The 144,179-nt window shown below is 38.4% G+C and overlaps 3 protein-coding genes across 4 annotated transcripts; all 3 read right to left on the minus strand.

Annotated features, from left to right (window-relative positions):
- Positions 1-2,895: 2,895 nt before the first annotated feature.
- Positions 2,896-10,474, minus strand: rab18a (RAB18A, member RAS oncogene family). The gene is made up of 7 exons (XM_077554511.1): positions 10,275-10,474; positions 8,446-8,501; positions 7,522-7,583; positions 7,226-7,298; positions 6,724-6,842; positions 6,149-6,215; positions 2,896-5,950 (listed from the first exon to the last, which is right to left on the minus strand). The coding sequence occupies exons 1-7, from the start codon at positions 10,340-10,342 to the stop codon at positions 5,781-5,783; spliced, it is 615 nt and encodes a 204-aa protein (XP_077410637.1). The 5' UTR covers positions 10,343-10,474; the 3' UTR covers positions 2,896-5,780.
- Positions 10,475-11,150: 676 nt separating this feature from the next.
- Positions 11,151-39,951, minus strand: itgb1a (integrin, beta 1a). The gene is made up of 16 exons (XM_077554591.1): positions 39,662-39,951; positions 24,524-24,584; positions 24,070-24,155; positions 22,649-22,868; positions 22,398-22,568; positions 21,164-21,402; positions 20,772-20,927; positions 20,599-20,694; positions 17,926-18,015; positions 17,465-17,605; positions 16,950-17,152; positions 16,647-16,885; positions 16,340-16,562; positions 15,180-15,415; positions 14,882-15,048; positions 11,151-12,245 (listed from the first exon to the last, which is right to left on the minus strand). The coding sequence occupies exons 1-16, from the start codon at positions 39,689-39,691 to the stop codon at positions 12,180-12,182; spliced, it is 2,424 nt and encodes an 807-aa protein (XP_077410717.1). The 5' UTR covers positions 39,692-39,951; the 3' UTR covers positions 11,151-12,179.
- A 2,277-nt stretch (positions 39,952-42,228) lies between these two features.
- Positions 42,229-119,759, minus strand: nrp1a (neuropilin 1a). 2 transcript variants are annotated; one of them, XM_077554361.1, is made up of 18 exons: positions 119,373-119,759; positions 118,151-118,536; positions 117,271-117,445; positions 95,660-95,841; positions 85,158-85,385; positions 82,370-82,525; positions 80,416-80,582; positions 68,059-68,214; positions 65,077-65,221; positions 59,966-60,297; positions 56,402-56,546; positions 52,400-52,489; positions 51,540-51,590; positions 48,520-48,663; positions 48,159-48,436; positions 47,966-48,062; positions 47,820-47,873; positions 42,229-45,944 (listed from the first exon to the last, which is right to left on the minus strand). In XM_077554361.1, exons 2-18 carry the CDS (start codon positions 118,215-118,217, stop codon positions 45,658-45,660), a joined length of 2,754 nt encoding a protein of 917 aa, XP_077410487.1. In that variant the 5' UTR covers positions 118,218-118,536; positions 119,373-119,759; the 3' UTR covers positions 42,229-45,657. The 2 variants fall into 2 exon arrangements, with proteins under 2 accessions (XP_077410487.1, XP_077410486.1); XM_077554360.1 differs by having other exon boundaries at positions 52,379-52,489.
- Positions 119,760-144,179: the final 24,420 nt, after the last annotated feature.

Raw genomic sequence — 144,179 nt, forward strand, 5'->3', positions numbered from 1 at the left:
ACCTTCAGGTGGCAGGAGTTCCCTCCGCCTAAATTACGCCAGCTCATCCAAGTAGATCATTTGATTCACTTTGTACGAGACCATCACGTTCTCATTTCCAGAGTATCTAAGAACTTATCCTTATGGTAAACATATTACTTTCCCAAATGCATGGCAGAGGACGATCTTTCCAATCACCCATCCTTGCTTTTAAAAGCCAGCAAGGCACTCAAAGTGAGTGACGCCTGGGAATCCGACACGTTATGAAATGATGTCTGACGTCTCGTAACATTTTAACACATGGCAGCTCTGACCGCTCCCTTGACAAGTTCGTCCGAGCTTTGTCCATAAATGCCGGAGATACTGGCAAAGCAGAGGAGCAAGAGAGACAAGGCTTTATTAACCGATGATTTGTACTTGACAATTTGCGTTCGGATACACGTGTAGAGACTGACAGAAGGACAGAAAACATTCCGTCAAGTGGTCACCACGGAGTTGCTCCTGACTTCTCGTTCGAAAAAGTTCCGAACTCTGTTTAGTCTATCGTTCACATCAACAGGCTGATGTGAACGGCGTGTAGGCTTCATTGGCATACTGCCCACTTGTAGCTAAGTGTAGTATGCTTATTCACATTTATGAAATCCACAAAAGTTGGTTTGATATACTGCTCAAGGACATTTTGACAGGTCTAGAGGAACTGAAGATTGAACGCTTTCTATGCCGACATTCTTCATTCACAACCAAACTGGTTTAGCAGTCGTTGGGTAATCATTTATTTTCTTTAAGTCAAGAAGCTTTAAACTTGTAAAGCAGGGTTACCAAAATGTAACTCGCGGGCACCAGGGCGTTCAGATGAGTAGTTCGTGGCCTGTTCTAAAAGTAGTACAGAGAGGGGCGGGGCAACATGTTTTTGTTTTGTTATATAATAAAACCCTATACATGCCTATATACATGGTGTGTTTTTTTACATAATAAAAGCCTAAGTATTCATGTTGATCTTATTTTATGTTTTTAAATAAAATGTCTTTTTTTTTGTACGTAAAAAAGCCTTACTAAACGAAATTTGATTTATAAAGCACTTTAAAACAAGCATTGCTGTATACAAAGTGCTGTGCATGCATGTCATGCATTAAAGTGAAACAAAAACAACAACAAAACATTAGTAAGTAAGTATACAAGTCATTTTTAAACATAACAAAAGCCTTACTATACATGGTAATTTTTTAAAAACATAATAACAGCCTTACTATACATGGTCTTTATATATATATATATATATATTTTTTTTTTTAAAAGCTTACATGCTAATTTTTTGATAAAAAAATAAAACCTTACTATACATGATAATTTTTTGATAGGAAAAAAAAGCCTTAAAATACATGGTGATGTTTATTTATTTATTTAATATAAATGGTCTCTTTTGTTTTTAATTAAAAAAAGCCTTACTAAACATGGTCATTTTTTGATAGCAAAAAATAAGCCTTAAAATACATGGGGATTTTTATTTATTTTTATTTTTTTGTACATCAAAAAGCCTTACGCTCATGGCCATTTTTTTATGTAACAAAATCCTAACTATACATGGTGATTTATTTATTTTTACATATTAAAAGCCTTACTATACATGGTCTTTTTTTTTTATTAAAAAAAAAAGGATTAATATACATGTTTTTTTGTATAATAATAGCCTTACTATAGGGTCTACATTGTCATTTTCTAATAATAAAAAAAAAAAACGCTTAAAAATACATGGTGATTTATTTTTTTTTTTTTCCTTTTACATAATAAAAGCCATGGTTGTTTAAACAAACACCTCACTATACATGGTAAAAAAAAATTAAATAACAATGGCCTTACTAAACATTCTCTTTTTTTGAGAGAGAGAGAGAAAAAGCTAACTATACTTGGTCGTTATTTTTAAATAAATAAATACCTCTTATACATGGTTGTTTATTTTTTTTAATGATTTGTTTATTAATGTTTTACAATAAATTGTCTTGTTTTGTTTTTGAAATAGTCCTACTAGCCTAATGCTGCAGTCGCTTGGTACAATGCGGGTGCGGCGCAAGGTAAGCGGCAATAGCCAGCTTCCAGTAGCTGTCAAGATTGAGCAAAAAACGTTGACTTGTTGATCGCATTTCGTAAGCAAAAACACAACCACTGGTCACCAAACTGGCTACAGATTAAATGTGTTATAGTTTCTGGTTTTCAGCAAAATTGTAGTGCCCAGTTCTATAATAATCCTAATTAAAATCTGGTCATCCTACATATAAGGTAATTGGAGCAAATTTGTTCTTTCAGAAGTGTGTATGAAACTGGTAACCCTTCACAAAGGAAATTGTCAAAGCCTTTTCACTATTTCTGGACCATTTTTTGTCATTAAATTAATAAATAATCTCAGAAATAGAGCATCTGTCAGCTCAGGACCCTCCTCGCTAGCTGCTGTTTTTCCGATGTAGGCACGAGGATATGGCAGCTCATACAGCTCTGCACACTGTCGCACCACATGAAGGCCTGAGTTAGTGTTTGACTGAGACATATTTCCAGACGGCGGCCTGCACTGTGGCAGGAGATGAGGAACACGCTACAAGCGTCCTCGCTCATGCTGCCAGCCCTTAAGCCTTTCATAATCGCCCAGGAATTATGCACATCCCGGTTAAAGCGTTGGTAGGATGAATTATGGCTGTGGTTGTTTCCCCGAGAAGTCTGCCAAAAAATATGATTTAGTTCGATCACACGTCTGGGGTCTGAGGCTTCCTCCGACACTGTTCAAACACACGTCTTTATTCTGAAGGCAACGGAATGTGAAGGGTGCCGAGTGAAAAAGCCCTCACCTAACAGCGACATTTCCAACATGGCAACCGTGACAGCAGTGTTATTGGTCATCTCCACAGACGGAAATAACGGGAGAAAATCTTCCTTTTCATTATTGTTTATTGCATTAACAGCGTCTCAACATAGCCTGAAGAGTGTGTAGTAACAGCGACATTTTCACTTAAAAAACAAAATGTTTTAATAGATAGGGCAGTTTTTGTAGTGAATATGTATACATTCAGCTTTACAACTTAAAAATGACCATCAACTGCTAAACTACACAAAATGTACACAAAAATGAATATTTCATATCTCTCAACAAAAAAAGCCAGACATAACAATATGCATTAATATAACAATATTAAAACAATTTTGTGTTCAATAACAGTTGCTAAAATCTGAGGTGGCAAATCCAGAAAGTAAACCCCAGGTCTAGCTAGCGAGTTAGTTCCCTAGCTAGCTCCCATGGTGCGCGTTTACCTGCTAGGGAGCTAGCTAGCTAGCATCAGGGGCTAAAGCCAAACTGCAACAGGGCTTTTATTTTCTGCACCTGGATTTGCCACCTCTGACTATTTACTACTTTATTTTTTAGTTAATCTAATTTGACAAGACAGGCCTACACACACACAAAAAAAAGGCAAGGCAGTTCCACATGCAAGTAAAAAAAAAAAAATCCCATTTGTGATCAGACATTGTAGTGTGCTATCCATGTCACTTTCACAATCCCTGTATTAAAAGATCAGACACTCTGAACTACCGTACATTTCCCAGATTCAGCACCAGCACTACTGCTAAATCCATTAGCAACGCAGGGCACTGAGCACAGCCTCTTTTTTTTTTTTTACTCTTCAAATTTAGGCAACACTTTCTGGACTGTTTAATATTGAACACTTTTCCTTCATCATGACACAATACAGTGCTGTTAGTGATATCACTGATATTATCTGTCTGAATGAGGGCGCGCCAGAGTGTCTCACGCTCTATTGAAGTGCCACATTGGACTCGAGGCGTTCCCCTCATTGGTGCTGGGTGGAAAGCTTTTTGCTGGTGCCGATCCATTTGATTCATCCACTCATCAAAAAAAAAAAAAGCATTAAAGTCAAAGTCAATAAAAGTGGTAAAATGTCATCCAAAACACTTGCTAAGTCTATTATATTTGGAGCAAATGAGGCAGTTGTGTAGGTGGAATCCAAGCCGTTAGCAGAGTGTTGCGAGGTGGTTTGGCATTATAGAACATCTGCATAAGCATATACTGTATAATATACTAAGGACAAAAACAAAAGTCTTGGAACATCTCTCTCCATCAGCGAGTTAATAAAGGGGCTTTCTTGCATCCTTGCCCATAAATGCACAGTTTACTAAGACATTTTGAACACTTATATACTTCCAGGTCCATTTCTGTTCCAGCATGACTGCAACTCCAGTTCAACAAGTAAGATCCTTGAGCCTGGATGAGTTCCAACCCATCAAGAGGACTGGAAGTTGTTTTAAGAACAGAGGTGTGGCAAATCCAGGTCCAGAAAGTAAACACCTGCCACAGTTTGGCTTTAGCCCCAGGTGCTCGCTAGCTAGCTACCTCCCTCCCTCCCTAGCTAGCTCCCCGGGTGCTTGTTTATCTGCTAGGGAGCTAGCTAGCACGAGGGGCTACAGACCCAGGTTCTAGCTAGCTAGCTCCGCTGGTGGTTGTTTATCTGCTAGGGAGCTAGCTAGCACAAGGGGCTAAAGCCCCAGGCGCTAGCTAGCGAGCTCCCTAGCTAGCTCCCCGGTGTCTGTTTACCTGCTAGCTAGCTAGCTAGCTCCGCTGGTGCTTGTTTACTTGCTAGGGAGCTAGCTACTGAAGAGGGTCTTCTGCCCAGATTTAGTCATAACTGTTTTAATTTTCCTTATTTTCTCAGTAAAGCTTTGAGAGTGTTATCGCAATTTCTGCCAAGTGTCTGTAATCAATGATGTTTTTAAAGTCTTATCGTCATGACTGGGACCTCATCTATTTCCACAACAATAGGCCATTGTCTGTGGTTGAAGTGTCTGTAATCAATGATGTTTTTAAAGTCTTATCTCATGTCCGGTGAACTCCAGGTGGGCTGTTTGGTGGGGGCTTTGTGGTACCGCCCTTCAAGATAGTATAAGAAGGTTGAAGTGTCTGTAATCGGGGCACTTGCGAGAGGCTGCAGCCATTGTCTGTAAACTCGCTTGTGTCCGGAATATTCTGTAAAAATAAAACCTTCGAAAGAACTGTTCACCGATCTCTAGCCTGTATTCAGATAATCAACATTCTCTCTACCTGAAAGAAGAAGGTGTTCTTCCTTACACTAGCTAGCTAGCACGAGGGGCTAAAGCCAAACTGTGGTAGGGGTTTTTACTTTCTGGATCTGCATTTGTCATTTCTGCTTAAGAAGAAAGGTAGTGTTTGTCTATGTGTAATCCCAAATCCTTTCGTCCTTACACCAAAGCGTCTATATCTGCTCAGATACAGATAAGACAGCTCAACATACGCCTTCAACAACAAAAAACACACTTGGGTCAATATAATTATAGGAACCGCATTATTACACTTTGGTTTAATTGGTTAGATTTGTACAGAGCCCCTAAAGTGACATTTCATTTCCTTCCATGTCCGTTTAGGGGCTTTCTTGACTTGCCTCCTTTTGAGGAAAGGGAAAAAAAAGTTGCAGAGAGTAAACTGACAAATGGTGATTCATTCCAAAGTCCTGCAACTCGCCGAACGCCAATTCAAAAAAGAAGCAAGCCCAAAACACCACACATCCTATGTTGTTGAGATCAAGGCTGAGCGGCTTTTGCATTTCAAGCGCACCTTTATAAAGAACATGTGCAAACGTAACGCCCGTGTGAACAACAGGCAGGAGGGTTGGATGATCCAGCCGCAGTCTGGGTACTCGGCTTATGACTACACAACAAGTGAGGGGGGGAGGAAGAGGACGGAAGCGTGTTGGGTATTCACACGTGTATGTCAGAAAATCGTGCGTCGTCTAGAGCAGCGAGCAGTATCCGCCGCAGCTGCCGCCTCCCGCGTCCTCGTCGGTGAGCTGCACTGCTCTGCCGTGGCTCTCGCTCTGCCACAATCCTGGACTCTGGATGATCTTCTCCACTAGCTCTTCAAATGCGCACTGAACGCCATCGCGGGTTTTTGCGCTCGACTCTGTGAGGACACGGTTGAAAATGAGAGTATATGGTAAACGCGTGAACTCTTTCAAGGACAAGGGAAAAAAGTCCACCGTTTGATTTATAAATAGACAAAATTCCTCTTAGGGTATTCGAGAGTGATTTGAAAAAGCAGTTTTCCCTCTTGTAACGTGCCCAGTGGCTCTTCAGAGAGGAGGGAATCCTCCTGGCTTACCTATAAAAAGCATGGAATGTTTTCTTGCAAACTTCAGCCCTTCGGCCCTGTCTAGCTCGTGGTTTTCCTGAAACAAAGAAGTAGTAATGGCTTATTTGAGGTCTGCCGGGCGGAGCTGTCAACTTCTGTGAGCATCTGAGGGCATGCAGGAAAAGGGAGTTTGTTTTTTTTTTTATATTTTTTTTTTTGCAAAGAAGAGGATACAATACCGCCAGATATTACAAAATCACATTTGTACTCTGCATTCAGTTAAACAATTCTAACGATAATGTCTGCTCGGACTTCATTAATAAGTTACTAAGGATACTAAGGACAAAAGTGGGGTTACGAAAAACACACAAACATTTCAAATGACATTAAATCTATGACATACAAAATCATATACCGTAATGATAAAATGAAGAAACTGTGTTTTTGGCACATTTTAATATCAAAAACCGTTACACCATTTTTAAAGGATCTTAATAAAACTGAGACCTTTTTGTGAGATAAATCTAATATATCACACCAATTCCGCCACTGAGATATATATATATAAAAAAAAAACAAGACCAAAGAACCAGAAACGTACTCACCTTATCTATTTTGTTTCCAACAAGCATTTTCACCAGATCATTCCTTGTACAGTATGTCTCCAGCTCATTGAGCCAGTTTTCCAGTTTGGTAAAAGTTTCTCGTCTAGTGACGTCATACACTGGGTCGAACCAAACAAACAGAGGCATGCTGACAAATTAACGTACGCAATTGAAGGTCTTCTCATGTCACACATTTGGTTCATTATTTACTTTAAGTGAAACATTGTATGGATGATTAAAAAAGGAGAACAGCTTAACATGTTAAACATGATGTATTTTATGTTCCCCCTTACAATCACGGGTGAATACTTCAGCAAATTCAAATCGACGTTGCAATGTATCGCAATATTGAAATTACAATATTGAGTGGGGGAGGGAGAAAAAAATAAATAAATCACACTTCGAATATTTTTCCAAAATCATACAGCCCTAATAGGAATGTACCAATGAAGCAAAAAGGAAACATGTAAGCAATGAGGGCTGCTGCTTGATGATGGCTTACCTAGGATGACTCCTTGTGCACCGCGGTAGTAACTGGGTGTCAGGGTTCGGAAACGCTCCTGCCCAGCAGTGTCCTGCAACATAAAACCATCTCTTATTTGAGGGAGGACAAAAAATAAAAGCTGCAAAAGCGGCTCAAAGCTGGACAATAAGAAGAGAAGTGCCAGGATTAGGTAAAATGGCCTCTGTGTCACATGAGCGCCATCTTCTGGACACTGCATGGAACTGCATGAGCGCAGTGCTGAAAAGCTGTTTACAATACAATATTCTTGATTGACTGAATTATGGCACACGTACCCATATTGCCAGCTTTGCCTTATTTCCATCGACACTGATGGTCTTCACTTTGAAGTCAACACCTGTAACAAAAAAAATATAGATAGGAGAATCTGAAGAAATAAAGTCTGGATAGGCGAGACAACAACATCTGTCTGCAGTCCATTAGGATGGCTCGGTTATTGTTGCGGACACGTGAAGGACAGCATATCTATGACACATATTTTTGACCTCGGAAAAGTCTCTCCATTTTAATTGGCCTCGTAATGTGACTGTTATTTTTTCCAGGAAGCAGACTCCGGAGCTATCAAGCCATTTCACGAACACTAAACGTTATACAACGCAAAAAGATGGCAAATGATTGTCTCGTCCTTTTCCGTACACACTGGTGAGCAGCTGCTATAATAATCTGCCATCACTCATTTATAGCGTCATCTGAATGGTAGGTCGGCGAGTGCCGCAGCGAACTGCTTAACAAAACACCATCGAGATTTGTGTCAACAAGGATTGAGAAAGTGAGCGGCCGTATTGCTCCAGGTGGTATTAATACTTTGGTTGAAAAAGAGTGACAACAGATTAAAAGTGATTTTCTTTGAATCTTAAATCAACAAAGGAGGCTTGACATCTGTTTGTCAAAGAATCCCAGCTGGCCAAGTTAAACAGTAGCCACGCAAGCCTTGACCTTGGAAAATATTTTCAAGTAGGTTTTTTGTTTTGTTTTGTTTTTTGTATGTCTTTGAAAAGATTTGGGTTGTTGATTGAATCCTAGAAATTCAACACACAGCCCTACCAGTCAGGAAAGACAGTCAAACTCTGGGATAAATCCCTGTATTTCTTTGTGACAAACTAATCTCAGCTGGATGACTTCTTGCACCGCTTCTGCTTTACTTATATTTCATATATTTAGTTTTATCTTCATTACATGAGCTCATCCGTATTACTCACCTATTGTAGCTGTTTGCTCTGGGTCAAATGTGTCATCTGTGAATCTGAGGAGGAGGCTGCGGATGAGATACACAGACTTACTTGACAAACTAGACAAAGTGCAATTTCTGCAAAAATTGCATGGGAATCCTGAAAAGCTGAAAGCTAAGATTTCAATGTATGTGCTTAAATCATTTCAGTGAAATTATAAGTTGGTATACATGTATATCACTTAGCATAATGGCCATGGATATATTTGCAAAGTACAGTCGGAGGTGGGATTCGAACGTGCGACCTCCTGGTTACTGGACAATGCGCTTTACCAATTGCGCCACTGAACAGTATTAGACAACTGATAATGATAAGTTGTATGTATGGAAGTGGGCGAGGAAAGTTGGACATGTCAGTCCCATTTAAAATGAATGGAGAAAAGTTGATATTTAATTCTAAATTGTGGGAAAACAGTAAGTAATGTGGAATCAGATGATATATTCCCAGGAAGGCGTTGAACGGTGTAAATCGTATGTATTAAGTGGAGGAGTTATTGCACGGCGAAGTGTGGAAAATAAAAATCAGAATAACATATCCTACAATAACTTCATGCTGATATAGCATTAAACAAGCTAGCTCATTTGAATGCTATGTGCTTAACTTGCCCAATAGCAAGATGACATCATTGCCAGGTTGGAAGAGTCAGTAGGACAGAGTTCATTCTTAACTACATGTGATTATGTGCAAATGTCTTACCCACACATTGACAGTGAGGCAAAGTTCACTGAAAAGTTGACCTTTTAGCACTAAAAATGCATCATGCCCAAGTCATTTTCTGATAAATGCAAGCAAGCCGTTACTGAGCCAAAATCTCCCCTGATGAGGTAAAGACTATCAAATGAAATCAAAGTTACACCATCCAAAACCTTCTTTTGTATAATAATAGAAAATTGCTCTCTGGAAACACTGCCCTTGGCGCCGATGATGCACTTAAGGGTATTGTACGGCACATTGGTAGATTTGGCCACAAAATCATCAGTTTTCTGGAAATACAAACAAACATGCGTGTTGCATGGTGTTGGCATTTACTCTGATTGTTTAGCCATACCTGCAATCACAGGAAGAAAACTGGTGGCAATGCCAGAAAAAAGGGCATTCATTTGTAAATTTCCTTAGCTATAGACAGTGCCAATAAACTGAAGGTAAGAAAAAAACAAAATGGGATTTCTGTCAATGCTCTGGAAGCATTTACGACTAGCTTTGGCTGATATTAAGAATGAAGTTTAGAAGAAACAATTAAGACTATTTACTGGGGTTATTTTATTTTGGCTGACTCAGACTTAAAAAAAGAAAAGAAAAGAAAAACAGCAAAATGCCAATAACATGCATGTTTTTTTGTATTACTTGCCAACCTCACCTGTTAATGGCAAGCATATGCAACCCAACTAAAATAAAGAAAATAAGCCAATATATATTATAATAATCAGTAGTGACGTATACAAAAGCAACATATACGTCACTATTGATTATTCTCTCACTTGTTTCGAAACGACCTCCGGTTTCAATGACTGTCACATTTCTGATGAATTCGAACTCAATATCTGCCAGCGATGATGTCACCATCTTATCTTGCTGGCCAGCTAGCTAACGTGTTTTTAAAAATCCTAACCCTGCATTAAAATACTTGTCATGACAGTACTGCCGTAATGTTCATCCAGATAAGACTGCTAAACACAGCATCGACTTTAACACGCTTGTTTTAACCTTATATTAATGTGTGGCTCGCTGACGCGCTTGCTAGCCAGCGTTAGCAGTTAGCAACGACAACAATTCACTCCCTGGTTATCTAACTAAGTTACCTGGATTTCCCGACACCACTTTCTCCGATGATTAGTATTTTCAACGTTGTCAGAATGTCCTCTTCCATTGCCTCCAATAGGCAAACTGTCCGTCTATACAGAACAACGCAACCGACCGTTTAAACAGTATTTCCGAATAGCTAGCATTCCTGTTTACTGTTTTGGGTGGGCTGAGTTTGACACTGACACCAGCGTCCAACAAGCCAACAGTTTCCGGTTAGACGTATTTGAGTTTCCGGTTTTCAAGCTAATTTACTGCTAGCTAATTTATGTGACCAAATGATCACACACACAAAATCGACATGTTCTCACATAATAGAAAATAAAACAATAATGTACATATAGTTTTATGAAAAGGTGTAATAGTAAATGTAAAACCTTTATTTATACATATATAGAAAATAATATATTAAAATTATTGCACTCCACAAACAAAGAAAGCAAGTAAAACTTTATATTTATGTGAGCTTTGTAATATAATTTTGTAGAAGTTTCTTATCCCGTGTATTTGGCTCCCACTGGCTGTTACACTGTTTTGTACTATTGTTTGTTAAATAAAATATTAAAAATAAAAAATAAATTAAAAAAATCCAACCATTTCCGGCAAGACGTAATTGAGCTTTCGGTTTGTGAGCCCTGATACGAATGTATCAATAAAGATCAAACTATTTCTTCCACAAATAGAAAATAAAATCTTCATATATTTTATCAATAAATGTAATTATAACGGTAAAAATCATAATTTACACGCATAGAAAATAATAAACATATATATTTTTACATAGCCTACCTGTATTCTGCACTTACGTGTCACGACTTGTCATCCCCCCACCCCCACACACACCCAAGGCCAACAATAAGAAATATACATCAACACTGTTTTGAGAGTTTATTTAATAAATAAGTCATTACAGCATTGGGAGAGAACATGGTGATCGAAATAAAAGGCACTTTTCAAACAATACTGTAAAGGCGTGTGTGTGATGCTTCTGAGGCATTAAGGTGAATGATGTTAAAATAGTATTGCAAAACAAAACAAAAACAAAGTACGGCTGATAATCAAGTCAATAAAATAAGATTCTATTTTTATTTCTTTGGCGTACTTCGAAAAAACAGGAAAGGACCTGAGAATAAATAAGTTTCTTATTGGTAAATCAGATCTATTACAATTTGATGCTTTTATAAAAACAGAAATCCTTTGACTCAACATGGCTATCATTTCATAATTTTACAAGTGGTATACAGTCCATTTGTGATTGCATATCAACTGCACAAATGACAGTTGATATTAAACATGTCCATTGTGGTTTAATTCCTTCAAAGTATGAAAAACTTGTGAGTGCAACAAAATGTCATTATTTGTGAGCTGCAGTCCAAACTTCATTTACAAATATTCATTCACCTTCGCAACATGAAAACTGAGCAAAAATGTTAAACTAAAGAATTAAAATGCTTTCTTTTTTTTTATACACATAATGTGCTGCTATGGCTGATGATTTTCGTAAATATCAAAAGCACCTCAGATCTTGTCACAGAGAAAGACACCACAGACAAACAGTCAGTGCAGAAAGACACAAGCTGGGAGCACACACAAATTTAAGAAGCTGAATATTTCTGCAACATAAATTATTATTGATGATAATCTGCTGGTAAAACAAGTGAAATGATATGCCCGCACCAGACCTTTGGCAGGATAGAAAAACAACTGAAATCCATAAACCTTCAAGAAATATGAATTTGAAAAGTATATACACATACTGTACATCTAAAATACAACAAAAGCATATAAATATGTGTTAGTAAAAATACAGACGCATGTGCATTGTAATGACGAAGCAACAAAATAATCCTCCTCAGAAGCCAACAAACCTACAACAAATGCTAACCATGTCAAATTCTTGTTCATCATTTGCCTTCATATTTGGGATTGACCACAGTCGTAACAGCACTTTTGTAGATAGGATTTTCACCCTGGAACATAAACAAAGCACAGCATGAATAAGAATTACGGATAATACAAAACATGTTTCAAAGCTCATAATCACGCAAACCGTTTGGCAACCATTGTTTTTTTTTTTTGTAATGTATTAATTTGCAGCGAACTCAAAACACAAGCATGCCTCTCTTTAAACGTATACTTACCGGAAAATGTCTTTTTGTAATTGTAGCCAGAAATGACACTTGATCCTCAAATCTTGTGCATCACAGCACACTCATGCACTTGCTAAGCTCATGTATTATTTAGGGTTTTGCAAACAGAGACAAAAAAAAAAGATGCTGAGAGACAGTGCGCACACAAACAACCCATGCAGGAAAGGAAAGTGGAAAGAATACAAACTTAAAGGACGGCAGCTCTACGTCCATAGTTTGGATTCTGGAACTGATTGATAGGACTCTTGTATATGGGGTTGTCTTGCTACAGATAGAGAATGAGCACAGAAAGATTTCAACAGAGGGGGACGAACAATAAGACGGAAACTGAGAAAAGGCAAGAATGAAAACATAAAAGACGTACATAACACAGAAGGGCTCAGAGTGAAAGTGAACACTACTTATATTGTGCCTGTGGAATTGAGGTAAGCAGCAACAGCTGCCCGTTTTTATCTATCTGAGGGGGCGGCCATTTTGCCACTTGCTGTCGACTGAAGATGACATCACAGTTGCTCAGGGCTGAGATAACAACCAATCATGGCTCACCTGTTTTCTGAAGCTGAGCCGTCATTGGTCGCTACCTGAGCTCTGAGCATATGGGAGGACATTTTCTGTTGACAGCAAGTGACAAAATGGCTGCCCGCTGAGATAGTGTTTTTTTTCTGCTTTAAGTGGAAGTCAACAATAAACATTTCTTGAGAATAATTTGTTATTCATGACCTCACTAGTCTAAACATGACATTCTGATTAATATTACATTTGTAGAATAGGAGTTATGAAGCAAAATCCATCCGTTTTTATCCATTTTAGGGGGAGCAAATGGGATGTCATTTTCTGTTGACATGACAGCAACTAACAAAATGGCATACACAAAAAAAAATAAAAAATACAGGTGGATTTTGCTGCTTAACTCATATTCCACAAACACAATATTAATAAGATTGCTGTGTTTAGACTAGTGGGGCTGCATATAAAATACTATTGTTGAAAAAAAATACCCCAATCCCACCACAAGGTGGAGGAAGAGACATACGTTTCATAAACTAGAGCAGTGGTTCTCAAATCGGGGTACCTGAAGGCACTCCAGGGGGTACGTGAGATTTTAAAATATATTTTAAAAGAATATGTAAATACAGAACAGTATGAATTCAAGAAACAAATTTTATGGCTATTCAATTTCAGCAACCTAAAAAAAAAACTCCCCCGCATACCAGAATGGTTTGACCCAACTTGTCATATGCCACCTAGAATTACCTGTCAATCACTTGAAAACTTTATTTAAAATGAAGTTACAATTTCTTTTTGAGAACAGAGCTTTACACTATGATCCCAAAAGATGACACCTAATGTTGATAATAGTCTGTATGTGCAAAATCTTTCTTTCTTTCTTTCTTTTAGGGGTGCACCGATCGATCGGCCAGCCAATTTATTGGCCCCGATTTCCTTAATTTTGGGTGATCGGTGATCGGCAGACCCCATAAAAATAAAGCGATCTTTTCCATCGCTCTCATCTCCGTCCTCAGAGGTCTGAAAAAGTCAGCTACTGTCCTCTTCTGCTGAGATGACGAATTGGCTTCTCATTTTTATTTGGGAGAACCCGTTTGCATTATTTCACAGCTACTGTTCAATGTTTTCCACTAAAACAAAACTGGAACACTGAAGGTGAATGCTCCATGTTATGGGAAAAAAATAGGGATCGGGGAGGAAAAAAAATCGGGATCGGCAGGTCAGACTTTTTAAAAGGTCGGGAATCGGCGATCGTCCAGAAAATTGTGATTGGTGCACCCCTAATTTATTTATTTGTTTGTTATCTCTTTTTAGTTCCAAATACTTCAAGAGACCACATAAATACAAATAGCGTTCCAAAGTTGAATAAATCAGACAATGATAGATGGCACATCACTCTGTTTGAATTTTTTTCTTTTTTTTCTTCAATTAGAAATGCATTACGCTGTTTAGGGGGTACGTCACTGAAAAAAAGTTGAGGCGCACTGAACTAGAGTTTTCATCACTCCACCACTTGGTGGAGCCCGATTACAGCTCATTGGGTCGTGCCTCAATCCTGTCATATTGATGTTGGCCAATGACTTTACACCAGGCAGGAAGTAGGGAAAGGAGGAGGCGCAGACACTCCCCGGAAAAAGCTTCGGCATAACATTCCCTAAAAAGTCCATGGAGCCTCCAACATTTTCCGTTTTATTTTGAGTGCTGGTCAAAGGCAACCTATTGGATCTGTTTCTCCAGATGAGGCTGAAGAAAAAGAACATGAGCCACTTCGTCGCAATATTAAACGGTCTGCAAAGCTCGTCTGCCGTTCAGAATAACACCAGCTTCACAAATGTGCCGTTTCAAGGCCAACATTGCACCACAGACTCTCCACACCTGTTTTCTGCATTGATAAGACTCGGGGAACTGTAATATCCCGCCAGCATCTCACACAGCTTCCAGAACCTCACCGTATCCCATTTGGCGTTCATCTTCTCCTTCTCAAATTTGGCAAACTCTCTTCTGTCGTGGATGATTGTCAGCAGCTTCCAGATGAGCAGCAGAGCCAAACCAATTAAGACGATGCCCGCGACTACACCCGCCACGATGGGTATGATATCGGGACCAGCGGGGCAGTCTGAAACACAGCGAAACAAATGTATCAAGGAGACTTTCAGGCAGTATGTAGAGCAACTTAAGAGTTATTTTTGGAATGCAATTGCCACAAAGCCTGAAGTGAACTTCAACCCCATATGACTTCCAACTTACCCAGAGTTTCAACCACATGGACCTCCTTTTCTGTATTGTTGTTGACAGCGTAGGTGTAATAGAACCAGCAGTCGTTGGCGTCCCTCTCCTTACAGTGCATCAAAGGATAAGAGGCGTCGTTCGGCTGAGGCAGCTTTTCCCTGGTCTTCACTTTGATCAAGTTGAAATAGCTGCAGTCGCGCTCGCACGTTTCCTTCAACTCGCCTGTGCCAAATGCCCGACACTGGACGCACTCCCTGAAGGAAACGTAGGTCACCACATGTGATGAGCAATGGTCTACTACGGAAGAGGATTAGGGCCAAAAGTAAATAGAAACTTAAACACGTAAATACCATAACTGTCTCTTATGACAGTTATGGGCATTGTCTCACTGTTTTCCAAAATTAAAAAAAAAATTAAACTTTCACATTTACTTATTTTATTGTCAAACAAATTTTTTATAAAATTAATAATTCAAAAAAGTATTAATTAATTATTATTAAGTAATTATTATTAATTACTTTTTTATGAATTATTATTCATTTAAATGATTTATTATGAATTATTAATTTAAAAATTAATAAATCAAACATTTTTAATAAATAGTTCCCTGAGATTAAAATGGTTTTATATTTACTTTTTATCGGCCGTCAGATATAAAAATAAAAAAAAAGGTCAATACCAATATTTGTGAAAATGCTCAATATTAGTGTTTATTGAACAATTTTTCTGACTTTTCAAGATGTAGAAGTTTTTTTTCCTAGACAATAGACATCCTTTTAAATTCATAAGAAAATTATCAGGGAGCTAGTCTTAAAAAGTTAAACGGAAACTTTAAAAAGTAAATACCATAACGCTCTCTTTTTTTTGCCAAAATAAAAAAATTAAAAAAATCTTAAACTTTCCCATTTCCTTATTTTAATGTCGAACAAAAACAAATGGTTAACTGAAAATGTAAATAAATAATTCCCTGAGATTAAAAAGGTTTAAATGTACTTTTTATCAGCAAACCGATTTTTTTTAAAAGGCCGCTACAGATATTCATCAAAACGCCCAATATCGGTGCCTTGAAATAAGGCCGGGTATCAGTACTCGCCCATCCTTATAAACAACTTGAAATTGCTGTGTTGTGTATTAAAGAGTGCCCTCCAAGTACTTCATTTCTGAAAGGTCAAACTTACTTGTGTTCAGTGCACACTCCTGGACAGGTAGGGCACGCTTCGCAGGTGGGACCCTGGAATTTGGGGTCTGTGCATTTGCAAGTGCCGCATTCGCACGTCCCTCTACCGTTGCAAATCTGCTTGTTGGTTGCTAGACACGTGCTGGTATCCAAGGAACAATCGCAGGCGCTCCCGGTCCACATGTTGTCACAGATGCACACTCTGCACTCACAACGTCCATGCCCTAAGGAACAAAAACAAAACACAAGAAGGGAAGATATTTAATCTTGCCTCAAAATTGAATTCCCAGTTCCATGATGTTGCTCACCTCCGCACAGTCTGTTTCCGGAGCGGTCGCAGTTAAAGTTGTCACACTCGCAGTACTGTCCGCTGTAGCGCTCCTCCGGATTCTCTCTCTTCTTGCACTCGCACGTGCCGCACACGCAGTCGCCGTTGTTGCTGCAGATGTCCGTGCCGTTGTCTTTGCGGCAGGTGCGGTCCATGTCCTCCGTGGCCACGTCGTTGCTGCTGCATTCGCACTGTTTGCCGACACGTCCGTCGTAACACCTGGGATGAAGGAGTTTGTGCCGTTTATGATGAACCAACCCCTTGTAGTGATCTCCGTACTTACTTGCAGGCTCCGCATTCATAGGTCCCATTCCCGAAGTGGCAGTCAACGCTGTTGGCGACGCCCTCTTTATGGCATTCACACTCACAGATGAAGTTGAGGGTAATTTCTACCTCCTCTGTAAAGCCCAAAGGTTTGATCTTGATTGTCTCAGGCTTCCCTTGCTTTGGACAGCCCTTAGATGTCACACTGATGGTAAATGTGACCTAAAATGAATAAATAAATAAATAAATACATAAAACAATAAATAAATAAATAATAAAATAAATAAATAATAAAATAAATAAATAAATAAAGAATAAAATAAATAAACACATAATAAAATAATACAAACATAAAATAAATAAAATAAATAAATCAATCAACACATAATAAAATAAAAATTAAAAAATTAAAATTAAAATTAAAATTAAAATTAAAAAATAAAAATAAAAATAAAAAAAAATAAAAAATAAAAAAAATAAAATAAAAATAAAAAAATAAAAATAAATAAAAAAAATCCAAATTCTATTCCTCACCTCATCTCCAATTGAAATATTGGAGCATTTCCGTCCATTTTCACCCTCAGTAATGACTCCGTTCTTACAGCGGGATGTGTACGCAATAGTCACTCCCTCTGGAAGCTTGCTGTTCTCGAGAATGACCTCAGACGAGAGCGACTGTCAAACAAAGAAGAGATAATAGCATGGATGGAGATTTTTTCCCCTGCAATGGAATGTCATCTGGTAGTTTTGTTTAGACAGAAGGCTTTACAAATGGCTTAACTGAGCATTAAATCAGAGAATTTAGGATCTGTCAGAATACAGTCTTTGGGATATTTCTTAGCTCAAAGATTAACAATAAATTTAGACTAGTAGAGCTGTATAGAACGTACTGTAAAAAAAATTTGGGATGGCCTTCCCGTTTAAGTAAAAAGGCTATAAAAAGTGGTTTGTGTGACCTACATACTGTATACTTTATACTTGTCTGTCATACTTACATTGTAAGCATCTATAATGAGGTTGATAACATTGCTTGAGTTGGCAGACAGGGTGCCCACTGCAGACTTTGGTATGAGATTTTTCAGCTCCTGGGGACACAACAGAAAGCTACATTTAATTTTTTTTTTTTTTTGTTTCAATAAACCTGTTAATCATAAGTGGGGTTTCCATCCACACATTTTTATTCTTTCAAGAAATGTGAAAATACTGAATGGAAATGCTAGAAATTAAAAAAAGGGCTCAAAATTCGCAAAAAAAGTTTTTACGCTCAGAGGGGGTGGATTTTGAAGCGTATCAAAAAAAGGAAAATGCTAATTTTGGCTATGGAAACAGGTTTTGGGAATAAACGCTGACAAGACCGGATACACGGCGCACGAACATTTGTCATCACAAAGCAATGGCTGACGATAAAGTCTCTTCTTTCATCAGAAAAACAAAGTATATTTCTATCCGTTTCCACTTAACAGCAACTCGCATTATAATATAGCTAAGTTTCATTATTATTCACAAATTTGTAAATATCCAGAAGGGGAAAGAGATTTTTGAAACATGGCCCTAGTTGATCTCTTATACTCTGCTGCCACCTCCTGGCTGTTTTTGCAATAACTAGCATTGCTTCAAGCACTCTTTTTAGTTCAGAGGCTGCATCAAAGCCTTCTAGCTCTCGCATAAAAAAAACATAAAAACATATAAATACGTCTTTGGGAGCATGGTGATATTTAAAATAGAACATATGTATACGTTTTTGGGCACAAATGAGTTAAATAAGCGAATATTAATGCAATTTTTTATGGAAAACAGCAAAGAAACACTACGGTTTATCAAGAATTACAAAAGCAAACTCATACGACGTCATCGCACAGCGCAGTTGCTTCCTGTTTTTCTTCTTCTTTTAAATTACATCCCTATCGTGTAAGCCGCCACCTACAGCGGCGGAGAACCCTATCAATGTTTGCAAAAGAAGAACGGGCATAAATCGAATGTCTGTTTTGCGCATTTTCAGTAAATTGGCTTAAAAAAAATCTAAACAATTGGATGGAAACCCCTCTATAGAGCATATAATCAAAATAAGCACCGAAGTACTGCACTATAGTTGTTTTTCGTATAGTTTGCATGGATACTATTGCATTACGAAAGTGCTATTGCTCCGAAGCCCACCGGAGCTTCTGTGGGGTTAGTCATTGAAAGAACCTTGGTCACACTCAGATCAGAAGTTATATGGCTGCACAGCAGATGGAAATCATCAGAGATTCAAGGAGGGACGTTGCCATTAATTTGTAACAGATGTCTCGGCCTAGTCGGATTTTTTAAATATTGTTGTTACATTTATTTATTTATACTCAGAAAGCTACACTGAACATCTTCCCAAACTGACACATACATGAGTAAACAAGAGTAGTAAGATTTACACTTCTGAATTCAATCTGTATCAGAAGTGAAAACTTAACATTTAGTTTACATGATTTATCTGGTTTGAAGTGAATAAATGTAATTCTAATTTTTACTAAAAAATATAAATTTCCTATGAGATCAGTGGCTCTTAACCTCGAACCTCAGGGGTTTGGTGAGACAGCCTCAGGGGTTCGGCGGAGGTCAAGACAGTAGACACACACCCCACTCAAATGATTCGTTATGATGCAGCCTGCTTGGCCTATCTGAATTTGGTGCGTTCAGTAGTCGACTTGTGGCTGTTATGAGGGTACGTCGTGTGATTTCTTTATTATTGTAATCCCTTCATACTACAAAAAAAGAAAAAAGAAAGTGGTCGGACGAATATGTGCATATCTAAATTTTCTCAATTCAAGGTTAAGAGAGCCACATTCGATGAAAAGGCTACTTTCCCTGTTCATTTTGTTCACATGTTAACATTTACCTATTTCTTGAATTTGAAAAAATATATTAGGGGTGCCAAACAATTAAAATTGTTAATCGTAATTAATCGCATAACTTCAATAGTTAACTAATAATTATTTGTAAATTTAAAATATGTTCTAAATGTACAATAAAACGTACATACTCGTTTACATAAAAGTGGGAAAAATGTAAAAAAAAAAGAAATAATGAAAAAATGAATAAACTATTGGAAATATGACTGCATCTTTTAGTCATTGATACAGTAATTTCAGAATAATTCATAACATTGAGTTAAAATTAAAACGATGTACTATACTGTAAAAAAACAGTGGTATATTGATTTGCGTTGGTTATTTTTCTGCCACTAGATGACATTATTGCATTTGTAAGACATTGGTGACAGCTCAGTGCATTTTCTTTTCATATTAAGAGCCATCTAATCTTTAACAAAGTAACTTGTGAAATTCTGCACAGTTTTAAAATTGTAAAATACAACACACATGACCCCAGTCTCCACAAACATATGCATTATTATTAAATTTATTTCTGCAAAATTTTGAAGTGGACGTGTCCGGCTTTCCAAGGGGTGGTCATGAATTGCGTGTTCAAAACATTTGTGGCGTTTAAGGAACTTTAAATTAACGCAAAATTAACGCACTAATTTTGACACCCCTAAAATATATATATTGATTTATTTTTCAATAAAGAAGTGTTTGTGAATGTGCATAGGAAACTGGTGGGGTTCAGTAAGAGCCACGGTGTTAAACAGTATTGTGTATAATTATAGTGTATAAACATTAAAAAAAAAGCTAACTAACTTGGTAAACAGGCTGAAACTCCTCTGTGACAGCAAAGATGGTTTGAATGTTATTGTCACTCAGTTTCTGAACCAAGTGAGCAATCGAAGGATAGTCCTGAATAAAGAAGAAAACATTACATTTAGAATAGTGACCGTTTTTTATTTCCAAAATAAGGAAACTTGGATACTCACATAGTAATGGCTCATAGTGTACGAATTGTTCTCCAAATGACATTTTCCGTCATTCGGCAGTACGATGCCGCCGAGCTTGCCATCTCCTGCAAAGTGGAAGCCGGCGTCAGTGGAAAACACCAGAAGGCGAGTCACATTCCTCCAACCAATCTGCTCCTGAGAGATGAGAAAAAATGGATACATTGTGAAATACTGTTTTGATAATAATGTGCATGAGCTTTTGTTTAACACAAAAATCTTGATGGTCTCGTAAATTCGCGGTGTTCGCACATAAACATGTAAATTGGTTATACATCCCTTTGAGCAAGTTATGATTGTGGGGAAAACAACTTGCGTATGATAAGTGCTGCTTCAGTGAATAGGTACAAGTTTATTTTGTTTTTACCGCATACCCCACACACAGCCACTTGCATGATGGCATCGAAGCCACCCTCAGGAGAGTCCAGGTTTCCAGAAATATGCTGTTGGCCCACCAGGGTGTTGAACCTTTTGCCATCACTGGTGAGCTTAAGGACGTTCTTGTAGCTGAATGGGCTGGTGCAGTTCTGGTCACCGGTGCAGGGGTTCAACAACTTGGCCGGGGTGGTGCTGATGTATGGCATGACGGTCTTCTCCACAAAAGAACCAAAGCCTGTGATATTGGGATGACACAATATGATTAAGTGTGAACAAACTTCCAAAATGCAAATTGGGAACTCAATTCCATACACAAGTTATCCCATATTTACTCTTATCGTATTGCAAAACATGACTTATGCTATTGCAGCTGCAGGGCAGGAACTGAATCACAAGATAGCGGCTGAAACACTTTGCAGATGAACTGTTGAACTTTGACCTTCAGGGCCGAAGAAAGACACTAGAGATACACCGATATGCTTTTTTCAGGGCCGATACAGATTATCGGAGGCCAATAAGCGCAATTGGAAGCCATTATACATTTGCAGAAAAAAAAAAAAAAGTTGTGTCAAAATTTTTTATAATAAAAACTCCAGCACTTTACTGTTTAAATGCCTTCAAGGACATGTTTATTAAACAGCTTTTGTGATTTGCAATATGTTAAAGTTTTTTTTTTTTAACCATCAGCTTGTGGACCAACTATAAAGTGGCTTCCGCACACTAACTCCCAAATAGCCATTAATTTGCGGGCTAACTGTTAGCTCACGGGCTAACGATTCACCCACACGCTAACCCCGGGATAACTCCCAAATAACCGCTAAAAAACGGCTATTAGGTTAGCCCGCGAGCTAACCTAATAGCCGTTCATTTCATTCAATTAGCTAATATCCGCTAATTCACAAGCTAACAGTTAGCTCGCAAGTTAACCATTCACCTGAACGCTAACTCCCAAATAGCTGCTAATTTGCAGGCTGTTAGCTCACGGGCTAACCGTTCACCCACACGCTAACCTCGGAATAACTCCCAAATAGCCGCTAAAAAAACATCTGTTGGGTTAGCCCGCGAGCTAACCATTAGCTAATAGCCGCTAATTGCACAATATCACGCCTGTATTTTTATCTGCATAATGACTCATATCCTTGAAGGTTGCTGCTGTGTGTATACCCTCCCCTTTAGAGCAGCAACATCTGTGTAAACTAGGGAAAATCCTATTAAAAAGAGAGGACATACCTATCTTGAAGTCAGATGTGATCTTTGACATTTTGAGCATTAAACTGGTTCCCAAGTTCTTTACATTTTCCAGATCGTCTTTCATGGAGTAAGAAAGGTCCATCAAGTAGTACAGGTCGATGGGATAATCTTCTGCCCGCTTGAACTTCAGGTTGAAAGACTCAGGCTCACCTGCACACACACAAGTCAGATTTTAACTCGTATCAATACAAGTAGAGAACATAATCACAGAAAGCTCTTCAATTCTTTACCTGATCTGAGGGTGAGACTAAGCTTTTGAGGTTGGATCTGGGTGATTTCTTCTGGCTTAAGTTTATCCGCTCCCTTTCTGCGGTTGGTCACCATTTTGTTCTTGAGGATCCTCTTTTCTCCACGAGGGTTCTCTATCAACCTCTCTCTACAACCTCTGTTCTTTAGCGACTGCAGCTCATCGCATCGGGTAGACACGGTCTCACCTTGTTTTAGGAAGTCCTGAAATCAACAGTTATTATAGCCAGAAATTAAAAACTAATGTCCATATTTTTTTTTTAAATGAAATTGTTAATTGTCAGATCCAGTGCTTTTAAATCAATTAACTGACAGTAGCTTTACATCATTGTGGGAATGCTGTTTCTAACCTTTATTATTTCAGGCACTTTTTTATAATGCTCACTTTTTTGCCGTGCAATAACTCCAATATATTACATCCCATTTACACTGTTATTTGAACTTGCTACAAAAATTAAATATCGTCTGATTCCACATTACTTATAATATTTTCATTTTCAATTATTGCAGTTCAAGTTTTCTTTTTATTCATTTATTATTTAAATACAATTAATCACTTATAGTTATCAAATAATTACTTTCAATTTACTTCATAAGCATTCCGCATGTATTAAAATCTTAGCATTCCCACGCAATTTCTCCAGAATTTGCACTTTGTCTAGTTTTAAAAAAAATGCTATTCCAGGGTTTCTGCAGGTATCATTAAATCTAATTTAATGTTTTTCAAATGTTTTCAATGCAACTTAAAACTAATTTAATGCCCACGTCGTACTGAATATACTGTTTATGTTAGATATATATATATATATTAGAATTTTTTATCGTAATTGCATGATTACCATAGTTAACTCACGATTAATTGTAAATTAATCGCACGTTATATCAATATCTAGTTTTTCATACTTAATATAAACGTGGACAAATATGGTTAACAAATACAAATATGGTTGTATCATTTAGTTCATTGGTAGAGTAATTTTATAGTAAGTAATTCATGAAGTTACAATAAACAGTTACAGTTAAAAGGAGGGTGAAACTTTGAGTGATAGATTTGTGTTGAGGTAATTTTCTCTGCCACAAGGTGGCATTAGACTTTCATGTTGGACATTAGTGAAAGGACATTATGTTTTTCTTTTCAAATTTAGAGCAATTGTTATTTTGAACAAGAAGCAACTTGTGGACTCCACCCCATTTACTAGTCAACAGTCCCCGCAAAGACATATTTTTTTCACATTTATTAGTGCTAAATTGTGTTATAAGTAACTCATTTGCACAATATTGAATGTAAAATTAAGCATCACCAACACCTGTATTTAATGCCTTAATTCTAGTCAATTCCTTTTAATGACTTTTAATGCTTGTTAATGACCCGCGGAAACCCTGTATTTTGAGCATCGATTCATACCGGGTCTGTACACCAGCCACATTTCGCTCCAGCCTGGATGCACTCTCCACAGTATCTGGCATTTGCACTGATGCACTCATTCCCCTCTGAAAAACAAAAGAGAAAAAAAATAAAAAGGAGGATGCAGCGTCAGAGCCTAGCCCCTGCAAAGTAAGCAGCCTTGTAAACCCCCGTGTTTACACGTCAGTTCATCTGGAACGCTGTGGCTCAATCGTAATTAGAGACAGGATTGGAATATCCAGCCACCATTATTCTCTCCGTGGTGCTGAGTAGGACCTTCAGCGCTAGTCAATGACATCATCAGGATGTAGTAGCTACCTCTTTTTTCGAGAACGGATGCAGTCATCACTATGAATAACACATTTACTGTACATTGCAAGCATACGTCAGTGACACTAAACACATACGCAACAGTATAATAATATCAGATCAGTGTAACAGAGACCAAATTTACCTTTCTGAGCATTGCAGAAGACTCCTAACAATGTAGATATCAAAAGCAGCTTCAGGTCCATCTGAAAGAACATGGGAACATGATATTCCATTATCTTTGCCTTAACATCAGAACTCATCATTTCCCTGTAAAATAAATAAATAAATAAATGCACTGAAGCGCTATAGGCTTGGCAGATTGAATCCGTAAACGGTGGAGGTTTAACTGGTGGTGATAAATTATCTTGTGTCTGTGTGTGCGTATGGGGGTTGCTTGGCTATTTTCAGTCCGTCGCAGGGCAACAGGCAGCTGATTTAATTCAGACGCACAAACATTGTATGGGAATATTCATATGCGCGCGCACTCACAAACACACAGCGTGTGGACTACAGTCTGCCTTTTCCCACAATTCCTTTTACTGTAAATAGCCCGAGTTCCCTAGAGTCCTTCTCGAGCAACGCATATTGACCTCTCTGCTGTGTGCAGGTCCTCTGGTCAGTCAAATCGATTCATCCCGTCTTGCTCTTAAGCCAACTCTCATGGCTTAATAATGATAAGGGGACTGTGCTGAACAGCTGGAATGGGAACATCTTAAGTCACAATTACCATTTGTTTTCAGTATTATTGTTGACATTTACGTTTGTTACTAGAACGGGCGACCCGGTTATAATTGCTGTTTGTTTTTATGCTTTGCGCCTAAAATAAGTGTATATATATACACCGCAACAGACAGTCTTTCTGGAGTAGGGTTAGACCGATTATCGGCTGAGCTGAATATCGGCACAGAGAATCAGCTCAGCCGATAAACATTTGGACAAATATCGCCATCTGCCATTTTAAATACAGACGCTCCCCTACTTACGAACATTCGAGTTACGAACAACGGTACATACGAACATGTCTGCGCGCATGCGCGCATGTCAAAAAATGTTCGGAAAGAGATGCTGTAAGTTCAATTTTTTATTGCGCACCTTTTTCCGAGTACTGTAGTGCTTCTTTCCGCCGCTAATACCGACGCTTGGCGCTGTGAGAGCTCACCCAGCATTGGAGGCTCAGCATCGTGTCGAGGAGGAGGAAGAAGAAGAAACGCCTGTCGCTCATAGATAAAGCCATCGCACTCTTCGAGCAGCAAGACCCAAATATTCAACGTTGCACAAAGGTTGCAAATCAATTGAATGATGCCATACAGTGCTACCGCATCATTTATGATGAAAAAAGAAGAAAACTGTGCAATCGTCGTTAGATCGCTTCTTTCGGCCAGTTTCTAGTAAATCCTCCAAGGAAGATACTCATCAACCCTCATCTTCTTCTCCGCGACCCTCAACTTCTTCCTACATTGAAGTTACGGAGGAGGAAGTAACTTTTGAAGCCCATTCCAGCGACGACGAAGAACCTCTCATGATATAAAATCCTCCTCCTCCTCCATCAAATCCTTAAGCATCGAGTACATCTTCCAAAAGTAAGTTAAACTTCATTTTATTTATCTTATTACGTACATGTACATACTGTGTGTGTCTCTCGCTCTCTCTCTCTAACATACGTAGTACAGTACTGTACGTATTCTCTTTAAACATAAATTATAATACAAAATATAGCACTGAAGCAACTTACGAACAAATTCACCTTACGAACGATCGCTCGGAACGTAACTCGTTCGTAAGTTGGGGAGCGTCTGTAATCATTTGGCCGATAATAGAACCATTTTAAAAAGTGTTAACTTCAGGGAACTAATTATTAAAAAAAATCTGAAATGCTGCTCACCCTGGGAACTCTCTGCACCTTCTGTTTTTGTTTGAAATTAAAATAATTTTTTAATGCAGATATTTAGAAATTTTGTAAGACTATTTACTGTAAAAACAACAACAGGGAGCTATTTACTTAAGTTTTTATTTAACTGTTGAAGACATGCTACTGCCCCTGGGAAATCCCTGAACTTTTGACTAAGATTTTTTTTTAACTCCAATATTTTACAAACCCTAAAAGTTCAATAAACATTTGCTTAAAAATTCAAAAAAATTTGTTTGTTTGTAAAAAAAAAATAATCAAATTTTAATGCCAATAATTTCCCCGTTAGTGAAAATGAATATCGACTCCAAATATCAGTTATCGGCATCCTTGACTACTAAAAATCGGTATCACCCCTGAAAAAAAACATATCGGTCTATCTCTATTCTGTAATACCCCGGGGCCACTAATGTGGTTCTCACGGACACCAGGTAGCCCTTTAAGGTACCCTCCAAAAATAGCTCACCAGTGATGGGGCATTGTGATTTCCTTGGAATGTTGCATAAGTGATCATTTGATCATGTAAACAATGGAAGAGATTCATGGAAATAAAGTGTCGCATATTGGTTTTTGCTTCCTACTTTTGTGAGAAATAATTATCATGAGGAGAGTCTTCACATAAATGAATGTAATTAATTATTAATTTAGAATTGATTCCATTGACTACACGGGTAATCGATCCGCCCCACCAATTTTTGGGGTCGACTTAGACGATTTTCTTTTCCCCCCCAGCCCTAACAACAACCTATACTGGTGATAATGATAATAGATGATAAAAGGTAATTTGAACTTCTTTTTTTCCCCCAACAGTGCAAACCTAATTGCACTAATCATCTTCAAAATTGAGGTTGACCCCTGCTCTCCATATCAAAAATGCCACAACATTTTTAAGGTTCCACTGTGGAGGACTTCAAATTAAAAGCCAAAAATAAAAAAAATCTAATTTACACATGGACTGTACAAACAATAGCCGGATGACCCTTAAATCACAAACTCCTGAAAGTCATTACTAAGAGAATTTCCACGAGAGTTTCACAAATGCAATAATCCGGGCAGGAGTCTCCAATTAGAGCTTGATGTAACAACGTATTACTCGTGTTTAAGATCAGTGGCAGTTCCCTGGCTATTCATAGAGATCCCATAAAAGACTGCATTCCCTTGCACTGTGGTAAACGGAGCGCTGACGTTCAATGTGGGGTGTTAAGTGATGCATTCCCTCAGTGGCTGAAGTATGTGCGCGCACCAGTGTCCGATTATAAAGACACATACACGTCGACGGTTTGTCTACAGTCGCCGAGATTAGACTGCAATACTGTGCATGTATGTGTCGTATTACCGTATGAGATAAGTCCAGCATTTAGCCTAGCTGTGGCGGTCATGCACCACCATCATATTGAGGACAAAACGTCATTTTTTTTTTAAAATGATACTTAGTCTGCATGTAACATTTCTGGGACCATAAAAGCGAGGAAAACAACATCTTCTAACATTCTTATTATTTGGGATTCACCTTCAGCTTCAAATGCAGATACCAGTGATGTGTCAGAAGCCTGTGAGGCTTTGCAGCTGCACAGAGGAATGTTGTAAAGAAAAAACTGGAACAACTTTGTAGAGCAGGCCAAGAAAATGCTTTCTGGAGGAAGTTTGGCCGCCTTTAAAATCCTCCTCCATACCTTAGAATGTTGTAAATAATGTATAACTTGTTGGTGTTTGGTACAACGTTACTCCGGGACAAATGTATAGTAGTACTCTAAATTTGACCAGACGTCAACTTGTTAGTCGCAGGAACGTAACGACACAGGAAGCTAACAGGATACACGTTTGCTGATCACTGGTGAGATTGGCAGCGCTTCCAGAGTTGGGAGCACGTAGGCCATATGAAGAGTGTATATTAAAAATCCATACTTTTGCGTGTCCAATAAATCAAATGATGAGATAAGACATGAACAGAGTCCCTGCGCAAGGATGATTTATTTCAGAGAATTCTCCGGTCACGGCAACAATTTACATCACGTAAAAGGTGGAATTAAAGAGTGCCCATGTGTCCCCTCTTTTGCGGAATCCAGCTTTTAAAGAATCGAGTTTTGAAAGTAAAACGCCCCTTCTCCTCCTACTAAGAATGAGTAGAACAGATTGGTTCTCACTCAATATGTTACATAATATTATTTTCGTACACAGACTGCAGCTGTATTCATCTCTAGACAAAATATACTTTCAGGGCACCTCTCGTACTTCTTCCCATAACAAAATCTCACAAACAAGTTGAACTCGACAGCTCCTAATGTAGTATAGTTGTAGGAGTGCGCGCTCTCTCTCGAACAGAATGTGTTTTCGCACAGAACACTGAGAAGGAACTTCTAGACCAAACAATGTGTACCAGCTTAGGTTAAGGTGAAATTATACTGAGTTCAACACTATTTTACCTACTTCACATCTATAAAACATTTCAACATGGTTAATATATGAAATAAAGAATTAAAAATGTTAATAATGTATAACACATATCACCCCTGGGATTACAAATCTTGATGAAACCCAGTTGACACTTTGTACGCAAGGACTATTCTTCTCTTTTGCTGTTTCCGCAAAACTGTGACAAATATTTTGACATTTCATTTTTATTTTGGCTCTGAAGCTCTGTGGCTACAGTATATCTCAGCCACTGGAACATGGAATGTGGATCGTTCCTTGAAGCACACTTGTGAGCTATGACTATTTACAGGCATCCCAGTGATATCTGGGTTCTATCACTCTGCAGGAGAAGGAGAGGCATGGGAGACGTGGTGGTGAATACAGTAAATAAAATGAACCAAGGTAACCGGTAGAGGTGGGAAAAACCCGTCATTAAGGTATGCCCATCTCCAGAAGAAGAAAAAAAATATATATATATATACAAAATACGGTATGCCCATCTTTCGGCGAGTACTCTATGTGACGCCCCATAAAAATACAAGAACTGAGACGGATCGTCAGTCCTGGCCGGGTCAAACCGTGTATTTTTTTTAGGCTTTGCGTCATAAAGCACTCGTCGAAAGGTGGGCATCCGTCTATGACGGCCCGATGTAATGACTGTTTTTCCCCACCTCTGCTAATCGGGGAGGGGTGGAAGTACTGAAACCCGCTGAGGTCATCATACTACTCTAATATAGATGATATAGATTAACTCATTCACTCCCAGCCATTTTCACTGAAGCAACCCCCTTCGCTCTCGGTTTTGACTGATTTCCCAAGGCCCACAGAATATTGTGTCGCTAATGCTATGAAAACACGGAACCTACCAAGAGAAAGATTAGAGTCTCTTCCTTCATCAGGATTTTTTTTTTAAATCTGTTTCCGTTTTTCAGCAATTAGCATTAGAATATAGCTAAGATTCATCAGTTTTCACAAATCTGTTAAAAACACTGGGGAAAGGGGCTTTTTTTTATAACATAGCCCTGGTTGATCTCATATACTCTGATGCCACCTACTGGCCTACCGGGTTTTTTTTGTTGTTGTAAAAACTACCATTGCTTAGCGTCGTCTTCAGGTCAGAGGCTGCATCAAAGCCTTCTGTATGCTCTAGCACAGGGTTCACCAATTCCTGTCCTCAAGGTCCGGAGTCCTGCAGGTTTTAGATTTTTCCGCCTACCAACATACCTGATACTAAAGATCAGGATCGTTATCAGGCATGCTGATCAGCTTATTATATTAATCAGGTGTGCTAGCGGGCGGAAACATCTCAAACCTGCCGGACTACGGACCTCGAGGACCGGAATCGGTGAATCCTGCTCTTGCATTAAAAAAAAAACGTATAAATACGTTTTTGGGACCATGGCAATATTTTAAATAAAACATTTTTATACAATTTTGGGAGCAAATGATTTAACATTTTGCAAAGTATGTTTTTGATTGTTGTACTTTTAGCTAGAGTGAAACTAAAGCCTTTTAGCTACCCTCTCTGACTACAAGTTAGAGATTCATGAATCAGTGAGAAAATCACAGACCACAAAATCGCATTTTCACTCTCATACAGAAGTAAAAGATTCACATCACTAGATATGAAAGTGAAGCAAAGGCGGCTCGCTGTATTCATCATCGGCTCAGATAGTTGCATTTATTGTTATCACTTGCTTAACTGGGCATAGCTATACTTAATCAAAATGACATCATATTTGCCACGGTCATGAAGCAATTATTATAATTCAGCCAAGGGAAGAACAATCTTGTATTCATTTTTAACAGTCTAGTGTAGTAAAACAGCCCTTAATATGTACTTTAAAATTGCGGAGGGGTGTTAGGGAAGAAGAAAGAGCCAAGTCAGCAGAGGCGAGCAAAGTTTGTGGGATCCTTTCCTTTGGAATTGAGTCAGCCCTCTTTGCCTCAGAGTTGGGGAGAATATGCGCCGCCCTTTCCTGTTTTTCCTTCTTTTCCATTCCCCCTTAAACATGTCTGGGGAAGAACAGATATCCTAAGTGCAGGAAAGTTGTGACTTTTTCTTAAAAAGAGCATTGTGAGCTTGAGCTGCCGACACATTTTACTGTTGAAGTCCTGAACTACTTCACTGGCACTGCCGGTCATTATTCCCGGCAGCACTTGCTCTCCACAGTGCTTAATTTAAAGAGAGTAAATTCATTAATGTGTAGCCAATATTTAGTTGATTATATACAGGCCATTTACTACCTCAAAGCCATTTGTTGGAAGTAGAAACTGTTCGAAAATGTGTACTTCTTTACCAGAATGCGTCCTAAAATAGATGGTAATTTTTTTTATCTTGTACACTAGAACATACCAAAAATAACAGTAACATACTTTGAGGGTTTCCATCATTCTTTCAGCCTCTCTCGAGTTGTCTCTGGCATAACTTGGGCATTCCATACTCTCCCTCCCCTTTCCCTCCTCTCCCACTTTACCAGCATCACAACCCACAGCTCAACTTGTCCAATATGAGCCAAACCGAGCCAGCGGCCCTTGACTGAAAACCGTGATGAGAGGGAAAATATTGGCACTCTCAGAGGTTACACGGCGTCCGACAGAACTGAAGGGGAATATGAAACGTCCTCTTTTGGTATTGCTGTCCATCCCCCATTCTCTAGTCACCATCAGGAGGATCCTCTCATGGAGGACAAAAGCAATGAATCAGGCTGTTCTTTGAGACTGCCCCCCCCCCCACACTCATTGACACCCCCTCCCCATAAAAGAGGCTCTGTGTGATAAATAATACTAATGAGGCAGACGCTGGTGCCTTTAATCTTTAGGTGCTTCTTTTGCTTCCAGCATATTTGTATGAGCAACTGCATCACAGCAATAAAGAAACCAGTTAACATTTGTAGATCAAGCAAATGACGGCTTAAATGGTGCCTGATTACATGTTTTATTTTTGTGATGTAAAGGTCGGGAGGAAACAACTGGAACTAGAATAAAAACTGTGAGCCAGAACAAAAAAAAAGTTTCCAATCACTCCTATTTCTTCCGTCCATCATTCAATTGTATTCAAATCCTCAAATAAACATACCATAGATGTTTTCAGGAATAATGATGATATCATTATTCTTGTGTTATTTTTCCACTTTCTGAGCTTATCAGTATGGAGCCAGATGGAGTAACATCGCACAAAGCATGTGTTATAATTTAATGTGCTGGAAAAGAGTAGCATTGAGTAGTTTTAAACCTCTAAATACAGGGTTTTTTCATTTTTCATTTAGGGGGTTGTTAAATATTTTTTGGGTTGTGCTTTATTTGGGGCTGCAGAAATGATCAACATTTTAAAGTTGGGTCAGTCATAACAATAAGGTAAAATAAAAAACAATAGCTCAGCTAATCCCGCACAACAATCCATTTTTTTTTTATCTAAAAAGCTGTTATTGATATCCTAAATATCAGCTTTATTAGTAGCTTATAGAGCTTGTTGCTGGTTTTGAAACCTCTGCTCTGAACTTTACACAAAACACTCAACCACATCGGGTGGCCTGAAGCCAGCCAGCATTCCGCTTGTGTGTGACAAAGGCTAAAGATACACTCCTATGCAGGGATACGGCCTTCAAAGGGCTTACGTTCAATCAGTAATGTATGAATTGTCTTGGCTTCTTTTGAACAATTACGAAAAAAACCTCATTGAATATTGAAAAAGCTTACACTCAAAAGCTGCCTGATGTCTAGTTTGACAGAAACAATTGAGACATTCACAGGCTCGGGTCTATGAGGGCCAAGTCCATATCACTATACATGGCTACATCCCAAGGGTGAAAATAGCTGGTGCAGTGCGGGAAAGATATTTCTGACTCATCCTTCCCACCTGGCATCTGCAATCACTCCAAAAAGGTAGACCATCACAAAAAGACCTCAACTGCACCCAACAGATTTAAAGTGGTTATAAAAGTGGCCATTTGGGGTTAAAGCTATTTTAGTTTTTGAGTCAAGGGTGCATAAACCCAAATCAATTCAAGAACAAGAAAGACTACCGACCCCCAGACTGGTATGAAAATGATAGTGGGAATCCAAAAATGTGAGTATTACCCTAAAAGCTGAAAATCAGTTTAGGCGCTTTGACAAAGTATTTATCAGGTTACTATTGCAAAGATGCTGTCAGATTTCGTACAGTACATGAAGACAAACTAAATTGCAGAAGAAACTTCTCTCCATCAATCCATGGTCACACACCACAAAGTAACATGAATGGGCGGGTATTTGCCCCCAAAAAATAGTCTTCGTTCCACTTTAAAATAAATCGAGATACGTATCGAATTGCCTTTCATTGGATTGCTACGGTTAGGCCACATTTACTGTACTGACAAGTTCAATCATGCGTATGCTGCCACTGACTAGATTAAGATTAAAATTTATTGAGTCTTTGAGACCAAGACCAATCTCAAGTACTACAACACTAATCCATTACAGATTTGATTTTATTTTTTAAGCACAAGATTTGAGTGGACAGTAGCGTTGTGAGAATATCTAGATCAGGGATGGGCAAACTCGGTCCTCGAGGGTTCAATTAACAGAACCGTTACTAGATTTATGCAGAGCTTGCTGAGATGTGTTGGAGAAGGGAAACATGCAAAACCTGCATGAAGCCGGCCATTGAAGATAGAGTTTGACTGTACATGACGAGATGAATGTTGTAGGGCCATGTGTGATGGCCATAGTCGGGTTTCCATCCAATTGTTTTGAATTTTTTAAGCGAATGTACTGAAAATGTGCAAAACGGACATGCGACTTATGCCCGTTTCCATCCGATCTTCTTTTTGCGAATATTGAGAGGGGACTCCGCTGCTGTAGGTGGCGGTAAACACCATAGAGAAGTAATCTACCAGTAATTTAAAAGAAGAAGAACAGGAAGCGACTACGCCGTGCGATGACGTCGTATGAGTTTGCTTTAGTAATTCTTGATCAACCGGAGCGTTTCTTTGCTGTTTTCTAAAATTGCATTAATATGTACTTCTTTAATTAATTCCAAAAAGATATCGGTTTTGTACGTGTGATGAAATATCCTGTCAATCCTGTTTATTCGCAAAACCGGTTTCCATAGCCAAAATTCACATTTTCCTTTTTCGATATGCTTTAAAATCCACCCCCTCCAAGCGTAGAAACTTTTTTGTGCATTTTGGGCCCTTTTTCGAATTTCTAGCATTTCCATTCAGTTTTATTTTCGCATTTCTTGAAAATTCCAATAAAATGGGAGGATCTAAACCCACCTTATGAAGCAATACTGAAGGCATAAGTGTCCCTTGGGGAGTTCCTTGGGGAGAGCTTCAGGAGTATGAGGTACCAAATTCCCTAATATGGGCTTTTTCCGATGTTTGAGTTAGGTCTACATCGCCGGCTGTAAGTCGGATCCGTTCCCAATGCGGGTTGGATTCCGCCAAGGCTGACCTTTGCCACCGATTCTGTTCATAACCTTCGTGGACACAATTTCTACGCGCAGGTGCTGAGGGGACCCACTCAACGATGCAATACTGAGGCCACCAACACAGTATTGCATCTCTGCTTTTTGCAGATGATGTGATACTGTTGTTGGCTTCTTCAAGCCGGGATCTCTTAACTCTCACTGGAGTGGTTTACAGCCAAGTGTGAAGCAGTTAGGATGAAGATCTGCACTTGGTCCTCGTTCTTTCCTCACCAGTAGCCACAAGCTCATGATTGACATTCCTTGTTAGACCTTTTAAAGAAAAGTCAATTCCAGCAGATAAAAAAGTACATATCAAAGTGGAGGGAGGCAATGTTTGCTGTGCACATGTTTTGGTTCAGTTCTGTCCTCATCTGCCTCTAATGTGGAGCATTGGCGAGCTTACACTCAAAGCTGTCATGGTGAGAGTCTGAGCATGGAAGACTTACAGCACTACAGCTCAGCTCTCATGAAGAAAAGGACAGATCAGAGACGGGTTCCTGTGCATGTTCCTGCCACTTGGCGAGTGAGTGCCCTGAGCTGTAGCAGTCAAAGACCAATTGTGAGCCCGGAGCTTAAGGAGGAGGAGTCTCCAAACACTAAAATCTCCACAAACCACACTGTCTTTGTTGAGCTGGCCCTTCCTCTGCTGAAACACAGGAAACTTAACTGGATCACACAGGAAGCCTGTATTATGTTGCTGGAGACGCAGTCACATCTGACCCCCACTGCCACCCTTCCCCCCGCAACAGCAGCATTAAGTAACATGGTTTACATTTAATTTATAGAACAGAATGAAGGAGAAGTTTAGTCTAGGTCTTCATTCTATATAATTTTTAATTAAGCCTCCAACACAAATAGGTGCGTAGGTGTTTATTTTCTGGGATAGTGGACAAGAAATGCACCTCCTTCCTGAGAGACAAACCATTTAGATATAAAAATGACGGCATGTCTGCAGAGTCAGACAAAAACAGCTGTGAAGTATTAATCAGGAGACCTTGTCTAGATTTAGACCTTTTCGCCAGAGCTACTGGTCCCAGCAGCCTCGGCGCTGCTTCTGCTAGGAGACAAACTTTATCTACCGGTACTCTAAATAAATGTACAGTATTACATGTCTGGATTTTGAAAAGAAATCTAACACGTGCCTGAGAAAAAGCAGCCCCGGTGTAAAACACAAGCCAGCTGACAGTAGCCAAGACATCATAAAGAGCTACAGTGCAGTTCTCTGTTTGCTTCGACACAAACAGCAACGTCAAAGTTGAGTGTTAATCCAAAGAGGCCCAGCTGTGGCCACCTTAGCTTGATTGTGCAGAAACTGCCATATTAATGACAAGCAGATGCCTCTCATTAAGGCCCCGGTTTGACATTTGAACTAGAAAGCCTCTATTTCCGCTAGCAGAGTGAGAACTGTACAGAATGGGAACAGTAAGCACTCCACGTTTATGTTATGCCTCTTGGGATCAGGATATACCTGTCATGTTTAAAGACATGTTTGAGGTTTCAGATTAACGGCATTGCGCGTTATTGTGTGCTCATTTAACATATTCAAGTCCGAGTTTGGTCACGGCCTTTCTTTTTATTATTCTTTCATCTACAATATGTGCTAGCGTATATATCTCATTGTGACTCAATGGGCATTGCTGAGCGTTGAGTGTGAAAAAGACCCATTCACAAAGACTGGGAACACTGTTTGCATTGTTTATTACGTCACTGCTTCCAGCCAACCTGTGAACTTTTTACAATGTCTCTCTTTCACCCCGAAACGTCATGTTTCCATGTCACATTTTACAACAGGGTTCAACTTCAATTCTTCTTCTTCTCGTCTTTGCTCTTTGGAGCATACCGCCATCTACTGTAGAGGATGTGCAACGCGGTTTCATATATAGTCAGAGAAATCCACTTAAGCAACAAACACACGAGACAGGCGGGGTTTGTCGTAACTTGACTTGATTCGTGACGAATGAAAACCCACTTCCGTCAGTGCTTAAGACCCCCCCCCCACCTAGTTTCTCATCATTCGTCAGCAAAACAGCCGTGCGACGGACTGTCTGGCAGTACTGACGAAATGTGCACCTCTAAAAAAAAAAGTATGTAAAACTGCAGTGCCAGATATTATTTAGCCAACAGTGTCAACAAATACTGAACATTGTCTCTTTCATAAAACTAAAACTTCCATAAAACAGATTATAATGTATTTTTCTTTACAAACGTCAGGTTTTCAGAAGTACTCATTAGGGGTGTGAAGTACCTTGCGATTCGATCTGTATCACGATTCGATTCAATACAGATTAATCCCGATACTACTTTTTTTTTTTTTTTACTCAAATTTAGAAAAATACTAATAAGTAAACTATCGAGTCCGGGCTTTGGCCTTCGTGGGTGGAGTTTGCAAGTTCTTCCCGTGCTCGCGTGGGTTTTCTCCAGGTGCTCCGGTTTCCTCCCACATTCCAAAGACATGCATGTCAGGTTAATTGAACACTCTAAAATTGTCCTCAGGTGTGATTCTGAGTGTGGATGGTTGTTTGTCTCCCTGTGCCCTGGATTGACTGGCAACCAGTTCAGGGTGTACCCCGCCTACTGCCCGAAACCAGTTGGGATAGGCTCCGGCGCCCCCCCGTGACCCTTGTGAGGACTAAGCGGTTAAGAAAATGGATGGATGGATAATAAGTAAACTTGTACATGTACACTGTAAGATTTGTATGAATATGTGCTTCAGGCTTATAACTGTGAGCCACTGTATTGAACAAACGGGTTGCAATCTGTTTCATGTTTGAACGATTCGGCCGCATATTGAATCAATACGAGAATTGCGCGCTGTAATATCGCGATATATTGCAAAATTGATTTTTTTTAACACCCCTAGTTCTTATGTATGACTCTTGTTAGCGATTAAGGTAACACTCTTAGGCAGAGTCTTTGTTTATTCTAAAGCGGGGCCCTGGAAGACAAATAAACATTCCTGCTCCTTCTCACAGTCCAGGCTGTGACAATAAACACATTCTGCTACTATTTTTTCCGCCAACATAACAAGTTTAGCTTCGTTTTCACAGGAGACGCTCGCAAGCCGGTCAGCTTTCACTACTCCTTGGAGGGTCTTCTAAGGCTGTTTTTAGAAGCAGGCGCCACCACCCAAAAGACATCCAAACTAAATGTGGAGGGGAAAAAAAGAAGGAGAAGCCTAAAGTGTTGGTTAAGTACAGCTCCAGAAGAGGTGCATGAAACCAATACCAAAGGCACACCCCACAATCTAACTGTACTTTAAGATGACTAGACTGGAAGTTATGACGTGTTGGTAAAAGCTTGAGTCAAGTCTTTCTTCTCGGCTTTACATTTCCATATGGCTTGACAGGGTCAAGCATGTGATTCACGCCCTAATACATAACCGTTCTTCTGAGATTATCAGTAAGGGACCTGGTTTCCCTTTTTGATAGTGTATGTATAGCATAAATGGCTGTCACATAGAGCTAAACCTCATAGACTCAAGCGACTCACGTGAACCTGATCACATTGGTAGGCAGAGGTGGCAAATCCAGGTCCGGAAAGTAAAAGCCCTGCCACCGTTTGGCTTTAGCCCCAGGTGCTAGCTAACTAGCTAGAGCTAGCTCCCATGGTGCTCGTTTACCTGCTAGGGAGCTAGCTAGTGAAAGAGGCTAATAATTTGTCCTCTTTTGTGTGTTCCAAAAATTTGAAGACAGACTTCTTGTAAGAAAAAACACCTTGCAAGGATGATTTATTAAACAGAGAATTCTCCCGTCACAGGAATACTGAACATCACGTATGAGGTGGAATTTCAGAGTGTCCGTGTGCCCCCTCCCTTGGGAGAGAGGGCTTCTTATAGTATCGAGCTTGGAAAGTGAAACGCCTTTTAAAACACGTTATACAACAGATTTGCAGCTGTGCCGATCTCCAGACAAAATACACTCCCAGGGCACCTTTTCCCAAAACAACATCTCACAAACAAATTGAGTGGCCGTGAGTGATGATGCCAACAGAGTCAGTGTGTGTGGGTGGGTGTGTGTGTGTGTGTTCGAGGCAGATTCTGTTCTCACGAACAGAATGTGTTTTCGCACACTGAGAAGGAATTTTAGACCAAACAAGGTGTACCAGCTTAGGTTAAGGTCAAATTATACTGAGTTCAACACTATTTCCCCTACTTTACACATCTATAAAACATTTCAACATGGTTAATATATGAAATAAAGAATTAAAATGTTAATAATGTCTAACACTAGCTAGCTAGCATCAATGGCTAAAGCCAAACTGTGGCAGGGTTTTTACTTTCTGGACCTGGATTTGCCATCTTTGTTGGTAGGTTTGCCAACCTCAGTGTCACAGATGCGTTATCGTAAACATTCATCACTTATGTCACAGAGAAATAAAAGAAACAGCCTCAGAGTGCACATTTATCACCCCTACCTCATGGGGACTCATAAAATGTATGCTACACGTCCACAAGGAAAGCTGGGTGCGTAAATCGGGACCTGCCATGGCAGTTCCCTGGGAACTTGAGATCACATCCATTCAGCTAACGTTATTAGCTTATTCTTAGACCCAACACCCTACGTCCGATCCTCCTTCTCAATTAACCTTCCTTACTGTCACACATTTCTCATTTTTGCATCCCAGACGTTCCTTCCGCCCTTCCTCCCATCCTGCTTCCATTTCCTTGATTAAACTGGCTGCGGAGTCAGCGGTCGACTGTTTAAAAGGCCTTTATCCTCCTGTTCTCCTTCATGCGTAGGAGCTCTTATCCAATCCAGTGCAGCCTGTCATTTATGCAATACACTGACCAAATAAGCAGCAAGGTGATTATCCGGCTTGGATCTATATAAAATGAAAATCTCTCAAACATGTAAACAAGCAGAAGCAAGGTGGTACAGATTCACCTCAATTGAACTTATTTGATCTATTTCAACCACTTTCGCCTCAGCCAGCAGTATCCACTTCTGCTAAGTGACCTGTGAATAATTTAAACTGAGCATGTGGGACGAGAGGAGCGCTTCAAGAGTAAGAAGCAAAACAGCACACAACTGTTGCATCCAGGGATGGGAAAATTAAGCTTCATGAAGCACTTAAGACATTATTTACTCCTGTAGATGGTGCTCTGGGTTTAAATATAAAGGCCAGTGCAACAGAAATTTATTACATTTCAACTGCAGCTTTAAACCAAGAGCGCCATCTAGAGGAGTGAAAAAATATATAACAAGTGATTCATGAAGGTTTCATGAAGCTTAATTTGTCCATCACTAGTTGCATCCCTCCAAGGATGGCTACTTTTACAGGTGGGGTGATCACACCAAAAAAACATGATTAAATATTTCATCTTGCTTAATTTTAACACTATATCAGACACTTTCAATACAACATTATGACTTAAGAAACACAATGAAGACATGTTCAATTAGTAGTTTTCGTTTCATAACATCAGTGAAATAGACAACCTCTTAACAACCAGTTTTCTCTTAGATTACTGATTTAAAAAAAAAAAGAAAAAAAAAAGCTAGATTGTTTACCTTAGCGTTGAAGTGGTATTTCCGTGGCATCAAACAGAAGATAGCAGCGGTCCTCTCCAAAGATGATCCGCTTCAGCAGCGGCGGTGTAACTCACCGCCCCGCTGGCACCGGACCAGCTTTCTCAACCAGAAAATAAACAAATAAACGTCACAGCAGGTTTACACTACTGCTCAGTCAATCCGGATAAGAGGTAGTAATGATTTCCAATTTTAAGGGAAAGGTAAAAAGGGTACGAAAAGCAGGTAAAGCAACAAGCAGCGGGGCTGACACGAAGCGCTGCTCTCCTCTTGCCCAAACCACACTGCTCTTAGAATGACATGCATGAACACTAGTTATGGCTTGTTATAGCTTTCTACTTCCTGTTGTACCATCAAAATAAAGTTAGACCTAGCCTCATTCTTTGTCGTTCTTTCCTTCTAAGTCACAAGAAAGGTTGTCTAATAAATTATATGGATTTATAAATTAATACTCGAAAAAATGTTGTTCGTTTTAGCGTCAATATTTGGCTATTTTGCATACAATATGTTTTAAATTGAAGATTTTGTCATCGGCATTCCGGATTAGCTTTGTTTTACTATGAAGTCTGTGCGCTTCATTATTGAGGAAATTAACGCTGCACTTATAGAAAACATTTGAAAATTGTGGTATGTGTCAGAAATAAAAAACACAATATTAAAATGTTCAACGAATCACAATGCATGGAGCTAACTGATTTAGTTACAGTGTGTTTTATGCTTTTGTATTTAAAAAAAAAAAGGTTTTCATTTATTTGTTTGTTTAATTTAGCTAGTTGTTTATTTTTTTATGTGTATGCGTCACTAACTATTGTCCTAGAAACCAAAAACAGAATACAGTAGACGCTTGACGATTATTAACTCAGCATTGGAAATCACAACCTACTGCACAAGCAGAAACATAATGGTAAGCTTTTTTAAGCAGATATCCATTAACTAGTATGCTCTTTGTCCTTAATTCAGTCCACCATTACATCTGTACGCTAACTAGTATTGTCACTCAAAACTAATTAAAAAAAAAATACAAATAAAAAATAGTAGTACACATTATTAACTAGTGCAGAGTTTTACCTCACTAGTCACAAATTGCCTATTGGTAAGGATGTCAAAGCTCTTTGAACATTTATTTGATATCATTTATATCCACCGTTAGGTCATGTTTATAGGACAAAAGTGGCACTAGTGGTAGAAAAAAACTTTACTGGTGAGACACAGTCCTTCTACGAGTGTGCTGAATTGTTTTACAAGTGAAGACAAACAGCGTAGAACACATGGACCTTACTAAACTAGATATCAAGGATGTCGAATGCTCACACAATGTTACCATGTTCTCAGGTCTGGTATCATTTTCAGTCAAAAATAATGATTTGAAATGTGTTTATTTTTAAAACTAAATCGAAAAGCTTTCTGTATGCGAAAAGGACACATACTGGAAAATACCAGGAAAACGCAAACAAACTATCAACTCCGGAAGGGCCTTGAATCCTGTTTAGTCTCCAAGGAGTGTTTAACAAGAGAATGCAGCTCAACCCCTTGAGACATGCAGAAAGCTGAATCTTCATAAGTGGCTGGAAACTTATTGTATCATCTCTGCTCTTTGCCCTTTGATTTGATTTGTCCATAGAAAAATTGCTTTTTGGTAGCACAAGATTCGTTTATTACAAAGATAAGGTTTCACATAGCCGATATAGAACCCAGAAGAGCACAAATAGAGCTATGTCAAACAACAATTAAATTAGGAATTTCAGTTTTGTAGTACAGTAATCACACCATGAATTTAGCGAGTGTCCAACTCAGAGGGAATATTTGTTCAGACTCCGCCACAGGATGTGACGAAGCGATGCATCATGTGTAACAGGAAGCCGGACATTTGACAAATCTTATCAGAGGAGGTTGATGAAATAATCAAAGCTCAGGAGAATCTCAAAGTTTGTATCATACCAATAAATAAAAGTTGAAATGTAAAGCCATGGAAAAAATTACTAGACCACAACTGTTCTCTTTACATGTTCATTTTAGTGCCTGGTAACGCTTAGGTGTATCATGTAACTAACTGACAGAAATGCAAAAAACAAACAAACACGCAATAAAACATTGTGGTCCAATAATCCCCCACCCCAAGACTATACTGTACCTAAGTAAAATCCCCTGTCAGAACTAAAGATACGAATGAACACTGTTTTGAGTGTGTATCATCATCTCACGAAATATCAACTCAGCTCCCAGGTCCTTACAATAAAAATTATAATTAAAAAAAACCAAAACAAAATACAGGCCTTTGAGACGAGTTGCTGAGCAAAAATGTTGGTGAATATATTAAACTCTGGCGTCTCCCTGTGATCAGCTTTGGTCACTGCAGTCAGGGCTGGCGTGGGAGTCAATTTAAGCCCTGGAGTTTTCATTGCTCAGACCGGCCCACTTTAGTTCACAACGTTTTAATTAAGATATGGAATTGTACCCTTATTTGTGTATCAATCTAAAATAGATTAGGCAAAAGTGACGACACCTTAATGGAAATTCATACTGCATTTGTTAAAAAATCGAATTGAATGTGCTTTTTTACACGTCTTTATTTGAACGAGCATGAGAACATAAATACTTAAATGGGCAAAGGACCAAACAAGAAGGAACGAATAGACAATGGGATATTTTACATTTTAACCACACAACATTAAGGCAGCTAAGACTGCTCTTCCTATTCACACTCTTATTTTGTAACTTATTCTCATCACTTCCTGTAACCTACCGAGCTAACTTTTCGACAGCAACAGTAATCGGAGGCGGCTTGCTTTCCCATCATTCTCGTTTGTTGCTTAGAGTAACGCTTGTTACTACAGTAATGTGTTATTTTGTACCAATAGTGTGTAATATAGTTATAGTATTATTGTTTCTAGTCGTATATGATTTTTTAATTGTATTTTTGCTACTTGTGGTAGGCCTATAACATTACTCTTTGTAACAAGGAAGTCGGTACTATTGGTCTATCCATTAAATGTAAATATGTACGACAAGATGACAGTTGGAATAACTACTTAAAATTATTTTCATATTTTTCACAAAGACACTGAACCACTAGTAAAACAAAAAACAAAAACAGAATGATGATTTTAGCATTCTTTCATAGTTTGAATGTGTCACCAAGTTGGTAACACATTCAAATAAAACCATAACAATAGGGTTGATTAAATCCTATATACGTTCGACCTGAAATAAAGATCGAGTTATTTACTATTTGCTTGTTTTATGCTCAGGATCAAGCAATAACAAGACGTGGCGCTTTCTTTGAAACATTTTGAATGCCAAAGATAAGCTTCAGTAAGACAAAAGTATCCATTTGCCGCCATCTTGTGGTATCTCTCTGTAATTACAACTCTTAATAATTTTTCGCGAGGTTTTGCCTGCCTTGGGGAATTTTGCTACCTGTATTTAAGATTGGCCACTAAGAGTAACATTTTAAGACATTCGCTACCTCAAGTGATCGGTAAAAACAGGCCATACGTCTTTTAAAGGGAAAACAGCTGATTTCAACTAATGACAGGCTACCAGAAAAAGCAACTAACTGAAGCTAGCATCAGTGTCTCATTAGTGGTCAGTAGTTGCCCTCTGTTTACCAGTCCAGACTTACAAATTTATTTTGAAAGTTATTTCAAGAAGTGCAAACATATAAAACAATCCTCTTTTGAAGAATCTTGTAAATGACAGTAATACGAGGTTCAGCATTTTGAATCACAAAACAAATCCTCGCTTTTAAGGCGTTGCTGTTTATTCATTTTTTTCCCTACAACAGCAAATTACAGAAGCAGTATTGAAAATAAAAGTAGTATTTTCTCATTTTATTTAAAAAAAAAAAAGCACAAAATTGTAATGACAGTACAAATTGGGGTGTTAATATGCCATTCAAATGAAAAGGGGAATCTATAATTATTTTTTCAATAATGAAAACATCCCAGTATTTTACATTTCAGAATTATATCACATAACCTGAAATTATATATCAAAAACATGAAATATATCATCACTATGGTTTTTTTACCTCTATTTTTGATTTTTTTTGTTTTTCTTTGCAAATATTCGCTATAAACACATAAGCTTTTCAAATATAATATTTATCAGTGCAACATTGTTTCTTTTGAGTCCACGCTACAGTATTCTTTTCCCCCTACTTGAGCAGCAGATGTTGCTGAAGCTACACTTTTTTTAATTTTTTTTTTATAATTGAGCTGAAAGCGCAGACGTCAAGATGTGTAGCGGGTGGAGCAAAGTGTCATGTTAAATCCGAAAGGAACAAGCTGAGAATGTGGTCACCACAGCACAACGAACAAATCACACAAGATGGATGCTTTCGAGTTCGGGTTGCTATCAAGTTTTTTTTGTTTTTTTTTGTAAAATCCACTGCTGGGTTGTGGGTCCCCCTTGGTGACATTTTGTCCTGATGCTTTAAATATCTCCGAAAAGGTCTGACTTGGTGATCTGTGGTCTTATAAAGTGACAGAACTGGGGGGGGGAAGTAACTTTTTAGTCCAGGTAACCTGAATCAGGTAAATAAATCCGCCATTTCACCAACATCCCATTAAACAGCTCTGACATCACATTATTATGGCTGTTAACTGCTTTGTGTGTGTGTGTGTGTGGTTAAAGTAATTACTGTATAGCACCATTCTTCAGTTCACCCCATTTAATAGATTTCTATCAGGAGGGAATCAGTAACAAAGTGCACACAAGCTGCATTGTCCAGATAGCTTTTCCTCAGTGTGCATTAAATCCACAGTGACATTTTGAAGCGATAAAGCAAAAAATGATTGTTTTGTGTTGTTGTTGTTTTTTGGTATGTCGGTGCCTCGACCAACAAAATGTTGAGAGCTACATGAGGGTTGGGTGTCGAAGAGCGGCCACAAGTTCATTGCTTCAGTATTCGTGTGCGTTTTGCTGTCTTTCTTCTTTTTTTTTTTAAACTCATTCATCCATCGGTGGTTTTTAATGAAATGTTTTGATGACCGCTGGTTGAAATTGCTTGTTACAAAAATGTCAAATGAAACGTTAACACGGCACCGTTCCACAAAACAGTGAGGAGATTGTATTTACACACACAGACGCACAATAAAAAAAAAGGCATATTTTTTTCTTGTCACTTTCTTTAAAAAAAGACATAAAATATATTAGAACATATTTACAGTGTGTGGTTTTCAGACACAAACAAATAAAGCACAACGATGTGATAGATTGATAGATTAGATACCATTTTGTAGGTATTTTTATGATCATGTGCCCGTTTTCTGCCCTTTATCATAAATTAAGCCAAGTACAGTAAAAAAACAAACAAAAACAAAAAAACACCCAGTTCAAAAGAGACCATCCGATATGTACTAAAGGCACTATCAGAACCATAAATTCCCATGGATGCGACTCATTTTGGAGTGAGGGAGTTTAGAGGGGATGGGTTGGTACATATATCAGATTCATGAATTATGAGCACACCCTGTATGCCATAGCGTGGGCAAATTTACAGTTTTGCCGGATATGGTTCATTTAGGATTTGTATTTCAAGACTTTGAAATTTATCGCCTTCATGAACTAAGAAAAACGAAACACTTATTTTGAAAAAAATGATAAATACTCTTAACATTATTAATAAATTGGTCTCAACACCAGCATCCGATTGTAAAAATGAATGGAAAATCAAAATAGAAAATTAAAATTTCATCTACGTATCTGTACATATTTTTTTCCTGTATTTATTTTTGTACACAGTGTCCCCTACTGGTAGGTTCTTTTTACTGCAGCTCCTGAGAAAGGCGTAGATTAGTTCTAACCTCCCGTTGGTTCCTGAATGTGTCCCTCATCCAGAAAGCTGAGGGTAATGTGCGCTCCTTAGAGTCCGCCTCCTCGTATGGATATACGAGAAGATGTAGCTACAGCGAGTCCCGCGCGCACTCTCCAAGCTGTGCGTGTTACATAGTCACATGAATGTGCTGGTTCGGGTCTCATGCCTCTGAGTATGAGCTCTGTACATTGAGTTTGCCCTTCTTTAACTTGACACCGTCCACCAGTTCAAAGTTATAATTTTCCAGGGCTGATAAGTTCCTTTCTGACATGCCTCCATGTGAGCAGGCGCAATAAAGGACGACACCGCAAATGGCGCCCAGGAAAACGCCCAGGGCGGACATAGCGATGATGGTGATGAGGATTGGGTCAAGTGTCTTTAACATGTTGCCGGCTCCACTGATCTGGTTGGTCTCCACAAAGTCAGGATATTCCGTGATCTCCTCAACTGGAGAGAGGGATTAAAAAGAAGAGATATGATCTTAAATGGAAAGAAACTGTAAGACTAATAAGCAAGTGATTCCAGAAATATGCATGACTCAGCAGAAATGACATCATCAAGCTAATTGCTATGACCACAAGTATATCTAAGGTAAGTCTTCTTTTCTATTTTTCTATTTTTTTCCACACTTTCCCCTATAATGAAAGTCAAAACAATACAGCCCAACTCATATAATGAGAAAAAGAGTGATTCATATCAAAGTTGTTTTTTTTATGATCTAACTCAGTTTGTTCTTGACCAGTTAGCATTAGCAAAACCCAACTTTATTCATTTAACACAAAAAAGTTGGGTCAAATGAATAACGTACAACTCAACCCAATAAATTGGGTTGCTTTGTTTGTTAATCATTTAATTTGAGTTGGTTTCTTGGGTTCAATAACTCAAAAGGTTGGGCCGGTTTATTTTTGATCCAATTAAATTGGATTATTCAATTAACTCAAAAAGTTGAGTCAAATGAATGACCCAATTGAATTAGGTTGTTCAATTAACCCAAAAAGTTGTGTCAAATAAAATTACTATAAAATAAAATGGGTTGCTTTGTGGCTTTTCAATTTAGTTTGATCCAACTATTTGGGTTAAATAACTTTTGGCACTTAATTTTTGACCCAATTGAGTTGGGCTATTCAATTAACCCAAACAGTCAGGTCAAATAAACGACCCAATCCAATTGGGTAATTCGAATAACCCAAAAAGTTGGGTCAAATGAATAACCCAAAAAACAACCCAAGTTCTTGGGTCGCTTTGTGTGTTATTAATTTAATTTTACCCAGTTTGTTGGGTTGAATTACTTGAAAAGTTGTGTCAGTTCATTTTTGATCCAATTAAATTGGATTGTTCAATTAACCCAAAAAGTTGAGTCAAATTAATTACCCAATTGAATTAGGGGTTTCAATTAACCCAAAAAGTTGGGTCAAATTAAATGAATAAACCACAAAGCCCCCCCGATTTCTTGGGTTGTACTGTTGGTTATTCATTTGACCCAATTAATAAGTTGTGTCAGTTCATTTTTTATCCAATTGAATTGGATTATTCAATTAACCCAAAAAGTTAAGTCAAATGAATAACGCACAACACAACACAAGAAATTGGGTTTCTTTGTGGGTTATTAACTTAATTTGAGTTGGTTTCTTGGGTTCAATAACTCAAAAAGTTGGTTCGGTTAATTTTTGACCGAAAACCAATTGGGAGATTCAATTAACCCAAAAAGTTAGGTCAAATGAAAATCTCACCAAAAAAAAAAAAAAAATTGGTTAACTGTTTCATTGTTGGTTATTAACTTCATTTGACCCAACTTTTTGGGTTATATAACTCAAAAAGTTGGGTCGGTCCATTTTTGACCCAATTTGAGTCCATCCATCCATCCATCCATTTTCTTGGCCGCTTTTCCTCACAAGGGTCGCGGGGGTGCTGGAGCCTATCCCAGCTGGCTTCGGGCAGTAGGCGGGGTACACCCTGAACTGGTTGCCAGCCAATCGCAGGGCACACAGAGACAAACAACCACACTCACAATCACACCTAGGGTCAATTTGGAGTGTTCAATTAACCTGCCATGCATGTCTTTGGAATGTGGGAGGAAACCGGAGTATCCGGTGAAAACCCACGCAAGCACGGGGAGAACATGCAAACTCCACCCAGGTAGGCCGAAGCCCGGACTCGATCTCACGTTCTCTGCACTGGGAGGCGGACGTGCTAACCAGTCAGCCACCGTGCTGCCCCCAATTTGAGTCATTACCCAAATTTTTAACCAAAAGTGAACACAACTTTAAATCTCCTCAACTACAATCTCCTATGTTCAAAAACAACAGCTAAGAAATAACTTACTGATTTCATTAAAGTGATCTTCTGGGAGCATTGGTTCCGTGGGTACATCTGGATCTGTCCAAGCACAGAATTGACTTCAAAACTTTGGCCAAAAAACGATATAAAGTCTTGTACACTATACACATGTTCTGTATTGTGAACCTCACCTTTACAGTCAGTTGCAATGAGGCCACTGAGAACCTTAATGTCATCCACGGCAATATCTCCCCAGCTCTTTCTCTCTACCAATCCTTCAATCACCACCTACGACACAGAACAAATTTGTGTTAGTTCTATTTGGAAAAACAAACAATGAAGCTCCCATTGTGTTTGTTGAAAATGCAAAGCGGTTTAATTCACCTGATAGGGCCGGTTTGTGCGTGGCAGGAGGACACGGCCTTCCCTCCAGCGGTTACCCTGGTGACCGCTGACGGTCCACAGCAAGATGTCGGCAGGTCCGTCAACAGTCTGTTTGCGCTGTTTGATATGCAGCGTACCAATGTGCGACCCGAACATGTGGTACCAGAATGACACGCAAAGGTCCGAATCTGGGGAGACCACCTCTGGGCTGACTAGTCGAGCCACCTCTGTTTCTTGCAAACCCGTGGCTAAGGTGTAGATGAAGTTTCCTGAGCCACCTTTTGGATATGAGAATGTGTCACAAAATCTCAACATTGTAGCTCATTTTTATGTCTTTAATTTGAAAGGGTAGAGGCCACACCTGTGTGGTCCATGTTGGGTCCTGTGTTGAGGGTTGGGGTTCCGCTAGACTGGATTTGCCACCGAGAGCCAGTGTCCTCAGAAGTCCACCTGCAGAAGGACGGGTCATTGGCCCAGCCAAAGTCGCAGGCAAACCAAAGAAAATCTGAAAACGTATTAAATATGATTAGCTACATCACAGTTTTTCTAATCCAGGTCCAGAAAGTAAAAAGCCTGCCACAGTTTGGCTTTAGCCCCAGGTGCTAGCTAGTTAACTCCCTAGCTAGCTCCCGTGGTGGTTGTTTAGCTTTTAGGGAGCTAGCTAGCTTTAGCAGGGGCTAAAGTTTGGCTTTAGCCCCAGGTGCTAGCTAGCTAGCTCCCTAGCTAGCTCCCGTGGTGGTTGTTTAGCTTTTAGGGAGCTAGCTAGCTTTAGCAGGGGCTAAAGCCAAACTGTGGCAGGGTTTTTACTTTCTGAACCTGGATTTGCCACCTCTGGTTTTTAACCTGCAATTACTAACTAACATACTGCTATAGAAAATGCAGCTTCAGCCACCTGTTACATATAACTGTGAACAGTAGAGGGCAGCAAAGGACTTTGGAAAGTGTGTTGAGAAACACCCAGCAGCTCAAAATGAAGGAAAATAGCCATTATTTCAGTTCAAGAATGGAAAAGGGAAACCTAAGGCACATATTATACATAGAAATGAAATGAAAAAAAAAAAAGTTACTGGCTTTAAAAAGAAAACTACATAGTGGAACGGATGGCTCAGAATGTGGATAAAGATGGAGGGACAGTGGCACAAATGAGTTGCTGGCATGCTGTCTATTTGAAAGCTACATTCAATAGATGCTACCCACAGAGACTTGTGGATTTTAATGAGAGCGGGGATTTGAGGTTTGAAGACAACTATGGTAACAGTGCAGGGGCCTCTTTTTCTAACAATGGCATTCTTCATGAACACATGCCACGCATTGAGAAGGGTTCCAGAGAGGCCAGAAAATATGTGGCTGCTCATGCTTTGGTGTTTCGTTAAAATTGGATTAAGAAAAATGTCTGGAAATGTTTGAGATGTTATCTAAGGTCTTTATTGTGGCATGAATCACAAACCCAAATGAAGTTGGACTGTTGTGTAAAATGTAAATAAAAACAGAATATAATGATTTGTTCATGCAATATTCAACTGTATTTGATATGATGTAAATGCACATTTATAATGCGGATTAAGAAAAATGTCTGGAAATGTTTGAGATGTTATCTAAGGTCTTTATTGTGGCATGAATCACAAACCCAAATGAAGTTGGACTGTTGTGGAAAATGTAAATAAAAACAGAATATAATGATTTGTTCATGCAATATTCAACTGTATTTGATATGATGTAAATGCACATTTATAATGCGCCACAAATTTTCAATGGGTGACAGGTCTGGACTGCTGGCAAGCCAGTCTAGTACTCTCAGACTTTTACTATGAAGCCACGCTGTTATACCACGTGCAAAATGCGACTTGGCATTTTTTTTTGGTGATGGACAAAAAGGGAATTTAATTATTCAAAACAAAAGCAAACTCTAAATGGCAGCAAAACAAAACGTGGGGAGGCCACCAAGGCAAAAAACTGGCAGCATGACAGGAGGAAAATGACAATGAACCGACACAGACAAAGGGGAGACAGGAGGCTAAATACACACACGCTAATGACACAACAAGACACACCTGGGGCAAGACACAAGTGGCTGAGGGCACTGATTGGTTGACACGAGGAAGGGCAGGATTACACTTAACAAGACCAAGGGAGACACACAAGGAAAAACAGAACCCAAAAATGACAGGGACGTCCCTAACAAATAAGTAGTTTGGATGGTAGTACATGTTGCTTCAAAGCCTGAAAGTAGTTTTAAGCATTCATGTTGTTGTTTTTTAAATATGCAAGTTGAACACTGTGGCTGGCTTTTGAACTTTGCGCTGATAACAATCCGGATATTCATTTTCTCTACATCCATGATTAAAAAAACAATTTGAAGTGTGGACTCGTCAGACCGCAGCACACTTTTCTACATTGCATTTCTGCTGTGTTTCTGAGTGTTTTAACATTGAGCAATGTTAGCTAGCAATGCTTTTTATTTTATTTTTCTCATTTAAAACTTTTTTTTTTAAACCCCTTACGGTTAGGTTACGGACATTCACCATTGATTTGAGATTTGCATTATACTGTATTATGTATTCCATTTTTATTTACATTTTACAAATTGTCCCAACTGATTGATATTATAGTTTGTAATGCTCTAGAATTCCTATATTTACCAACACTTAATCCCAAATAAAATTACGTTTGCAATTTTATTCCATACTGAGATCGTACCCAAGCACATTAGTTTTTTACACATTTTTTGTGTGAAAATTTGCATTAATGTACAGAAAGGTGTACATTTTTTTCCCACATTTACACAAAGAACAAATATACACAATCTTATACTATAAGTAGCAGCTTAGTCTACTGAACTCAGAGCCAACTGATAGAGCAATGGCTAAGTAGAGCCTACTGAATGGCCCATTAGTCAAGGTCAGAGCAGGGCACAGCCTCTCAGCTGGCTACCACCTCATCAACCTTCTCTATCGGCAAAGTGTATTGGTATGAGTTTGCATGAAGCTACAAAGGCATCCTCAGTTCACCGCAATTGCATTGTGTTACCCTGTTTGAGTGTGTGTGTGTGTGTGTGTGTGTGTGTGTGTGGTATATGAGCATGTTTGTGCCAGCCCAGTGATTAGTGATTATGCTGAGGCAGCGGCAGAGCACCCGTGCTAATCATCTTTGCATCACACATCCTGCCTCAGCACGGGCCTCTGAGGGGCTTATCATCAACTTTAATAACACACATACATCAGTGGAGGGAGGGAGGACTTTATGAGCCACGATAAAACAGAATGGAAATTAATGCAAAACAAACCGTGAGTAGGTAAATATTTACCCATGTGGGCACAACACAATGAGTGTAAAAAATAATCAGTGCTAAATCATGGAATTCATAATAGTATAGAAACCAACCTGGGACGATATCCACTGGAGCCGTTGGGGTCTCTGGCATTGTTGTACCACCTGGAACAACATAAAAGTCATCCAAATTAAGTCGTTAGTCAACCTTTATTCCATTCCCATGCACTACATGCATCCATGCTGGATTCAACGACGCTGCTCTTGTGGCAGAGGTGGCAAATCCAGGTCCAGAAAGTAAAAACCCTGCCACAGTTTGGCATTAGCACCAGGTGCTAGCTAGCGAGCTCCCTAGCTAGCTCCCCAGGTGCTTGTTTACTTGCTAGGGAGCTAGCACCTGGGGCTAAAGCCTGCCACAGTTTGGTTTTAGCCCCAGGTGCTAGCTAGCGAGCTCCCTAGCTAGCTCCCCTGGCACTAGGAGCTCCCTAGCAGGTAAACAAGCACCCGGGAAGCTAGCTAGGCAGCATGCTAGCAAGCACCTGGGGCTAAAACCAAACTGTGGCAGGCTTTAGCCCCTTGTGCTAGCTACCAAGCTCCCTAGCTAGCTCCCCGGATGCTTGTTTTCCTGCGAGGGAACTCCTCGCAGGTAAACAAGCACGCGGGGAGCTAGCTAGGGAGCTCGCTAGCTAGCACAAGGGGCTAAAGCCAAACTGTGGCAGGGTTTTTACTTACTGGACCCAGATTTGCCACCTCTGTTGTGGTGTAGGTGTAACGATGTTCTTGAAGTAAGTGGGTGCTATTCGAGAGCGCGCACATGCGTATGGTACTCAGGTCAACTAATGTGGTTGAGAGTAGGAAAAGGGGCTTGAAATTAATGAGGTATGAGCATACTCTGTTGAAGAAGGGAAGGGGCTTAGGGGTTAGTTGCAGTCTCATGTGGGCGAAGTTAGCACCTGTGATATCGTAGTCATCACCTGTGCCACTGTGGCAGTTGGCTTGGTCATCGTCGCACTCGTCTGACGGGGAAGTGGTCGGTAGAATGGTGGAAGGGGGGACCGTGGGAGCTGCGACAAACAAAATGAAGACAACGGGTTTGATTTCACGTTAAACTTCTTTTTTTTTGGACATGATAGCGCTTCTGTTCGGTCATCCCTATTACCATTGCATCTGTGGAAATGCAAGTCTGCAAGCCTATAACCATTACAAACGGTTATAGGGCTGTTCGATGCCACTTTATTTCAGTTCAATATCAGTGTGAATAGTGAACTCTTGACTAAGTCACCGATACCAGTGCAAATACCACTAGTAGTCTTGATAAATAAAACTTACCAAAATACTTCGACTGATAATGTTAAGGTAACAAACTAGGGCTAGGGTTTCAAATTAGGGTTTCAAACTAGGGCTAGGGTTTCAAATTAGGGTTTTGATCTAGGTCTAGGGTTTCAAATTAGGGTTTCAAAGTAGGGCTAGGGTTTCATATTAGGGTTTAAAACTAGGGCTAGGATTTCAAATTAGGGTTTTAAACTAGGGCTAGGGTTTAAAATTAGGGTTTCAAACTAGGGCTAGGGTTTCATATTAGGGTTTCAAACTAGGGTTAGGGTTCCAAATTAGGGTTTCAAACAAGGGCTAGGGTCTCAAATTAGGGTTTTAAACAAGGGCTAAGGTTTCAAATAAGGGTTTCAAACTAGGGCTTTTCAAATTAGGGTTTGAAACTAGGCTTAGGGTTTCAAATTAGGGTTTGAAACTAGGGCTAGGGTTTCAAATTAGGGTTTCCAACTAGGGCTAGGTTTTCATATTAGGGTTTAAAACTAGAGCTAGGGTTTCAAATTAGGGTTTAAAAATAGGACTAGGGTTTCATATTAGGGTTTTAAACTAGGGCTAGGGTTCCACATAAGGGTTTCAAACAAGGGCTAGGGTTTAAAATTAGGGTTTAAAACTAGGGTTAGGGTTTCATATTAAGGTTACAAACTGTGGCTAGGGTTCAAAATTAGGGTTTTAAACAAGGCTGGGTTTAAAATTAGGGTTATAAACTAGGGCTAGGGTCTAAAATTGGGGTTTCAAACTAGGGCTAGGGTCTCAAATTAGGATTTCAAACTAGGGCTAGGGTTTCAAATTAGGGTTTTAAACTAGGGCTAGGGTCTCAAATTAGGGTTTCAAACTAGGGCTAGGGTTTCATATTAGGGTTTTAAACTAGGGCTAGGGTTTAAAATTAGGGTTTCAAACTAGGGTTAGGGTTGCAAATTAGGGTTTCAAACAAGGGCTACGGTCTCAAATTAGGGTTTCAAACTAGGGCTAGGGTTTCAAATTAGGGTTTTAAACTAGGGTTAGGGTTCCAAATAAGGGTTTCAATCTAGGTCTAGGGTTTATATATATATATATATATATATTTATATATATATATATATATATATATATATATATTTAAAAAAAATATATAAATTGTGTTATAGTGACTACTTTACACAATGTTTTATGTAAAATAAAGCATGGACAAGTATTAAAAATTTTAATGTTTTTTCATGCCATTAAGGCCTTAATTAAAAAAATCAATGTAATGACTTTTAATGCTTTTGATCCGCGCATGCATAATCAAGTGAAGCATTTTTTTTTTAATTGCATGAAATTAATGGCAGTTTCCTATTCCTCTCATTTCTAGTTCCTGATCGTAAAATGGGCACAACATCATGAGTACTGATACTTTGAAATAAAGCCTGGTATCGGTACTCGCCCATCCCTACATGGTTCAAAACAAGTTGAATTTAACCATGCCCCTTAGTGTTACTAAATTTGGGTTTTTCAGTTTCCATCTGCACTACAAATAAAATCCATAGCACTTATACCTCTGGATTCTGAATTACAGTAACTACTTGGCCTGAGCTATTAACGATGCCCTTTTTTTAGCAATTCATTTTGTGCACATGTACCTTTTTGGAGGTGTCTTTTATAAATAGTTAAAAATCAAAGTCATACTAGGAGCTCAAAGACATAGAACAGGGTTTCAGTTGGCTATTGGCAGCGCCCCTAACGGCCACAGCAGCCTGTCATTATGATCCTGTGACACTTGGATGTGGGTAAGACTCCAGAGCCATTCTTCCTTCTCCGCTACACGACCATCCAATATGTGTGTGTGTGTGTACACTGGCTACAATGTAGACACACACGCTATGTAATGAATGGCTCTCACTATTGCAGAGGGAGGAAAGAGGAATAGGAGAGAAGATGGGAAGTGTAGATAAAGACAGACATAGATAAATTGAAGTAAAGTCCCTGCACGTGTATCGTGTGTGTGTGTTTGTGTGTGTGTCCTCTTCCTCAGTGAGATGAAATATGAGGCAGATCAGCCCCTGTCAGATTCAGGGTGGAGAAGGTCAGAAATGGGGTCAGTGCTGCATCAGGGGAGCCTCTCACTGAAATGAGGATTTAGCCCGTCTGCTTAAGAGTTGCACACACACACACACACTTACACACTCCGTACCTGTGTATTTGTGTTATAGTGTGTACATGGCCGGTACAACATGTTTGGCCAACACTGTGTGTGTGCGTGCGTGTGCGCCCGTGTTTGTGTGTGTTTGGCATTAACACTGAAAACAAGCATTATCATCTGACTAAAGCTGCTGTTGGGAGTCAATGAGGCTTACAACGGAACGGGCTGCCCTGAAATTCAATATGTAAATCCATTTAGGCCGAGCCTGCTGCACATTCTTATATTGCTAAGCTGTTTCTGTGCTATTGGATTGGAGAGTAGCAAAAAATAAAAATAAAGGTAATTTTTAAGTTTTTTTTTCTCCATAGTTAACTCAAATAATCACAAATTTCATATCTGTTCTAAATGTACAATAAAATATACAATACTTTTTTTCTAAGTTTTCATACTCTTGCTAGCATAAAATTTGATACAGTAATTAGTGATAGACCAATATGGTTTTTCCAAGGCTGATACCGATACGATTCTTAGTAGTCAAGCAGACCGATAGCCGATATTTCAAGCCGATATTAATTTGCAGTTAAAGAGAAAATATTAGCATCAAATGAAAAAAACAAATCTTTTAATTTTAAACAAATAAAGAATGGGCAGCTTTGTTTAAAAAATATAACAAAAATTGCAAATAAATTAAAACATTTAAAAAAAAGTTTTCTACTGCAATTAGTTTACCAAAGTTTCAACATACATTAATTTCTTTCTTTTTTTTCAATAAAAAAATCAGTTGCGTCAGTGAAAATGGCTGGGAGTGAATAAGTTAAATTCAATTAACTCATTCATTTTAAAACTCGTAGTAATTTTACAGATAACGTGTGCTTTCCCTCGGGAAGAACAAAGAACACACAGAGGCTAGGAAGATTTTGACGGACGCCATGTTGCGATAATCCAGCTGGGCCAGGTGGGCATCTATTTGATCCCTCCCCGAGAAGTGACGAGCAACGGGGGCAGCTTTGATGAAACTGGGAGACAAGACAAGTGTCCCTTGTGGGAATACGGAACAGAAGCCGCACAGCTGCGGGATCAACATAAGGAGCCTTCATGCACACCTTTAAATAACTCAGATTGTCCCAAAGACGTCAAGCAACTTATAGTCATGCTTTTTAGTTAGAATGACAGATGGCTCACCTGTGTGTATTTTAACACAGAAATGAAAACATGTACTTGAAATATGCGAAATAATACACAGGTCACAAGTGCACCTATGGTAGTCATGGAGTGCGGATGGGAGAGATAAGGTCATGATGAGTGAAAGCATCATTACGGCGAAACCTTAGCACAGCTGGAAATGTCATTAGCATGAGTGGGAAAAGGTTCCGGTGTCAGTGGCACTTTACCGCTATTGGTGGCGATGTCATTACTGCTTGTAGAGGAGTCATCATCATAGCTGAAAATATTTTTCTCGCTTTGAGGAATGTAATATTCCTACTTGACCTCTTTGCACTTCATGCTGAAAATTCGCACTTTTGATGTAATGTCATTCAATAGGATTGTTTACCTTCGATGTCACAGCCCAGGAGTTCCAGTCGTAGGCCCATACCAGTAGCGGTAGCCCTGTCCGGGTAGATTCGGACGAACCGGGTCAGGAGGGGTTCCACTGTCCTCAACTCGGGGGTGTCATAGTTGCTATTCCCTTCAAAAATCTGATAGAGAAAATAAAAAATAATGGAAGAAATAAAGAGAGCGGCTTTAAAATCAGGAAGTTTCTAATGAATAATACTGGAGAATAGATTTTACACGATCAGGATCAATTAATGATGTCATTGATCAGCTCCATGAAATAAGACATTATTTTTCTTTTAATGTTAATCAACATTTTTTGGAAGAATTTTGATTCATTCAATTATTTTTTCCCATGCATTTGATATCAATAATACGTGGGTTTTCGCTATTTGTGGGCCGGGTCAGTCCCTGGTGGCGGTCCACTGTAGAGTAAATAGAAAAGCTTTTTTTTTTTTTAAATTAATTTTATAAATACATTCTATTTTAAATGTTTAACTGTCCCAAAGACGTATTTATACATTTTTATGGCTTTGGTGCAGTCTCGAAACAGCAGAGAATGGGTGAATCAATGTAGCAATTACAAAAACGGCCAGCAGGTGGCAGCAGAGAAAAAGAGATCAACCAGGGCCATGTTACAAACAAGCTGATTACCGCACAGTTTGAAACAGATTCGTGAATAATGATGAAACTTAGCTATATTCTAATGCTAATTGCTACAAAACGGAAACAGATAGAAATATACTTTTTTTTCCTGATGAAAGAAAAGACTCTAATCTTTTTTTTGGTAGGTTCCATGTTTTTATAGCAATATAACACAATATTCTGTGGGCCTTGCAGAATTAGTCAAAATCCAGTAAAACAGCCGGGAGCAAAGGGGGTTGCTTCTGTGAAAATGGCTGGGAGTGAATGCTTTAAATAGATATATTGCACCATCTTCTAATCAAATCGATGATCGTTTTTTTTTCTAACTTTATCACCGATCAGCGACCGGTCAAAAAATCTTGATGTGTAAAACTACTTGGGAACACAATTTTTGTTGTCTAACCACTGCTTTTAACAAATTTTTAGTTCCAGAATTAAAAACTGATCTGTTTTTCACTATCATGTCAAGCTTTTAAGCTATAGGGATCCTGGTTTTCTTAAAAAATATGAAATAATTGTGTATGTATGTAAATCAAACACTATGATGGAATTGTTACAAGCCTTGGAAAATTACCACCCCCCCATTTCCCCCACCAACATAAAACAAAATAGAAGTCTTAATTGTGACTGTACAAATAAGTTGCCATGTAGTTGTAGATGAATCCAATTGTAATCAGCTCTTCTTACTACAGTCTTTCTACAGCTTCAGTGGAATGTTGTTTATCTGGAGAATAAGCTGTGGAAAACTGACTACAGTTTTGGAATAAGCCAATTTTAGTTTTAATCAACATACAAATTTACTCCCCCGTCCACACCAATGAAAAATTAAAATAACATAAAAATATTTGGTAAGGCAGAATTCTTTTTATATGCCTATTATTGGCTCTCATTATATTCTGTAAGTATATTGTAACAATCGTCTGCATTGTTTTCATATTTTCTGCATGTACTGTACATACTGTGTTGCTGGAAAATAAATCTTTTTCTACAGTATGATGGATTTCCTTTTCCTCTCTTTGTGCCTTCCCCTGACGTTTCTCGCTTCCACTGAAAGAGTTGAACTGTGTGCGTTGTGCAGAATACTAAAGGGAAAGAGCAGTGGGAATAACTCTCGGTGCCGATCCTCAATTGATTCAAGTCATGACAGAAACTTGCTCACTTTGACTGTAGAAAGACTTACATAGCTTGGAAACCGAGTAGATTCATTTTAATTTGGTCTCATGCATTTTAATGTGGGCTAATGAGTGTGATGTGTACCCACTTGTAATACATCTTACACTCTAAAAACAGTTGGGTCAAAAGTAACCCAATTATGGATCAAAAATGGACCAATCCACTTTATAGGTCAATTTAACCCAACTTTCTTGACTCAAAGTTGGGTCAAATTGGCCCAAGTAGAGGATCAGCCTATTTTTTTACCCATAGTTGGGTTATTTTTTACCCAACTTTTATTTATTTATTTTATTTTTTTTAAATGAGGATTTGTACAGCTATAGCCCAGAAGAATAAATATTGGACATGACAGGAGCAAATAATATACCACATAATCCAGGGCATGACACCAATTGAAAAATCCTGAGGGAACTTCTCACCCGATCCTTTCATCTTTAATGCTTGTAATATTACACTCTAAAAACAGTTGGGTCAAAAGTAACCCAATTATGGATACACAAAAAATGCACCGATCCACTTTATGGGTCAATTTGACCCAACTTTCTGGGTTGTTTTTATACAAAATGAGCCAATTTTTTGACCCAAATAAAGGATCTCACCAATATTTATGAGTTGTTTTACACTAGAAGACCTATTTTTTTGACTCAAAGTTGGGTCAAATTGACCCAAGTAGAGTATCGGCCCATTTTTGACCCATAGTTGGGTTATTTTGGACCCAACTGTTTTTAGAGTATATGTCCTTCAAAAAAAGGATTAGTACAGCTATAGCCCAGAAGAATAAATATCGGACATGACAGAAAAAAAATCATATAACACATAATCCGGGTCATGGCACCAACTGAAAAATCCTGAGGAAACCCCTCACCCGATCCTTCCATCTTTAATGCTTGCAATATTACACTCTAAAAACAGTTGGGTCAAAAGTAACCCAATTATGGATTAAAAAAAATGCACCGATCCACTTTATGGGTCAATTTGACCCAACTTTCTGGGTTGTTTTATACAAAATGAGCCAATTTTTTTACCCAAATAAAGGATCTGACCAATATTTAAGAGTTGTTTTACACTAAAAGACCCATTTCTTAACTCACAGTTGGGTCAAATTGACCCAAGTAGAGTATCGGCCTATTTTTGACCCAACTGCTTTTATGGTATATGTCCTTCAAAAAAGGATTTGTACAGCTATAGCCCAGAAGAATAAATATTGGACATGACAGAAGCAAATCATATAACACATAATCCGGGTCATGGCACCAATTGAAAAATCCTGAGGGAACCCCTCACCCGATCCTTTCATCTTTAATGCTTGCAATATTACACTCTAAAAACAGTTGGGTCAAAAGTAACCCAATTGTGGATAAAAAATGCACCGATCCACTTTATGTGTAGAGGATCGGTCCATTTTTGACCCATAATAGGGTTATTTTTGACCCAACTGTTTTTAGCGTTAACAGTAACTACCAGAGCGCTGTATATTATCAGCTCAGCTCTTAACTGAATGCCAAAAAGACAAAAGTACACAGCTAACCTTTTTTTACTGGGTACGGAAGAAGGTCTAATCTGTCCAAATGGTTTCTACTCTTATAATGTCCTGGCAGCTCTGCCTAGTCAATGTGACAATGTGTGACCCGATGCTCTTAACCGGTTTCATACATAGGAATTAGCAGTAGCAAGAATAAAGGTCACAGTGACACAACAGCTCAAATCACCTATCAGTGCCAAAGAGAACTAAGCTAACATGTACCTTTGGCTTGTTTCCGCTGGTGTCCAAAACCATCCTCCAGTCAGACCCGTTATTGCTGTGGCCAAGGCGGAACTTCTTCATGAAGACCTTGTTTTCGCGGTGCTTCCCTCCCTGAATGATCAATCCCTTCACCACCTTCTCCTCCCCCAGGTCCACCTGCAGCCATTCCCTGGTGAAAGGCTGTGGCTGAGGCAGCAGGGTCCAACCCGTCCGGCTAGTCAGCAGACGAGCGTTGTCGGGTACCCAGCTCCGGTCGGTGTGAGAGGACGCGGTGATTTGGTTGTCGGTGATCAAGCCTGATACCATGCCGAGCATGCCCGAGCAAGGGTACTCTAAGAGAGGAAAACAAAACGAAAGTGTGGATTTGTCTTTTATTGGAACTGTTTTAAAAAAAAGAAAATATATATAGGCACATATTTCAAGGTTTGCTCCGAGTCACTTCTTTGCAATGTTACTTTGATCTCTCCCCCTATTCTCTTCCTGTCCACGGATCTCATGCATACAAATTTTTTTCGCCCTGAGGCGCTTGTCTCCAGGCAGCCAATTAAAAGCCTCTGCTCAATTGGTGCTTCCACTTCCTGGATTCTGGGGGCGCTATTTCTTTTCATTTCTCATCTCCCGCCTTCCTAAACAGACTCGCGTGTAATCTCACACAAAAAACACATTGTCTTTTGTGTTTCATCTGCGGCTGCACTCATCTACCTTCTGCTCCACAGCTGTTGGACTGCCTTTTATCGAACCCATCCTTTCTTGTACACATATTTGTACTACATACAGTATATCCGAATATGTATCTGTGGATCTTTTGTTTATCGTTCACATTTACATGACACACAGAAGTCTACAGAGGAGCTCACTTAGTAACTCGTTGTACTTCGGTAATAAAAAACTCCTCCGGCCCATATGCTCCTGACCTCCAGCCTGTCCCCAGATTCTGATTCAAGGGCCAGTTGTAACACGTCTGACTCCCACGGAGGAATACACATCCATACATTATTATATATCTTGTGTGTCTGCAGCAGACAAAGCGTACACTGTGTTTCAGCACAACGAAGCAGCGTAGCCGCGTCTGGGAAAGGCGAGCGAAGACTTTGCGAACAAGGCTTCATTCAGACTCTTTCTATGGTCATCTAAAAGCAACTCCTATGCAGTCATGAGCGAAAGCTCTGGTTCTGAAATCTGTTGGCAGAAATATCCAAATGGGAGGGTTGAGAGACCATCTGCATTGGTAAGTAAAGTTGAAAGGAGGTTTGTCACAGGTGACATGGCATGACTCCTTCTTGTGATTGGCTAAAAGAGCCCTTGGTTTAGTGGTTCTGAACCTGGGTTCGATCGAACCAGAGGTCAATAGACGTACCTGATTCGTGATGATACGACCTGCTTGGATGTCATTGGCTGCAGGTGATCACAATGAATTGCTATTGGGAATTTGATAAGCTCAGTAGTCAGTTGTTGTGATGGTACGTCAAATGATTTTTTTAAATTAATGTAATCTCTATGTCGACCAAAAAAAAAGAAAGTGGTCAGACAAATATGTGCAATATGAATTTACAAGTATAACAGAATGTATGGTGTTCCACAGGGTTAAATTCTGGGGCCTCTGGTGTTTTCATTGTTTCTGCTGCCGGGCCTGGGTTCAATCTAAAAAAAATCCCAGCGGTGGTCACGTTTGATTTTTCAACTAAACAAAGTGCAATTCCTGCAGAAATAGCTGAATGCTAAGATTTGAATGCATGTGCTTATGAAATAAATTGAAAGATAAATTATGTGAAAATTACAAATTTATAACTGAAGTTAAATGACAAATGAATAAAAAGAAAACTCGAACTGCAATTTGTCTAAAATGGGATTTAATCATTTCAGAGAAATTATAATCCATTTCCTAATATGATAGTCAATTGGTATCGAACCATTGAATTAACTAAAATGTGGTCCAAGTGGGGTTTGAACCCAAGTCCTACTTGATTTCTTTGAAATCATGGTTGATGGTGTATTTTTTTTTTTAAGTGTCACCTGATGCTGAAAGCTAGCATGCATTTAATCATTTCAGTGAAATTATAATGCACTTTTTGATATGGTAGTCAGTTGGTATACATGTATATCACTTAGCATAATGGCTACTGAAAGATATTATAGCATTTTTTAATACCTAATTTCATATATCAACTATTGTTACACATTACGAACATTTTAATTCTTCATATTAACCTTGTCGAAATGTTTTGTGTCCTGAGCAGAGCAGATGATGTTGATCTCGTATGGTCTGACCTTAGGCTGGTACACATTGATTGGTCCAAAATTCCTTGTTTTATTTTGTACACGCACATTTCGGTCTTAAAAACAAAATTTGCTTTGAAATAACACATGCACACACTCTTTACTTTCTTCATCAGTCCCGGCCACCGTAAATTTGGTTCAACTTGTTTGTGAGATTTTGTTATGGGGAAAAATAGAACCTTCAACTATATAACATATTCAGTCCCGAACACACACCCAAATCTGACCTTGTTTACGCCATCTGCTCTGGAAAAGTACTCAGACATATGTTTTGTCTACAAATAAAAGAGAGGAGGTCCTTAAACAATAAAAGCCGTCCGCCACCCGGAAGAGACACATTTGACGCTCTGAATCCCACGATGTTTAAGTGATGATAGAGGCTGTTATCTGTCCAGAGATCTCTGATTGATTAAAAATCATTTTTGCAAAGGTGTAGTTTTCTTACATTAAATCTATCTTCATTTTTGGAACACGCAAAGAGGACAAAATTCTAGATTCCTCTTCACTATGGATATATTTGTAATGCCAAAGGTGGGATTCGAACCCGCTACTTCCTGGTTACACTGAGCAGTATCAGACAGGTGGTAATGATGATAAGTTGTATGTATGGAAGTGGGCGTGGAAAGTAAGACTTCGAAAAATGTCACTGTCTGTTGAAAATGAATTAGGAAAAGTTGTTATTTAACGTTAAATTGTGCGAATACTGTAAGTCATGTGAAATCTGACGATATATACACGGGAGGTGTGAATTTTTGAAGCAAGTTGAAATTTGAACGGTGTAAATCGGAAGTATTATGTGGGAGTTGTTTCACGGTAATAAAGTGTGGAGAATGCTTCAGCATTTCCAAAGAAAAGAAGGGTTCGGCAATCACGCATAGGAAATTGGTTGGGTTCGGTACCTCTGACAAGAACCAGTTCTAGTGGCATACTATGTGCATCTGGCACACCCAGAGGAACAAACGGCTTCCCGAGATGAAGATCCACAGCTTCATGGGCAGTATTTTGGGTTTGGGAGGCGCCTCAGTGGTTCATCACAGAAGCTATATTTATAAACTGTTATATTTACTAACAGCAGGGCGGCGACAGTTGATATTAATGACAAGCTGAAACTTTAAGATAAGGCCCAACCACTTGTCTCTCAAATAAATTTCATACACCTGTGTCATGTTTATCTCGGGTAAGAATGCACTAAAAAGCTCCGCTTACCACAATACTCCATATTTTTTAGATCTTTTAGCAAATTCCTGCTATCAGAAATTGTTAACCTCAAATAGAAGAAAGTGAGTCATTGAGTTTTATGCAGGCCGCAGGAGCCTCGCAGCTCCTTTCCCGCCACATGTGCTGCACTAATGCAGTCGAGCTGGCAGCGTCTTCCGAGCCCCTCGGGGGCGCTCACGTCATCTCAGAGGCCTTGCGGTGACTTCAGTCTTGTGATGTGTTTACTCGCTCTGTGCCGTGGTTTGGTTACGTTCCCGAAAAACACACAACGCAGCTGCAACACTGATATACCGACACACTGCAATCATACAAACAGCCGCTCATGTTCTTCAGATCAATATGCAGTCAATCCTAAACCTTCCTTTAACCAAGATATTTGTAGCTAAAACCAGGGGAAAAAAATTTGCATTTTGCTTCAATTGTGTATAATACATAAAAAAAACGATTATATACAGCAGATGTGCCTGAGCACGTAGGAAAGACATGCACACTGCAAGTCACATTAAAATAACAGCAAGAAAAAAGGCCAACAACTCAAGAGGGTTATTTGCCAAAATCAAAGCTCTGCAAAAGAAAAAACAGACTGTAACTAAAGAGGAAGCCGAGACCAGATCAGCAGGAGGGATCGGACCATATAAAGCCCACCCCTCTGTCTGCCAGCTGTTAGCGCCATTTATATTTTATGAGATACATCGAAACACAAGAGAACATGAATAGCTAATCTCCAAACAAGTACTGCTTCCCTGTTATGGACTCTCTCACCAACCTATTTTATCGCTCCGGATCGCAGATAAGCACGAATGCTGGACCTCAAATTAATGTAGCTATTGCAATTTTTATGAAAATGTAATAAATCCTTAATAACATTGTAATAAGGCATTCTATTATTGGTAAAACCACTTTTACGGGAGGGGGTGGGGGTCGCTTCATTACACTTTTGATCTAGATAAATAAATTTTTTGCTGCATTTTCAGGAAAGTATTACCATAGATGCCATAGAGGTTTGGACTGAAAATTAACACATTACATTATCTGTCAAACTTTTACTTGACTGATCAGATCTGAGACCCCCCCCCCTTCCCCCCTACTCCAACTGAACATGTAATAAACCACTAATAACATTGTAATAAGGCATTCCATTATGGGTAAAACCATTATTACAACATAAGTCTATTTTTTTGGGGGGCCTCAGTACAATTTTGATCTAGTTAAGTGCAATTTTTACAACATTATCAGGAAATTATTACATTATAGGGTGCAACAGCCAAATTAAAAATTTGAAGGTGATAAAAGAATGTTAACATGCTGTAAACTGTATGTGTAAGAAAAGCATATTTTACAGATATATCATTATTACTAGAGATCGGTCGGGGGAAAAAGTGGTATCAAACTTTCCTAATTATTATTACATATTTATTACATTATTTTGTAATAAGTATAATATTTCTGGAGATAAAATGACAAATATAAATTAATAGGGACATCCTTGTATCAAAAAATATAGGCAACGAAACGAACAGCAAGGTATTTTGAATTTCACATTCAAAAATGTAATCGGAGGAGTGTTTGCAGGTTTGTATGCATGTCGGTCACGGATGGTTGGCCACCGTACTAACCTGATATCTTACATCCGTACACTTCAAAGCGCAGCGCGATGCCCGTTTCCCAGGTAACAGGACGGATGCGGATGAAGCGCGTCAGAGTGGGTTTGGGCATCATCGTCTTGGCAATGTCTGTTGGGTTGCTGTTACCTTGGAAGACCTGAGAGTCAGAAAGCGTGACCTGAAAATTACTTATTGCTTATTATATTGTAATATTAAAAAATAGTGACCAGGAAACACATTTAGGTAATGTCATCTTCATTACAAATAGTTTTCTAAAAAAATATTGCACAATGACTTACATGAGGATTCAGTTAGTATGTTTAAAGTGAAAATCCACATGACACCAGTGTTACGATTGCTTGTGTGAAAAAACCTGAACTTCGGCGGCCCGTAAATAATTCGCCTGCCTCCTGCGCACCACATGTGGGCGACGGCCTGTGAAACCCGAGGAAGTCTTCGCAACACTAACTGGAAAAAAAAAAATGACGAAAGATGTCCCTTTTCTGCCCTCTAGCTTGAGATCTGTGGATGTTTTACTGCAGTGCCTTGTTTAAAGGTCAAGCATGTCACAGCTGATGTCACAGTTTTGCCCTGGGGAATTCAGTGAGTTTACTAGCGCCATTTATGGAGGCTGACCACCCAGCCAAACAACTCTGAACCCGTCCATCAGAGTTCATTCTGGGTAATTGAATAATACCGGTGACCATACATTCCCCTAAACTCCTGAACTCACGGCTTGTGATACCCTATAATGTAATATCTTCCTGAAATGTAATAACATTTGAAAGTGTAATAGAATCTGCACTAAACTCAATCAAAAAATTTACAAAACACAATAATGTAAAAATTTAACCCAAAATATAATAAAATGCTTACTGATATTGTAATAACATATTTACGATAATGTAATATTTTATTACATAATTATATCATATTCTAGAAGTAAAAACAAAACATGTAATAAATCACTAATAACATTTTAATAAGGCATTCCATTATTGGTATAAAATAAAACGTTTATTTATTTATTTTTGGGAGGTTATTTCAATTTTGATCTAGTTAAGTGCTATTTTTTAGTACATTTTCAGGTGTTATTACATTTTCAGGAAATTATTGCATTATAGGGTGTGACAGGGCTACAGAATCTAGCATAGAAGAGCAGGGTGGACCGCTAGATAGAAAAATACACTGAAGCTCGGCTAAGCTACACTGAATACACTGAAGCTCGGTTTTTAATTGACTGATCATGTTTTTAGAAAAACAAAACAAAACATGTACATGTAATAAATCACTAATAACAATGTAATAAGGCATTCTATTATTGGGAAAACGTTATTACAACATAAGTCAATTTTTATTTATTTATTAATTAATTTAATATTTTTATTTATTATTTTTTTGGGTTATGACAGTTTTTATATAGTTAAGTGCAATTTGTACTACATTTTCAGGTGTTATTACAGTTTCAGGATATTATTACATTATAGGGTGTGACGGCTACAGAATCTACCATAGAAGAGCAGGGTTGACAGCCAGATAGAAAATACATAGAATATACACGCACGCACATACAAAAAAAAGTTAAAGAGAAAAGGAAAAAGAGAGAGAGCAATGATGATGACATGTAGAATCGGTAAGATTACCGAATGAACAATACTGAGCTCTTTCTAAAAAGAAAAAGAAAGAAAGAAAAACAAAGAATACACTGAAGCTTAGTTTTTACTTGACTGATCAGTTTTGAGAAAACAAACTAAAACCTAAACGTGTAATAAATCACTTATAACATTGTAATAAGGCATTCCATTAGTGGTAAAAGGTTATTACAACATAAGTCAATTATTATTATTATTCATTTTTTGGGGGGGTTGGTGGTTTTGGGGTTGGACAGTTTTTATATAGTTAAGTGCAATTTTTTACTATATTTTCAGGTGTTATTACATTTTCAGGAAACAGGGCTACAGAATGTAGCATAGAAAGAGCAGGGTGGACAGCTAGATAGATAAATACACTGAAACTCGGCTCATTTTACATGCCCTAAAACATGATGCAAGGGTTGCGTTATTAGCCAATGCAGTCTCCTACCGAACGTTGTTAAACAAGCCACTAACATCATACATGTCATCAGTCTTCCCCTCAGTTTACTAAGCGTAAAGTCGCTTATTCTGGAACGCAAAACTGCAACCTCAGCAAGTAGTAAATGCTGCTCGTTCTGTCCAGAAGCACTTTAGGGTACTTAAGAAAGGACAAAAAGGAAGCCAACCCAGTGGTCTGTGTGCACAAACATGATGGTTTGGATGCGCTGGTCGCTGTTGAGAAAGTGTCACTTCCACAAAAGTATTTACACGTCAAACATGCCTCAGTGACCCCGTTGCATCCAGATGGGCAAAACGTGCTCTGTTTGACTGGCTGATCAGCAATCAATGAAATACCAAGCTCCGGTCAAGCATACCCATTCCCTCCTTCCTCTCCTGGCTCCGCCTCTAGCAGCTGCTCAAACATGACATCCTCAACAACCATCCCATAAAAGTGTTGTTTGTCAAGTCTTTTGTCACTGTTGTACCTTTTTACAAGCTAACAAGAGCCCAACACAAACAGAAGCAACATTCCTTGGAAAATCTCCCCCGTGGCTACAGTTACGACCAGCACGCTCAGTCAAAAAAAAAGTCGACCGCTTACACACACGCAGCGGCTACATGACCACACTGAGGAGAGTGCGTAATTGCATGTTAGAGCACATATGACAGGGTATTTCCCATTTTGTGGCGATCGGAGGCAACGTGCAGCGAACCGATAATTCAAATCAGCTGGTCTGTTTGAGTCGGGATCTTCCAAACGTTGCTGGTATCTGTCACAAAAATACTACTTTCATTTTTCAATGCTATTATTGTACTGTCCACATCTGGAGGAGGTTCTGTAGCGAAGTGGAAAATGCACAGGACACAAATAACATTATTTGAGCACATATAAAAAAAAATTAAAACATTTTTTTGTTACCTTTTGTTTCGAGCCCTCCTTCAGCGTGATCCAGTCTTCTCCATTTGAACTGACGTCCACTTTGTAGGACTTGACAAAATAAGTCCTACGCGTCTCCTGGGAAACTGCACCCTGTGTACCGATGGCCGAGACAAACCGTAAGAAGCCGAGGTCCACCTGAGAAGTGATCAGAGCAAACACAGACAACTTCAAAACTTCACGCCTTCCTGGGAATATATTGTCTGATTCCACATTACTTGCAGTTTTTACACAATTTAACATTTAATATCAACTTTTCCTTATTCATTTACAATGGGACTTTGTCTTTGTCTTTGTCTTTGACTTTCCACGCATACAACATATCATCATTACCAGCTGCCTGATACTGCTCAGTGGCGCAGTTGGTAAAGTGCACTGTCCAGTAACCATGAGGCCGTGGGTTCAAATTCCAGAAATTGCTCTTTGTTTAGTAAATGGTACTTCATTGTATATAGTGCTTTTCCATCTTACAAGGCCCTCACAGCACTTTACATTTGACTTCTCATTAACCTATGATGACGCAGCATCAGGAACAACTGACGGTTAAGTATCTTGCTCAAGGATACTTCGGCATGGGATCGAACCCTCAACGACTGGGTTGCAAGACTACCACTCTACCACTGAGCCACGCCTCCCTATAATAGGCTAAGAATCTATTTGGCCTTTTTCAATTATTGCTAGGGTGACCAGACAAAAACGGGAACGTCTCATTTAACCCTTTGTGTCCCCAATTCCGTTTCACCAGCTCCATTGATTTTCTCAATGGTTTTATTTTTATTTATTTATTTATTTTATTCCAGTCAGCAAGCCAATTGTTTGGGGCATATCCATTTTCAATCACATGTCATAGCGATTCATATGATAAACCAATGACTCTAACTGTTAAGTTAATTCCTATTTATTTTCATATTCACATTTGTGTCATACGAAAGCGTATTGCATTCACTTGGGAAAAAAAACCCTCCTGTTTTTCTGACAATTTTTTTTCGGGGAGCTTTGTTTTTTTGTGTGTAATTTTTTTTTTAATTTTCTGTTTTTTTGAATATTTTTTTCCGTTTTACTAAAATTTTTTTTCTGTCATAAAAAAAATCTGAAAAATGCGGTTGGAGGGAATAAAATATTCAGGAAAAAAAGGGTGAAAAAATACACAAAAAAACAGAAACAAATATTCTGAAAATGGGAATAATTTATTTGCAAAAAAAAAACTGAAAAAAATGACTAAGAAAAACAGAGCACCTGTTTTTTGGAATATTTTTTTTCTGTTTAAAAAAAAATGTTATTCCCCTGTTTTTCTGAATATTTTTCTGTTTTTCTGAGTAATTTTTCCTCCTGTTGATCTAAATATTTTCCCCGCGTTTTTTGAATACTTTTTTGTTTTTTACAACAGAATAAAATACAACCACCCGTCACCAGCTTTACTAGCAATTAAATTAGTTATTAATAGTTCCTAGTGAGAATTTATTATATATTTGATTTTCAGCAAAATTGTAGTTGTTAATTATGGAAATCTAGTTACCATAACTATTGCAACAGGAAAGATACAAAACACAGATTCACAGGTCTTTTAAAAAAAATGTACATGTTCTATATCTAGGGGGGAAAAACATCTCTAGCCATCTGTGCTAGCTGGAATTTAATAACATGTAAGGACAATATCTGTGAATTAATGAAAAAGACTCAGGATGACAACTTAATTTCCTGACGAGTATGACAGAAGCTTATTGGATAAAAACGTAATCTTTACAGGAAGAGAGTCATACAATCAGATAAAATCCAAATTCACCAATAAGAAAGCGAGGAAAAGAGATTGAATATCAAATATAGTGCCTTTTAGGGCACTTTATGAGGTAATCATAAACTGTAACCCATATTTGATATTTTTAAGGTGGGACTACTTGCCGGAGACTGAGAGAGAGCGCGGGTGGATGTCTGTTCTTTATATATTTGTCACATGTATACATTTGAGATGTGATGCTCAGCAAAGTTAGTCATCGGCTTGCCTCAGACCTTAAAAAGAATCAAAGTGTGTGCCTGCCAACCATCAGGCATGATCACAACCATGACCATAACTTTCAGGAAAGGAAGACCACACAAACCCTTATGGAAGTCAGTCGGCGTCTGTTTATGTGGCAAGGACATCCGTGGATTTTTTTAAACATTTTTTTATTTTAGCTTCTTGCCGATGCTTACATTGCTTGCAATGAGCGATACTTGTGGCTTATGGTAAAACTCTACAATTGTGCCTTTTTGGATACACAATCATTAAGTAATCAGTAAGAGCTAATCCACTACCCCAATGAATGCATTGGAGACTAATCTCAGGGCACAAGACCTTAACCCACAACTAAGTGGAAACTGAAAGGTTTTTAAATAGATGCTGTATAAAGAAACTTGTTTAAAAGGCTCCAACTCTACTTTGATAGGCTGAGCAGACATTAATGAGGAGTAATTGCATTCAGATGCTACTAAAACAGTGCGTTTGGGCATGGGGCAACCGGTTTCCACATCGTGATGAGAGAGTCTCCTTTGAGTCTTAAATACAACTATGAATGTACATTTTGGTGTTTGCATGTGTGCGTCGGAACGAATGACCAAAATGGAACCCTTCATTCGGGATTGGTTCGAAAGTTGCTGTTGTACATATTAAAAACAGGCTGCACTAAAATGAAAGCAAAGTCCAATAACAAGCACAATGGCACTTAAACATTGTGTAGTCATATATCTAATATACTGTATCTAATATGAATATGACATCTGTCACACACTTGTTGCTTGTTGGTAGGCAACATTTTCTCACCAACATGCGAGCAGATCAAACATTTGTGCTGAAGACCAGTGACGGAGTGCCACAGGGATCATGTATCTGGCCCATGTTCTTTAGCATCAATCAGTGATATACTGTATCTAAAACCTTAATTCTATTCATATATTAATTTTTTGTGTGTTTATTTCCACATTTATTTATTTGTTGTTTTTATTTCCATTTTTTGTATTTAATTTTAGAATTAATCATCTGATAGCCATCTCCGCCGCCTCAGAAACGGAGTGCCACAGGGATCATGTCTCTCGCCCATGTTCTTTAGCATCAATAAGTGATATATCTAAAATATATATATTTTTTTTTTGTTGTTTGTTGTTGTTTTGTTATTATTATTATTTTTATTTGTTGTTTTTCTTTCCATTTGTTTGTATTTAATTTTTGAATTAGCCATCTCATAGCCATCTCCACCACCTCAGAAACCACCAACATGCGAGCAGATCAAACATTTGTGCTGAAGACCACTGACGGAGTGCCACAGGGATCATGTCTCTCGCCCATGTTCTTTAGCATCAATAAGTGATATATCTAAAACCTTAATTCTATTCATATATTTTTTTATGTATTTATTTCCACATTTAATTCTATACATATATATATATTTTTTTTTTGTTGTTGTTGTTGTTGTTGTTGTTTGTTGTTGTTTTGTTATTATTATTATTTTTTATTTGTTGTTTTTCTTTCCATTTGTTTGTATTTAATTTTTTAATTAGCCATCTCATAGCCATCTCCACCACCTCAGAAACCACCAACATGCGAGCAGATCAAACATTTGTGCTGAAGACCACTGACGGAGTGCCACAGGGATCATGTCTCTCACCCATGTTCTTTAGCATCAATAGGGGATATACCTTAAACCTTAATTCTATTCATTTATTTATCATTTTTTTCCCATTTATATTTATTTTTTTGTATTTAATTTTTGAATTATATATTTTTTATATCCGTTTTATTTCACTTTAGTTTTTTTATTTTGGCATTCTCAGAAGATGTGAAAAGTGGACACAGTGACTAAGGTCTACAGTGGATCACTTTCTTATGGACTGGCAGACAGAAGGGGCCAGGATAATGGGCAAAGTATGATTTATTAATGGCTGCTTAGCGGAAGAACAACAAGGTAGCGGTTGCGCTAACAGACCAAGGTTACATGGGTCAGGAGAAGACTGCCTGCCTGGGTGCTTGCATTCCACAGCCCAGAGGCAACAGTAACAACAAACAGGCCAAAATAACAATGAGTGAAAGTTCTGTCAGCAGTTACTCCAGCCTGTGGACAGCATGAACTGATTTTGATACATAAACTAATAATGAACATTCAGAAATTACTTGCAGCTTCTGGCCTTGAAGGGCTGAATCATGCTTGTGAGTTTCAAAAGCGACTCTAATCAAGCATTAATGGGGAATTTTTGGAAATCACTGCAGCTTTAACAATTTAACTTGTGTTCTTTCTGTGTGGCCTCAACACTCCTTAGTAATAAATAAGATTGGAAGCAAACTTTTCCTTTGGTCTCTTGAGGTCTCCCTAATTTGTTGGAATTTAGATGTTTCTGGGGTTGGTGAAAGACTCTGGTTGGTAACCCGGTGGGTAGTAGGTGATATCTGGTCGGTGCTGGATTTCACTGTCCTTTGATCCTTCCTCAGATCTCCTGACAACCTCACGACTCTAGCTGGATTCTGAAGTATTCGGTTTAGGTGAACGGTATGGGATTTTTAATAGGTTTTAGGTTGACTAATGAGTACACTCTCACACGCACGCACACATGCACACACATACACATACACACGCACATACAAAATAAAAAATAAAATAAAAAAGAGAGCAATGATGATGACATGTCAAATCTGTAAAATTGCCGAATGAACAATACTGAGCTCTCTCAAGAAAAATAAATAAATAAATAAGTAAAGGAAGCAAACATTTAAGTCAGGTTGCGCTGTAAAAAAAATGGGGAGTAATATTTACTTGAAAAAAACCTAGTAAAGTTTTAAAGTACATTTTACAAGGAGAATTTTTTGTACATTTTACTAGATTGTTAAAAAAGAAAAAAAGAAAAGCTATGTAAGCGTAGAGGAACGAAGTCATGACCTTCAGACATACTACCACCTGAGCCATGCCACGTTTGCTGTTTGCCACTATAAAGTATAGCTTGTGTGTCCAAAATGAGACCAAAACTGGGCTCTTGGAGGTTTGAGGATTCCACCTGACTCCAGCAACATACTAACATACAGAAGATGGCTCAGGTGGTAGAGTGGCTGTTTTTTGTTTTTTTTAATAAACTTGTAAAATGTAGTCAAATCTCTATTTTTTTTCATGTAAATATATATGCATATATTTTTTTTTACAGTGTATTGTAAATAGAGAGGGAGAAAGAAAACTGCTGTGCTTAGGCTTGCAATGACATGCAAGTAGATCAAGGTACTTAAATCCAGATCACGTATTTGGATGATGTTTTTTTGGGGGTGTTTCAAGCAATAATTATAAAATTATTCTTCAACAGTCCTGGCAGCTGCAGGGGCGAAGAGTCTCGCCATTACTCAAGCTACATGATATGTATTTTGCGCTAAGTCACTGTTGCGTGAATGCAGTATGACAAACCTGGTAAAATGGGTGTTCGCAAAAAAAGTCAACACAATTCTCTGACAATATATCTCTCTATGCTTGATTGGCTTATAATTGAGCTGCCAAGAAGGCAGCAGTGTGAGGTCTGAAAAAAAAGTTGTCAAATACTTTTTTAAAAAGCCTCCTCTTCAATGTTGGGAAACATGTTCGTGATAGGAATGCTGGGTGAGTAAGTGAGATTTAGTCCTCACCGAAAAACCACAACATGAGAAATCGGAAAGCGAGCTTCAAAGTCAGCGACGACCAGCTGGTGGACATAAACAGAACATAACTTCTGGAAATGTTTTATGGAACTTGAGGGATCAAATATACTCATCAAAGGTCTAACCTTCCACTGGATGCAAAGCGTTATAATGGCTTTATCAAAAATAATAACAATCATTTTTGTGATAATAAGAAAAATATGTTTTGGGGGCAAACTAACATGCAAGCAGCACGTGTTTTGCCTCATGTATCCTTTAGCTCCATTACCAGACATTGTAATTAAATCCTCTTAAATATTACTCAAGGACTGCAGGACCCATGAGCCACCTTCACATCATCCCATCTATTACAATATTCACCTGATGCTCTTATGGTTTATTTTTAGACATGGCACCTCTTTGGGACCATTTAATTATGTATGTCTTCCATTCATTGCACTGATGGTCTTCTTTCCTCACACAGAGGGACGCATTAGTCTCATAACAAGTAATATTAAACACAAATTTGTCACATTTTTCACTTAATTAATTAGGGATGTCTGTAAAATTTAATTTTAATAGCCGCTTCAATTTTTTTCCCATCATAATGACATTTTTTTGGAATATTTTACACTCATGTTGCGCCATACGGGAAATACAACAATAATAAAAATGGTTAAATGAGCTTTCTTATCTTTGTAAATGTATAATATTTTATGACTCCACTCCGGATCGCATTACATTGTAAAGGTTGACCCAATGGACCTAATAACCCCTGTCATTTTGAATCATTGTTAGGGCTCCATTGTTTTTGCCATCCATGACACAGCTGTGAATGACTACAGCTCTGAGTCATGATTATGAAACAATGACATGGTCATTGGACAGGAAAGGAAAGAAACCTGGAGGTATATGTCACGTCTGGCAGCTGCTTGATGAGTCTGTCTCATAAAATTCAACTGACCATTTAGAGATCATGACACTAATTACTGCATGGGCCAAACGCATATTCTTTCTTTTAATTATATCATATCTCTAATGGTTACATTTAGAATCCAAGTTTTCAGTATCTTCACTCAAGTGGGATTTTCTACGTTTTCGCTATTTGTGTGTTAGCCCTACATGACGGGGCTCAACTGTAATTATATTATTCCAAAAAATAACACGAATGCAAATGGACCACGGCAACACTTTGCCTGTATGAGTTCCGGATGTGTTGTGGCTACCCGTTTTGCATATATATTGTTCCCAGAATGCATTGTGTGGCACAGTTAATGAAGTTTTAAGGATGTTAATCCTTGTCATATGTGTTTATGTTGCCATAATGTAATTTGTGTTGTATTTAACACGTTTATGTCGGTCTATGATTTTATTTTATTTTTTTAACAAACCGTAACTTTAGTGTAGTTTCTGTTTTCCTTGTGTGTCTTCCTTGTCTTGTTAAGTGTGATCTTGCCCTTCCTCGTGTTATCCAATCAGTGCCCTCAGCCACTTGTGTCTTGCCCAGGTGTGTCTTGTTGTGTCATTAGTGTTTGTGTATTTAGTCTGCTGTCTCCCCTCTGTCTGTGTGGGTTCATTGTTTTTCCCCATGTCCTGCGGCTTGTTTTTTTCCTTGGTCCCGCCCATGTTTTGGTTCATGTTTTGTTTTATGATTTGTTTTATTTTGTACTTTGGAAGATCTTTTTGTTTCATAGAAATTAAATCCTTTTTTTGATTGGGCCTCTGCCTCCTCGCCTTGTCTTCCCGCATTTGGGTCCCCAAGCTTCCCCGGCCCTGACAGAGTGGTGTGTAAAGTAATGACGTCCAGGGGAATTCCATGCACAAGTTGCATTGCTCATCTGAGGATTACTTGTGAAATTATGAATTTATATGTTTTGATTGTGGCCAACTGATTAATTGGTTTGACTACTATTTTTTATAATTTTTTTACTGAACAAAATTATCTCACAGGCCTGATTAAACCCCTTTGCGGGCCTGATCCGGCCCGCGAGCCGTATGTTTGGCACCCCTGAATAAACATTGCGGTCAATAGCTGGAACTATTATGAATTATAGATGTGACTCATAAAGCATACAAAGCTAACTTACTGTATGGCACACATGCTGGCGTGTATAATGTTGCCATTGTGAGTTGTTCAATAAAAGGGCTTTTAAGTATCGACAGTTGGGCTTTCTCCAAGACAGTGTTAATTATTCATATTGTGTGTGCGCGCAATCAATGGCAGCTGCCTGACAGTGACCTGGTCCGGCTTTCATTGAATCATTCAGACACTCCAGTGACTCTTTGAGGCCATCAGATCCTTTCTCTCTAATATGCTTCCAGCTCCTTAGTAATTCCCCTCCATTATGGTCCCCGAGGAACTCTTAGTTCCCGTGCCACCGTGTGCTGATCCACAATGTGCAAATGCAGGTGTTTTCTTGACAATGCTAAGTGTTAATCAAGTTTTCCTTCTGGCGCTAGCCTGACTTCATAAAGCCGATGATCAGGCCCCTAAGCCGGGGAGTCTGGGGTGCGGGCTAATTCATTTTCATTTCAACCTGCTGCGGAGACTCCTGCTGTTCATCCTCTTAGGCTTCAAAGAACACAGTGGCTCATACAGGAGGATAATATGCACAAATCTCCCACCTTCATGCTCCTCTGCAGACTTGAATTTTCATGAGGAATAAAAAGTGGGTTGACAAGTGAAGTGAGCTCAAACAAGTGAAAAATAAATAAATAAATAACCAAAAAGGCGTATTTCTCCTCCATCTTTACTCACAACCCCACTCAAAGGACATCTGCCTGTCCGTGTACACCAAAAGCAGAGCATAGGAAAATGGCCAGAAACCAAAAGGTCACCTGTCATGAATTATAAAACTGTTTTCCACAAACCGCAGCCAGTGAATGATAATGAAATAAATAATGAATGAATGTGATGCATCTCATGGTGCACGGAGGTGATTTGTACGTGCCGAGAGGGGAACGGAGCTTGTTGCGCCGCCGCAGACCGACTTAATGAAAGCGCAATGACAAATTCAACTCTTTTAATACCACTTGTGATAATTGGGCTCGTGCTCAAAGTGCTCGACACGAGTGCTACACACTCCTCAGATGGCATAAATTACATGGCAACCACAGACTTGGCTCTTTAGTTCGCTTTGACATTAGAAGGGTTCTGATCTGATTAGTATCGGCCAACCGAGCAAGCCCATTAGAGTGGATCCATTTTAAAATCCACATTTTACTGCCAAATCAAATTTTCGATACGATCAATATTGGATAAGAAGGGGAGTCTAGAGTGACAACAAATCATTGTGGGGGGTCTTTCCGCTGGGAGAGAGACGCGTTGGGATAGAGTGCTCAAGAAGCTGCTGTCATCCTTAGTGACCAGAGCCAAATATTCTGTCTCGAGTCTGCATTCAACACATTTTGTTGTTGTTTGAGACTCGGCCATTGGATAGCTAAATATTTTGATTGACTCGACCAAGTCCAACTATTACGGAAGAGGATTAGGGCTAGTGAAGAGGGGGGAAAAAGGGTCGGCAGGACTCTCACTTTATTCTCAGAATTCTGACTTTAAAGTGAGAACTCTGACTTTAATCTCAGAATTCTGACAATTCTGACTTTAATCTCAGACTTCTCACTTTATTACTTAAATATCAAAATTCTGACTTGAAAGTGAGAATTCTGACTTTAATCTCAGAATTCTGACTTTAAAGGGAGAATTCTGATTGACGTAGAGCTATGAATTGTGGAATAAAGTCAGAATTCTGAGATTAAAGTCAGAATTCTCACTTTCAAGTCAAAATTCTAAGAATAAAGTGAGAATTCTCACTGAATGCTGAGAATAGTCAGAATCCTGCCAACCTTTTTTCCCCCTCTTCACTGGCCCTAATCCTCTTCCGTAAACGATGTCTTTATTCCTGACATTGAACATCTTCCTTCAAAAGAAACTTGAAATAAAGTTTTTCAGATAGCCCAACATTGACATGGCCACCCAGTAAGCATTTTCACAAATTTTGTGGTTGTGAAAATCTTATGTAAGCTTTACTCTTGATCTCATCTGGATTTAGACTTGGGGTCTGACCTTTTTAGACTCAGACTTGACTTAGATTTGATATAAGTGGACTTGACTATCAACCCTGGGTTTGATCTGTTCTTGCCATTAAAATGTCTTAATACTTCATGTGCATTAATACTAATAAACATAGTAAGTAAATTAGTTTATAGTGTTTTAATTGGGAATAAGAGGCCTAAAGAAAATTACATTACACCACTACTACACTACACTTTGATATATATTTTTTTATTTCTGTGGACTTGTGGTGGAAATGGAAGCAGAAAACTGTAAAACCAGAGAATATATTTCCAAATTAGTATACTGTAATAATTTTTTTTGTTGGCCTTTAAACATTGGAAACTCAATTTTCTTGTCCTTAGGTGACTAGATTGGCATTTTAAATCAACCTTGATAGTCTCTCTTTTTCAAATAATTCTGTGCAGACCCTAAATATGGAGTCTTCGTCATTTCCTTGACTATGTCTACTATAGCTAAATGCCTAAATGGCTTCCTGCCATCTAATTGACTGATTAGTTATTGAGCCTTTCAGAAAGTATACCCGATAAGGGGACTGATGACTATAAATCTGAGGAAAAAATAACATGTCTTTTTCAGAGATATAATGCGTGGGAAAAATGCAACAAGTTATGTTTGCTTCCTGATCCACTCAGATTCACGCTGTGTTCATCCACAAGAGAACGTGGGCCCCTTCCAGACCTGCTCAGTCACCCACAAATCCGAAATCACAAAAAAACAAAACAAAAAAAACGAGGTATGTATGGGAGAACACACACCAACCGGCACACATACACACTCTCTCACTGATTAAATTAGTCTGAAGGAGCACCATGGGATCCCAAGACAATATTTTCACTGCAATAATAAAGGAAAAGCTTGCTTATGACTCTGCGCAAGTAAATATTTGGCTTGCGGTTGGCTCTATTATTCATCCCCTCAGGAATACGCTGGGGCCAAACTTTTCGGCAATGAAGCAGAGAGAGTTGAAAAAAAACGAAAGAAAAAGAAAAACAGTCTGGGAATTTACCAAGCCTGAAGGGACATCTGATAATAAATCAAAACACGCCCCATTTGCATCTAGGTAGTTCTTTAGCTCAATCACTGAAGGTGCTTGAGCTGTGGCTTGAGTTACGTGATTTACTTCTATGATCATCTTTTTTTTTTTACATATAGCTCCTATGATGGGCAGCACGGTGGCTGACTGGTTAGCACGTCCGCCTCCCAGTGAAGAGGACGTGAGATCGAGTCCGGGCTTCGGCCTTCCTGGGTGGAGTTTGCATGTTCTCCCCGTGCTTGCGTGGGTTTTCACCGGGTACTCCGGTTTCCTCCCACATTCCAAAAACATGCATGGCAGGTTAATTGAACACTCCAAATTGTCCCTAGGTGTGAATGTGAGTTTGGTTGTTCGTCGCTGTGTGCCCTGCGATTGGCTGGCAACCAGTTCAGGGTGTACCCCGCCTACTGCCCGAAGCCAGCTGGGATAGGCTCCAGCACCCCCGCGACCCTTGTGAGGAAAAAGCGGCCAAGAAAATGGATGGATGGATGGATAGCTCCTATGTGAATAATGATCGTTGAGTACTGTCGATAAGCCGCCGGACAATAATCCATATAATAAAATAAAATAAAGGGAGTACGTGTAAGAAGCTGTGTGACTAGGAAGGCTGCCAAAATGTGTGGACAGGAGTGCTGCGCTTCTCCAATTCCAAACAACCTTTTACATGCTACTCTTATCAAGGAATGGCGGAATTAAAAGGTAGGGCAGAGAGACATGATAAGACTTTCTTTTTCGTTTTCAAACACATCTTGTTGCACATAAAACAAAAAGTAATGTAATGAAAAGTATGAAAATCTATAGCCTATACAGTAACCTGTATACTACCCCTTAAGTGTTATGATTGTTTTTTGGATTGGGTCATGGTGTCATTGTGTTATGAAGTTGGTGTATTACGCGTTCACAGTTATTATGCTTTTGCAGTTACTATGTCCCTTATGATGATAATGTGATGACAACGATGATGTTCAATCGCATTGGCCACTCTGTTTGTCTAGTCATATGCAGTTACTATGTTCCATAGGATGATCATGTGATAATGAGGTCAGTTTCTATGTGCATATATTAATCACTCTAAATGTGTCTAGTCTTATGCAGTTACTATGTTCTTTATGATTATAATGTGGTCAGTTGCTAAGTGCCTATTTTGAAATGTAAGATGATCATAATGGTCATGGATTTGAGTGCTAATGCTAGCCTAATATTAGCATGTTACATCATGACTGTGATTGAGTTGTTTGAAACCAGGCGCTGTGTGTCATGGTGTGTTCAGGTACTGGTGGGTGTGTGGGAAAAAACATTATCGAGGCAAAAAGTGTTTCTAGCTCTGGTTACATAAGTCTACTTATAAGTTCATAGTTTGCTTACAGAGCTAAAAACTATTATTTTGGACTCAAGTCTGGTCCAGCAGGACTCTTACATCAACGTCTGGTCTTAACAAAGTGAAATGGAACAACGACATTTAATGCGACTGGCAGGTCAGCATTGCTGTGTTTGGCAAAGCCATCAAAATGTAAATATTTAGATCTCCTTTAATCTATTTGTTTCTCTATGTTTGCAAAGAAAATGGATGGATGAGTGTTGATGGTATCTGGTAATGACGCATTTGGTTACCTGTATCCACTCCTTGTTTGAGTCCTGTGCTGGGGTCCACGCATTCTCATAGTAGTTGAGTCTGGAACGCTCCGGGGACCAGCTTGGGTTGTACTGGGATGAAGACACGATTTGGTCAGATGTTATCTCACCCGATTCCATTCCCAAGGGGTCACTGCAGTCAAAGTCTGTGAAAGAAAGGTTGACAACATGACGAAAAGAGGAGAAACTGGGAGATATTTGAGTACTAAGAACTGCGTTGCCACACAATAGATCGAGTGATATGTTTTCAGTGCCTCCCAGTTTCAGAACTCATCTCTGGGGAGGAGGATGGCACATAACAGGCACTCAGTGCTGAGGTCCAAAAAATAACTCCGCATCAGAGATGCTTCAGTAAATCCTTTCTGTTTTCATTCTCCCTCGGTTTTAATGGATTCAGGTTGGAAGTGTTCTGCATTAAGAAGTAAAAATGTCTCCATAAAATATTCAGAGTAGGCTAAGTTTAAGTCTTTTTAATGCTTTAAAATGACACTTCAGAGTGGATCTGCTTCCCTCATCTGTGGGATCTTTTTTTTTTTTTTTTTTAAACATGTCATTATCGTTTTCAATTTAGTCTCTTGGGAGAGTTTAAGCGGATTTACAATCTGTATCTCGGGGTTGTAAATCACAATCAAAATGACCCGCCACCCAGGTTAAGCGATGGGTTATGTTGTTTTTGTGTTGACATGGGGCCACCGTTTCCAGACATGCTAGGCTCCGTGGTTACAAATTCCGCTGGGTCAGGTTGCGGTCGACTCAGCTAACCCCGGGAGGTCAGACATGCTGACACCTCTGCAGGCGGCGCCATTGCAATGGCCAGCCAAAACAGAGGATCTCTCCTTGTGTCACTGTGGCTATATACCTGTACAGTTACTAGGTTCTGCATGTTTTGTGTTTCAATAGTTTCACATTTCCCTTCAGATTGATATGTGGTCATACGTGTTGGCGAGAGAAAAACACGCTCCACTATAATCTTGGGAGTTCTCTGTCTGGTCTTGTCAAACCGACATCTCATCCGTTCAGTCATGTATCCTACTGACTGGCAGAAACACAAAGAGCTGCTTGTTTGTAACCACTGGCACAACCTGATCAGGTGAGCTGTCAGGCATCACATAGTGCAGGATTACAGCCTAGAATGTGATAAATCTGATCTGAGGAGTTAAGAGTATAAAAAAAGGCCTTGCCTTTCAGCCCCTTATCATCTTCATCAATGACTTTCAGCTATTTTCATTCAACCGTTGCTTTTACCAAGCAGGGACAGAAAGGCAGGACTGTTTTCGTCCATCGCATCAGCTAATAAAGTCTGATGCTCTACCATGTTGTCAATATAAGAAACTCAATCTGATGTTAGATTTGTGATTAAAGAAACTCAAGTAGCTTGGGGCTAGTCAGCCAAGAATGACATCATCACAATGCCTTACTCGTTCTAATGTTTTTAGTTTGCGTGTCTCCCCTCAGGGTAAGACTTTGGAGATGATTAGTAGATTTGGTGAATGTCAGACATCTCCTGTGCAAGTCAAAGGCACACTTTGTGTGTGTTTTAAGGGTGGTCTTCGCCTCTGGACAGATTTATGACTCCTAGCTGCCCTTTCTTTCTTAATGAAATGTATAGTTGGAGCGTTTTTGCACAATGGGGTCACGAGGTCAAGCCTAGTGACTAGGATGCCGCATGTTAAAACGCCAGATTTGTGTGTGTGTGTGTGTCTACCAAGTGGAGAATCCACATTTTGGGTCACGTCTAGGCCTGTTGTGTGGTAATTTAGGACTTGTAAAACACATTCCAGGACTAAAGAAAACAAATCTGTTAATTTGGTGTTTATCATATAAGAACCGTTGATTTTTCTGGAACTGCATCGATGAGAATCTTAATTTATGCTTAGCTCTGTGTGTTTCTTCTTTGCTGACATCCTTTCATAGCGTGTTTATGCCAACTCACCCTCTGGAACGGTCCTTTCGATGACTGTGAAGTTGGCAGAAAAACCCTCCTTGGCGATGGCACTGTCAGTGTTGATTGTAAGTGCCAGGATGCCGGTGTAAGAGATGATTCTTCCTGGTGTGTTCTGCCCACAGTACCGCCCAATGTACGGTCCAACTAAAGGGGAAAATAAATGGGGAAATTCAGGCAAAGATTGGACTGGAGCTCGACTGTCTTATTTGTTTACCACAGTCATGTAACAAAATCGTTTCAGTGAGCCCAGTGACAAAAACCTAGTGTGGTTTGCCAAGAAGACATCCTCAGGCCACTACGCTTGCCAAACGTATTGTATTGTATTTTAAGGGCCAAAACGTTTCAAATTAACCTTTCCTGGATTTTTTTCTTTTCTCTGCAGTCGACTGAGGCCAGTCCACGGTATTTCCTGCTACCAACAGGTGGTAGAGACTTTAAAACCAGAAGTTTAACTTTTGATAGTTCTTTTCCTGTTCTGTCATGACAACAGGCTTGGTTTCCATCAGCTAAAGCTACCATCTATGAAGAAGGTTTATTCTCACATAAGATTGGTGACATCACAGAGAGCTACAACACCTAACACTAAACCCCCTTCACCAGTAGCCTACCCGGAGAAAAGACTTCCAACATTCTGTGGCCCACTATGATTAAGTATAGTAAGGTTAGGTTCCTGTTATCACTGTTTACCGGCTGTAAATATCTTAGACTTTTCCTATCATCCAACCCGGTGACCGGATGTCACAGATTAACCGGGACAGTCTCGTTTTGAGCCTTGTGTCCAGAGTCCAGGTGGATTTCACCAGCTCCATTGTTTTGTCCCGTATTACGCAGATCCCGTTCCGGCGTCGCAGTTTTTTTTTAGTCCAGTCAGCAAACCAATTGCTTGGGCCATGTATGTGTATGTCCATCACATAGTTGTCATAGCAAATCATACCATTAACCTAACTAAATCGAATCGCTAACAGGCGTGTTTTCATGATACTGGAACCAGAACTACTTCCTGCTTATGTGTCTAAAAACCATGGGAAATGTAGTTCTACTTGCCGGTCAAACCCAATGCAAGCTAAGATTTTCTGGCATCATATTTCCAATGTTGCAAAATGGGACCGGCACAAGGTGAACGGCACAATAGCTGCCAGAACTGCGTAAAAAAGGTTGGACAATGGTAAGTGCGGTGTCTTGTTTAGCGCTGGTGAACTGTCAACCAAGATAGCATTTAGCATTATCTAAAGCAATAACACAACTACCAGTCACCACATTGACTAGCGATTACATTTGTTATAAATAGTTCCTGGTGAGAACTTATTGTATATTTGATTTTCAACAAAATTGTAGTGTCCCGGGTTTTTAATTTTTAAAATCTGGTCACTCAACCCTTTTATTAATGTTGTCAGCACCAGAGCCAAAAAACAGTAACGTCTGAGCAACAAGTTGAGACACAAAAGAGGAACTGTAAAAGACAAAGCAATAAAGCCTCATGTGGGGCCCGTTCCACTAAGCGAAGTGGGAAGAATAGAATAGAGGTGGGAATGTAAGCAGCAGAGGGAGGTGATGGCAAACGCAACGACCTTGCTCTGTGCGCTATGATCCATGCTCCTTTGTAAGAATGCACAGACCTGTGGCTTATCTGTGATTACTAATGCTGTGATCAGTGGCGAGTGTCAGTACAGCCTCCCTGCAGCCGGCTGTCATCCCAACACGCCGCTCCCTGTCTATCTGATGGATAAAAAGGCAAAGGCCAGGCCCCGGGGATTTTTAGGGGCACACAGTGGCGGCCCCAGAGTAATCTTCATAACCGGCTGCATACACGTGGTTTGTGTATGTGTGCTTTAAAAAAATGCTAAGGTACTGGCTGAAGACCAAAAAAAAAAACACCCGCAAGATTGTCTGCATGACTCACCGAGCATGATGAGATTTTAATTAACCTAAATTAGCATGTGCTTTCTTCGTTAGTTCACACATCATCGAATCAGAAGACGGAATCAGAGGTTTTTCCACTGTTTTCCGACACACTCCAGTTTGTGGCAGTAAGCTAGCAAGGTTCCTTCTCCTGCACTATTGATCCTGCAGGCACCTCAGGATGCACAGCAAAAGCAGAGAAAAGAAAAACCTCCTGCTGATTATTGTTACACTTCAGCGATGTGACAACATGACAGTCTGAGGTGGTGGCGTCCAGTTTTTGCCCTGACACGAGCCAAGTGTTTTACTGTCATACTGAGGTGAGACTTTTTAATATCACAAAACATGTGTTTGTTTGTTTGTTCTTTGTCTTTATGCTTTTCAATGTGCAATGACGGTACCAAAATGAGTAGGCAGGGCGAGCTGTACATAGTGCTTTCCTAGCCAGAGTTAACTAGCGGGTGCTGTTTCAGGCAGCCAACTGCCTGGAAATGCTATTTTTTTTGCTATTTTTAGGATGATGCTAGTTTTCTATTAGCATGTCAATGGACTGCTCCATTGACTTTAGCATTAGCACTAGCGATATTTTAAAAATTAAGCATGTTTTGTTTTGTTTTAAATACAGTATACAATGCACGTAATTATTGTTGTGTGTTTAGTTTTTCGAGTAAATTTCAACTGTGTTTTATTAAACAGTTTAAAAGATTCTTAGGGATGACAGAAGCACATACGATACACGCTTGCTAGCAAGCAACATGGTGCATATTCAGGGTACTTACACAACATCGGAAAATTTGGATTAATCATCCAGCCAGCCTCAAAATACAATACTGTATAACTGAATTGACTCTTGAGGGCTGCAAAGAGAAAATCTCACCTCCAGGAAAGCCATCCCAGATTTCCAGACGGTCATAACGGCAGAACACCCCAGCTGGGGGTGTTGTGTCAGCCTCTAGCTCAAAGCTCTCGAACTCCAAGATAATTTCTGACATCCTTGGGGCAAATATCATAAAAGTACAGTCCAGGTTGTTGGGGTACTTTTCTGGAAAGCCTGGCGATTTTATGACACCGTTGTTGGAGGTGAAGTTCCTGGAGCATTCAGGACCTGCAAGAAAGACAGACAGAAAGGACTCTTAATTGTAAATTACAACCAAAAGCAAGGATTTTTATTTTTTTTTTATGTTCTACAAAAATAAATGTTGGTTGTTTCTTTTTCTATACAGCATCACTTCACACTGCAAATAAACTTGCTTACATGATTTCAAACCTCACCAATATTCACACTCAAACACACCATTTGACAAAGCTTCATGTCCCAGTTTAAAGTGCTTACTGTCAATGGCTGAGCATTAATACATTTCCTGCATTATCCCGGTCTTAGCAAGAGATTAGAATTCACAAATCAGTGACATAAGATAAAAAAGGCGCTGACAGCCACAGGAAACTTTTGAAGGAGTGACAGAATAAGTTTGAGGCGATGATGTTCTCTACGGAGGCACAAATGCAGATTTTCAATGACCCTGCTTCACACGAGCACACAGTCATGTGTCATCCAGGGCAATCATTTGGAGCTATTAGTGGCAGAAATGTTCCCAGGATAACATCATTTCCCCACTAGTCTGACAGCCTGCGTGATGGGTGCAGAAGGGGTTGACCAAAAACATAATTGCAAGGATTTTTTTCCCCCCGCTAAAAACCAGCAGGCTACAGTTGTCGTAGCTGAAGTGAATGCGGTAAACTGCTTTTCCCACTCAGGCATCTTGCCGGGCCACAAATTCAGGCCGTCATACCCGCTTCAGCCTGTCCACTTGCGGGGAAATTAAAGGGAGAAGCATGTCGATTTGCTCTTAATTCAAGTTGAAAGCCCCGATGAGGGGCATTTTAGAGAGCTGACATTTAGAGCAGCAGGGAAAGTGTGCCATTTAAAAACAGTGGGTGACAATAATTTCAAAGCTTTAACAGATATTTGGGCCTTGAAAATTGGAATACTTTGAGGAGAATGATTGGGTCACAAGTTACTGCTTTGATTTGCTTTACCTAGATAAATTTGACATTTTTTTTTTTGGTGGAAAAGATGCACACCTCTGGTTGACCATGTTCCATTTGTGCTCTCAACAGAGTACTTCCATTTGTAACCCTCTCACCGTGCTCTATCATGAATTTGGCCGCGTTCGGAAATACGCTCTAAATTCAGAGCGCTGCAAAAATTGAGTGCCGGTGCGCGCACGAGGCACTCAAACTGGGGATGTTGTGTGTTGGGCAGTAGGAGATGGAAAAATTAAGCTTTATGAAGCACGTGATATTTTTTTTACTCCTGTAGATGGTGCGATTGGTTTAAATACAAACCAATTTTACATTTCAACTGCATCTTGAAACCAAAAGTGCCATCGAGAGGAGTCAAAAACTCACAAGTGCTTCATGACGTTTTCATGAAGCTTCATTTGTCCATCACTAGAAGAGCACACTCCAAACATGCACACTTTCTGTGTCGTACATTTAGTAGAATCCACTACAATAAATAATGTCTCAACTCGCACAACCTGCACATATTCCACCGAGGGGGAGAACGTTTGCAAATATTTGCAAAGTTAACGAATGTTGATTTCTTGTCAGGGCTCGTTCGAAATTGCAACGTTCGCTAAACGATTGCCATATGTTCGCCAAATATTTTAATGGATTTAGTTGTTGCAAGGAAATTTTGAATATGTTTAAAATTTGGGGCACGTTTGACCTGGAGAACATTCTTATTTATTTATATATCTATTTATTGAGTTTTTTTTATTGCCTAACAATAATATAGTGTAATTGCACATCCACTTCAGTAGGGGGCAGTGGTACTGTCATTTATGTATTTATTATGAATTACTGTATTAGTATTTAAGTATTTTAGTATTAATTTAATTTCAAGCAAATTGATGAATTTCAAATCTTTTTGGTGGCAGACTAAAAAAAACTTGTGGCACGATTGACCTCTGGGAAGATGTTTTTTTTTTCCTTCTTCTTTTCCCGATGTACTGGAATAAAGTGTGATGGCACATCCGCATCAGTAGGCAGTTGCACTTATTTATTTATTACAAGCAAATTGATGTACCTCTACTTCAAATCCTTTCTGTGGCAGACTAAAAAGATAAGTTAATAAATTAATTATTTGTTGTAAGTTGTTCTATATTTTTTTTCTTTAATGTTAACAAGGTTACAGTGTTAAGCAGAGTATTTTTTTTTTATTGCAAACAGACAACACAAGTTTCTAAAAAATCTACATAAAAATAATAAAAATAATCAATACAATATCAATAGCGTTGATAGTGTTAAGCAGAGGTGTACTTATATCAATTTTATATACCGTATAGTATACTATTTAGTCGTAGCAGAGAGTTAGGGGAGTGCAAAATATTCACTTCTTCCTTAGGGGGCATAACAGAAAATAATTGAGAAGCCCTGCATTAACCTTATGATCAGACAATGTTCATTTTAAGACATGTTGTAAAAGAGATAATAGTTGAGCTGTTAGTATTTATCACATTAGTTGGCTGCTTCTTCTGTAGCTTATTAAAAGCCCATTTACAGCCATCGTTTTATATTAATCACAGTAGTAAAATGACACAAGAGGGCGAACCCCAGAGCAGCATTAAAAAAAAAAAAAAGATTCCTTATGACTATTTTAATGGTTGTGACTCAAATTTTTGTGAGCTATTCAGTTCATCTTCCCTAAGAGAAGGAAAGCACAAGAATCCAACCCAGGATGTTTGCTGTTGTCCGCTTGATAGCACAGCCCCTCTTTCCTGCGACACCATCAGTCCACAGAGCATGTTCTCACGAAGCCGTGATGACAAGCAGCATCACAGGAAATGTATATCCTGTTGTCAGCCAAATACACGCTCCCCGCTCCCAACTGACTCAGCGTCTGCCTGTTTTATCGCCCAAGACGTTTGGATCTCTCCTGGCGGAATTTACCCACAGGGTCAAAATAAGTAACAGAAAGGGAATTTGTGAGGACTGACTCCGCAAGAGCTCATCACAGAGCAACACGCACACTCACATGTGTCATCACATCGGAGACAAAACAGACAGTTAGCCACAGTAGTCCATATACTGCTTTGAAACAAACTACATTTTATGACAGGAGATACGAAAAGAAGTAATGCTGAGTGACGACCTCCAACTGGGGGGCTACAACATTTATTGCCAGCAGTAATGGCTTATTTTAGCTCCCCCATTGAATTAAGCTGTGTGTGCTGTTTAGTGGAATAAACAAATGTCAAACGTGGCTCATTTGCTGAGTGATTGGAATTATAATTATTATTATTATTTTAAGGCGAAAATATGCCTGTCAAATGCTATGTGGTTGATTTTAGACCTTGTTGGACTTTACAAATATTCATTTTATTATTTCTCAACTGCAAATAACAAAATAACGTGCATCAAGCTCAGTGCTGCGTCACAACCAGCTAGCTAGCAACACGGTTCGCTGGCTACTAGCGTGGCTAAACATGTTGCGGATTCGCTCTTGAGTCAATAATCATCACCTCCATGGCGGTAAGCTACACAATTGACAAGTATCGGTCTCACAAAGGGATGACGAGGAAAGATGGAGAAGCCATGCTAATTGCTAAGCTAGCCTGATGAAGACTGACACGGCGAGCGCGTTTAATATCAAAACTCCTAATGTTGATGTTAGCTAGCTGTGGGGGGCTAGCGAGTTGATTATAGTACTATTGAGCAAAAGAGCTACTGCACCATAACAAAGTATTAATCTCGCTAACAAAACTGTACATTTAGAATCCACTACAATAAAAAATTATGACTAAAACCTGCCCATATCCCACTGTGGGGGCAAACGTTTGGGAGTCTTTAAAAAATTAGCGAATGTTGATTATTCGTCAGGGTTCGCTCAACGTAGTAACGTTCGCTAAACATTTGCTAAACGTTTGCCAGCCGTTCGCCAAGTGTTTTAATAGTTTTTGTCCTCGAAAAGAACATCCAACTTTGAACAATAAAATAAAAGACAAATTGATAAGGGTTTGGATTCCGGAGACAAAGTTTACCTGCGAAACAGAACTGCAGATTACGCTATGTTATGCTATGCTATACGCCAGACAGGGGTTGCCTATAAGTTTAAAAATATATAAATAAACGGTTTGGTAAACAAATTAATGAATGAGTGAATGTATGAACTTGCTTCTTAAATGAAGTCATTGATTTGCAAAACTGCACCGCAAAGAAAAAAAATACATTTTGAGTCTTGCAGACAATGGGCACACTGCTATTACCATGAACAAGAGTGTAACATTCCACAGCACATTCTTACGTCTGTGTTTAGTTTACACAGAGCGGCAAGGCGTATCATCGGACAGTGGAAACCATGTCAAAGGGGCTTTTCTCTTTCTCTTCTACTTTGTTTTCATTAGTTCCTCATTCGCTCTCCTTGGTTGCTAGTTATTAGCATCTGCAGTGATAGGAGAGGGTATTTTTTTCTGAGCTGCTATGTAAATGAAAACTGTTTATAGTCTATGCTGTTCTCTGGATGATCATTAGCCTATTCCCGGACCGCCTGGAACCCTTCATCCTACCACCAACCAAGACTAAATCACAGTTGGAGAATGAACTCACACGAGCTTTAACATATTTCGGCTCTGACGCAGTATGTAAAATGCCTTTGTGTCTTTACTGTGTCTGCGATGTCACCCCCCCCCCCCCCCACTCTTCCTCCCGCCTGGTCCAATAAAATAAGGGATGACACAGTGCTTAAGGGGAAGAGGCTAGAGGTAAGGGGCATTCTCCTCCTAGCTGCCCTCAAACAGACTTTTATATATTTATATATTTCCATGAGGCAAGCGTCTCTGTGTGTGTATATGATGACAGCATGTCTCGGTGCCAGATGTGACCTGTGGGACTTGGTCCGTGAAAGCTACATTTGCTATATTTGCCCCTTCAGAGCCCCACCCGACACACACATGCACACACCTTGAGTGTGTTTTTACAGGTGTGTGGAAACTACGCACCTTGACTGCCAATGGGTAATAAAGCGGGCATTTGCAATCAGGGCTATTTTTCTGTTCAAAGATAGCAGTCATGTCAGACGGTCCTCCAGCAGACTTAGTCATGCTTCTGAGTAATAGAAATGATGAGCTTGAGATTCAATGCGGTTGGTGGGGGGGCGGGAGTGGTCTACAATGGCGGTATCGAAGCCACCTCGCCCACTTGAATGGGCCCGCAGCCAGCCTTGATGTGGCTCTAAGCAAACTGCCAAGCTGTTAAAGGAAAACACATGTCGGGCCAGCATGCTTTAAGAAACATTTGCAGATTTAAGGAAATTTGACTTTGTATTCTATAGAAGGAATGTGATTTTGTTACACATAAATCATTTAAATGGTGAAAACTTGGTTTTGGGTTTTTGGTAGGGCTGTTCTTTTTTTTTCAAACCGATACCAGTATGAGTTCTAAAAAAAATATTCAAACAATCATTTATTGTTATTATTGTTTAAATGTAAAAAATATTTAAGAAACACAATTCATAAAAATTCATAAAATTTGTTATTGTAAAATTAAAAAAGTGCAAATGCATAATTTAAAGTATGGTTTCCTTGTATAAACAAACATTGTATTGAAGTTTACTTGCTAATTGACACGTAACTTCAAAATGTGTATTAATCATTTTCTTGCAATTATGCCAATTTTTGTAATCATGGAGTGCAGAGTTGGCAAATCGAGTTCCAGAAGGTAAAAACCCTGCCGCAGTTTGGCTTTAGCCCCTGATGCTAGCTAGCTCCCTAAAAGGTAAACAAGCACCATAGGAGATAGCTAGGGAGTTAGCTAGCTAGCTAGCTAACACCTGGTGCTAAAGCACTTAGTCAATTAGTCAAAACACTAGCGTTTTGGCTAATTGCACAGGCCTATATAAAACAATGACAGATAATTGGCCTATATATCCCTATATATGATTTCCCTATATATATATACATACATATATATTAACATTACTGGGAATAATAATATGGTATATCTCAACATACTAATGATTTGTTAACAGTTTTTATCCATCCTCTTAATTTCTTGCAAGTCTATTACCTACTACCTACTGCTGATTCCATCAGGAAATACAATCCAATCTCCTCACTTTAATTTTTGTTTGCAAGTCTAAGATTATTTAACTTCCTCCACCATGTGGCACTTCCTCTCTGTTTCCAGTGGAGTGTGGCTGCCAATTTGCAGGCTCTGAACTAAATAGCCCATGCTAATTAAGATGGTTGGATGGGATCGGAGTGGCTGAGAGACAGATGAGGAACCGACCACAGAGCAACCTGCTTTTGTCCAATTAGACCCTTGCCAGCCTCCCAGTGATGAAGGCCAGGGGTACCAATGTTTGTATATTTGAGGTATTTGTGAACATTTATTTACATAGTCTTAAGTTTAAGGGGGTAGACTCGCTCATGTAAACAGTTCTGTAAAGCTTGGCACGTAATCTTCAAGGAAGTGTGTTTACATAGTTTTGCTTTGAGGGTATGTGACCTTTGGCTGTGTTTAAACTGCGACAAAAGGCGCTGCCATTCCTGGAGCGCGACATCTAGTGATCAGCGAGCCTTTAATCATAGTAATAAACGGCCCGCGTCCTTTGTATGTGACTTAATTGGCACGCACAAGTTGGCAATTCCTTCATTATCAGATCATCTGTGCATCATCATTAACGTAACATGTGTTTGCCAACACAATGTTTTCCCGGCTAATACTCTGCTTGTTGATAAGACGCGCTAATCAGCTAGCTTTGTATCCCTCGCTCTGCTTGGCTCGCTGTCTCCGTCAAAGAAACCACACACTTAATTGATCTCAGGGCCCCATTCTTGGCTCCCTGCACTGCAGTAGTCAAAACATGGAGTCTATTCATAGCGTAATGAGGGTTTTGGTCTACTGAGAAATAACAGATCCTTCATGGAACTCTGGATACGGGGGCAGTGACCCAACAGATCCAGCAGTTGGTGCTATTTTTCCTTCTTTCTTTCTTTTTAACTAATATAAATATGGCTGCATTTTTTAGTCACTTTCATAATAATTCTTATAATTGAGTTCATATTAAATATATGTACTGTAAAAAAAAAAAAAAGTGTGATATTGATTTGTGTTGAGGTCATTTTTCTGCCACTAGATGGTATAATTGCATTTATAAGACATTGGGGACATCTCAATGCATTTATCTTTTCTAATAATGAAAAACAATTTAGGACAATCCCTCTGAATAATTGGGGTCACACATGAGACAGATAAGTGTGATTCCACTGTCATGATTTTTTTTGGGAGGGGGGCTAAAACTTGCGTATCCTTCTGTTATGATTAATTTCTTCTTTTTTCAACTTTATTTATCAATTTCAAATATTTAAAGACAACTTATGCACCGAACATCAACAGACATTTTAACATACAACCCTCATAAACACACCCCTAGAACCAAGTGAGAGAGAGAGAGAAAAAAAACAACACTTTCCTGATTTTAATGACAATGAGGGGAGCCGCTTCGATTGGCCGGGAGTTGGCTGTGTTCTATCCCACAATGGCACCCAACAGCCCAAAAGTCTATGAAAATACCGAAAGAAAAAGAACTCGAGCCCATAGTAGTATGGCTATGCCATTGTCTATGGTGTTTATCCCTCAAAATACGAATCTGTTGTCCCCGAGTAAAATACACATGTTTTTCAAATCACCGTAACTCCTGAACCGTTAGCGCTAGCAACGTAATTCCAACGGCTTCTGAAAGAAGGCTTTACGTCGATACCAGATACATTACGGTAGCTGGCAGACTGTCACGTGAGGAGGAGGAAGAAGTAGTGCGTCATAGAGGGGAGTGACTTCAAATCACTGTAACTCCGGAACCGTTTATGCTAGCAATGTAATTCCAACGGTTTCTGAGAGCGGAGAAGCGTAGCTTTGCATCGATACCTACATATCGACGTAACATACGGTGTGTCGTAGAGCAGAGTGACGCAGGAGACAGGAGATGACGCATGTTTTTCAAATCACCATAACTTGTGAACCATTTGCACTCGCAACGTATTCTCAAAGCAGAGGAGCTGAAATTTACGTAGAGAGAAAAAAATCAATCAAAACAGGCGGACTGCTATGATAACAGTATTTTTAACTAAGGCTAGGTTATTTTCAGAGGTGGCAAATCCAGGTCCAGAAAGTAAAAACCCTGCCACAGTTTTGCTTTAGCCCCTGATGCTAGCTAGCTAGCTCCATAAAAGGTAAAGAAGCACCATCGGAGCTAGCTAGGGAGTTAGCTAGCACCTGGGGCTAAAGCCAAACTGTGGCAGGGTTTTTGCATGAATGACAGATAATTGGCCTATATATCCCAATATATGATATATACTGTATAGATATATATCCAGAAAGTAAAAACCCTGCCACAGTTTTGCTTTAGCCCCTGATGCTAGCTAGCTAGCTCCCTAAAAGGTAAACAAGCACCATGGGAGCTAGCTGGGGAGCTAACTAATGATGGTGTTGTTTACATTTAATATTTGCCCAATATTTTTAGATATTTGGAAGGTCTTACCTTATCATTTAAAAGTATTATAAGCACAATTCCAACTGAAATTCTTTATCAGGCTCACCGTGTAGACTCATTAATGGACTAGTCCTTGTATGTCCTCAGCTCTCTAAGTATGTGTTATGTAGTTACATTACTACATCACCACCAGGCCCCTTACACATTTCAAATTCAAATCTATGATAATAGATGGGACTGGAAAATACCACGCTAATCAAAGGAAGAATGTTGTGGATTTAACTGGTCTATCAACGGGGATCAGGCGGCGAAGGCGCGGATGAGCTTCCATGTGGTGGGGTGGAGCGTCACTTTGATGTTGTAAATGGACCCACACTCCGCCAGCTGCGTTGCTGTGGTGGCGACGCAGTTACACACACAAACACACACACACACACGAACGTCAAGATTGAAATGACGAAGGGGACCTTGCGGACCGTTCATCATGTCTTGGAGGTCAACGGGAGCTGTCCCATAGACTTCTGCTAAGGTTAATTAATGAAAGTGGAGGCTGGCTGGTAGTCACTTGCAGATGTGTTTCAAGCCCTCCTCCCTTTTAAAAACAGAGGAGCAGGAGGACATTCTCCCAATGTTGTATCTGGGTATCTCATGTTTATAATTCACCGTATTTTTCTTCCTAAAATAGGGACAATCAGCCTATAGTGACATCTGACTTTGAAGCAGCTGGCATGGGATCGATTCCCACTTATAACCACCCTGCAATTGAATGGAAACCACTGCAGGGTGGAGGCCGCCTTTCTGCAATTGAGATTGACTCCAGCCCCTGTCGTGACCATGAAAATGAAGTGGTATTGAAAATGAATGGATAACTAAATCCTGAAATCTGTTCAAATAAGTAACAAGAAATAACACTTTCTTGCTGATATCAAGTTCAGACAAATCAAATAATGCCTTTCGCCATCTGCGATATTTCACATCAGATAAATAGCACAGCAATCGTGGAACATATGGGTCTGAAACACTGGTTGAAAAGCAGCATATTGCTTGCCATATTGCAAACATGTCATTTTGATGCTTTGCTGCCTCACAAACTAGGCATGAAATTAGAAAGAGATCCTATAAATAAATGTTTTTAAGTAGGGGTGTAAAAATGTGTGTTAATTTAAAGTTCCTTTAACACTACCTATTTTTTATTTTATTTTTTTAATGCGCAATTAATTACTACTTTTTTTTAAATTAATCACTACTTTTTTTTTATTTTATTTTTTTAATGCGCAATTAATGAAAGCCCATACTGTGAATTCCAGTATATAGTATAATATATATATATATATATATATATATATATATATATAGATAGATAGATAGATAGATAGATAGATAGATAGATGGATAGATATGTCTAATAATCACCAATTACTAATTATATTACGTGGCTGTAATCTCACCTTACAAAAGGCTGCCATTTTTCGCCGCCATCTTCCTGCTACGGCTGCCCAAAGGACAACTTTTCGAATGTAGCTAGCCCTGGTGGTGCTTGCATCGATTGTTTGACCCATTGGGTCGACCGCAGCCTACTCTCGCAAGCTTTTACTTTTTTATTTTTTTACTAGCTCCTTACTAGCTAGCCGCTCTTGTTAGCCACTCCAGCCTATGGCTCCGACTAACTCCCGCTAGCCGCTCTTGTTAGCTGCTCTGGCTAATTCCGGCTAACTCGGTCTTTCGGCGTCGCTCGCCGAGCTTCACCATGGCTGCCAAGTCGCCGTTGCTCACCGAGATGCTCGTTTGCTCACGCAAAGAACTACACACTGGGTCTTTAAAATTCTAGGTAAAATAATTAAAATGCGCAATAGTGACGCTATGCTACGCTAGCTGCTTCTGCCAACCTGTCTTGAAGATCTCATATCGTATGGAGAATCCAGCTCCGTGGGTCTCGTAGTCGGAGACAAACTTGATGAAGAGCTGGTTTCCGGAGGAGACCACGGGAGAGGGGGCGATCTTGCCGCAGTACTTGCCGACCAACTGACCGCTCTCATCCACACCGTCTCGCACTTCCACGTAGTCATACCTGCGGGATAGACAAGAGAATCGTCGTCGTTATGAGCTACATACAGAAAAGCCTGTTTTTCCGTCACACAAATGAGGTTGAGAAGGTGTCTATATTATCATAATATCATTTCGACACACCCACACAAACACTGCTGATGTGCTGCCTTCCACGTGCACTCAACCTGAAGAGCAGGTGCAAAATCTATTAAACACGCACCCGCGCTAAAAATTACATGCCGATGGAATTTAGATCTCCAGCACCAGAGGGGAAACAGCGGACTAATTGAGTCAGAACTGGATTTAGAAGCAGATAAGCTTTGAAATAGGACTCTGGGAAAAGGAGACATGATGCAAACACACACACACACACACAGTTTAAGGTATGCAGAAGTAGAGATCATCGAAGGTTCCGGTTGTTAATACGTGCATGCTTGTTATTATTCTTGGCTGAGAAATATTAATTTAATAGTCATCAGGGATAGGCTGAAGTATACCCGAGACCCTAGTAAAGATAAGCGATGATGGATCGATGGGCATTTTTCAGTGGCGCACTACTTTGCAGTCATGAAGATTTGCACTGCATCATACACTCATAGAAATATTGAAGCCTAACTTTTAAGATTTATGTAATTTTTTTTACATACATTCCCATTTTGTATTTTTTTTTTTGTGATAATTTTAACACAAACCTACCAAATAAACCTAATATGATACATATTCATTATTCTAATAAAGCCCATTTATTTGAAATGCATACTCCTTTGGTTTAATAATAAAGTATAATTCCTTTTTTTTATATATATATATATATATTTTTATGTTTTTGGGATGTCTGCATTCAGTTGCATTCCGAAAACAATGTAAAAAATGAAAAAATGAAGACAAAAATGGACATAAACCTGATTATTATGCAATGCAAACAAAATATTTATGTATTTTAAATAAATATTCTCATTATCATTCATTTAGAGTAATTAGATTTTATTGATACTGAATACATAAACCTGAGGATTATGCAGTTCAAATAAATAGGCTTTATTAGAATAATGAATATGTATCATATAAGGTTTATTTAGTAGGTTTGTGTTGAAATTGTCAAAAAAACTAAATGGGGATTTGTCATGTAAATAAATTACATTAAACTTAAGTTAGGCTTATAAATATCTCTGTGAGTGTACTGAGATGATATAAAATGTGACCACAACATTTTTAAACCCCAAATACCTCTGTATTAAGCACTAGTATAAAAAAAATTCGCGAAGCAATTCATTATTGTCAGTCAGATTGACGACTGTTAACAGAAAATGTAGATAACTAAAAAGGATCCACTGTCAAGTTTTCAACATAACATTCCACTCCTTTTATTGTTACTCCCCTGAGGTGATTTACAACTGACATGACAGAAGATCTATTTCTTTTTTAAAAAGCGCCAAGGCATTTGCGTATTTTTATTCTTTCTTCCTGCTTCCTGCCTCAAAACGTCTGCATGCTCTTTGTTTCCCACCAGCTGTGGGAACTTTTCCCGCTCGTGCAACTTTAACAAGAACTACTTTGTTTCAGCTTCTTCATCAAGTGCAACGCAATAAAAAGATTACTAGGCTCACATGGTGTTTACAATGTTATTCTCCCCAGTAATGTGATTTAATGGATTGGGAGTTTCCTTTTAAAGGATCTCCTGAAATAAAGGAATCGTTTTGGGGTAATGATGCTTGTTACTTTCTCGGATGCAGGTGCTACAAGTTCATAGAATGTTTGCTGGTTTAATTAGTTTAAATTATATTTCCTAATCAAAGCACACAATCTTGACTGATAATACTGGGGAACATAATTTTTCTTGAGTTAGATCTGACGGCTGTTTTAAACTCATTTTTGGGCACGGGATCCATAACTGTTCTTTGATGATTTTTCTCTATCATGACAAGTTTTTTAGATTTTCATAAAAAAAGAAGAAGAAAAAAGAGGAAATAAATGTGTATGTATTTAAATAAAACACAAATATGGGATAGTTATAATTAAGCTTTGAGAACTAAAATAAACTGAATAAAATAGAACTTAATGGAATTTTTCTCATCTGTGGAGAAAAATTTGACATGCCAGAAAAAAAAACTGACTGCAATTTTGGAATCAGCATGCCAAATTATTTTTTTTCTTCATAATTGTTCCCCAGTATAATTCTTAAGCTTCCCTTTTTTTCCACAGATATTTGCCATAAATCAGAATCAGAAACCTGTCCGAGAAATGTAAAAAAATGACCAACAAATGGAGAAAAGAACGGGAAGCCTGGCGGTTCGCTAAGTAGCGCCCCACGTTTCTTAGCTTGGAAAAAAAGAGATACAAGGATTTTATGCCACATGCTTGAATGAGTTATTATTTTAAATGTTATTTACTTATTTATTTATTTATTTAAAATGTTAAATAAATGTTAAATTTATTTTAATGTTTTTATGCACCCTGTTTGCAAAGTCTCTCTTTTCTCTCCAGGAAAAGTTTGCATTTTTAATCAGCCACATCATGTTTTTATCATCAATTCAGATGGTGCTGGGAAAAGTGACACAATGTGAATAATGTAAAGAGAGAAATTTTTTTTGTAGTGCTTGCTGCACTATGTGTATGCAATGCCAAAAAGCATGAAAAAAAAAAGTCTTTATTAGGCCTTGATGAGTGGATTGTCAGCCAGACCTCAAGTAGTTCCGCATCAGTGACTCCACACTCCCTGTGCTAATGCAAATCCATTTAGACTCTTATCATCTGGAAGGCATTATGGTAAAATTGCTTGGTGGGGCAGTTTAACACCTTTGAAAAGCCTCTCCTGTCTATTCTAGTGCCGATTACACCTGTGAGGATTTATTTCAAAACTTGAGAGTCTTTAGAAATGACAGAGGTCATGTATCAGTCTCTTATCTATAATCGTAAAGGAAACACAGGCTGGTTTTAAATCCCAAAAGGCCCCTCAGTTTTAGGGTTAGCTTGTCATGAATGCCCTAACCTGTCAAGTTAAAGTTGGATTCTGCCTCTCGGGGCCTTTGTGGTGTCATTTCGCGTCATATCACTGCGGCGGATGTTGTTCTTATGCCTCGCGACAATATAATTAAGGTGTGAACATTGCACCTTTTTATTTGTCTTGTCTGCTCTGGAGCTACACACACATGCGCGCACACACAGTGCTAATAGTGAAAATGGTTTGTCAATCCAACGGGGAAATTAAAATGAAAAAGGAGGGTGTGTTCGGAGGGGAAAGGGGGCGAAAGTAATTCTGTACAACCTTCGCTTCACCGACTCAAATGTATTAGCCTGCCGTCTTTCTCCAGGCACAGAGAGAAAGCAATTGGCTAGCATTGGACAAGAACATTAGTAGCTCTTCACAAAGATAAAAAAGAAGGCAACAAACCCTCAGTCTGACACTCTAACATTTATATTGCCTGCACTTTTCCCATGGAAATATACTGTAGTCTGTCGACAGGCTGGCTATAAATGTAGGGAGACCGGGGTTAGTTGTCACATTGCAATTTTCTTCTCCACCAGAGGGCGCAACGAAAAATTGTAATACTAGTTTTCTTCATATAAATGGTTAGGGGTTGTGTACTGTCTGAGAAAAGAATAGCACATTGTGAGGTGACTTGAGTCCCAGTTATCTGTTTTGCACAACCCAAAGTAAAAAAAAAAAATTCATCTTCATGTATTTTGAAACAGGCGTCGTTCGTGGACAAATTCTAACAGATAATCATGTGGACTCGTTAGAGGAGAGATTCAGGCATCTTGTCATGCCTCAGTCACTGTTCTGTTTTAAGCTAAATTTAAGATAACCAGAGCAAGTATTAGCCAACATGGTAGTTTGGGGCAACTTGTCTCAGTCATTTTGAGGTTTGTTGTCACATATGCAAAGAATGAGCCAATGAAAAATGCACTTCTGGCAACTCTGTTTACGTATGCCAGAATTGTTCTTCAGATGATAAGTCTGAAGAGTGAGGAAATTAATTTGCCAGGTTTTGTTTCATTGTTTAAAATTGGATTGGACTACAGTATGCCCACATGTCAGGACAGGTTTAGGTTTCATGATGAACTGTCCATCCATTAACTGAAATGCTTTTTTACATTTATTTATTCCATTTAATCTCAAATTTCCAGTTTAAGGGAAGCAAAACAGGCATTTGAGGCCGAACGCTATGACCTATATGCCAGGAGTCCCTAAAGACTTTAATAATCCACTTCATAATATTTTATGTTAAAATTTGCTCAATGACTGGTACATTTTCAAGATCAATGATAAATAATTGATCTGGCTGTAAAAACAAACAAAGAAAAACAGAAGAACAAGGATAATTTTGTCCTTGTTTTATTAGTTGCAAAATCCAATGAGACATCTTACCCATATAGTGTGACAACTTACCCATTGGTGGGGCAACATGTCACATGGCTTATAACTCAAGTATGAAAATGACATGAATACAAAAAATATACCGAATACTTTGGTATTTAATCTGGTATACATGTTTGTATATGATGTATTTATTCCAAGAAATATATAAAAGTATAAAAAGTGATAGAACTAGCCCCAGTCTCCCTACTTGAAATGCTTTTTGTGATCAAATTTGGAAGCTACATTTCTTAATCAGCCTCAAAAAGCTCAAACATGTTATGGAAACCCCCAAATTAGATCCACGCTACGTTCGCTGACATTTCTCTTTCTGCAGCTGTCCTCCTCTAAAGGCTGTTGTATGAAAACATGTCACCTACAACATGTTCAAACATCTCAGGGCAACATAGGGGGAAAGCGCCTCAGCAACTGATTTGCAGGTCTGGGAGGCCCCAGAGGACTTAAAAAGGAAAATTAGCTTTTGTCAGCTGTCAGGAAAGTTGGGCCCACATGCTTACAAACTGTCACTGGGGGCACAGTCACAACATCATTAACGGTTGTACAAGATGATCGCTGAGGTGCTTTTTCCATGTTTTGATCCCGGCTTAGATAAAATGGTCTTTCTTCTCAACTTTCCCCTCCATGTAAATCTGTTTCGCATATGACAGTCATTACCCTTCACTCGAAAACCGACCTCAACTCTGTTTCTTTGAGCTGGATTATAATGTCCCCTGGGACAAAATACACTCCTCAGCAGACAACATCAGGTAGACTTAATGAGGTCCAAATATAAGAGTCATATTGAAATAAGGAGCTAAGGAGCATTTACATAATGCACAATATGTATACTTTGACTTTATACACATTTAGCTAAAATACGACTCATATTTTTTGTTTCATTATTTTCAATGATATTGTCGTCAATATAAATATTGACTTTTTGCACATATCGGATATAACAAAAATAGCGTAGAACTTGTTTATTGATGGTTTTCAGTAGGGATGAGTGAGTTTTGATACCAGCTATTGGCAGGGCTGGACGGGCCATCTGGCACACCGGGCAGATGCCCGGTGGGCCGGCGTCTTTTGGGGCAGATGTGGTGCTATTCAATTATTATTTGCCACCATTTTAAACCCTAAAAGACCGGCCCACAATTTAGAAGAAGCAGCCCATTAATCAATTTACAATATCAATAGCAAACTGAACCAATAAACATTAGGGGTAGAGCTACGTGGTAGCCAAGGGTGGTCAGGAATCGGGCTGGGCCGGCGGGCCTAAGTCAAAATGTCAAGGCTGATTATTTGTGCCAGTCCAGCCCTGGGTATTGGAATTGGGCCAATAGCCTTCCTTATTGAAAGGGATCAATACTTACGATCAGGAACTAGAAGAAAAAAAGAGAGAGAATAGTCATGAATTTCATGCAATTTTAAGGAAAAATGCTATATAGGGGTATATAAGTCTTTCTTTAAAATTATCTGCCTTTTTTTTAGGGTGGGGGGGATTTTTATGTATCAAAAGTACTAGTGGTATCAGTACTTGGTATTGGTATCGGTATTGGTTCTGTTGTTTTAACACAAAGTATAAGTTGTACATATGTGTTTCCTTGCCCAGTAAAGGGAAAACACATCTATTTGGCCACACCATAATCTGCCCCCAAATCAAAGTTGAAGTATTCGGATGTGGCAAAGCAACACAGCAGGATAAAACACCCGCCAATCAGAGCTGATGTGTTTTCAGTCGTGGTTCCTCGTCAGTGAGGGAAAAAGGGCGTGATTACTTCTCTCGCCACTCCATTGCCACAGGGATGGTTGGAAAGATAAGAAAGGGGAAAATTCTCTGCCCTCAAAAGCCCAGCTGTACCCATCAAGCGGTCCTCTTTGGCTTTGACACCCCCAATATGGCCACAGTCGCTTGGGACACATTTTTAGCTGCCGATGTTTCTGGTTTTGTGGCCTAAGCGTATTCCTAAACTGCAATTATCATTACCACTGATGGAAGTAGCCAGCCTCCATCTATTAGTTTTCTAAATTACACTGTCGTGTGATCTGTAGACAACAACAATCACATTAATGAATCTGGCTATTTAGACTCTATTATTACATTCACCCCCTCCGTATACAATATACAGAATAATCCTTCATTTAGATGCATGAGGCCACATTGACAAGAGAAGTTTGTTGTTTGCTTCGAGGCGGCTTTTTTTTTTTTCACACTATGCATGTGGGTTGAGATAGCTTGCTTTGCAGCAGATGGTCTAAATCACAAGTATGCATTGCTATGTAAGGTCTAAAACAAGTACTTAAAAAAAACTACTTAATAATATGGTATAGGAAAGGAGCTTATTTTTTTAACCTGGATTTTAAAGCACTTTATTGGTATGTTTACAATTATTAGTCACTCTAATAATAAAGGATACCAGCAAAGTGGAGGACCAAATTATACACAAGTACAGAGAAAATTATTCATAATTATTCATAATTACAAATGACGGTATCCATCAAGTTTTGTTGTCTATTGTCACAAATTTAATAGCATAATAAAAGTGTATGCAAAAAGGCTAAAGTAGAATATACACTTTTTTTTTTTTTTTTAAATATACTTTGCAGTTTAAAGTGTGCTTTGGGAAATAAATTGCTTCACTCGGTGGATGGTTAAATTGAACCTTGAAAATATACTTTTGCGAACAAAGAGTCTCTTTTGTATATACGGGAAAGAAAAAGCCTTAATTAATGTGCATTTGGGAGAGACAGACATAGAAAGAGAGAGAGAGACAGACAGAGAGAGAGAGAGAGAGAGAGAGAGAGAGAGAGAGAGAGAACCCCCTTCATCTCTGTGGGCCATTACGGGCGGGAATAGCTCCCATTTGTCCCGCCTTGACATTTGAAAGGATCTCTGATTGCAAAGGAGAGAGGAGCCGGCAGAGGTGAGCAAAGAGAGAGTTCTCCTCAGGGGTCGGTGACGTGACCCAGATGATCCGCCATTGCGGCAGCGATGAGAGGTCAAGGGTAAAGCAAAGCAGGGCAAAAGATGGCCGCCAAACGGCACATCGAGGCTATTACTGTATGTCCTGTACTGAACAAGATTTTGTTCCTCCTGCCTTTGTTCTGTCATGGATTCATGTCCTTCACTGAGCATCACAAAAGTCTACATGATTTGAAAGCAGTGATATTATTTACACTAGTATGACGATCACATTTTAATGGGAGAATTTGCATGAGGAACGGCACAAGATTATCATAGAAATCAAACAAGTGTGGAGGTGTCGCTAGCTTGAAAAAGGATACAATCCTCAACTTAAATGAACCCGGTAATCTACATTGTAAAAGAAATCGCATAAGACGAGACAAACCAACAGATACACGCATCAGATCAACCATGTGAGACTTTCTGCTTGTACAAGCGAGCGACGCTGGGCGGTAATGAGCTGCGAGGAGCGCACGACATTCAAAGTGGGCCGGAGATGCGAGAGAGGAGGCGAGGATGGGGAGGAGGCGAGTTGAAACTGAGGTCAACCCGAGGTAAAAGCTGTTGGGTGCTGTTCAAATCGCTCTTGACTGTCACAATGGGCAGAAATGAGGAAAGAGTTGTGATGTGGGTGGGTTTGGGTCCCTTAAAAGGAAAAACGGATTTTTGAGTGAGCTGGTGAGCGATAGTGAAGGCGTAGCTTGAGAAGGAAGAAAAGATAAAACAAAAACTACCGTCTTTTCACTGCCCTGTTTCTACTGAGCAGTAGAGAGTGCATTGTATCATTATCTTGTCAGACAATATTGACACAGCATTAAATATTCATATTTTTATGGAGTAAATCGAAGGAAGTTAAACTGCTTCACTGATTTACAGAGGTGGGCACTTCCGTCGTTATGTCGGCCCGTCATTGACAGATGCCCACCTTTCGTCAAGTGCTTCCGCATTTTCAGCAAGTGGTTTTTGACACGAAGCCTTGAAAAAATATTTGGACTGAGAAGGATGTCAGGTGTCAGGTTCAGGCAGCCGAGAACAATTAACATTAAACAACAAAACAGAAAGGAAGACAAGAAGTTTAAATTATTTTTGCTCGATAGGAGAACGGAAAGAGATTTCCCCAGTACAGTTTCTTATCGCGCTCTGGACACACTTTGCCGTTCCCTCTATTTGTATTGAATATTTGCTAGTTACATAGCGATTGCTGTTCTAAAGGGGAGGGGTCCCACGCAACTGCAACGTCAAAGCAGTCATGGATACAAATCATCATGCAGATAATAATGTAGACATGTTTGACTTCAGCACTGAAAGTTGTAATCGTCAAAGCTTAAAAAGTTCAATAGCAAAATATTACAGTCATCATCTTGCGATAAGGCCACAGTTCTTGCTTTTGAAGATTATCTCTAATCTCTTATAAAAGAAGATGCAATGCATACGAAAGATTCGGTTCAGTTTAATGCACTCGCAATTTTGAAATAAAAACAATTTTCCAGTTCAAGACCCGTCGCACCTACTTTAGGTGTTACAATTTATAATGGAAATGCATTCACAAGTTTCCAAGAGTTGTTTTTCTTCGGTTTTGTTTTCATATATTGACAAACATATAAGCACTCTATCATTGTATTTTTATTATCAGTAGCAAAATATAGAGATCTAGTCCTTTTTTTTTTCTTTTTTTGCATTTTCATTACCAAAGGGGCAAACGGCCCAAACAAAGCTTGTCTTCTTCTTATAATAGGCAGCTAAATGCCCAAAAGAAAGATGGAGGTGATGACGACGTGGGTGTCAGAGATCAGTCTGGGCATGTTGCTGTGTGACCGGGTCATGTCGTCGGACACACAGCCTTGGCTGAGAGTGAGGTAGATTGTGTTCAGACCCTGAGAAAAAGCCTTGTTTGGGATTGATTGTGGGTATAAACAGAACAATAACCTTGATGCAGGAACAGGAAATTGGTGGTTCATATGGTGCATAGAACATGATAAATCTCTGGTCGGAGATACCCAACAAACTAGAAAATACAGTAAGTGTTTATGTACCGTTATTGTGTCGTGTCCCTTTGAACTGAAAACATTTAGTTTAGCAATTTAAACTACCGGTACATGAATTGCCTATTTTTCTTAATGTTTGCATAGATGGGTGGGACAATAGAGACAATGCAATGAAATGTTTCTCAAATGCATTTACACTCCTTTCCCCCCCAACAATTACTGCCGTCCAACAAAAGACATAAAGCTGTGACACAAAACAGTGGCGGCAATGAAAAAGAAAGAGCCACTTAAGTGAGGCGAGATCAAGCAAAGAGCAAACAAAGCGAGAGATTGTGAGTGGCTCCAACTCAACCAGAGCGCAGCAGGCAAGCGCCCCATCAATCACTGTCTGCTTGTCCTGTGGCCGAATCACGCCACGTTGAGTGGTGGACAACCACCAGCAATTTGAAGCCTGCTGTGTGAAAACACAGTTACCTAAAATGACCCTGGGGGTCTCGGGCTTAACTTCCTACCTAGCAACTCTCTTACCCACTGCAAACAAACTATATTTCATTCAAATGCCCTCATGGGATCTAGTTAATTCTTTGAATAAGGCATCCTGTGGTTGTTGAGACCCCTTTGTAGATCTGTTTAAGCACAGTGCAACAAAAAGGAGACTTAGCACAAGCCCTGCATCAATCAAAATCACAAGATGCAAATACGCTTAGATTACTGGGCAAAACAAGTCAGGCAAGCCTGGACAGTGACACATTACACTACACTACATTTACATGAAGTCAATACATGGGTAAGGTCAAAATTCCGTTTTCTGAAATATTCGTGATAACCCGTTTATTTACATGTGTGAGTGGACTACGAGCTTACATATGAATATTTATTATGTTCGTATATGAGACTACGGAGTTATATATGAATATATACAGTAGTCATATATAAGACTGTGGAGTGGCCATAGTTGCTGCCGTATACGTGTACGGATCTAAGCCGCGACAAGCGGGCAACATTGCACAAATAGATTTTCATTTGCTCCCAAAAAATGTATAAAAACATTCTATTTTAAATATTGCCATGGTCCCAAAAACATATTCATACATTTTCTATGCTTTTGTTACGCGAGCGCATACAGTGGGCTTTGATCCAGCTTCTGACCTGATGAGGATGCTTAAAGCAATAGTAGTCGTTACAAAAAAAAAATGGCCAGCAGGTGGTAGCAGAGTATAGGAGATCAACCAGGGCCATGTTGAAAAAAAAAGAAGCTCTTTTCCCCTGGGTTTTAAACAGATTTGTGAATAATGATGAAATTTAGCTATATTCTAATGCTAAATACTAATTGAAATATACTTTTCTTTCCTGATGAAAGAAGAGACTCTAATATTTATTTTGGTAGGTTCCATGTTTTTTTATAGCAATAGAACACAATATTCTGTGGACCTTGCATAATCCGTCAAAATCCCGTAAAACAGCCGGGAGCGAAGTGGGTTGCTTCAGTGAAAATGGTTGGGAGTGAATGAGTTAACTTTCCACGATCAAAAGCCATTATATTCATGTCAGTTTCCTCTTTATCCCCCGTGTATATGTGTGTATATATTTCACCACGGAAACAGAAAATAATGTGAAAACATTGGGGAGAAATCAATGTATTCAAGTTAGTTAGCGAGTGGCAACGTAAGATGGCCGCCGTAGTAGTAGTAGTTCCTGTTCTGTAGACTGTAATTCCTTGGAAATAGCGTTCCGTTCTCTGATACGCATTTATATGAAGAAGTATTCAGGTTAGAAAAGAGGTAACATAGGGGGATTAAGAGCAAATTCGGGATTTTGCGCATTTACATAACCTTTCACTCAAAACCTGATTATCAGCAATATTCGGGTTGTGAAAGTGTTATTGACTGCATGTAAACATAAATCGGGTTTCCATCCGCAAAACGGACATGCCCGATTTCATCTATTCTTCTTTTGCGAAGATTAAGAGAGGGGACTCTGCTGCTGTAGGTGGCGCTATACACCATAGAGATGGGATCCACCAGTGATTCAAAAGAAGAAGAACAGGAAGTGACTGCGCCGTGCGATGACGTCGTATGAGTTTGCTTTTGTAATTCTTGATTAACTGTAGCGTTTCTTTGCTGTTTTCCATCTAAAATAGCATTACTATTCGCTTCTTTAATTAATTCCAAGAAGATTTCTGTTTCCTCGTCCCCGCAAGCATACCTTACTTTATCGTCCGACATTGCTCTGGGACTTCAAACGTACGTGTGACGTAATATCCGGTCAAAACGTGCGACGTGTATCCGGTCTTGCCAGCGGTTATTAGCAAAACCTGTTTCCATAGCCAAAATTCGCATTTTCCTTTTTTCGATAAGCTTCAAAATCCATCCCCACTAAGCGTAAAATTGTTTTTGAACAGTTTTGGCCCTTTTTCGAATTTCTAGCGTTTCCATTCAGTTTTATTTTCACATTTCTTAAAAATTCGAACAAAAATGGGTGGATGGAAACCCAACTATAGTCACTGTCTGTAAATGAACTTAAAACTCTCTTGATCCTGAACTTGATCCTGAACTTGATCCTCCTTTTCTTCACTGCTTATCCTGTTCAGGATTGTGGGGAAGCGGAGCCTATCCCAGCTGACAGTCAAGGAAAATGTATTCATTTCAATAAAAAAATGCATTCAAACATGATTTTCTAGTTATGGTTCTTTTTGTAGAAACGTCGAAGCAATTTAGAGAGCAGTTTTTGTTTTCCAGAAAGAGACTTCCAAGTAAGGTGGCCTGGATCGGTTAGGAGTTGGAAAGAAGTCTCGAAAGATGAAAGAAGAAGAAAAAAATAATCAACAGCGTGCTGACATCTGAGCAACATTCCATCCCTAGCAAACATGTGCCGCTACACCCGACATCGAGAGGAACAACCAAAGAGGCGGTCTTAAAAATCCAGCAGGTTATTTATGAGCACTGCCCCTTGTCCCGTTCCTTTTCACTCCCCTCCTTTTCCTATATTCTTCCGCTGTGAAGTGCATCTCCCTCCCGCTGCGAGGTAGAGTGGCTCACCTCCCGCTTGTGGTCCGGTTGTGCATGAATCAAAGTGGTGACAGAAGCAGCGGGGAGGATGGCAGATGCCACAGCCGGAAAGCTTTTCAATCAGGTTGCCCTTCCAAGTCTTCGCCAAGGTGAAACACTTCACCAGCAGATTACAAAAAAAAAAAAAAAAAAAAAACACCCGCGGTCATTCGCACTGCTTTCTATCGCACATGTGCAGGAGCCTGCTTTAATCCTGCTTATTAGCCGGGGAGTAACCTTTTATGTTTAAAAGTGATGAAGAAAGAGAGTAATGAGAGTGAAGGTCAATCGTGTTTCTGTGTGCCGGACTCTTCTCTTGCCTCTGGTTAATTGATAAGGTGAACACTTAACATTTGTAAGCAGAGTGGCTTTCATTTGCCTTCAATGGCTCACCTGCCTTGTTAACGGCTTGATTTTGGCATGAAGTAATCAAGATGAAGTTTTGCCATGTTGACAAAACATGTTTGCAATAATTATTGTGAGGCGCAAACAACAAGTGTTCAAAGTAGATTGCTCACTCTAGCTGACGCTTCAGTGCAATTTTAGAGGCAATTTGATTTCCATTGTGTTCAACTGCAGTGGTCTATTGGTGTGCAAAATACCAGGTGCATAATTTGGGACACTTTTGTGGAAGGCGGTCATTAAGAGAAGCGTTGCCACCCAACGTATTTTATTTTGTCAATTGCAGCTCCAATTTGGACTCCCACTACATGGATGCCTTTCTCTCTGAAGAGAAGTAAAGGATGACAACTGAATTCAGAGAAGGCAGTTACACTAAGTTTGCTCAGAATTGCCCAATGTTTCATTTATTGTTCCCTCTTATTTCTTCCTTGGCTGAAATTTTTTTTTTTATATAAAAAACGATTATCGGGTTCCAAACATTCATGTGGGTTTTGGTGAATTCAGAAGTGAAATTGAATAATTTATTGTAAAATGCATAACAGTATAGAAAAAGTTATGCTATATAGGGGTGTATGATATGGTCCTTGAGGGCCACTATCCTGCATGTTTTACGTTTCCTGAGGAAGGACACATCTTAAAAATGTAGGATAATAGCCCTGGAGGACTGAATTTGGACAACCCTGTGTTAGATGTTTCCATCTTCCAACACCCCTGATTCAAATGATCAGGCTCCTTATCAGACTTCTGGTAAAGCTTGCAGATGAGCTGATCATTTGATTCAGGTGTGTTGGATGTGGGAGAGATCTAAAACAGGATAGAGGGCCTCAAGAACTGGATTTGGACACCCTGTTTTAGAAGTTTCCCTCTTCCAACGCACCTGATTCAAATGATTAGGATACTTATCAGACTTTTGGTAAAGCTTGCAGATGAGCTGATCATTTGAATCAGGTGTGTCGGATGCGGGAGAGATCTAAAACAGGATAGAGGGCCTCAAGAACTGGATTTGGACACCCTGTTTTAGAAGTTTCCCTCTTCCAACGCACCTGATTCAAATGACCAGGCTCATTATCAGACTTTTGGTAAAGCTTGCAGATGAGCTGATCATTTGAATCAGGTGTGTTGGATGCGGGAGGGATCTAAAACAGGATAGATGACTTCAAGAACTGGATTTGGACACCCTGTTTTAGAAGTTTCCCTCTTCCAACACACCTGATTCAAATGATTAGGCTACTTATCGGACTTTTGGTAAAGCTTGCAGATGAGCTGATCATTTGAATCAGGTGTGTTGGATGCGGGAGGGATCTAAAACAGGATAGAGGACCCCAAGAACCGGACTTGGACACCCTGATTTTGGAAGTTTCCCTCTTCCAACACACCTGATTCAAATGATCAGGCTCATTATCAGACTTCTGGTAAAGCTTGCAGATGAGTTGATCATTTGAATCAGGTGTGTTGGATGCGGGAGAAATCTAAAACAGGATAGATGACCTTAAAAACTGGATTTGGACACCCTGTTTTAGAAGTTTCCCTCTTTCAACATACCTGATTCAAATGATCAGGCTCCTTTATCAGACTTCTGGTAAAGCTTGCAGATGAGCTGACCATTTGAATCAGGTGTGTTGGATGCGGGAGGGATCTAAAACAGGATAGATGACTTCAAGAACTGGATTTGGACACCCTGTTTTAGAAGTTTCCCTCTTCCAACGCACCTGATTCAAATTATTAGGCTACTTATCAGACTTTTGGTAAAGCTTGCAGATGAGCTGATCATTTGAATCAGGTGTGTTGGATGCGGGAGAGATCTAAAACAGGATAGAGAACCTCAATGACTGGATTTGGACACCCTTTTTTAGAAGTTTCCCTCTTCCAACACACCTCATTCAAATGATTAGGCTCATTATCAGACTTCTGGTAAAGCTTGCAGATGAGTTGATCATTTGAATCAGGTGTGTTGGATGCGGGAGAGATCTAAAACAGGATAGAGGACCTCAAAAACTGGATTTGGACAGCCTGTTTTAGAAGTTTCCCTCTTCCAACATACCTGATTCAAATGATCAGGCTCCTTTATCAGATTTCTGGTAAAGCTTGCAGATGAGCTGACCATTTGAATCAGGTGTGTTGGATGCGGGAGGGATCTAAAACAGGATAGATGACCTCAAGAACTGGATTTGGACACCCTGTTTTAGAAGTTTCCCTCTTCCAACGCACCTGATTCAAATGATCAGGCTCATTATCAGACTTTTGGTAAAGTTTGCAGATGAGCTGATCATTTGAATCAGGTGTGTTGGATGCGAGAGAGATCTAAAACAGGATAGAGGACCTCAAGAACTGGATTTGGACATCCTGTTTTGGAAGTTTCCCTCTTCCATCGCACCTGATTCAAATGGTCAAGACTTGATCACTTGAGTCAAGTACAGTAACTGTTTTGGATGTTTCCCTCCTCCAACACACTTGATTCAAATGATACTAAAACATGTAGGATCGCAACCCTTGTGAACTGGATTTGGACACCCCTGTTTTAGATGTTTCCCTTCTCCGACACACCTGATTCAAATGATCAGGATCATTATCAGAGCTTGCTTATCTGATCTACTTGCTTTTGCTAATAGAAATATACTAAGTAGGAAAAGTACCGCAGCAATATTGCAGCGTACTCTTTAACTTCAGGAGTCCGGAAACATGTTTTTTTTGTCACCACAACCATCACAAAAGTTGATAAATGACCGCACAGTCCACTGCCCCACTCTGGTGGGATTGCAGGGGGGTTAAGAGAGTTTGGAGGAGGGGAGACTTTCACAGAAAGTTAGAGCTGTGCAGGTCCACCGCTCTTTATCATGGAGTTTCTGTGGTATTCAGGTGGAGGGTAAATAGGATTTAGAAAGATCACCCAAACACCCTTCCGTCCTTTCCTCTCACTTCTCAGTAACAGGTGGCACTCTTTGTCAGTCGGATTTCAAATGTCAAAGGAAGATCTAACAATAGATCCCGGGTACAGTCATAGCCTGCCCTCTCCTCTTTCCTGAGCTTTGGAGTCCAAACCTGGTCCGGAATACCAGGAAGGGGCAGGTTGACTGCTGGAGAAGGGCGCACAGCGGAGAATGTTTGCCTTCCCAGCAGGCCGAGCAGCTCCACAGGAGCAACACGGCAGGAGATGCGAGGCGGGGGGAGCCAGAGTAAAAGGAAGACTACAATTCATTAAAGGAAAGAAGTGCCTTCCGAGCTTTGAGTTACGGTCACCTGAAGGCAGGGGGGCCGCGGCAGATTTTGAAGCGTGGTGAGGCGGGATGCTTTCGTTCTTTCACCTACACAAAAGGCCGCTTGAGAAGGCATTCTTGAAATAACTTGGCTTGCATAGTAGCACTCCACCATATATCTCGTCCATCCCCCCCTCTCGACAGTTCTCTTGGAATTCTTCTCCATGGAATCCAGAAAACTCCACAAGTCCCGGCCTTGATAAAACACGTGCTGCAACATAGACTGACTGACTGTCTGTCTTGGATTGATTTTACAAGACATGTTTTTCGGAACGGTCAGCAAATGTGATGTTATCAATGATTCATAAGGACTGCCAGGATCATATGTATTGAAAGCTCCTTCTCCTCCATGAGTCAGCAGGGGAGGGAGGAGTGAGATGGCGAGAACAGCCTGCAGCTACAGATGGACGATTGAAGGTTTTGCCTCGGTTACACATTAAAACAGAAAAGAATGCTTAAAAAACAACTTTGTTCTGTTTTATTTATTTTTTTAGATCAATCGCTCTTTAGAGTCTCCTTGAACAATAAACATTTATTCTCAGATGTATAGTTGAAAAAGCCAATGTTTATATCGGCAAGTACAGACCAGTATTACAGAGACCCTAAAGTGACATGGGGGGAGAGAAAGTGAAATGTTTAGGACAAGAAAATCCTTTCTTTCTAATGAGAAACTTTTGGGAAACTTTCTCAATAGGATGAGAAAAAAAATCTCTAAAGTTTCTCGTTTCTCTTTCTGAAGTGTGAAATAAACTCGCTCGCAGGACACAGCGTTACTCATTCTAAAGAGGAATTTTCTCATTCAAATGAGAAAACTTGCTTGCAACAGCAAGAAAGTTTCTAATTAGCATGAAAAAGTTTCTTGTGAGGATCAAAAAGTTTCTCATTATGATAAGTACACTTTCTCGTTCTGATGAGAAACTTGCGAGAAACTTTCTAAGGATGAGAAAAGTTCATTGAAAGTTTCTTGTTTTTCTTTCTGAAGTCTTGTAGTCTGCTAAATAAGCTACTGCTCGCAGGTAAAGGCATTTCTCATTCTAACGAGAAATGTTCTCATTCAAATGAGAAAATTTGCTTGTTACAACAAGAAAGTTTCTTGTTAGGATGAAATAGTTTCTAGTTAAGATGAAAACAATTCTCATTAGGGTCAGAAAACTTCTCATTCTAACGAGAAACTTTCAAGAAACGTTCTCATTAGGATGAGAAAAGTTTCTCAAAATATGAGAAAGTTTCTTGTTTGGATGAAGTTGCTCATTAGGGTGAGAAAGCTTCTTGTTTTAATGAGAAACATTCTCATTAGGATGAGAAAATTTTCTGATTTTAACGAGAAACTTTCAAGAAACTTTCTCATTAGGATGAGAAAAGCTTCTCAAAATACGAGAATGTTTTTCGTTTGGATGAAATAGTTTCTCTTTAGGATGAAAAAAATTCTCGGTAGGATGAAAAAGTTTCTCATTAGGATGAGAAAACTTTCTTGTTCTAATAAGAAACTTTCTCATTAGGATGAGAAAAGTTTATCAAAATACGAGAAAGTTTCTTGTTTGGATGAAGTTTCTCATTAGGATGAGAAAGCTTCTTGTTTTAATGAGAAACATTCTCATTAGGATGAGAAAACTTTTTCATTCTAACGAGAAACTTTCAAGAAACGTTCTCATTAACATGAGAAAAGTTTCTCAAAATATGAGAACGTTTCTTTGGATTAAATAGTTTCTCGTTAGGATGAAAACGTTTCTAATTAGGGTGAGAAAACTTGTTCTAATAAGAAATGTTCTCATTAGGATGAGAAAAGTTTGTCAAAATATGAGAATGTTTCTTGTTTGGATGAAGTTTCTCATTAGGATGAGAAAGCTTCTTGTTTTAATGAGAAACATTCTCATTAGGATGAGAAAACGTTTTCGTTCTAATGAGAAACTTTCAAGAAACGTTCTCATTAACATGCGAAAAGTTTCTCAAAATATGAGAACGTTTCTTTGGATTAAATAGTTTCTCGTTAGGATGAAAAAGTTTCTAATTAGGATGAGAAAACTTGTTCTAATGAGAAACTTTCTCATTAGGATGAGAAAAGTTTCCCGAATGTGTCTGGTTTCTCGTCCTAACAAGTACGTTTCTCATTAGGATAACAGTTTGTCATTGGGACGAGAAAGTTTCTTGTTAGGATGGGAAAGCTTTTTGTTTTAATGGGAAACATATTTCACATGTTATTCTATTTTTCTTTCTCGTTTTTTGTTAGATGAATCATACTTATTCTACTGATTCTAAGAGCAAATCGACTTGCAATATTCGTCCCGTCACAGGCCGTGCCTCCGGCTCAAACTTGAGTACCTGCCAGGGTCGTCCCTCTTCAACTCCGCTCTGTGAAAGTCTACAGCAGTGCGTGAAAGGTAAACACGTTCCGCATTCAGAATCGCAAGGCTCACTTAGTCGCCTTATCTTTGTGATGAAGTGCTTTCCTCCTCCTCTCAGGATACAGGCCCGTGCACTTCCCCAAACAAACCCAATGAGGGTATCTCGCACATACAACACCACCACCAATGCGTCCGGCCTTTTTTTTCTCTTTTTTTTTTTTTCCACCAGCACCACTTTGAGTGCTTCTTGTTTGGTTTGCTGATAACGGCCATGTTGGGGAACATGTGGTGCATGTGTGTTCCATTTGCTCACTAATTAGATTGCAAAGCATGTGCACTGAACCTTGCACTGTGCCCCCCCCCCACCCACCACCCCACCCACCTCCATGTCTCCTCCGCCTCCACCCACTCTGACAGTCAATCAGATAAGAACGCCATTCTGTCTCTCATCAGTGTCCATTTTGTAAAGGCTGATTTTGGTGAATGGAGTTGCAACATGGAGATTGAAAAAGCACAAGCATCTATACAGTATTGCGCAAAACAACCCACCCACGTGTGACAAATTGTCATATTGTGAAATGAACAAAATATATGAGCTTCGGGCTAAACTTAAAAACCACCAACTGTTGGGTGGCTGATACTAAAGTGAGATCACCGCACAAGTTAGAAAGTAATGTGTAGTAGAACTCAAGACCCATGGAAACAGCTCCATTATAAAACCATTAAAAATGAAACATCAGAGCATCTGGTTAAAAATAGAACCATTTTGAGGTCAGGACATCCCAGCTTTCCAGTGCAATCTCTGCATGGTTCACATGAGGCGTCAAACTTGATATTTGTTTGTATTTACGGCGGAACCTCGGAAATGATCCGACATGCTGTCCGACTTCTAATTCATTCGGATATGGAATCTATTTTTCTCATAGGAAATAGCGATTGAATTGAATGAATCGCTTCCAATTTCAAAATAAAAATAATTTAGATGATTTTTTTATTTTTTTAAACAATCTCATGTAGCTTACTCGCAATACACATAATGTGGTAACATTACGTCAATATAATCTAAAATATTGTGAGTTTCACTATTATATACAATATTCAGATTATGATTACAGTATTTATATCCATTTGCACATAAATGTTGGTGACCAGCCACAATTTTTGTACATATAGGCGACATAATGTTCTTTCTCTATGGGAAGAAAATAAATTATATATTGCGAGTTTCATTTTAGTATTGTCAGACTGCACATGCCCACATAAATTTTGGTGAGAATCCGCCACTTTTTTTTTTGTACCTATGCCAATGTGAAATAAAAGTTGGGGGGGGGGGGGGCAACAATGTTGAATATGGCAGCGTACACTCTAAAAAAAAATTGTTGAACGAATTCAAGATTACAAATTGAATTGTTGACTAACTTAATAAAATTACTTCAAATGGTAAAACGCGATTGTATTAAATTAATCCAAAGTGAATATATTAAGTTGAATTAGTTATAAATTTATTAAACTTCCAGTTGAAGCAATTTTATTAATTGGTTCAACAATTCTCTTTTTAGAGTCTACAGGGTATGTCATTATTTTGATACTTAATTGGCCTTAAACTTTTTTTCAAGGAAACAAATGCCATCGATATGTGCACTTTTCATCTTCATGCACACTGCCTATAATAGAATAACGGAAAAGGAATTTTGAGTTGTGTATTCTTTTAACACCTTATGAAAGGAAATCCTACATTTTTGTCCCCAAATGTCAGCAAATACCCAATAGTGAGACCGTTGGATTTCTGAGGTTTCACTGGCAATATTTGTAAGGCGCAGCTCCAAAGGGACATAAATACAAAGAGGTCACTAGCACTCGACGTGTCTGTACAATAAGTGGATGGAAGGAAAAAAGAAAAAAAAAGACCAGCAAAATCCTGAATGATTCAACAACGACCAACTTTAAAATCCCACCCTCTTGTCATCCTGCAGCTTCCTTGAGCCTTTACAGACCACATCCTTTTTTTCCCCCCTGTCTGTTGAGACACAGGAAATTCATTCCTGGCTAATTTGATTAGCATGATCATTGTTGCAAGGCATCCCCCACTCCTCCTGTCGCTTCTTCACCCTCTCCTTTCATAGTCCCTCTGATACAGAAACCTGACCCAAAAGAAGCATCCAGTCTTTAAATACACCCAACCATTCATCAAAGGTAGGTTAAATTGGGACTAAAATCTTAGGGTTTAAAAAAAAAAAAAGAAGAAGACCTGCAAACAGATACAGAAGCCATTCAGGGAGGGACAAAGGGAGAGTGGGTCCAGGTTTTTGGGTGGAGTGGGGATACAGTAACAGGATCCAGCAAAGCCCTGTACTCTCTTGAGCCCTGCAGCGTAAACAAACAGCTGAGACAGAGCGGGGCAGAGGCTCCGACACACTCTGCACACACATGCACATAGACAGGCAATCAGAAAAAAGGCAGTCTGCCTGGCGAAGGCTCACCTCCAGGCACCCACAATGACACCGACTCATCACATTAGTGTCTTTCTCTGGTTTCATCTGCTCAAACTATCAATCTGACAACAGACTGGCAAGCGGGACTCCTCACGACTTCAATTTTTTTTTTCATACATTTGATTGACTGATTGATTATCATGAAGCCAAGAATGCGCTAAAGGATGATTTTTTTTGCAAACATATCACATGGCGCTTCCAACTTTACAAGAAAAAAATATTTATTTATTTTTTTTTTTTCTTCTCCAGAAAAAAAAAAATTAATACTTACTGCTATGAGTCAGAGCTGCAAAATTTCCCTCTAGTTATGATTTGTCTGCCCTGACTCTGACAACAATACACCACTTTTATCAGCCCAAAACCACGTGACTCCTCCGTGCCACAAAGACAGGAAGTGAGCACATTGCACGACCGCAAGAGCTGGGTGAGACATTTGTGACCTGACGCATCGAACGCTAGATGGCGCAGTTTCACGAGTAATATAAAAGGTTAGAGGGGATGAATGGGGCCACTTAAACAAAAGAGACTCAAATCAATACGCCACTTTGTACAAAAAGTACAATTTACACCACGCATTTTTCGTTTTCTCAGTTGGCTTAGTACATACTTGCACTCCCGATCCTCCAGGTCAAAATGTGGATTGAAGTTGATGAGGATCCGCTGGTGGGTGCCAGGGGCCGAGATCACCCACGTACAGCGCTGAGAGGACGTGTAAGACAGCGGGTACCCGGGTGAGGTGAGGTAGTTGGCGTTTGAGATTCGGATGTTGCCTCCGCATTTGTCTGCGAAACGTCAAATGGACAACTAAAGGTCAACTTGTGTGGAAAGAGAGAACAAAACAGCTGGACTGGATCAGTACATCGCGATACTATTGCTGAATGATTTAATTGAGTCTACATCTTCAAATATGCAGACTATAAGAAAGTAAACCCTAACCCATAAAAAAGTCATGCAGAGTGGATCAGGGATGAAACTTTTTTTTTTTGTATGCGTGTGTTTATGTTAATCAACCAATTTATTAATCCATGTTTATTTGGTGTTCCGTTACTGAGTAATTTATTCATTTAGCGTGTTTTTGGTTTTAATGTAAGAAAACACGTTTTTTTTTTTAAAGTGTAACGAACAAAAGCGTTGCAAACAATTTGTAAAGTTAAAGAAACTGTTTAACTAAGTGTCCTAAAAAGAATGTTGTAATTATGTGACTCATAAAAATATTTTATTATTATTATTATTTTAATCCGATTTTGAATGAGGATGTAACTGTGGACGGACGTTTTAACATTTAAATAAATTTGAATAAAATGTGTTACATTTCGATGTTTAAAATAATAATAATTCCAAATAATATCAAGAAGTGACTTTTGGTTCTTGTGAGAGTTTGCCAGCGACTGGGGCTAAAACTTTTTTTTTTAATATATTGTGGTTAGTAGTTACCATGCAGAGTACACATAAAGGGATTATTTATATAAATATCAGATGTCACTTACCGTTTTTGAAAGCCTTGGCCACCAAGAGGAATCCCATCAACAGGACAAATACTAATCCACAATGCATCCTCGTTTCGTCAAACCCAAAATAAAATCAGCGAAAAAATCCCAGATCAACTCATCCAAAAGCCTCTTGGCTGGAAAAAAAATATAATAAAAAATAACTTGTAGTGAGGCTGCTGCGTTTGTGCTTCAGGTCGCTGGCATCCTGTCATTCAGCTTCTGTTTCCTCTCGCACCAACTGCCTGCACTCTTCTTTCTTGCCCGGAGTTGGCCATATCCTCGCCACCGCAGCCAATAAAGGTGCGCAGTGTGTCAAGAAATGATCCGGTCCTCCTTTTTGCCTCTTTTTTTAGTCAAATGAGTTGGCTCGGAGCGATCGTCAGCTGTGGAGGGGGAACACGTTTAAGCAGGTGAGCATGCGTTGCAAAGTCAAAGTTGTGCGCTTTTCACAAATCAAAAAGCAGTTAAACTACCAGTTGAGGATGGAAGAACTCCTTCAATAACGACCACCTCTGCAGGTTGAGGCTGACCCGCTTTACGTGTTGCACCTTTTTTTTGTGCGTAAAAGCGCAGCTGCCAGGCTCTGTTCGTCCATTAACTCATTCTTTGGCTTTCCTTTCTCTCCTCCCCATCTCTTTCTCTCCTTTACCACCTTCTCCTCACCCCCCTCTTCTCTTTCCAAGGAGCAATACAATAATGAAATATGCACTACACTTCCTGCAGGAATATTCCAAGTATAGAAAGAATTCGTCTCTATCTATAAGATTCTAACTTCTATATAAGCGCTTGTTGCAACTTGAAAAATGCCGTTTTTTTTTTTAATTCTCTGTGCTTGACGATTTGCACGCACACTTGTTATATCGAGATGAGGCGATGCGAGCTTGCCCCACAGCACCGACACCAAAAAAAAAAAAGCACTCAGAAATTCAAGGGGGAAATCAATTGAAGCATAAATGATACAAGTAGCGGAATTGAACCCAAGGCTGCTTTTAGGGTCACGCTGCACAAATAAGAACAAAGGCGGCTTGTGCTTAGCATTTATTTGAGAAAAAGGCTTCAATAACGTGCGCAATCGTCACATTAATTGTGTTAGGATTGTTTTGATTATTAAGGTAAAAGTGAAAGTTAGCAGTTAGTTATTATTGAAGAGCCCGCAAAGCCACTAAATCCCCGCGTTCTTTTAATTAAAAAATAAAAAATAAATAAATGTTATATTCACCTGTCCACAGGAGAGTTCAGTCACTTCCAAGCTGAGCCTGCCTCAGAATGTCTCTATAAATAAAGTGGTCTTTAAAACAAATCAAAATAAGTTCATTTAGAAAATAAGCCAATTTGGCCGATTTTCCTTTTCCGCGTAAAGACGCGCAGCCGATGCCCGAAGACTCCTCGCTCTCTTCCCCGCATTCACCCGCGCTTCCCGGGGGCTGCTGTTCGCTCGCTCGGTCTCTCCCTCGTCTCAACCGAGCACGGCCAACCCAAAAGTGTTCCACTATCTCGAGACAAATATCATTAAAAGCGGCAGATAAATCCACAGCAAGTTTCTTCCCGTCCGCGTCTCGTACGTGCGTGCGCCGCCGCTGCAGCCGCCGCTCTGATGGAAAAACGCCGAGGGTTTGAGTGGCTGCCAGCCCCACACGCCCCTTTTTTTTTTTTTAACGAGAGATGAGTACGCGGGTGCATGCGCGTGGTCGTCGGCGCGCGCGCGCACGTGGGGGGCGGGGGGGGGGGGGGGGGGGGCGTGAGTTCACACAGCTGTCTTTTCTCTTTGAGCCGATATGCGTTTATCGAACCCCGCGCGCTGACCCGAAGGAGTTTGAAGGGCACATTCGAAGCCAATTTCTTGCAGTTAGCTTACTACAAGTACTTACTCTACTTAATCCTGATATTTGTTCTTCACTTGAGTCGGATTGTTTACTTTACTACTTTTTACTTCATCGTAGTAGGCATGCTATTTACTTTTTCCACAGCTGAAAAAGACAAATGAAGAGATATGGTCAACCAAGAGGCAGAAAGAAAAACGTCTTTTTTTTTAGCCTACTTCTGTTATTAAGTACATTTGAGTCTATAGACTAAAAAAATGTATACATTCTTACTCAATAAACAAAGTTGAATCGGTGTAAGCCTACTCTTTGTTTTTTTTGTTTGTTTTTTTGTTAATAGGGATGGCACCTGAAAAAAGAAAAAAAAAAGAAAAAAAGAAAAACAATTTGGGTTAAAAATTGGACTGACCTGCTATTTGGGTCCATTTGACCCAACTTTGTTTTTAAAAATCAAATTTTGAGGGTATTTTGTAGTTTTTATTTAAAAAACAAACAAAAAAAAAACTAAACAAACAACAACAAAACAACATTGGTTGGTCCAATCTTGGATTATTTTTGACCCAGCAGTGACCCAGAGTCAAATTTATTTTTTCAGATCGACACCAGTATGAGCGCTCAACCCTTGAGTAGTCGATACCGATACTAAGTACTGACACCAGTGTACTTTTGATACATAAAAAAAAAAATGACGGATAATATAAAATAAAGAACTATATATCTAAATATAGCATTTTCCTTTAAAATCGCATGAAATGAATTACAATTTCTATAATAGTTTTACCATTTATTCATAAAATACATAGACCACACTTTAAAATGAATTTAAATAAACATACCGATACCAAGTGCCGAAACCACTAGTACATTTCATACAAGACAGGCATTTTACAGAAATACCTCTAAATCTCAGTATAACATTTTCCCTTATAATTGCATTCAATTAATGGCAATTTTCTATTCTTCTCATTTCTAGTTCCTGATCATAAAACAGCCAATAAGGCCGGGTATCGGCCAGATACCGATATACTTATATATACATATCATATGTGCACTTCAAACACTATTATATTAAATGTAAAAATTCCAAAGCTACTGTATTTGAACCGAAGCAGGATTAATGTAATGCATTTGTTTGAAGATTCAACTAAGCCTATTTACATCTACCTTAATCAGAAAGGGCTATAAAAGGAACATTTGGTGATGCAGTCCTCGAGACAAGATTGATGTACTGTCCTTCTGCCGGGAGGTCAAACCTAGTTTGAAAAATCTGGCTTCAAGCTCCACCGATTCCAAAGGAGCGTTTCCAGCTGCAGGTCTGAGCAGTAATGAGCCTTGTGGCCTCTAGGGGGCGTTAGGTGAGGGTGAGCAGAGCACCTCAGCACTGAAAGAGTGACGGCACAGCTGCTCTCCAGACAAGTGCATTTAAGTGGAATAAAGCTTGTTGTCAGACTTTAAGCACAGTATCCTGTATGCATTCTAATCAGAGTCTACATGGCGCAACGTGATTCTGCAGCGATAATTCATGCATGTGTTTTCTTTGAAGTTGAAATGTTTGCGATATGAACTCACAGGCCTCTTGATTGTCTAAAGCCTTCCGATGTAATTCAAGCCAATGTCTTGGATTCAAGGCAGATAATAGTAATCTTTTGTTGAATGCCAGGAAGTGTATCTATGGAGGACCAAAACTGCCAAAATTAAAAAAAAATAATAATAAATGACTAAATAAATAAATAAATAAAGGACTAAAAGTGAAAATAAAATATAATTCAAACATAAAACAAAAAAAAACTATAAATGGAAATAAAAATGACAAAAAAATAAAACAAAAAATATATATCCATTAATAAATACATGAAAAATGAATTTGTTGTCGAGCAACTCAAGTCGCAAGTTGAGGTGACAGTGGACAAGATTGTCCTCCATTGCTGGAGCTCTCCAATGCAAGCCGGCGAGACTTTCTTGTTCGCCGAGTCGCTCACTCGACAAATGAAAGGCAGTTTACAACGGGGGAGTCCAACCCAAGACACGCTTAGGACCGCCCCCTCGTTTGAATAACATTTCGTCCTGGCAGAACATCTGCGCCATGAAAAATAAATGTGAGAGCAGAACGTTTTTATTTATGGTTCATATTTAATTCTATTTATATATTTATTTTGTATTTATTTTCATATTGATTATTATATCTTATTGAATCTCGTTTTTTATTTTTGTATTTATATTGACTATATATATATATATATATATATATATATATATATATATATATTTCCATTTATATATATTTTTTTTGATTTATATTAAATTTTGTTTTTATATCTGTTTTTATTTTAACTTTTATTTATTTATTTATGTAGTCATTTTTTTTTTTTTTAATTTTGGCAGTTTTGGTCCTTCATAAATAAACTTTTCAGACATAAAAATACAACTCAAATTGACAACGTAAGATTTGTAAAAAAAAAAAAAAAAAAAAAAAAATATATATATATATATATAAAAGACATGGCGGGGCACAGAGAAACCATGTGAGGAAAAGCCCTCACTACAATTAAAGTTTTAAAATTAATTCTCAAATATTATCAACATCTCACAATAGTGTGTTCAATATTAATGCAAAGTATAGCTAGCAGTCAAAGGGAACATTATTATCTTTGTTAAGGTGGAATAAATGCCGCTGGAAATCCCAAAGCAGCTTGACAGCACACTTTATTAACATGTCCCCTTGTTGAAAAGTTTGTGTCGCACAATAGAGCAAGATAAGACCATCCTTGAAGAGTATTACATTTTTGCCGAGAGAGCGAGAGCGTCAGTTCCATCCCAACTCGAGTAATTCTCTTTCTTACTGATAATGCAAATGTTAAATTGGCGTCGGGCATTTCTATCAAAGGCAAACTAGCCTTTGGTGTCCTCGGGATAACACAGGGACAATATGTGTAGTCATATCACAAGGGTGCCTGCCTGTGTCATCTGAAATGAGGGTTTGATTGTGAAGGAACAATAAAAGAACCATTTAAAGGATTTGCTCTTTCTTATATTGCCCCAATAATCTTTTGTAGAGCCGGGTGAATAATTACTTCTGGTAAAAAAGCAGACATTTTTATTGCCGCTGAAAGCGGTGGATTTGATTTCATTAGCATTTTTTTTCTTACAAAGTAAGCTTTTCAGGTTCAAGCTATTTGGCTCATCGGGGGAACATTCCAACCTGGGTTTCTGATTGAAAAATCTGTTTTTTGAGTCTTATCCCAACAACCTGTTAGCAATTAAATACTTTTGGGTTATTTTGGATGAGAGGTTACAAAAAGGTTTTGAATGTCAGGAAAACATTAATGTACTGCTGGAGCACTCTTTAGAGCCCGTGCCTCCTCCAAGGCCACTTATACAAATCTGTCCTAAAATTTCATTGGTTCTACCTTGGCTTGTGCTCTACCTCTCCAGCAAATGCTGTGGAAATTACAATGGTAGTCTTTGTGCAATCGTATTGAGCGACAAGCATTTGGGCCTCTGCCAGATCAACGGAAAAAGTTTTTTTCCACCATTTTCAGCACGGAAATACATTGAATACTTTCAAAATAAAATAAAATAGGCTTAGGGTGACGCTACCCAGACCCAAAGCCAACAAATTCAGTACGCTTGCAAAAAGTTCTGTCTTCACTCTCTAAATGATTCTGTTCATTGTTGCCAACAGATGTAAGAATTGTGGCGGCTGTTCTATTCAAAATAAGGAGAATATGGGAACACAAAATGACATTTGAGGTGACGGAATTGTGGAAGACAAACAAACATACAGTATTTCTGAGTTACAGAAAAGAAATCTAACACCAAAAATTTTGGAGAGCTCAACGCAACTGCAATTAAAACTTTGGCGACATGGCATGACTCCTTCTTGTGATTAGCTCAAGAAAGCCCTTTGATAAGTGGTTCTTAAACCACCGGTGAGTCCGTCTCAGGAGGTCAAGGCACACACCTGACTCAATTTAATTCACATGTATAATGGAACGTATGGTGTTCCACAAGGTTCAAGTCTGGGGCCTCTTCTGTTTTCATCTGCCATTGATGTACGCTAGTAATGTAAACCCCCATGTGACTTTTTGGATGTTACTAAAATGTAACAATAATATAAATATCTGTCTTCTCCTTTTCTTGTCCGAGATGAACAACCCGTCCCCCCCCCCCCCCCAAAAAAAAAACAAAAAAAAACTCCAGGCCTCGGGGACCTCATAGCTGGCTATGAGCATGGTAGCATCATTCCAAGGAATTACAGCATGTATTAGGGACGCAACGCATGAACATTTTAAGACTTTTTCCACCATTACTGTATTCCGGTTTGCAACTTCATGACAACCACGGTTAAAGAAATTGGCACGGTCTTAAATGTTGTCACAGTTAAAAAGGCAGATGTTGAATATTGCAATCCAAAGAAACGCTACTCTTTGAAAAGGCTTGCTGAGACAAAAGCCACAAGCTAAGCTAAGCTCACAAATCGCTACGCTGCTGATTTTTTTTTTGCAGCTGGATGGTGGCGGTACATCTCTCAGTGATATCAAGCTCTGGTGTAAATGCTACAAAGATATGAGAGATGCTGAGGCAAGGTGAACCCAAGTGTGAATGAAATTAGCGGAGGGCTGAATAAAGCGCATGTGAAGTTTAGACATTATGGTAATAGTTCAAGAACATGAAACATTTTCAGGGGTGCGTTGCTCATTCAAGAAGCATGAGAGGAGCGAATGAAACAAAAACAAAGAAATGGCCTCATTGGTAGTAGACGCATTTACAGTGACATTTAGCGAAGCAGGAAAGCTGTATGAATAAATATGCATAATGTTGCCGGGAAGCACTGAGAGCTTCTCAGGGGTAGAAGGAGGGTGCGAGAGACTGCTCCTGAATTAATGATGAGGCAGCCGACTGTCAGTCTCGGGGTGTGCGTGCGAGTTGAACATGCGACGCCGCGATACCGTGTGTGCGTACGTGCGCGCGGCCTACATTCGCACACTCTCAGACTCGCTCTTGCGGCACCCCAATTTCACATCGCTGATGGAAATGAACGAATCCTCGATACCTAATCAAGCGATCCTTTTCGAGACAGCAATTTGCAATTGTTTCTGATGTTTAATTACATTTCTGGAAAGCGAGTAGGGTCCTTGCTCGGGAAATTAAATTTTTCATCCAATTATTGTCTTTTTTATTTTTAAGATGGTTAATTGGGTATGCTGCATTTTCTTCATTTTTTAGTTCGACATAATCAATGTTGTGCTACTCATCACCACGTGCACATGCTGGGAGAAACCCCAGAGATGATTGTGATGAAGGGGAGGGAGGTGTGGTCCAGGAGGGAACTGTCAGCCAGAAACGCTATGTAGGTCAATGAAGAATTGCACTGGGATATTGCCTCCTCAGCTCGCAGTCTGGGAGGCTGATATGATTTCTGCTGAATCCATCTGACTTAAATGATGAGAGATTACCCCACTAAAATCTCCTTGGTGAATGACGTGAAAATTCCTGCTCCCGAGGGGGATCAATAATATCCTTTCTTCATGTGGACTGTTGGATATGACTCCACAGAGATCTACTTAACGTTGTCAAAGGGAAACGTGTCTATTGGACAAATATCGTTTGCATCCACTGTTAGTGTGGATACATGTGCGAAAAGATTCAAGGATGGTTCGATTTCAAAGTGGAACGATTCGGTTCAACCGGGTGGGTTTACGATCTGATTCGATATGTTACGGTTCAGTTTCAGAGGGTATGACGCTACAAGTATTGTTATTTTACATACATTTGAATGAACTAGTACTGTTAATGAGGCAATTCCCTTTAAAAATATAAATCTCTAATAAAAGACGATTCAATATGTATGCCGATATATTTCAAAGTGGAACGATTTGATTCGACTCGGTTGGTTTACGATCCGATTCGATATGTTACGGTTCAGTTTTAGATGGTATGATGCTATGACTGTTATATCATAATAATAATAATAATAATAATAATAATAATAATAATAATAATAATAATAATAATAATAATAATAATAATAATAATAAACTTTATTTGTATAGCGCCTTTAAAAACGCGTTTACAAGGTGCTTTGACAATCCGCCACAAAAAAAAAATCCAGATCATAAAAGAAAATAGGCAATCCTTACATACATATATACATAAGCACATAAAGACATAATAAGTAAGAGAACCAAAAGGCAAGGGAAATCCGATACAGGAATACCACGACCCAACTAAGACCAGGAGGTGGTATACTACAAGAGAAATAAAACGAGTAATTCCCAAAAGAAAATTATGTCCATAAAAATAAAATTAATTTAAAAGATAAAATAAAGTAAAATAAATAAAAGATAAATAAATTTTACATTTTACATATATTTGAATGATTTAGTGCTGTCATGGAGGCAATTCCCTTTACGACCTGATTCGATATGTTACGGTTCAGTTTCAGAGGGTATGACGCTACAAGTGTTGTCATTTTACATACATTTGAATGAACTAGTACTGTTGATGAGGCAATTCCCTTCAAAAATATGAATCTCTAATAAAAGACGATTCAATATGTATGCCGATATATTTCAAAGTGGAACGATTCGATTCAACTCGGTTGGTTTACGATCCGATTCGATATGTTACGGTTCAGTTTTAGATGGTATGATGCTATGACTGTTATATCATAATAATAATAATAATAATAATAATAATAATAATAATAATAATAATAAACTTTATTTGTATAGCGCCTTTAAAAACGCGTTTACAAGGTGCTTTGACAATCCGCCGCAAAAAAAAAATCCAGATCATAAAAGAAAATAGGCAATCCTTACATACATATATACATAAGCACATAAAGACATAATAAGTAAGAGAACCAAAAGGCAAGGGAAATCCGATACAGGAATACCACGACCCAACTAAGACCAGGAGGTGGTATACTACAAGAGAAATAAAACGAGTAATTCCCAAAAGAAAATTATGTCCATAAAAATAAAATTAATTTAAAAGATAAAATAAAGTAAAATAAATAAAAGATAAATAAATTTTACATTTTACATATATTTGAATGATTTAGTGCTGTCATGGAGGCAATTCCCTTTACGACCTGATTCGATATGTTACGGTTCAGTTTCAGAGGGTATGACGCTACAAGTGTTGTCATTTTACATACATTTGAATGAACTAGTACTGTTGATGAGGCAATTCCCTTTAAAAATATAAATCTCTAATAAAAGACGATTCAATATGTATGCCGATATATTTCAAAGTGGAACGATTCGATTCAACTCGGTTGGTTTACGATCCGATTCGATATGTTACGGTTCAGTTTTAGATGGTATGATGCTATGACTGTTATATAATAATAATAATAATAATAATAATAATAATAAACTTAATTTGTATAGCGCCTTTAAAAACATGTTTACAAGGTGCTTTGACAATCCGCCGCAAAAAAACCCAAAAACAATCCAGATCATAAAATGCAACTATAAAAGAAAATAGGCAATCCTTACATACATATATACATAAGCACATAAACACATAATAAGTAAGAGAACCAAAAGGCAAGGGAAATCCGATACAGGAATACCATGACCCAACTAAGACCAGAAGGTGGTATACTACAAGAGAAATAAAGCGAGTAATTCCAAAAAGAAAATTATGTCCATAAAAATAAAATTAATTTAAAAGATAAAATAAAGTAAAATAAATAAAATATAAATAAATTTTACATTTTACATATATTTGAATGAACTAGTGCTGTCATGGAGGCAATTCCCTTTACGACCTGATTCGATATGTTACGGTTCAGTTTCAGAGGGTATGACGCTACAAGTGTTGTCATTTTACATACCTTTGAATGAACTAGTACTGTTAATGAGGCAATTCCCTTTAAAAATATGAATCTCAAATAAAATACGATTCAATATGTATGTCGATATATATAAAATTGGAACAATTCGATTCAGTTCGACTCAGTGGGTTTACGGTTCGATACGATATGTTATGGCTCAGTCTAAAAGGGTATGATGTCTTGATTTTGTTGTCATTTCACATACAGTACTACAATTTGAATGAACTCATCGGTACTGTGAATGTTCCATTTCTAAGAAACATCTCTCTAATAAAAGACAATTTGCTACATATTTTAATATATTTTAAAGTGGAACGATTCGGTTCGATTTGATGCACGGTCTTAGAAAATAAACAAATTAGGCTCTTAGAAGTTCTTTCAAACGTGCCATTATGTACTGAAATGTGATTACGTCAAATGCTCTTCAACAAGGCTTTAATATTTCCTTTTGTTATACACAAGTGACAAAGGACAAAAGCGGATTGCGCTATCATAACTTTATATAAACAAAAAAAATTAATTAATCCAAACACTCTTTTCCTCAGAATTACAATTAACACACACACTCACACGCACGCACACACGCACATACTTACTCACCCACATACACAAAATACAAAATAAAAAAAATAAAAAATAAATTAAAAAATAAATTATATATAAAAAATTTAAAAATAAAAGAGAGAGCAATGATGATGACATGTCAAATCGGTAAAATTACCGAATGAACAATATTGAGCTCTCCAGAAAAAAAAAAAAAAAATTACAATTAACTTAATTGTTAAGCCATCCCCCCACTTGGAACCCGTGCTTTGTTAAGTAACAGGAACTGCCCCAACAGGTGGTAAACCTAACTACCCCTCTGGCCAATCCACCTTCATCGGCCGGTTGATAAAGAAGGTTTGAAATGGAGCCCGAAACAGCAGCGGAGAGAGCCCAAAGTCCCGGCAATTAAGAAGAGGAAATCCCAACAATGCCTGTGATGAACAAGATTAGTTGAAACAGTGAGACAGGCAACTGCGGAAGATGAGAAGCTGGGCATTGTGTCAAGAGTCTTGCTGGAGGGGTGGGAGGTACCTCAATCAGTCAGAGTGGGTTTGTGTAGGCGGATATCCATTATGGGTGCTGTTCTGAGTCCTGGAGCAAATCCACAACAATTATATATATTTTTTTAGGTAGTGAACCCTTCCAGTTTCCAATGCACATTCGCCAAATGTCTCTCTAGAAGATGGAACCCAGGGGCAGCAGATAGAATGAAAACAGCAGAGGCCCTAGGATTGAACCCTGTGGAACACCATACATACGTACGTGTGAATTTTTATTGCACGTATTTGTCTGGTCACATTCTTTTTTTTTGCTCGACATAGTTAGCATGAAGGCATTCTAGTAATAAATATTTTTTTCTGCATGATAGAAAATTATTTCCTGTTGATGTATTTTGTTGGTGTCCACAATGTACATTCAGTCCATATTACTGAATACGTGGAATTTTAATCCAGTTTCATTGATTAAATTGTAATTATGTCCATGCTTCCTATTCTGAAAGAGGCTGTCTCGTTTTGGTGTCACAAGGTCTAACAGTCGTCACGGGGCCACTGTAGACAAAAGCACGGCTTCAAAACTCACTGGACATAACGACGAGGTCTTACATTATTCACAGGCATGAGGCGGCTGACAACAGGATGTGACTTGCACAGATGAAAAGAGAGATGTCTGACGAACTTGTAGAAGGAAACCGTGGTTGCGTTTTATGCCGCGTCACAAGATCTGTCAACATTTTTAAAGAATGGTATCAAGCAAAAAAGTTGTTGTCCTCCGAATTAGTCGCTAGGTTACGTCAGTTTAGAATTTTAAGCAACTCAAGGGGCTTTTTTTTTCTTTCTTCATTCTGAATGTGTCTTTGAAAAGGACTAGCTTCAACAAAGGGAGTAAAGAGTAGAAGAAGTTGAGAAGAGAAGAGAATAAGAATACAGAAGTTCATTCAGTTCAAGTCAATGTTACCATACATATTTCCTTTAAAAATGTTAACATTTTGAACATAAAGAGCAAATGTTAGCTTTTCGCTATTGAGATATTTGCAATGAAAATATTAAAGAGCTGTAACAATGTTTCTCTGGATGCTATCGGAACATTGTTCAAAAAGGTTCATTTAAAATATTTTCAATGAAAGCGGGCGGGGATGTGTTTTTAGTTCATTCACTCCCAGCCATTTTCACTGCCCTTCGGTCTCGGCTATTTTACTGGATTTTGCGAGGTCCATAGATTAGAGTCTCTTCTTTCGTCAGGAAAAAAAAAGTACATTTGTATATTTTTCTGTTTTGCAATTAGCATTAGAAAGTAGCTAAGTTTCATCATTATTCACAAATCTGTTGAAAACACTGGAGAAAAGAGCTTTTTTGCAACATGGCCCAGGTTGATCTCTTATACTCTGCTGCTACCCGCTTGCCGTTTTTTTTTTGTAATAACCACTTCTTCTACTTTTTGTAATAACTGCATCAAAGCCTTCTGTATGCTCTATCATAAAAAAAACACCATAAAAAACGTAAATATTTTTTGGGGACCATGGCAATATTTAAAATAGAACGTTCTTATACGTTTTTGGGAGCAAATGAGTTAATCATTAAATATAGCCTGGGTCATCATCATTGCTGTTCTTGAGAAACTAACCAAACAGGAGGGTTAACCGATGTCTGTGAAAATGATCATGCCCGATTATCCTCTGGTGTGGGATGTGATAAAAGTGATTTTTCTTCCCAGATCAGCAGTCAGAACACCCCCACCCCCCCTAAATTCAGCAGCCGAGCATCAAGAGCTGTGATGAATTATGTAATAAAATCAGATTGAGCAAGTTTATTCCTTGCTAGTTTGTAAACAGAAACAATTTGTTTCTATAAACTTCAGCTGCGACTGATGTTATGAACTTGTTTATAAACAGACTGTCTTCATTTTACCACAAGAGCAACTAACGCCAATTATGGAAAGGAATGATAAACCAAACAAAAATCCAACATTTCAAACAAATGTCCATAATTAGGGATATTCAATACCACTTTTTTTTTATTTTTATTTTTTTACTGATACCAGTCTAAGTGCTCAACTTTTGAGAAATCACCAATACCACTAGTACTTTTAATACATAAAAAAAAAAGACAGATATTTAAAAAAAAAAAAATCTGCATAAATATCCCAACATAACATAACTTAAGAATTCATGAAATTAATAGAAAATTACAATCTTTTAATTTCTAGTTCTGGATTGTAAAACGGACACGGAAATATTTTTTTTCCCAGGGTCAAACTGTCTCTATCACCTTATTAAATGTACTGGGAAAAAAAATTTCGGGCATTTTAACATTCCTCTCTTTTTCAAAAGTCTAAAAATTGATGACTTGACTTTTGATCATATTAAATGCTCATGAGAAAAATTCGTGGCTTTGGAAAGAAAATGCAATATATTACCCTAATTTCCGTGGTTATTAAATGTATTTCAGTTTAAAGCATTGGGTATAGTAGCATCAATTATAATAATGTGAATTGTTTTATTCATCTCTGCAGCACCGCTCGAAGCAATTTGCACATTTTTCAAAGAGAGAAAAGAAGAATATTTGACCTTTATACTTCAGCACACTTTGCTCAAGGCTTTTTTTTTTCATTTTCATTAAAGTGCTGTTTGTATTCGATGGTTATTTGACCCAAAATGATGTTTCTTGGCTTAGTGTAACTGTGGTGAAGTGAAGTCACTTTGTTCCTCTACTGTGACAAATACAACATTGATATATATATATATATATATATATATATATATATTAGGGCTGTCACGATCCAATTCGGATCTCGATACCTTGGCGGCGCTCCGATATGTATTGCGATATTTTTTTTACGTTTTATTTTTGGCCATGTTTGGGGGGGGGGGGGTGCTACCAAAATATAAAAGTTATTAACCTTAAACTGTGTATTTAAAAAAGCGATCATCCTGCAAGGATGGCCCATTTTTCGCTTAAACTCGTTGTTTTTTTTTATTCAGGAAAGTAATATTAGCACGCATTTTCAATTTCATCCTCAACCATGCTTTATACATTAATGTTATTTTTAAATATTTTTTTTAACTACCCCTTCTTTGTGTGGGACATTCCAGGGAACCACATATTACAGAAGGTGGGACTGAATCGGTGTTTTTGATTTTCTTTGCGTTGGCGCTCTTTCTTTCTCTTTTTTTTTATGTGAAGCACCTTGCGTTGCTTTCAAATTATGAAAGGTGCTATAGAAATAAAGATTTGATTGATTGATTGATTCATCCGTCTGTTTTGGAAATTCAGGGGAAAAACACAAATCTGAATTGGATTGTACCACCATATATACAGACAGTATATAATGTATTTTTAAATATAAATTAGATTAGATTTTTCAATAAAGAAGAGTTCCAACAAAACTAAGGCCACTGCTCTAGTTGAAAAATGGCACATGACAAAAGAAGGAGAATTGCCAATTTGGCAATGTTAGAAACCCCGCCACTCTCCAAAGGTGGAAAGGTGAGGAGGACCACAACATAAGCACTTCATTTGAAGCATTTCTATGCCATTATTGTAACCCGAGACAAACAAGCGTCCCATCTCCTTTGCTGCCAACTAACTGTGACCCTTTCTCTCAACTCTGTCAATAACCGGAGCTGTTATCCTGGCTGCAAAGTGCTGCTGTCACTGCAGGACCAAACTTATTTCTTTACACTGTGTCAGAGTGCAGCCCTTAGAGAAAGCAACGTGTCCACAGAGACAAATAGAGACGGACAGCATGACAAAGAAATGTAGCAGGGTAGAGAGAGAGGGAGGAGGTGGGCAGAGCTGGAATGGACAAAAATATTTGAAGGGAAAATCACTGATATAAGAGATAAATGCATGAGAATCAAAAGGGCCACATGGAAAAAGAGAAACTGTACTGTACTGAGTCAGGGTAAAAAAAGTTTTTAGAATCACTTGCTTCCATAGGAAACCATGTATGTAAGAATCAACTCTAGGGTAAAAATGTCAAAACTGTTAAGAACTCAACAGGCCATTGTAACCAACCAATAACAAAAAAATCAAACGGGAGTAATGGACACCTAGTGTTAGCGGAAGTGAATATGGCGAGTTGATTTAATGATTAATTATGCTTTCAACATTCTTAACTGTGACACAAGTGTCAAAAGAAGTTCACCGTTTTTCACTTGGGTGGCAGTTGCTCATCAACCAGACCGTCAAGTTTCACTATGGACAGAAAGAATTACAATTATCGCAAAATCCTGTGAATAACACGTAGCCATGTATAATACGCCCGTGTATACACCCGTGTATAATACATAAAAATAAAAAAAAATACATATATATATATATATATATATATATATATATATATATATATATATATTTGCTGTATTTGTGTATAATTCGGTCGCCCCATTTGCTGTTGCTGGTATCCTTTATTATCATAGATTATAAAATATATGAATGAATAAAGTACACCGATTTGATCGGCTGGATCGGACGATATTTAGCAAAATCGGAGATCGGCTGTAATGCCTTAATTGGACCAATTGGTCAATAACGTCATTGATTAACTCTACAAATATCTTTAATGTGTACCAGCATTTTTTGGAAGATTGTTTTTTTTTTCTCCATGCATTTGAGTTGACATCAATTAAACGTGGATTTTCACTATTTGTGGGCTGGGTCAGCCCTATTCGGTAAAGTTTTATAAAGATATATTCCTTCATCTTCTGATCAAATTAGCTATTGTTTTTCCCCACCGAACTCATTGATTGTTGATCGGCCCAAAAAATCTTAATTGCGTAAAGCAAAACATGCCAATAATATCGTTGACGTTGGGCCGAAACCTTGTAGGTCACAATTTGGCAAATTTCACACAAAAAAAAATCTCCACACAAATCCTGGCTACTGTCAAGGTGCCAGTAAACAATGCACTCCTCTTATTCCCAGTTATGGTCATCATCACATGTTCCCCCAATTTTCCCCCTTCTGCGGTGACATTACAATGAATACACACATAAAAAGCCAAAGGAAAAGCAAAGCACTGGAAAAGGGAGACAAAAAGAGTGAGAAAAATACATGGCCAGATAGTGCGAAATTTTTGGAATGCAGACATTCCCATTTACAGTACAAAGGCAATGCTATACAAATAATAATAATAATAATCTGCATCAAAGTAAACACAACTTGACTGTTTGCTAAAATAAATAAATAAATAAAAATAAGGCCACATTAGACAGTCACAGTTCATGGTCTTGTAATTTTCTATAAAGATTAATGACATCACCCAACAAGAAGCCAGAGACCATTTCTGGATGTCAGACAAAAAAAAAAAGGACGGCTAACCACAACTCCCCCAGTCATATTTTATGGTTAATTATAAAGCGTTTGAAGATAGTAGCTGTCCTTTCAAAAGGCTAAATGGATTGGGTTGGCTGTGAAGCAACAGACGCGACATATGGCTGAGTGTAATCGCCACAAGGTTTGTGCAAATGTTTCAAAATGGGCGAGAACACAACAACTCAAACCGCGCGTTGGTTCCAACACATTCAATTCTTGTGTTAACTGTTATGTTCATTTGCCATTGGACGCAGGATCTGATGAGTTGCGAAATACCCCCGGCCTACCCCGAGCCCAGCCTCACTCACTGGTGCGGATCTGGTGCCAGATTTTGAGTTACTGGTTTGTGTCGACTCCCAGATATTTTGTTTGCACAGATGTTACTTTGTCAGATTTATAATTATGTTTCATAGTAATTGAATTGTGTGCAGAATTCGGCCCCAATCTGTCAGTTCTCTACCCTACCCTTTTTTTTAAATTTATTACAAATCCTCAAACTTCCCAGGATGACTTTTGAGTGGCAACGATTATTTAATTCAAGGTGGCCTGTTTACCTTGTATAGAGCCACCACCAAGGTTAGAATGTGAAAAGTAACTAAATTAAAAAAAACTTATTTTCTTAAAACAAAATAAAAATTTAAATGCTAACTAACTTGAAAACTACAACCAATTTAAAAATTTTCTTTAAAATAGCATGAAATTAATTGCATTTTTCTATTATTTCTTTCCCCATTCATAAATTACATCGTTTGTATAGAACACACAAAATGTAGGTGCAGCATGTTTGATTCATGTTTATTATACCTCCAATTGTGGGAGAAATAAACAATTTAACACCAATCAATATGTCAATTAAAAGGGAATTCTTTGCTTCTTTTTTTTAATGTCTATTACAAGACGTCAAAATAAAAATAATCAGCAACCAAAAGTCTGGTGGACAAATCCCTACACAATAAAATTAATTTAAATAAATAAATAAATAAGGTTCTGATAATGGTGGATGAAACAATAAATAATTAATTAAATAAATAAATAAATGAGGTTCTGATAATGGACGTATGGAATATAAACAAATAAATAAATAAATAAGGTTCTGATAATGGATGGATGAAACAATAAATAAATAGATGAATAAATACATAAGGTTGTGATAATGGTGGATGAAACAATAAATAAATAAATAAATAAGGTTCTGATAATGGATGTATGGAAAATAAATAAATAAATAAGGTTCTGATAATGGTGGATTAAACAATAAATAAATAGATGAATACATACATAAATAAATAAATAAGGGTCCGATAATGTTGGATTAAACAATAAAAAATAAATAAATAAATAAGGTTCTGATAATGGTGGATTAAATAATAAATACATACATAGATAAATAAATAAATACAATTCTGATATTAGATGTATGGAAAATAAATGAATAAATAAATAAATAAATAAATAAATAAATAAATAAATAAGGTTCTGATAATGGATGGATGAAATAATAAATAAATAAATAAACAAATACATAAGGTTCTGATAATGGTGGATGAAACAATAAATAAATAAATGAGGTTCTGATAATGGATGTATGGAAAATAAATAAATAAATACATAAAATGAAACAAATAGTCCAGTGGCCCAAATTTTTTTATAATGAAAATATGCGGTTGGCCAAATTCTTTCAACAGCTACGAATATTTGCTGCTGAAACTTTGAAATAAGGCCGATATCACCCTGACACCGATACCTAGCATCGGTACTCGCCCAAGCAGCTGAACTTAGTCAATTAATTGCGTGGTGTGGCATCACCAAATACTAACACCCACCAAAGCCACGTTGATGTCCCTGCGTTTATTGAACGCCATTCAGCCTAGCTACGAAATCATCGACTCAAAATGTTCTCTATGTGGTAAATATTGATCTGTGAGTTTTTCTCCTTTCTACTCCTGCACCAGCAATGGAACAACAGAATGAGATTGACATACTAAGATTGTTGAGGTTCTCAAACAATTTACTGTAGTTTCACTTGCATGCCTCCAATTTAGAGAAAAATGCTTGTCTGATTTGTCCGCCCTGTCAGCGTCTCTTCAACCTCTCAAAAGCCTTATTGTGAGGCAGCATGACACATACAGTATATACAGACATTATCCCGCCTCGACACGGTGGCCGCAATCAACGTCACATTACATGGCGCCGCGCCGCACTTCCAACAAACCCTCCAAATGCGTGCGATAAGATGGAGTGCTCTTCTCAGTTAGGTGCCTCATTGTTTCCTTATTTCCCCACTCGGCTGCGCCATCATCCCTCAATCTGTTTTGTTCGCTCATTAGCTCCGCAGCCACAAAAAGCCACGCACAAATACATGCCCCCTTATATTGATTTAACATCACACGCCGCCTGGCAGTAATGCACGAATCAGCTCCGCTTCGGTTTTAACAAAAAGTGATGGGAGGGAGCTCGTTTGGATGTTTGTTACATGCTGACGAGAGGCGGCGGGCAGCTGGTGACAAGAAGGAGACGTGACATGGGATAGATGATTCTTTTCACTGGTGGAAAAGTGGGCAGTCACGGCGGAGTTCGCTTTCCAGAAAGGGGCTTGAATCCACAAAGACAGGAAATCTGGCACTGATTATAAGGTGTACATCGAGTAAGAATCGGAATGTTTACTCTTTAAACAGGAAGCTGGTTCTTGAAAACAAAAATACAGAGGGGAAAGTGATTAAGTGTTTTCTTCCTTTCTATAGCAGTGACCTTAAAGTACAGTATAATGATGTTAATACTATTAGTATTCAGACAACATTATGGGTAAACCCAAATATCCAGTATGCCCGCACTCTGTGCTACTTTGGATATGACATAATTAACATGTGATTTCCAGCTGAGCCTAGAGTCAATAGTAAGATGGAAAATTTTATTCTCATGTACCCTTTCCAGGCTTATAGTATATATTTTTAATTCCACAGATGGGATCATGTGATTTTTAAAAACATATATATATATATATATATATATATATATATATATATATATATATATATATATATAATTTTAAATATTTAAGTTTCATTTATTTACATCACACCACTATTTTATGAGACGATAATTTAATCTAAAAAAAACGATACTTTTTGGGGGTTTGTTTATTTTTTTTTAAATATTTAAGGACATTTATTTACATCAAATCGCAATTTCATGACGGAATAATGTAATTTCCAAAAACAATACTTTTTTTGTTTATTTTTTAAATATTTAAGGACAATTTATTTACATCAAACCACAATTTCATGACAGGATAATGTAATTTCTAAAAATGATACTTTTTAAACATTTTATTTTAATAAATATTTAAGGATAATTTATTTGCATCAAACCACACTTTCATGATGGGACAATGTAATTTCCAAAAATGATACTTTTTTTATTTTTATTTTAATAAATATTTAAGGATAATTTATTTGCATCAAACCACACTTTCATGATGGGATAATGTATTTTCCAAAAACAATACTTTTTTTTGTTTATTTTCTAAATATTTATGGACAATTTATTTACATCAAACCACAATTTCATGACGGGATAATGTAATTTCCAAAAACGATATATTATGTATTTCTAAAATAAATATTTAAGGATAATGTGTGCATCAAACCCTGATTTCAATTTCTCTTACTCTGTTGACTTCTACCATCTGCTGGAGGTTCTTTCCTGCGCAGAAAAAAAACCTACTTCGCAAAGCATTGCATATCGGTTTATGTATAATAGATAATAATTTTGGTCCTAATATTGACCCTTGCGGTACACCACAGGTGACATCCAAAACTGAATATCTATGTTCTATGTGCTGAAACTGCTCTCCATATAACTTTTTAACCAGTGCAACCCTAACTTTAATCCCAAATTTAACCAATTTTGTTGTAATATGATCTATCGTGTCAAAAGCTTTTTTTTAAAGCTATGAATATAATAACTTAACCGCAGTATGCAAATAATCCAGCTAGAGCCCCGCCCCTGAAATGATCGGCAGTCATACAGGCAACCATCTGTCTGTTTTAATTTTAGCCAGTTCACATGAATTTGTGAATGAGTGCCGTTTATACTTAACGTATACTCCGCAATCGTAACAGCACACATCACAGTCGTTTCCGCATGCACCTCACCTCGCTTCTGAAACTTTTCGCCCACTTTGTAGAACTCAGTTTGATGTTTGGCTGGCGTCAGAAGGCGCGCTTTGCCGCTCTCCCCAGATCTTCGTCACGCTCAGTTTCCAGGCAACTGATGAGAGCAGCAAAGCGTAAGAAGACGGCTGGCAAAGCAGCAGCGAGAACTTGACAAGTTTAATGAAGACAGGCGGAGAAACAAAAGACGATAGCGACAAAGACGATCAAGTCAGAGATCACTTGGGACAAAGAAAGAACGGCGTAACATTTTCCTTCGTTTTTGGGGGACTGTAATTTGGGAGCTCTTGGATGCAAACATAAATTGCTTTTCTGCTTAATCTCAACCAATAAAGACTTTGCGTGAGCTTTCACAAAAAGTCTCTGTTTGCAGTATCTAAAATCAACAGTTTGGCAACGGGCCCGTTGACGTCAGTCTATTGTTAAATATTTCTTACGCTCTTCATATCGCAAGCTCACTTTCATAAAATCCTTTCTCCGATATTTTTATTTTTTTACTATTGGAGTCACGTCTGTCCAGCGAATGACACAATACATTGATATCTCACTCAATTGAAATGCCACAGAGCAATAACAATTTGCTACAGCAAACAGCTTGCAAATAAAGCTTGTCTCCCTGAGCGGTAATAAAAAGCCTTGCGTGGAAGAGGTTATATTGGGACTGTGAAAAATCAAATAGATAGGATCTGTAGTGCTCGGTTTGGGTGCAGCGCTATGATGGAAGAGTTTGGCTGGCCATTGTGCTGGGTAAATATTGCACTCCACCGAGTCATGGATTTCAGTCATATGAAATGCCTGGAGGTCATGGATATGTGCAAAGAATCTCTATACTTCTGATTTAAGGCTGAATGCGTGTTATTTGGTCTTTTTATACTTTGTATTAGGCCTGACCAAAAAAATAAATAATGAGTGACTTGCTTTATAAAATTATTTAAAACATATATAAATTATAAATATATAAAAATATTTTTTAAAAATTAAAGTTTTAATCGTAATTAATCGCATGACTTTAATAGTTAACTCACGATTAATCGCAATTTTTAATAACAATAACATGTACAATAGAATAAGTTTTTGCTTCCTTTTTCTAAGCGATCGTGTAGCATTTTAATTAAAACGATTAAAATGTTTAATTGTAATTAATCACATGGCTTCAATAGTTAACTAACAATTAATCGCACATTTTATATCTGTTCTAAATGTACAATGGCTTGCTTTATCAAATTATTTAAAAAATATATAAAATATAAAACTATTTTAAAAAAATTAAGTTTTAATCGTAATTAATCGCATGACTTTAATAGTTAACTCACGATTAATCGCAATTTTTATATCTGTTGTAAATGTACAATAACATGTACAATAGAATATGTTTCTGCTTCCTTTTTCTAAACGATCGTGTAGCATTTTAAAATGTCTTACATAGGGGCGATTAAAATTTTTAATTGTAATTAATCACATGGCTTCAATAGTTAACTAACAATTAATCGCACATTTTATATCTGTTCTCAATGTACAATGACTTGCTTTATCAAATTATTTAAAAAATATATAAAATATAAAACTATTTTTAAAAAATTAAGTTTTAATCGTAATTAATCGCATGACTTTAATAGTTAACTCACGATTAATCGCAATTTTTATATCTGTTGTAAATGTACAATGAAATGTACAGTTTTCATAACATAAAAGTGGGGGGGAAATGTTAAACTGATAGAAATATGGCTGCATCTTTTAGTCACTGATACACTAATTTCATATTAATTCATAACATTGAGTTAAAATGAAAAAAGATGTACTGTACTGTAAAAAAGAATGAGTGTGATATTGATTAGTGTTGAGGTCATTTTTCTGCCACTAGATGGCATATAAGATGTTGGTGATGTTGGTATATATATATATATCAGGCGATTAACATTTTTAATCATAATTAATCATGACTTCAGTAGTTTACTCTCGAGTTAACTCACGGTTAATCACAAATTTTATATCTGTCCCAAATCTACAATAAAATGTACAGCAAATAGAAATATGCCTGTCTTTTACTCACTGATACACTAATTTCCTAATTCATAAAATTGAGTTAAAAGATGTACTGTATTGTTAAAAAAACGAGTGTGATATTGATTTGTATTGAGGTCATTTTTCTACCACTAGAGGGCATAATTGCATTTGTAAGACGCTGGTGACAGCTAAGTTCATTTTTCTTTTCATATTAAGAGCTATCTAATCTTTAACATGAAGTAACTTGTGAAATTCTGCACATTTTTAAAATTGTAAAATACAACTTGACCCCAGTTTCCACAAATAAATGCATTATTATTAAATTTATTACTGCTAAATTTTGACGTGGACGTGTCAGCTGCATTGTGACCGGAATTCCCCTCGTACAAGTTTTCCAAGTAAGGGGTGGTCATTAATCGCCTTAAAAAAAAAATTGTGGCGTTAAAGGAACTTTAAAATAACTCATACTTTATACCAACGAGCCATATTTTTTTTTTTATGAGTTAACATAGAAATATGTCTCTTACAGTAAATTAACAAAACAGAAAATTGTGTATATTTTTACTAGAATCCACTTTTACAGGAATGAAAACCTTTAAACGTATTCCGCACCAGAGAGGTCAACAACAACAGACCCTCTTTTATCATCTGCGGGTGTTAACCTTTAACCAGGGGCAGTGTTGGGGTTTGTGTGGAGTCACAGCCTAACAAGGTCACATAAGCTTGCCATCCTGTCACATGCCTGCAGGGTCCAGACTCCACTTTTAGTTGAAGATAACCTTGCTGAACAAGCGAGGTCCTGTGCTGGTGGGCTGAATGAGTCACTGATTATCTGTGTTGACTAAGGTCAGTGACGTTACAGAGCTGGATGTGGAGTGTCCGCCAGCTTTATCTGTCACCTGCTTTTTCTGTGGCCAAAACAGGCTCCTGTGTGAGGAGGTACGAGCAAAGCTGTCTGGACAGTGTAAATAAACTGCAACCGGAGCGGATCTAACGCGCGTGTATGAGATCATTTTACTCGTTTTTGTTGCTATTTATGTGCTTGTGAGCGACATTACAAGAAAATAATCACAAAATCTTTTAGGCATTTGGTTAAAGTAGAGGTCATGGATATATGTGCAAATAATCTCTATACTTCTGATTTAAGGCTGAATGCGCATTATAGTTATAGTTCTGTATGTATATATTTATATATATATATTAGGGGTCTAACCAAAGCTGATTTGAAACGGAATTCGGGGTATAACCAAAACTGATTTGATTGCTGAAACTGGTTTTGGAATTGGAACCGTTCCACTTAAAAATATATGTTTTATATATATATATTATATATAAAATCGTCTTTTATTGTCGTAAATGTCTTTTCCAGTACTGACAACAAGAAACTCATTGCAACTTACAAACTGAATCAATCGAATCGAATCAAATCGAATCAAATCGTAATACTAGTGAATTAAACCGATTTGAAGGTCCTTGAGTTGTAAATATATTTATATATTTAATTAATTAATTAATAAGCAATTTTATATATATATATATATATATATATATATATATATATATATATACACAAAATTCTCCAGCCAATAAATCCGACAGCGTATTAGGGCCCCGTATAAACAAATTTTTTTTCAGAGGCCGGGGGCAATATTCCAAGAAAAAAAACCTCGAAAATTTGCAAGAAAAACTCATAATTTGCGAGTTTATAAAACGGCAAATTTGTGGCTTTTAAAAGTGGCAGATTAATGAGAAAAAACCTCTGAAATTTACGAGAAATACACGTAGCGTACTACTCGAATGTTTGCGCCAATACTTTTCGGTCGGGTTTTCAAATAAGGCGACAGTAACGGCTTTAACCATATCACGTTAAGCATTCACACTTTGAAGTGTTGGCTACTGCCAGCGACAAAGACACTTTGCAAAGGTCCACACCCTGTTGGATCAAGCATTTAAGTTCATTTGTTAAAATAAATATTTACTTGTACATTTAAGTTTACAGAATTATTATTTACACATTCATATATATATATTTTTTTGTACAAGCAGTTAAGTTGATGTGTCGAACCCGGCATTCACTTGCATTTACCTAAAGTATGCTAGTTTCTGATTGGTTAGTGTTTAGTCAGCTGAAAGGTGATCAGGAAGTGTCGTCACTAGCTGCCGTTTAAGACAAGTAAAGTTCAAATTAAGAATGAATCCGTCTCCATCCTGCTTTTTATACGCTATTTATATTTCTTGTAAGTTTCTGAGGTTTTTTTCTTTATAATTTCGCCACTTTATAAAGAGGCAAATCTAAAAAATATGCATATATTTATACGTGCCCCTAATACACCGTCGCAAGCAAAGCATTAACATGAATTCATGTTTTATTTTATTTATCGATTTGTTTCTATATTTTTTTTTAGAGAGAAAATCAGCATCTGCAGTGACAGGTTCGAAGTGTATGAGCGGGTCGTGTGCCAAGCAGAAAGTCCTTGCTCACCCCTCAGGACTCAATTAAATTTCGTTATTCCAACTCATAGAGCATCATGGTGAGTCCTCAACTTTGGTGCTCTTGCTAAATCTTTTGATTAGCCAACCAGGATTTGTACTGGAGCTCCCCCTTCATCTTTTTTTTTTTTCTGCTGAAAGGCTGGTAGCAGATCATTTGCATGAAATGATATCAGGGAGAAGCCATTGCTGAGAATTCATATTTCTTTGCACGGATCCAATAACTGTAATTAAATAACGACAGAACATCCCCAAATCTTTAAAAAAAAAAAAAAAAGTACACATACGGGATTACAAATGTTATAATTTTTTTGGGGGGGGGCGTGTTGCATTTTGCCTTTTCTTTTTGTGTTTTCAAAAAAAATGGTTGATGATGTTGCTCTATCGCCAATTCTCTCCACAAACAAGCATGAGCGCACACATACATTCGGACCTGGCTTCCCTTATCAATCAAGTGGGGACAAACCAGAAAGCCTTCACAGGCCGATAGCAATCTTCAATGTGTGCCATCATTTTGAACACTTCCTCTCTTGTGTGTAGAAACGTGTGCGTGTGTGCATTAGAGGTTAACACACCATTATCAGGCTTTCCAGAAAAACACACAAAAGCCCTGTTAAAAGCAGAATTGACATGTTTGAAGTTAAACACATACATCCACAACGGCCCGGAGACAGCTGCGGGGTAAACTCATCAGAATGTGCAAATGAGTAAGCATGTTAATGGCTAAAGGGCTGTAAACAGAGAAGAAAGTGGTGAAAAATCCCAAAATAAACTTGCCATGTTAGCCACATTGCTGCTAAAATGGCATGCAAATAAGCACTTCCTTTACAGCAGTTTTTTTTTTAAAGTTACAGTATGTAAAATACAGTCTATTATTGTATCAGATTAAACTGTCATGGGCTAATGTAGGCAGGACACAGTATTTTAATGTTGATGGAAAGTTACAGTTTCTGATTATAGGTTAATGTGCTTTGTTCAAAAATAATTTCTATAATAATAATAATAATAAAATTTATTTAAAAAAAAGTTTTCTTCTAAATACTTCTACTACTACTAATAATAATGATAATAATAATAATTTTTAAAAAACATTTATTCGAAACAAACTATTCTAAAAAAGAGAAAATCTAAAATATAAAAATAGAAATAATGATTTCTTCTTAAAAAATTATTTATTCTTAAAAAAATATAATAAAAAGGAATTCTTCTAAAAAAAGATAATTTCCCTAAAAAAAGATTTCAGCAAAAAAAAAAGATTTCTTCTAAAAAAAAGATTTATTTTATATAAAAAAAAGTTTCTTCTTAAAAAAAATGATTTATTGCAAAAAAAAAAAG

This window comes from Vanacampus margaritifer, chromosome 20 (genome assembly GCF_051991255.1).
Source record: "Vanacampus margaritifer isolate UIUO_Vmar chromosome 20, RoL_Vmar_1.0, whole genome shotgun sequence".
Taxonomy (NCBI): Eukaryota; Metazoa; Chordata; class Actinopteri; order Syngnathiformes; family Syngnathidae; genus Vanacampus; species Vanacampus margaritifer.

What these genes read in the sequence shown, in the direction of transcription:
- nrp1a (XM_077554360.1), bottom strand. Translation starts at nt 118,217, where the DNA reads ATGCATTGTGGATTAGTATTTGTCCTGTTGATGGGATTCCTCTTGGTG. An exon ending in GGCCAAGGCTTTCAAAAACG is followed by an intron (nt 117,446 to 118,150) that starts GTAAGTGACATC and finishes GACGTTTCGCAG; the next exon opens with ACAAATGCGGAGGCAACATC. An exon ending in CTGGGATGGCTTTCCTGGAG is followed by an intron (nt 82,526 to 85,157) that starts GTGAGATTTTCT and finishes TTTCCCCTTTAG; the next exon opens with TTGGACCGTACATTGGGCGG.
- rab18a (XM_077554511.1), bottom strand. Translation starts at nt 10,342, where the DNA reads ATGGAAGAGGACATTCTGACAACGTTGAAAATACTAATCATCGGAGAA. An exon ending in AGTGGTGTCGGGAAATCCAG is followed by an intron (nt 8,502 to 10,274) that starts GTAACTTAGTTA and finishes TCTCATCCGCAG; the next exon opens with CCTCCTCCTCAGATTCACAG. An exon ending in TGCACAAGGAGTCATCCTAG is followed by an intron (nt 6,843 to 7,225) that starts GTAAGCCATCAT and finishes GGTTCGACCCAG; the next exon opens with TGTATGACGTCACTAGACGA.
- itgb1a (XM_077554591.1), bottom strand. Translation starts at nt 39,691, where the DNA reads ATGCCACGGAAATACCACTTCAACGCTAAG. An exon ending in ATATTTCAATTGGAGATGAG is followed by an intron (nt 17,153 to 17,464) that starts GTGAGGAATAGA and finishes TATTCATTTTAG; the next exon opens with GTCACATTTACCATCAGTGT. An exon ending in TGAACGCCAAATGGGATACG is followed by an intron (nt 12,246 to 14,881) that starts GTGAGGTTCTGG and finishes TTTATGTTCCAG; the next exon opens with GGTGAAAATCCTATCTACAA.